This window comes from Fringilla coelebs, assembly GCF_963513975.1.
Source record: "Fringilla coelebs genome assembly, chromosome: 2".
Classification (NCBI taxonomy): Eukaryota; Metazoa; Chordata; class Aves; order Passeriformes; family Fringillidae; genus Fringilla; species Fringilla coelebs.
In genome coordinates, this window is record NC_140029.1 from 87,476,807 (window position 1) to 87,619,563 (window position 142,757).

The 142,757-nt window shown below is 46.2% G+C and overlaps 3 protein-coding genes across 5 annotated transcripts in view; 1 reads left to right on the forward strand and 2 right to left on the reverse strand.

Moving 5' to 3' along the window:
• Positions 1 to 12,498: 12,498 nt before the first annotated feature.
• On the forward strand, positions 12,499 to 69,082 carry MYO7A (myosin VIIA). Of its 3 annotated transcripts, none has more exons than XM_084226762.1 (47): positions 12,499 to 12,612; positions 13,615 to 13,767; positions 19,597 to 19,781; positions 21,206 to 21,327; positions 23,091 to 23,233; positions 23,321 to 23,434; positions 24,256 to 24,409; positions 25,091 to 25,167; positions 26,394 to 26,513; positions 27,718 to 27,860; positions 28,219 to 28,429; positions 28,904 to 29,039; positions 29,461 to 29,567; positions 37,439 to 37,576; positions 39,659 to 39,817; positions 40,174 to 40,266; positions 41,588 to 41,682; positions 42,809 to 42,893; positions 43,660 to 43,878; positions 44,016 to 44,123; positions 44,674 to 44,883; positions 45,434 to 45,637; positions 46,439 to 46,615; positions 48,254 to 48,343; positions 49,546 to 49,673; positions 50,207 to 50,333; positions 53,653 to 53,772; positions 54,481 to 54,654; positions 55,813 to 56,040; positions 56,464 to 56,634; positions 57,649 to 57,766; positions 58,049 to 58,175; positions 58,284 to 58,453; positions 58,558 to 58,748; positions 59,282 to 59,406; positions 60,127 to 60,280; positions 60,742 to 60,920; positions 61,032 to 61,187; positions 61,539 to 61,644; positions 63,305 to 63,418; positions 64,491 to 64,578; positions 65,370 to 65,476; positions 65,676 to 65,861; positions 66,709 to 66,825; positions 67,298 to 67,381; positions 67,915 to 68,034; positions 68,755 to 69,082. In XM_084226762.1, exons 1-47 carry the CDS (start codon positions 12,514 to 12,516, stop codon positions 68,842 to 68,844), a joined length of 6,522 nt encoding a protein of 2,173 aa, XP_084082888.1. In that variant the 5' UTR covers positions 12,499 to 12,513; the 3' UTR covers positions 68,845 to 69,082. The 3 variants fall into 3 exon arrangements, with proteins under 3 accessions (XP_084082888.1, XP_084082889.1, XP_084082890.1); XM_084226763.1 differs by having other exon boundaries at positions 12,502 to 12,612; positions 58,224 to 58,453; XM_084226764.1 differs by having other exon boundaries at positions 12,502 to 12,612; positions 66,709 to 66,819.
• A 4,027-nt stretch (positions 69,083 to 73,109) lies between these two features.
• Positions 73,110 to 95,116, reverse strand: GDPD4 (glycerophosphodiester phosphodiesterase domain containing 4; the record flags this gene model as incomplete). The annotated part of the gene is made up of 15 exons (XM_084224674.1): positions 73,110 to 73,141; positions 73,609 to 73,697; positions 75,310 to 75,392; positions 76,481 to 76,628; positions 78,768 to 78,925; positions 79,738 to 79,962; positions 80,646 to 80,796; positions 81,617 to 81,699; positions 82,196 to 82,341; positions 83,878 to 83,971; positions 85,965 to 86,063; positions 87,784 to 87,843; positions 93,397 to 93,490; positions 94,242 to 94,345; positions 94,934 to 95,116. The coding sequence occupies 15 exons, from the start codon at positions 95,114 to 95,116 to the stop codon at positions 73,110 to 73,112; spliced, it is 1,749 nt and encodes a 582-aa protein (XP_084080800.1).
• A 26,329-nt stretch (positions 95,117 to 121,445) lies between these two features.
• PAK1 (p21 (RAC1) activated kinase 1) overlaps positions 121,446 to 142,757 on the reverse strand; it is a 45,723-nt gene continuing 24,411 nt past the window's right edge. The window contains exons 6-15 of the mRNA XM_084226423.1: positions 141,125 to 141,241; positions 140,640 to 140,814; positions 137,656 to 137,719; positions 136,728 to 136,776; positions 134,323 to 134,435; positions 128,967 to 129,084; positions 128,429 to 128,528; positions 126,451 to 126,647; positions 124,769 to 124,906; positions 121,446 to 122,878 (exon numbers count right to left, since the gene is read on the reverse strand). Of these exons, the coding sequence (XP_084082549.1) occupies positions 122,792 to 122,878; positions 124,769 to 124,906; positions 126,451 to 126,647; positions 128,429 to 128,528; positions 128,967 to 129,084; positions 134,323 to 134,435; positions 136,728 to 136,776; positions 137,656 to 137,719; positions 140,640 to 140,814; positions 141,125 to 141,241 (1,158 nt within the window). The 3' untranslated portion in view covers positions 121,446 to 122,791. The remainder of the gene's footprint in view (positions 122,879 to 124,768; positions 124,907 to 126,450; positions 126,648 to 128,428; positions 128,529 to 128,966; positions 129,085 to 134,322; positions 134,436 to 136,727; positions 136,777 to 137,655; positions 137,720 to 140,639; positions 140,815 to 141,124; positions 141,242 to 142,757) is intronic.

The window sequence follows — 142,757 nt, forward strand, 5'->3', positions numbered from 1 at the left end:
ACTCACATGAATTAATTTCCCTTCACATGATTTGGGTATGCACATGAGTACCCATTAGCTGCCAGTTTCTGAACAAGCCTCTATGCCATGCTAGGCTCCCTGAAAACCCCCCAACCAAACCAAAATTTTGGTTCCAGGAGTAACATTTAACAAATCTTTTTTGTAATACAACCCTGCTCAAAATGGGTTTTGGAGGCCATATTCCCCCTGTGCAGCATATGCAGAATGGACTGTCCATGTAATAAAATATCCATGAGGAATATAAGAAGTACCAAAACTACAGGAATTATTTGCTGAGCCAAAATGCCGAGCTTATTTCTTTTATGGTTTCAATCTTACAGCTACTAGAGTTCTACTAGTACTAGAGTTCTACAGCTACTAGTGCCCATATGAAAATCTTATCACACTGGCAATCTAAACAGCCACCATTCCTAAAAAATTTCCTGTAAGACATAGGTCCAGCTTCCTTTTCCAAGCTATAACTATTGCTTTGTTTGCAGTGGCTGGGGATTATTTGGCCAGACTCGGCTTTTGAAGCAGGTTTCTGGGTTCCTGTGTGTAAAAAGGACTGATGTCTGGTTGATGGTCACTTTCTGAAGGCCAGGTCTCTTCAATGTGTGCACAACAAGCCCTAAGCCATTAGCTGTCAAGCTGTTCCAAGCTCACAGTTTGAAGGCATCCACAGTGCACATCTGTGTGTGTCCTGATCCAGCAAGTCTTGGCTGGGTCTGGCAACTGCAGGTGTGATTTGAACAGTGGTGGTTGTCTCAATCTCTACCATCTTGTGCTAGCCAAAAAACTCCACTCCACCCCTCTCTGCAACCTCTAGGGGTTGTCTTGCTGAACTTGCCAACTGGTCCCTTCAGACCCTTAATGAGCCAGGTTGTCCTCTGTGGTCTCTCCATTATTCCAGAGCCTTCTGGAATTTCATATACTACTGGCATCAAAGTTTAATTAAAACCCTTGGAGAAATCATCAGAAACAGGTCTCCTGGTGCATTTGGTAATTCCAGGGAGTTACAGCAGATGGGGCTGGTATTGTGCTGAGCAGCTCTGCACTGGTCCACCTCCTCCTTCAGAGGGGCCCACCACCAGCACTTTGGTAAGTTTTTCCAGTACTGTTGGCAGAGGGATTGAAGAAAAGTGGTTGCAATTAGCAACCTGCTCTGAGTTTCCTTTTCAAGGTGATCTTGTACAAGGCAACTCTGGAGTCTTCAGAACCACAAAGCAAGCAATGAAATATGGATTATTTTTCTGGGTTTTGATAAGGACTTGCAGGATTCTTTTGTTTTCTATTTCATTATGGAAAAAGAACCATGTGCTTCACATTCTCAAGACTTTTTTTTCATAGAATCATAGTACCACAGAATGGTTTGGCTTGGAAGGAACCCCAGAGATCATCTCATTACAATCCCCTGCAGTGGACAGGGACACCTTCCACAGGATCAGGTTGCTCAAAGACCCACCCAGCCTGGCCTGCAACACTCTTGAGTTTGGGTCTGACACACCTTCACTGGGCAGCCTCTTCCAGTGCCTCACCACCCTCACTGTCAAGAATTTCTTCCTGATGCCTAATTTAAGCCCAGGTTTTTACATCTTGGAGTGTCCTTTCTCCTTTTGAAAGGATGCTACTTGTGTTGCAGCATCTCTGCACCTTTGCTGCTGGGCACCTAAGGAACAAAGAGCAGTATTGAAATGTTTTGAATTGCAAGCATGGCAAGCAGGGTTTGTTTGTTTTCAGTTATGCTTTCTCCTGGCCTCCATTTTTCTCAGGGGTGGCTTTTCAAACACATCCCTGGAGTTGTCAGCTTCTCCTTTCAGCAGTCATATCAAAAACTCCCTCAGGATGCTGCTCTCTGAGCTGCCAAATAACCTCCCTCCAGAACCCCTCAGTCTCTGCTGTAATCATCACAACCCTCAGTGGGTAAGCATAGATGGTGTGCAAAAAGGACAGGTCTGCTCAGATCTGGTGTGGAAATGAAGGAAAAGTAGCATTACTCCCCTTCCATTCAATATTTCCTAAGATTAGATATCATATTTAAGCAGTAGAGTTTGTCTAGACAGAACAGTGTGACTTTGGCAGACCCTTAGCACAGACACATTTCTGCTGGAAAATTGCGTTTACACAAGTATAGACTACTACTATATAGGAAAATAATATATTTGCAGTATGATTAAGCACTTTGTACTAGGTCTGCATCTTTGTTTATGCAGGAATTGCTGTGCAGTTTACAATAGACCCACATCTATTTAGTACACAAGAACTAATTGCAGACTAGGTCTGAGTGAGGTGGTGAAAATGCAGGGAGGAGCAAAGGAGAGCCTGAAGTAAAGAAATTAAGCAATAAGCATCTTCCCCCAGCATGGAAGATAAAGCTCTGAAACACAATTTGACAGGCAGCATGTGAAAAGTAAAAGATATTTTTATTGCAGATGGTGGAAAAATATTCTTTATTTCCAAAGGAATAAAATCAGCCAAAACAATTAAATTCATGTGGTTGTTTTTAGGCTTCTTTGAACAGTCTGCAAGAGCCAGGATCAGAAACATCCCTTCCAATTTACATTTCTGTGTATCATCTTCTTTTTTATTATTTTCCCCCTTAATCAGCACTGTACAATGTAATTCCAACTGTCCTTCCTGTGAATCATTGTGATCTTGAAAAGGCTGTGTGCCTCAGAGGCAGAAAAATGTTTTGTAGACATACCTGTTTATCTCCATCTGTTACATGGTTCTGCAGCTCTCGTGCTCATCAGCTGGGATTCTGCTTTCATGAATCAAATCAAACAGTTCTCTGCCTTCATCCAGGGAATAAAGCTCATCCTTGAGTGTGGCAGAGCATTCATCAGCTCTGCTCAGTGATGCCACAGCAGGCACCTCACAGGCAGCAGCTCCACTCCCCTGGCCATGCTGCCAGCTCGGTGTTCCTGCTGCTCTCCCTGCTCCTGTGCTGGGGATTTGCTTTTTGCCTGGGGAGTTAGTTCAGGGACTAAACCAGCAAAAACACTGCAGAAACACATGAAAATGTTGCTGCTGGGTTAATGCCTGGAGCTGGTCCACTGGGGATCAAATCAAAGAAAAGAAATCACAGATTCTTTAGGGCTGATCTAGTCCAGAGCCCCTGCAATGAGCACAGACATCTTCACCTGGATTGACTGGCACAAAGCGCTGTCCAACCTGATCTTGAAAGCTTCCAGGGGTGGAGCATCCACCACCTTTCTGGGCAACCTGAACTAGTGTTCCACCACCCTCACTGCAAACTAACTTCTTCCTAACATCTAATCTAAATCTCTCTTCTTTTAGTTTAAAACCATGACCCCCTTTTCCTGCTAAAAAGTTTGTCCCTAGCTTTCTTGCAGCCTAAATCAACCCTACTACAACTTGAAGCCATTCCCCCTTGTCATATCACTGCATGCCCTTGTCAAAAGTCCCTTTCCAGCTTCCTCTTGGATCTTCTTTATGTACTGTGGAGGCTCTAAGGTCTTCCTAGAACCTTCTCTCCTGCAGACTGAACATCCCAGCTCTCTCAGTTTGTCTCCATAGCAGAGGTTTTCCAGCCTTCTGAGCATTGTCAGGCCTCCTCTGTTCTCACTCCAACAGATCAATGTTCTCCTTATGTTGGGGGCTCCAGAGCAGGTGGGGTTTTACCAGAATGGAGGTGGGGAGAAAGAACTCCCTCCCTTGGCCAGCTGGCCACACTGCTGGGGATGCAGCCCAGGATGCAGCTGGAATTCTGGGCTGCCAGCACACATTGTTGGGTCATGTCCAGTTTCTCATCCATCCTGTCCTTCTCAGTGTTGCTCTCCTTTATCCCCTGGCCTGTGTGGGCACTGGGGCACTGAGCACTCTGACCTGGATGCAGGACCTTGCACTTGGCATTGTTGGACCTCACGAGGTTCCCATAGGTGCTCTCCTCGAGCTTGTCCCTCTGGTGACATCTCATCCTTAAGGTGTATTTACTGCACTACAGAGCTTGGTACCATCAAAGGGATGGGAACAGTTAGCTGAGTGGTGTTGTCCAACCTTAGGGATCTGTTGGAACCCCTCCCACACTATGCTTAGAGAAGGAGATGGCATTCCCTTAGTACCATCTTCCTAAAACTTGACATATAGAACGACATTCATTTATAGAAAAATATCCAAAGTATTTAATTCTGGGTGGGTAAGGGCAAGGAGTTTCCATCATGCCTGCTATTGCAAACTAAAGAAAGATTTAGCTGTGCCCTTGGTTCTCTGGGGGAACAGGGTTGACTGTTCCTGGCAGGCTTAGGGTGGATCTGAAAGTTCCCAGAGTGGTTCCCAGCAACCTCTTACTCCTAGGACCTGAAGAAATATGTCGTGGTCAAACAGTACTGAATTATGTGCTCCCATCCTGAAATGGTCCCCTTCTGATTCCTCCTGTTCTTATTTTCCCTCAATCCAGTTTTCCAGATTTGTACTTCTTACGATTGTCTTCATTTGGATTCCTTCCATTTGCATTTAGGACAAGACCCAGCCATGGGGCTAAAAGGCTCAGTCTTCATTTCCTGTTCCACTTTTGCATCTTAGCAGATTTTTCAATCACATCCCAAGCAGCATCCATCAGCTTTTTGTGTGAGACCTGATAGGCAGGGCTCTGGCACGGCTTTTGGGTGGGTGACACCCGAGGACAGCCTAATCTGCTTGTAGCATCAAGGGATTGCCGGATTCTCCACTTTGCCCGTGGCTGTAATGCCTTAAGAGTCGAGGATTAAATCTTCTATCTCCATGTTTGTCTGCATGCTTAAACTCCTCTCCTGAGCCAAGAGGTCCCAAACAGTCAACAACAAGCTCCTTGCCAAAAGCCAGGGAAGAGGTCAAGCACCACTGGGAGCTGAGCTCATTACACCACACTAGGTTGCACCCTGGTAGATCCAACTAAATCCATAATTTTTGCTCCCAGAGCCTTTGACTATCCCTCAGCACCAAATGGCAAAATGTTGGTATGAGTGCCACATTTGCAGAAGGTTTTTTTCACTCCTGTCAGTATCGGAGTTACAGGGTGAGTAAGCAGTGCATCAATTATTGAATTATTTAACAACTGCTCTTGTATCTCTCCCCTTGCTTCAGAAAGCCTTTGTGTGTAGCTCATTACCTTGGCTGACAGTTGGAGCCTGATGTGCTGCAAGAAATTGTGAATGGAATCTTCTTTGAAACAGGAATGTTATTAGCGTTACCAGCTACCAGCGTGTGCTCTTCTCCTCTACTTTATCATTTGTTATCAAGCAGAAATGCAAGCTTTTTCTTCCTCTTCCTCCTCTTCCTAATGATAGTGGCAAATGCACAATTAAAGATGAGCGCAAAGAATAGCGATGAGCAGTCCTGGTTCTCCTTAGGGTCACACAGCTGTGAATCCAGGAGGAGCTCCATTAAACTGAGCAGGGTACACCTGTGTAATTGAGAGCTGAGCTCAATCAGACAGGTGATATCTAGAGGTGATGATAGGTGTTTTTAGTAGAGCACAGGCATTCTACTGCCTGAAGGCTTCAGGTGGCTGCTGCAAGTCCTAACTGGCATAATCAGCTGCAGTGCACCAGTACACTTGGATTTCGGTCTGCTCTCTAAATCACACTGAAATTTGGAGCTGGGGGAACACCCTGCATTTGCCCTGGTGTCATGTGCACTAAGGATATTTTTCTTCAAAGATGAGCGGGAAGGGAGTAAAGGACTCAGCTCTGTAAACCTGGATATGTGATTGTGTCTGTATCCATAAGAAAAAAAAAACAACAACAAACAACTGCACTAATGTACAAACAGGTTGGTTTATGTCAGTAGTCAGAGGTATGGCCCACAGATAACATTTGGCCCACACTGTGCATCAGCAGTCATTCTGCAGGGTATCATCTTTCTTATTTAGAAAAGCAAGTTTTAGGGCTGCAGGGAGTAACTGCTGGCCCGAGTCCATAGACAGCCTCTGCTAACCACTGATTTTTCCATATCCGCCTTAGATAGCCTTGGACACATGGACTGTAGTTTTGTAGCTCCAAACTGTCCTCTTCACACACTCCTTTAGGTCAGCATCATCTGACCCAGTTTAATTACCTGATTTGGTGACCATAGAAGTGCCTCTTTTTTTCCCCTTGAATGTACAATAAGCTAGGCTAGGCTAGGATATTTTGTTTGTAAGGGATGATCACCTAGCAAAGGTCTGGATATCTTGCTGAGAGGTGAACACTGTGTTAGCTGAGTTGCACCTGACCTTTTGTCACTGAATAACTTAGCTTTTCAGTGCTAGCTGCAAAATAATGGATTCAAGAACACTTCTTCCACCCTGTTAGTTTATGATGCATTTTCTTTGGGACTGAAAAACAGTCTGGGACCAAGAAACCCAAGCTTTCATTAAATTGGGTGTTTTACCTGCTGTGAGAGTGCTTTCTGCAGGTGGAATTTTCCTTCTTTCTCCAACAGTAAGGTCCATGCTACTGCAATAGCACTTAATGGGAGCTCAGGCCTCAGCAGCAGCATGAATTTATTGCCTGTGTCCCGTCAGTTCTTTAGGATAAACATTTACCCCTTACTTTGAAGATGCACAAAGCGTGTCACAGCAGGACCTTGTCTCAGCTGTGCCTGCTGCTGCAGAGGTGTAGTAAATCATCAGAGCAGGGTCCAGCATGACTCTTCTGGCTCATACTTCTGTCTCTGCAGGGAAGGGTCTAATGTTACCCCAGGGAGCTGTAATCTAAACCGGATGGCATTGCTGACAGGCTGCCAGCCAGCTAAAGGTTTATTTTCCTCCACCGTGGCCCTCCCCTTAGTATTAAGTGTGTTTTTTTTGTTTCCCACATAAGGCATCCCCTCAGAGAAAGCTGGCTGATAGGAGGCTTAGTGCTGAGGCTCTGCCTCTTGATGCATGGAGAAGGGAGGCTGGTTTCCAAGCTGGGTCATCCCTTCCAAGGAGTGGGGTTTCCCGTTTTCAGGAGGCAGCGCGCTCGGGTCATTCAGGCAGACCTCACTGCAAATGCCAGGTGTCTCTGGCTGACACGTGTGACTCTGCCTCAGTGTCCCAGAAAATCTGCTGCTAGCAGAGGAGCGGTGTAAAAAATAGAGTGGTGATGTGTAAAATTACAGATCTTCAGCAGCCCCAGTGCCAGGAGAAAAATAAGGGCACTCATATAATAGGACTACAGAGGCAAGATTTAGCCCTCTAGGGTCCCATCTGTCCTTTGGATCCTATTCCAAGGATAACCTAGGGCAAATCATTGCAGTCCTCTCCTTCTTAGCTTACTCTTTGTCAGGACACAGGGATACACAGCCTCAGAAATATGGTACAGGGTATGAGCAATGATGGTATTGTCTGCTCCCGTGCAAGAAGAGAGAAATACTCCAGCTGCTCCCTTGGATCTGCTGCTCCCACGCTGCTCCAGTTTCTGTGGCACAGCAGTGAGGAGAGGTATTCTGGTGAATAAAGAGCCTCTGTAGGACCCCACTCAAATCCAAAGAGCCCGTCCTATGGGTCCCTTTATACATATTTAATCAGTCTTTTCTTCCACATGCATCCTCTTATTGTTTTTCAGCTTTGATTTGACATCTACCTTCCAATTTCTAGGGGAGCAGAGCTGCAGTCATTTACAGCACTGTGTGTTCAGGTCATGCTGGAGGTAGACACCTCCCCTGGGATTGCTACATTCACTCTGTCCCCTTCTCCCTACATTATCATGCCTCATGTACATTTTTACTTGCTTCTTTGGTGGACATCCATCTAATCAATCTTCACCTGGCTTCTTATCTATGAGACTTGATATCTTCCTTACTTTCCCAGCACAGCTACAAGAATTATACCCCTTATTGTTCTAGGGCTTTGTAAAGCAGCTTAAACCTTCAAGGTTGCCTGTCCTTTGGGTAAGGATGGCTGAGCTGAACTAGCTCATTCTGAGTTTAACATACCCATCATCTGCTGTTGTCCCATGAAGGGTACCTGTGAAGCCTTCCTTTGTCTAGAAAGCTTACCTTCAAGCATATAAAATCACAGAATCATTAAGGTTGGAAAAGACCTCTAAGGTCATCAGATCCAACCATTAACCTTATGCTGCCAGGCCTACCAATAAACCATGTCCCTGTGCCCTGTTCTTCGTGGACGAATGGATTCAAAACCCCATGGAATCAAGGCATTAGTAGAGCTTTGCATTAAAACAGTGCAAAATGATAATGCCTTAGCAGCTGCACTGTTTTATCTAGTTGCTCTGGTCTCTATAAATACTCTGGTCTCTATAAATGGCACTGCTTTAGATTCAAAATTTTAATGGATGAAATTGGGGCCAAGCTGTAGTGGTCTGAAATTCTCCAAATTACCAGAAAAGCCTTTCTTAGTTGAAAATGAGAAATTTCAGGTGTATCTAATGCAGGACAAGAAAAAAGCAAATCTGAAGTGACTGTAAAATGCCTTGTGCTCTTCTGGTTTGGCCAGTGGTCCTGATTAGTCCTTACTCCAACAGTCCTCCCTACAGAGAAGGAGTGATTGCAGAAATGGGTCTGTGGAGCTGGCAGGTGTAGAGTCTGTGCAACCTCATCATCTCCATGCTCCTTGCCTTGGGCCCATTTTCATCCACAGCACAGGCTCTCCTCTCACCTATAGGCACGGGTGTTGTGCTGAGCACCTTCCACTCAATTATTTAAAATTCAGTTGCTATGGATCTACTCAAGGCGATCAGTTTAAAGAAAATGCAGATGGCCTCTGGTTTTGAGTTCCCGCTGCGCTTTGGTTAATTTGGTATGTAAAGGTATTAGGTTAATTAAATGCCATGTGTTGCATGGGGACTGACTGCATTTGTGGATTAATAAGTACCCCAGAGTGTTCTGTGCTGAAAGTCCTCAAGCTGGCAGATGGTTATTTCACTAAGAAAGAAAGGTAACGGAGAGAAGTCCTGGGGAAATGAAGAAGTTTCCTGTTAATCCTGCAGTTGTTTTTCCTGAACGGGTAGTTGCAGTGTCCTTCAGGTTCTTGACCGAGTATCAGCCCTTGCTGGAGAGACTGGAAGAATTTAAGTGAAGAGAAGCAGAGTTGTACAGTTTGCTTTGAGATTCCTGCAGGGCTGGTCACATACAGTCAGCGTGTCAGCTGGCCAGGGGAGGACCATGGCTGGTGCGTGGAAATTTTCCTGCTAGGAGAAGATCTTTACCAAGAGCCATATTGTGAACCAGGTCAGAGGGTGTCCTGTGAGCAGCAGGCATGGTCACGCCGCAGGGCTAGAACAAAGCGGCCACTGCGTTCGGGCATCCATGGTGGAGTACATGTAGAGAGCAGGCAGAGGGACAAACACCACTGCAAATTTTGGAGATGTTGAAGAAGAAGAAAGTCGTTTTCGTGCAGCCATGCCCTGAGGTGGTGGAAGATCAGGAGAGAGACCAGGGCAGATGGACACTACTTCGCAATGTCAACCAGGTCCTGAAGCCCACGACCATGTTAGCGGTAAGATAGGGGGTCCCAAGCCCTGAGCATGCTGGAAGCTTTCAGGCTGCTTTGAAATCTGTCTTGCTGTTGATGGGATTCTTGTACTGCTTACACCAGCTTCTCTCACCTTCCTCCTTTGTGCCCCCCCACTAAGCGCTGTAGCTCCCCTGCAGTGCAACCTTCTTGCTCTTCACATTTGGAAGCTCCTCCTAAAGATCCTCTCTGTGAATTGTGTGGGTCCGTCTGTGGTGTTTCCTCCTCTTGCACCACTGTTTGGTTGTCACTGCCCCCAGTTTGTGAGGTCCTGAGGGTCTGCCCCAGAGCAGTTTGGAAGATTTTTCTAGTTTGGAAGGGTATTAAAACCCACTGGCTGCATTGAGGAGGAAGAGGCAGACCATATTGATACTGCAAAGGGTCTGGTGGCGTTCTCACTTCTCCAGTACTCTGTCATGTATTTTGGGAAATAAACTGCACCAGTGTGGGCACGAGGCAGGTTATGCAACTTAAAAGCTACAGCTGGTAAATGCATGAATCACCCTGATTTGCCCTGAAATCCCCAATATATCTGCTGGGTTTGGGGCTGATCCGAGGGTGATTGCTTCAGCAGAAGGAATGTGACTTGACTTCCATGGGGTTTATATGAAATTGATTAAAGTCAGAAAAGGAAATGGGTTGGCACTCTTAATAAGTGATGTTATTTTATAACTCCCTCGACCTTCCTGAGCTTACCAGCTTAGCCCATCCCATAAGACTTTTTTCACCAGTATTAAGAACTGCACTTTAATGGGTTTAAAAAGAGCAGTTTCAGGGGATGAGCACTCTGTGCATTATGCAGACAAAGCACAGAAGTTGTCTTAGTGGTAGCAGAGTATCAATTTACCTTGGGGAGGGCAAGCTGCCTTTTATCTCAGCTGTGTGGTAATACACCATATGAAGCAGGCTGCTTTTACAGCTATTCAATATTAGAGATTTTTTTTTTTAAAACAGCATTACAATTCCTGGATTTTTGATCAAGAGCAATTTTTACAGAGCTGCTAAGGCGTTGGAAAGGTTTTCTGCTGAGCAGGAACTGAGCAACCCGGCTCGTCTCTTGCTGACACCTTGATCAGGTTACCCACTGTGTGCATGAATTTGCCCAGTGATGCAGAGAGGATAACAGTGCTGAACGTTCTGAAATGCTTTGAGAGTCTTGGATCAAAGAAGCTAAAAAATAAATATTAATATAAATGGATTTATAACGTAGCTGCTCCTGACACTGCCTTCATTAGTTGTGATTTTTTTTTGCCTTTTTAACTAAGTTATGACATGTAAGGATAAGACAGTTAATGAGAAAAATGTATTAATACTATATTTTTATGAGCTGGATAAAGATACTTAGAGCTGTAGCACAACCCTCTGAGGAAATGAAAACCCAAGCTAAGGACTGGATCCTGAGCTCCATGAAAGCAGGATGACTTTGTTGATACCCTTGTAGAAACCTAGCAAGCAGCTGCCAAGGGTAGTCTGCCACAGAATGGCTGGGAATTCCTGGTGTGTAGTTTCTCCATGTGTGGATCCCTGAGTGTAACCTTACATCCTGGTGGTACTCACAGGTTTGTGTCTCTTGGAAGTCTTAATGGCTGACTCGGATGGTGACGTCTCCAGTTGCCACCACCCAGCACAGAGATTAACATTGTTTAGCAGCTATTTATTGGGCCAAACCAAATTTATAAATATACTCTGTCCACAGAAATGGTTGATAGTGGATACTCAGGAAGGGGGTTATATCAGAGCACATGCAAAATAATGCATCCTGATTTTCCCATCTCCCTCTCCCAGCAGTTTTTCAGGACTTCAAAAGGTGGATACCACATTTGCATCAGGCTTAATAGGTACAAGTGGAGCTGGTCCCAAGAATGTGGTGTTAGGTGGGGCTATAAGTCCTCAGCATTAATCTGAGGTGCATGAATGAAAACACACCTGACAACTAGAGTGCTCCCCATTTTAATATCCTTTCACCTTGTGAATAAGGGCAGGAAATAATTCTGCTTTGTTCCAGCATGGGTCCTGCTTGGGGCTTTAGTTTGGAGTTATTGTGGAGTTTGCTTTTGTATTGAGGAAAACATCTTTTTTAAAAGCTTTTTTGCATTTGAGTAATTTAATATCCACAGAGCTGATGAGCAGATAGTCCCTGCCCAGCAGGACTGACAGAGGTGTATACGATCAGTAGTGAGATGAAGTGAGTGGATGGGGGTCAACTGCATGCTGTGTCTTTCAAAATGAAAACACAGAAGTCTGAAATGAAAAAAGTAAAACACTTGAAACCTGTAAAAGGACACAGCCTTTTGGGATTACGGGTGCTAAAACTTTGCGCAGCTTCAGGACTCAAGTGAAAGTGCTCACAGCAGATAAAATCCACTGAGAAGTATTAAATACAAACAGCCCTCCTACACATTGCTGTAGCTGGAAGAGCTCCTGAAGAAGAACATATATCTACCTTTCTGTTTATGTTCTTAACCCATCTTTAGTCATTCCCTTTTCAGCAGTCTCCAAGGAATATTTGATAGTGGCTCTCTGCAGGGAAGAAAGGTGCCACAAGCCTCCAGATAGGGTTTAGCAGAGCTCAAAAGCATCTCGTAAATGTGGCTTCCTAGGTTTTTACATTATACAGAGGAAAACCTCTACCTGGGTGGGTTTTTCTGCCTCTATCACTGTTCTGTAACTGCTCTGTGACCAGCAACCACTCATGAGCTTGAGAAGCAGAGGTTAGGGCAGTGGGACAGCACAGTTGTGTGCTGTGTGGCCATGCTCTGCTGCTGGCACCTTGCAGGGCATTTCACAGATTCGTGGAATCATTAGGGTTGAAAAAGACTTCTAAGATCTTCAAGTCAAACCATTAACCCAGCAGCAGTGTGTTCACCACTAAACCACATCCCCAAGTGCCACATGCAAAGCATCTGCTGTCCTGAGCCTCTGTGAAAAGGGGTGGTTTGTGGTTTGTGAGGGAAGTCATTTGACTTGTGCTAATGATTTGGCTATGAAACATCAACTGCTTGTATCCCAAGGGACACTGAACTCCCTGCAGCACTGAGTGTAACTGCTGTCTTTGGTTACAGGGGGATTATGTGTGGATGGACCTCAAAACCGGACGGGAATTCGACGTTCCCATTGGAGCGGTGGTTAAGCTGTGTGACTCTGGACAGATCCAGGTGGTGGATGATGAAGGCAATGTACGTACAAAGGCTCGTGATCTCCCTTCTTCAGCTCTATGGCCTTGCTAGGCCATGATAATCGACTTTGTTATGGCCTTCCTGTATGTCCCTGGGAATCAACTGTGCCGTAGTTTTCTATTTGTAAAGACAAGACAGTGTTGTGTCCCTGTTTTTTGGCTGTACTGGGAGTGCAAAATTGAGAACCTTCTTGAGAACAGTGATAGCAGAAGTCCCCCAAATACATTTAGGTAGTTTTTCGAGCAAACCCACCTACACCTGAGGTTCCCCTGTTGTTATCCAGTCCTTCCTGACCTCCTACCAACACCTGATGTGCCAAAACACTGGTTCTCCTTCAATTTCCCACCTCTGTTTTTGTGCAGTGGTGTCTATTTTAGAGTAAGGTCTGTATCAAGGTGTTTCTCTTTGCTTCCTTTTTTTTCTTGCTGAGGTAATTGTAAATGCTCTCATACCCTTCAAGGGTAATAGAGATTTGGTTTGGCAAGGTCCTTGTGGACAATTTGTAGGGGCTTTTGAAGCCCTTAGAAGTGCTGAGTCTAAATAACACTGCCAATAAAAGTATGACTTTGCCAGCCCTGTCCATCCCTTTCTCCTTTTCTAAATAATCTTCTCTCTGCTCAACAGTATTTTGTGGGAGAGGGTTAACCAGTGATGTGAAAATGCAGTTGTGAAGGGGAAGACAAATGTGCTATTTGTTATAAACTCCCCTGATGTGCTGGATGACCATGTTGCCCTGGAGGAGGCTCCTGCCAGGATGGCTTGTGTCTCCTGTCTCTTGTTGCTCCAATAAAACTCCAATAAAAAGTTGTTTTCCTTCTTCTGTTACAAATCTTTCAAATTTGTCACTGTCTTGCCCCAGGAAGAGAAGCTGTGGCACATGTGCCGATGATCTCTTGTGTATGTCCTTCCATCTGGCCCTTCTCTTTGGGCTGGGCTCTTTGTGTCATCCATCAAGGAGTCTCTCATTTGACTGACCTTTCTGTGGCCTTGCTCTTTTCCCAGGAGCACTGGATTTCCCCGCAGAATGCCAGCCACATCAAACCCATGCACCCCACCTCCATCCATGGAGTGGAGGACATGATCCGCCTGGGGGACCTGAACGAGGCAGGAATTCTCAGGAACCTGCTGATTCGCTATCGGGAGCACCTCATCTATGTGAGTGTCCACCTCACCTCACCTCTGGTTCTGCACTCCACCCCCTGCTCCCCTTAGCTCTGGAGAACCCATGTGGGGGGAACCCTGACCAAACTGAGCATCTGGGTTTCTACCTTCACCTTGTCCCCGGTGGTGAAGGGTTCTGACTTTGGAGGACACTGCAGAGCTCCTGGATGCCCCAGTGAAAGACCCCGTGAGTTAGGTGATGGGCAAAGCCCACACCACCTTGCTGTCCTGCCCCTGTAGAAGTTTTGGGCGTGTGCATTAGCTTTCTGCACACAGAGTAACCAGTTCAACCCATGCCATGAGCATGTCGTAGTCATCCTAAAGCAAAAACTTCTGTAGAGGTGTAAACTACATGCTGCATGTGACCCTCTGCCCTTTTGCCCTGAACTATTAATTTATCTAACCCAAGGGACTGAAGACAGCCATTGCTGGAGGTGGAAGGGGTGGAGAAAGGATGAAGAGGGGCATGCATTAAATAACTGGGAACAAAGAAGTAAGCAACTCCCAGAACAGCTCTAAAAAACCTTCCTAGTCTGTGTTCATGGCTAATTAGCCCTGGGCTGCCTGGGATCCTGACAGCTGATCTCTGAGTTGATCCTGGAAGTTGATCTGTTCCTTAGGTCAGCTCAGTCATGTCATGCCCAGTGGACCCAGTGAAGCCTTGCCCATCCAAGCAGACATTCACAGATTGGGGGTTTACAGGGAGCCAGTCAGGGCTGCATCTCTCTTCTGTGTGACAGCATCGCAAAGGCCACCTCCCCAGCAGGACAGGAGTCAGCATTCAAGTCTCTGTGCTGGTTTTATCATGTTCTCTATACTGTGTAGCCTTCTGCACATTCTCCAGACAGAAATTCAGAGTGCACATGTGTTTGCTGCTAGATAATGTACTCAAACAGCCTCTGCAAATATGGAAAATTTGGTATTACTCTTAAATCCTACAGTTTTCAGATGTTCAGGTAAGTGCTTGCTGTGCCTTTGAAGGTCTTTTCAAAGCCTCCTGGTCATTTACTTTTTAAAAGGGTCTAGAGACTAGTAGATTTTCAGGCTGGAGGAAATTGCAAGACAGTCAGAGTTCACAGATAAAATAAGCTAACAGAGTATGGGTGGGATTTTATCAATCAAGTCTGTTTGTTCATCACTGCTTGATGTCCAGTGCTTTTTGATCGGATGATTTTCGATTAGGGCTGGGCAGTGATGGAGCAGACACCACTCTGCTGCACAGGCTGTTTATATGATTGACAGCTCCTTGCCCCTCTCTAGGAGAGATCCATCTCTTCTTTCAGAGATGGAGTCCAATCCTGGAGGAAGGGAACATGGGTGCTGAAAAGGCACCCGTAAGTCCCCAAAGCCTGGGGGAGAATAGAGACCTCCAAATGCATCTCTCCCTCAGACAGTTTATTTCTTGTGCATGATGCCTAAGGCCCTGTATTGTCAGTTTAGACAAAAATTGTATAATCAGAAAATTATTCCCACATTAGATGAACTAGTTTCTGCCTGTATAATCAAATTTTCTTGCCATTTATAATGATAAACTAGCAAGTTAATAGCCCGAATTCATACTTGAGGTGGTGTCTCCATGGACATCCATGGCAGTCACCAGAGGAGTCAATAAAGCCAGCAGAGACAAGACTGCCATTCAGCTAAGCAAACAGAAGTGCCTCTCAGATGCTTTAGAGCTGACTGGAGCTTGGATATCATAGAGGAGTTTATGTTGGAAGAAAAATTTTAGGCTGGAAGCCTACAGTCCAACCTCCCCCTGTTCAGAGCACATCCATCTTCAAGGTTAGGTGCAGCACTCATGTGGATAACTGAATTCAAGCAACCTGAATGCCACCCAAGAAGAACAGATGGACAATAATTTGTAGCTGATTGGCTCATTCAAGGAACTTGAATTTACCCATTGGGCATTGCCCCGATTTCCCCTGCTTGTGGGCACCCTGCAGTGGCACAAAGTGGATTCCTGCCACTCTCTCTGAGGAAGTTTGGATCTGGATCATGTTGGGTGTTTTTTCAGTGGAGTCCGTGTGTCTCTTTTGGGATGTTTGTGTTATCCAGCAAGTGCCTGTTGCCTCTCCAAGTGACCTGAGGTCCTCAGATACAATTCTATGTGTACAGTATCATCAGATTGCCTGTGAATACATCAAGATCCTTCAAAAAAGCTCTGTCTCTGAGCTCCCTTGCCAGGCTATTCACAAGCATCCGAGAAGATTAGTAACACAAACAAGCACTGTGCAAAGTGTTGTTTGGCCACGCCATCCTAATAGGGGCTGATGCAAAGGGCAGCTTTTAGCCTGGAGGTGAGTGTGGGTGGTGATTTGGGCTGCAGTGACACAATAACCACATCAGTTTCTCTGCAAGTTCTTCTGGTCCGATGGTGACAGTGCAGTGTGTCCTACAGAGTTCCTGCCTAAGGGATGGCCACATCCCACAAGGACATTTGCATCACAGAGGTTCCAGGTTACTGTCTCTTGATTGCTCCACACCACTAATGGCCTTGGAGTGCCAGCCCAGGAAACTGGGCACGGCACAGCAATTAGAGCAATCTCCAAATCAGAATGACACTCTCAAAATGACAGAGAGCGCATAGCTTGATAGAGAGGTGTGCACACCACTTCTGTCTACAGGTGTGTAGTTGGAGGCTCAGGAACCCAACCTAAGATCTCAGCTATTAGGAGTGATGGCACTAGGAGGAGTAGATTTGTGTCGGATGTGGTAAATATTGATGACAGTTTTGCAAAGCCAAGGTACCATATGGATGCCATGTGTGCAGGGGACACCCAGCCCACTGAGGTGGGTTTTTTCCTGTGGTATAATTAGCACTGTCTCAAGGACAGTGAAGTTTCACTGCTTGAAAGGATTTCTGAGCCTGCTGAGTAAATTATTACTTTTCCAATGGGACTTCAGTTCCTCTTGTTTCCTCATGTCCTTAGCTTTGTGGAGGATGTAGTTCTGCTCTAATAAAATATAATTTCCCTTTTTCTTCTCCCTCACATTTTACTCATAAGACAAACTGCGGCGGGAGGGTAAGTATGACTCTTGGCAACATCATTTGCAATTGCTGTCATGCCTTCCACTGGATCACCTTTTTCTGTTCACCATTGTGGCCTCCTCATTTACTTTGCACCACCATTGCTGCTGCTTCATAAATGCACTGAGAGCATCCATCTGCTTTGGTGCAGGGCTTGACCCACATGGTGAAGTTGTGACATGTTCCCAGAGCTGGAAAGTTCCCAACCTGCGAATGTGGTTAAAGCTTTAAGTGCTTCTCAGTAATGACTTTAACTTGAAGGGAAGAAATATCTGCAACAAAATATGATAAATTTTAACAAGGGCTTCTTGCTCTTAGTTTGGCTTGCACACAGCAAGAGAAACCATTCTGAATAGCAAGAGTCTGGTGGGGAGTTTGGACTCGTGAGTAAGGTTAAATCTCTCTCTCTGGAGATGAAACCAGAGCCTGCTGCTGCTCTCTAAGGGCTGCCAAAATGCAGTAATGTTTGGTAGAGCTTTAACCCCATAACAATCCAGATGAAGTCAGCCATGGTGTTCTGGGTAGCGAGGGAAGCAGGCTCAGAAAGGATTTGTTTGGGGCTAATTAAAATGTAGGTCATGCAGGCAGTAATGAATTTGCTGTGAGATGTGGTTCCTGTGGTCAGCTACAGCAGAGTCCCTGCTCTCAGTAAAGCTTTATTTTTCCAATAGAAAAGGGCTTTGACATCACCCAGCAATAGAAACCAGTAAGCTACTATTTCCTTGGAAGTGCCCTTTGGTCCCTGATCAACAGAGTGAACAAAGTTTTGCCTTCTGTCAGCTGCGAGAATTGGGCAAATTGTGATTATTTATCAACTAGGAATGAGCTACGAAAACGAGCAATAGTACAAGAGTTCATGCTGACAAAGTGTTTTGTGAATCACAAGGGAAGGGTCAGTAGGAGCATCCAGAAAGAGTACCTAATGGTTAACACCTTTAAAAGCCTCTCTGTTTACATTTGTGGCAGGGCAGACCAGTGTGACTGAAATGCAGGGATTTCAGAGACCTCTGCAAGGAGTTAGATTTTAAAAAAAAAAGCTCAAGAAAGATAAAAAACGTCCCTAAAGTTAACCTGGTGATAAATTGTAAAGAGGAAATGAATGAAATAATGAAGACTCAAAGGAGTCTTCATTAGGGATCTTGGTGTCATAATCCCATTCAGAAATTGAGCTCCCTCCTCCTCTGAGCACTGAGGTTACCTGTTCTGTCCCCTTTGAAGGCTTCCCTGGAGGGATGTCTCTGCTCCCTTTTTTCAATGCCTTCTTCTTCTAAAATCCAGTCTACATGATTTCACAGCCAATTTCTACCCTTTGGAGTTGTGACAACATTGCTCTGGAGCTCAAAGAGCTTTTTTCCCCTACTGACACATAATCCCCTGTTACAGAGAAGAGTATTGTGTCCTTTCTCAGTTAGCACTGTAAAATCAAACCTCATATGGGACTGAACTGAAAGTCGCTCTCTTGTGTTGGCCATGAGTGTAGAAGGTGAGGAACCCCTAATGCCTTTCATCCTCCTTACTATGGGATACAATTGCCACCTACTGGCTGCCTTCAGGAAGCCTGAACTGGTGGCAAGTTTTGGACAGATGGTGGCAAATTATTTCTTCTCTCTCACAAGCATCCTTGGCTGTGCCACTTTGCTGCTTTGTGCCGAAGCCTTGCTGGGTTTAGGCCGTGCCAATGAAAACCCATAAAGATTATGTGAATGTTGAAGTTGCTTATTTTGTTTCCTGAAAAAATATATGCAGTAGTGGGGGCACGTTCATAGCTGGTTCCAGCAGGAAAGAAAGGTAAGATTAATCTTGTAACTTCAGTTGCTAAAAATTAACCTAGAGAAAGTGGCTTGAATTCTTTGAAGTCACAGAGTGAAAGTAGCCTTCATCTCATGCCCCTGGGCTAACCCAAGGTGGAGGCCCGTTGACTCACCTGCTCTAGACACTGACTTTTAGACAGATGAAACAGGGGAAGGAGATCCTTGTTCTCTGCCTTGGGCTTGGGATGTGGCCAAACCTCCTAACGTCGGCACTACATCTGAACAAGATAACAAAGTTCCTGAGTCCTTTGATGAGAGGCTTGAGAGAAACAGCTTCTGGAAGGGCAGAAATGAAAGAGGAAGACACTACAGAGGAGTTTGCTACCCAAGGACCGGGATAGCTGGACCAAAGGCCATTTACAAAATTTCAGAAATAGAAGAAAAGGGATATGTCAGGACTTTGTGGGCAATATCCATCTGCACAGGACAAGGTTTAAACTGAAGTATGGAAAGATTTGGTTAGGCAGAGATGATAGAGAAGAATGCATTGCAGAGAGAATTAGCAGCTGCTGTGGACTGATAAAAACAGGTTAGATAGTCATCTGTCAGAATGGTTTAGATCCAGCTGGTCCTGCCTTGAGATATGGGAATGGTTGTCAGGTTTCTTTCACCTATGGTTTCTCATCATACATGCAATGCAGTAAATATGTATGAGTATATGCTGGCTCTGGTGATATTTTTGCAAATATGAGCTTCTCTTAAGACTCTGAATCTTAACCAAGAGCATACAAAATATGAATTAATGCTTGAAACCATGCTGTGCATGAGCAAGGCTGAATATGACCTGATTTAGGTGCTTTGGGACTTCTGTTCCCATTTTACCCCAGGCTCCCCCTGCAAGCATCTCTGACTTGAGCATCGTCTTTCATCCAGCTTTTAAAAAGTTTTGATTTTTCTGGTCTCCATCCACATCCCATCCCAGCTGCTAGATTCTCTCAGCTACACCTCACTGTCCCCATAAACCTTCATGTGCTTCTCCTCCAGACATACACTGGTTCAATACTGGTGGCAGTAAACCCCTACCAGCTCCTACCCATCTACTCACCCGAGCAGATACGCCTCTACACCAACAAAAAGATTGGTGAGATGCCGCCACACATCTTCGCGATTGCTGACAACTGCTACTTCAACATGCAGCGCAACAACAAGGACCAGTGCTGTATCATAAGGTGAGTTGCTGGGTTTCCAAATCCTGAAAGGAGATGCTGAGCAGATGCAACATGCTTGATTTGGAACAGCTTATCAGATGGAATCAGACATTGAATGACTGATTAGATCTTCCATCCACATATTCCCAGTGCAGAGGTGGTCTCTGTTCCTAGTGCAGGTGCTTTATCAATACTTTGGTATTTACCCTTACAACCCAATAGATTTCATATTCATTTTTAACCTCCACTTTTAAATTTAATACTCAATACTCCTACAGACATCAAAAATGCAAACATTGATGCTTTCTGTACAAGGAAGGGTCAGGGACAAGCTTGATCACTGGACCTGTGGTCATTCACACTCCTGAACAGTGTCTCCAAGCATGGCTCTGCTCTGGACCGATCAACCTTGGGCACCAAGCAGTGCCTGGTCACAGGTATGGGTATAGCTCCCTCCAGCATCTGTCCCAAATGGTGGTATGAGCCAGATTTGATGTCCTCAGCCCTCCAACATGATCCTATAAATTCTGAACCCCCAGTCTTTTTCATTTGAAGCACCCTTTTCCCCAGGGCATGCCTACCCTAAGTTTCATTGAATGAAAAGCCATAACTCTGGAACATCCTGTGTGCAGTATTCCAGATGCATGAGCCTGAAAAGGCCATTCAGTAAGGCTTATTTTGCTGGTCTAAAACAGCATCATGTGGGGCCCATAGGGGAGTCAATGCAGTGTGCCAGTGGCCTGAAAAGTGAAATGATTTGCCCATGAGGCCAAGGCCAGATGCTCAATATCAGGATGGTCACTTATTTTGGTTACGCCATGCATCAGACATGCCATATACTCACCAAATATTTCTGCCCAGCCCTTGCACAAGATAACTGAAGTTATCTTTCAGTGAAGAGAAAAGTTTGGGGAATAACTTGGGCTTCCTGCCCCATAAGCTTCTCCTCTCTCCCTGCTCCTTGTTAGAACAAACCCAGGAGACCTGTGGCAGTTCCTCCTGGTAAAAAGCTGTATTTCACCATCTGCCTTATCACAGCTCAAGACTGGTGATGGAAATGTCCCATGGGAACAGCTAGACCCTGGACCACAGGGTCATGGTCTGGTGATCATACCTGGAAAAGCACTGACTGAAAGTATTTCATGACCTTCTTAGTGCTGCTTGAATGATGGCATTTGCTGGGGATACCCGAACTCAAGCAACTACTCGGGCCAAATGGAACACGGAGCAAATCTGAATCTTGGCTGGAAGCTGTCTGCTACCATGTCCTGTCATTTGTCCCACAACCAGTCCTTGGGGTGCTGGAAACCCATCCTTAGTGGTCTCATCCTGCCTATGCTAGCAGAAGAAACACAAGAGACAGAAGTTCCTTTGGAGACAGAGGGAGGGACACTGGCAGGGATGCAGCATGGCTCTCACTGACCTCCACTCCTTTGTAATTGCAGTGGAGAATCTGGAGCAGGGAAGACAGAAAGCACAAAACTGATTCTGCAGTTCCTGGCAGCAATCAGCGGTCAGCACTCCTGGATTGAGCAGCAGGTCCTGGAGGCAAATCCCATCTTGGAAGGTGAGGCCTCAGATAACAAAGAATTCTTTTGCTGGAAAAAATAAGAAACAGATTCAGGAACCATAAAATATAACCAAATGTAAATCACTTACGTCACACTTCGGGTTTCCAAAAAAGCGACAAAACTGTTTTTTGAAGTACACTTCTGCTAAACAACACATTCAGATTCTTTCTGTCTGAATTTATTTTTCACAAGAATAATATTCTCTGATTTGAGCTCTCAATGTTTCCTTTAATATTTTTGACAACTGTTTTTGAAAGCAAAGCATTTCAGCTGACCTGTATTATTTTTTTCAACTGTCTTGTTACTTAAAAAGTTGAAAAACAGGTGGTTTTCCACTTAAAACAATACTTTTTTTCCCCCCAGAAAATCCATACAAAACGCTGAATTTTACCTAATTCTGTGTGCAGTATGGAAAAGTGCTGATCAATACTTTTTTGCATATCTGATGTTCTTTTGAAAAATCTCAACACCTCCTCCAGTGCTGGACTTCATGCAGAGCTTCAATATCCCATCAGTGCTGCATTCAGCTAATTTGCTATTTGCTTTTTTGGCCATAGTTGCAAAAATCCTATTCCTATTCTTAGATGATTCCATAAAACATCAGTTTAATAGGATCTGAGCTTCACAGCACCTTGTGCTGGCTGTATACAATAGCAAACCCCACCTTCTCCTATCAAGACCAGTGAATGGGAGCAGAATGCAGAAAAAGAAATAGAGGAGTCCAAGAAAGAACCAGATAATGAGAATCAGCTTGTGGCCTTAATAGGTTCATTGGCAGTCTGTTACTGTGATCAACCCCACTGTTTTAATTGGATATCTGTAAATTAAATAGCTTATCTAACCCTCTTGACCCAACATGATGCCAGATGTACCTTTTATGCTTACACAGAAAAACTGCATTTTCTTTAAAGAAAAACATTGGGGTTGTTCTCTAAAGATAGAGGTTTGATAGCCTGGTGTAGTGGGAAGTGCTCCTGCCCTTGTAGAGGGATTGGAGCTAGATGATCTTGAAGGTCCCTTCCAACCCAAACCATTCTATGATTTTTACCTCCTCTGCTTGGTGAAAACCCTCCAGGAACCAACAGGAGTGTGACGAGCACACAGGGCACTACTGAATATGCACTTGGTCACTGCTGAGATTCAGGAAAGAGAGGCTCTGTAATTCAAGTGCATGTCCATCACCTGCCAGAAATCCTGGAGCAGAAATTGCAGGGTGTGCTGGCTTAGGGCACTCATCCACACCCAACAGAGGATGGACATGGATACCTTTCTCTGCACAGTCTGCTTGCAGGGAGAAGTCTCCCACTGGAGGTTGGCTTAGTTGTCTGTATTTCCCTTTTGGACGTATTTTCCCTTTTGTCATCATCTTTCCCTTTTAGTCATCAAATCACTCACCAGCATCTCTGCCATTTTCTGAACAGCGTCACCTTTCACACTGCAGCCACTCTTGCTCAACTCTCCTCTAATTTCATCAGCTGATGCCAAAATCCTGCCATCCTAGCCTTTTTTCCTGGATAAGGTGACCCCATTCCCAAGCTTCCTCCTCTGTGCTCCTCTCTGTATTTCCAAGGAAAGTCATCTGATATACATCTTGTTTGCTCACATTGAGATGAAATTGATCAAGCCAAACTTCAGGGAAGGCTTTGGGGCTGCTTTTAACCCTCTCAGCTTCATTCTTTTGACTTTTCTTCCCCCAATGAGACCAGATCCATCATCCTCCCTGCATCAGACCCTCTCTAATGCGCCATAATTCTTGCAGCTTTCGGGAACGCGAAGACCATCCGCAATGACAATTCCAGCCGGTTTGGGAAGTACATCGACATCCACTTCAACAAGAGGGGAGCCATAGAGGGGGCAAAGATTGAGCAGTACCTGCTGGAGAAGTCCCGGGTGTGCAGGCAGGTAAGGTGATACACCTGCAAGGCGCTGGCAGCCGACCTTTGCCGTGCTGTTCTCCTCACAGAGCCGGCACTTGCTCTTCTCCTGCAGGCCCAGGATGAGAGGAATTACCACGTGTTCTACTGCATGCTGAGAGGAATGACCGTGGAGCAGAAGAAGAAGCTGGGTCTTGGGAAAGCCACGGACTACAACTACCTTGCCATGGTGAGAGAGCAGCGAAACAGAGGTTTGGTAGGGGGATGTGGTGAAAGGTCCTTAGCAAGGGAGAAGGAAAAGTGGGATGCTTCTGCAGCCAAGAGCTGCTTTGCTGGTTATGACCTTCCTGAGCCTTAGCCGCAGGGTTTGACAGATCTCTTTGTCTCACCACCACAAGGCTCATAGTCTTAGTGGAAATCCTTAATCCCTGTGTCTAGACCAGGCTATTTCCACACTTTCTGTGAAGTAGAACACAAGCTTGGATGGGATGTTGTATGGTGCCTATGCCACGTGTTTAGAAGTAGCCTGGGTGTTAGATAAGACCTGCTGCTCTTGAGGCAGTGATGGGTGTAGAGAAGGGCTCATCTGGATGGGACATTCTCAGCAGAATATGGGGCTGAGCTGTGTGTGCTCCAAGTGTCTGACTGAGCCAGCAATCTCCAACCCCACTCCCTATATACCAGTGTCGATATCCAGAGGAGCTGATAGAAGCAGGTGTAATTAAGGCCGGTGCATCATCAGCAAGGCTGGGACCCAGCTTTCTAGCTGGACCAGTGGAAGCCTCCAGCTCTCTATCCCCATCTCAGAGAGCTTTTTCTCTTCTGCTGATGGCAGTCAGACACAGGGTACCTGGGGACGACAGGGTAAGTGTAGGTCGCAAGGCTCGGCACTGAGTCATAGGATATGACAAAGGGCAGAGCCAGATCCACAAGTTCAGCATCATCCCTTAAAACCTTGCTGGTTCTGGGGGAAGCCCTGATAGCTTAGGGTTATACCCTGGTGCTCCCTGGCTTTGTCCCATGCGGTGTGTGCCCCGTTTGCCTCCCCAGGGTAACTGCACGACCTGTGATGGCAGAGATGATAGCAAGGAGTACGCCAATATCCGCTCCGCTATGAAGGTCCTCATGTTCACTGACACTGAGAACTGGGAGATCTCCAAGCTGCTGGCTGCCATCCTGCACATGGGCAACCTGCAGTATGAAGGTAAAAGGACAAAATACACGGTCCAGTGTGCTGCTGCTCTTTATTCTGCCTGCTGACAGGGAGCCAAGCTTAGGGATGGAGAGCTGTATCCAGAACACCTGCCATGGTGCCATGCCAGGGACTCAGTGTTTATTATGGCATTGTAAGGACAAGCAATAAGGAATAATTCCACCTGCCCACAGCAGGACTGCCAGGCTGCAGTGTGCTCAATGACATCCACATTCAGAGTGTTGTGAGGTTGAATATTGACACAGGCCATTCAGTAGGCTCAGGTTTTACAAAGAGAGACTAATGGAGGGTTTGACAGGTAAGTGCCTGTGTGATTGGACATGCCTTTGTAAATGCACCAAACAGCTCTGCTGTCAGAAGTGACACAGTGATTTAAAAAGCCTCCTCAGAAGACAGAAGCCTAAAGCATTTAAATGCTAAAACTTTTCTACATTCTTTACTATCTGCCCTGGTAGAGCAGAGTATGGGTCCTTTGCAGTCAGCAGCAGGACTCCGGCAGATGTGTGAACTTTTCTCTCCTTTCTGATGGCCAGATTTTGCCAGGACATCCCACAGAGGCAGTAGAGAAAGACCCTTTCCCTCACCCCATCCACTTTCTTCAGAGACACCCCGAAGAAAGGTGAAGAAAGCAGTCCCTTGCTGATGGCTTTCCCTCTGCCTTTCTTCCCCCAGCTCGGACCTATGACAACCTGGATGCCTGCGAGGTTGTTCAGTCAGCATCGCTCATCACTGCTGCAACATTGCTGGAGGTCAGTGGCCCTGCAGTGCTGCTCTTCCCTTTCTGATTCCATCCCAGGTTTTTAGTCTTGTGGCACAGCTTTGTCTGAGCCAGCCTCCCCTTGCACCACCAGCTCTAGGAGGCTGAAGAGGCCTGGAAAAGCCATATTGTGTCCTGCACTGGCAGCATGAAGGTGAATGTCTCCATCTGGGCTGAGGAGGCAGAGGAGGCTACAAAGATACTCAAAGGGCTGGAGCACCTCTTCTGTGGAGACAGGCTGAGAGATCTGGAGTGTTTCAGCCTGGAGAAGAGAAGGCTCTGGGGACAGCTTAGAGCCCCTTTCAGTACCTAGAGGGGCTCCAAGAGAGCAGGAGGAGGGACTTTTTGACAAGGGCATGGAATGATAGGACAAGGTAGAATGGCTTCAAACTGAAAGAAGGCAGATTTAAATTAGATATTAAGAAATTCTTCACTGAGGGTGGTGAGGCACTGGAACAGGTTGCCCAGGGATTTTGTGGCTGCTCCACTTCTGGGCATGTTCAAGGCCAGGTGTGATGGGACTTTGAGCAATCTGGTCTAGCAGAAACTGTTCCTGTTGGGGGGTTGGAACTAGACGATCTTTAAGGGTCCCTTCCTACCCAAAATATCCTATGATTCCATTATCCGATTATCTGAGCTCCCCTTCATACCAGCAGATAGGAAAAGACTTTCGGGTGGGTCTAGCACATGGTCCTAGAAAGGGCATCCAAAATACCTCAGTCCCCAAAGTAGGGTGTTTGCCTCACTGGTATAAAGGAATTTCATAATGGTACTTGAGACAGATGTCATATATATTCTGAAGAATGAGGTGAGATGACCCTCACTGAAATCATCCATGCAGTTTCTGGGGCATTCTTCAGTGGCCTTCTCAAGAGCCAACAGGGACATCATCTCATCTCCAAAGGCACTGCTGGTCCCAGAGTGTGTTCTACAGTTCTCTGTCCACTTAGAGAGTGGACATTTCCCTGAAGAAGTATAAAAAGGGATCAAGGTGATGCAAGGCTTTAACCCGTGCTGGTAGCATACAGCTTTGCAGGCTTTGCTCTGCCTTCTCATCGTGTCTTCCCACACCTCGTTAACATGTCATGCTAAGTCACAAGAACACCTTCCAGATTAAAATATGGTAAAAAATGTTAATTTTTCTCTCTGAAAATGCCTGTATCTTCATTTGAGGTACCTTCCCTGTACAGCAGCTGTGTTTGGTGTTGTCTCTGTCAGGTTGAGCCTCAGGATGTGATGAACTGCCTTACCAGCCGGACGATAATCACCAGGGGTGAAACTGTCTCCACCCCTCTCAGCATGGAACAAGCGCTGGATGTGAGGGATGCTTTTGTAAAGGTCAGTCTCAGGGTGTTTCCTTACGCCTTCTCTTGGTAAGCTGAAGAAATCTGCCCCTTCTGAGACTGCAGCATCCACTGCACAGGAGAAGGGTCTCGCTTGGTGCCTGTGTGAGCTCAGATCAGCAAATGCCCTTGAAACTGTGTTCTAATTGGGATGTACAAAGAGTTGAGGTGGAAGGAGTGTAGATAACCTGTTCTGCAAGGGATTTGCAATCTGGACTGGAGATTGTACTCAAAGGGGACCTGCTGAAGAACCCAGCCTTCTGAAATGATTTTACCTCAGTTTCTAGAAAGATCCTCAGGTCCTGTAAATCAGAGCAACTCTACTAACATATCTAGCACACACACCTGAATTTCAGGATTTGGGAACACAAGCAGCAGCATAAGCTGAACAGCACAGGGCCAGGGATAGAGCAGAAGCCATCAGAGCACTTAGAACATCTTGAGCCTTTGGAGTGAAAAAGGTTGATGGGATAGGTGTGGATCACTGCTGTGCTGTTTGCATCCCCATGTAAAATTGCAGGACAAGCATTATTGGCATGCTTTGGCCAACTTGGGTCCTCATTTTATCTGTGGGGAATTGGTAGATCAAGCTGGTTTGATAGCCTGCAAAACCAGCCTGGAAATCCTGGCAGTATCTTCTCTAGTGGTGATGAGCCTTTGAATTGGGCTCCCCTCTTGGTCACACTGCTGGAGCTTATAAAATAATAACAGTTTAAAGCATGAAGTTCTGTAGTTACTGAAGTAGCAATATCTGTGTTACTAGATCATCAGACTGTTCAGCCAGTGCTGCAATGTTTCAGTGAGCACCTTGTTCAAATGAGCAAGATGTTCTTGCAGCGTATCGTGGCTCTGCTCTGCTGGTCTGTAGAGAGAAATGTGTGGAAACCAAGGAGAGCACTGTCTGGCTTCACAGCAAGCCCATAGATCCAAAATGTAGCGTTATCCAGATTTGGGGGTTTGCTCTCAGTTGTCTTTAGCTAAACTTTCAGGTCTGTTTTCCTTCATCTACATAAAGGTTCTTGAAGCTTTAAACCATGCCAAGAGTTTGGCACAAACGTTGGTGAGCAGGTCCTCAGGGACTGTCTGGTTGTTGGCCATGCTTTAGGAGAACCTGTGTTGTCAAGGGTGAAGTAGTGACACAGACTAGCAGGACAAACTGCTGAACTGTCTCAGTGAGCTCCATCTTTGGGATGTTGCAGGGAATTTATGGGCGACTTTTTGTGTGGATCGTGGAGAAGATCAATGCTGCAATTTATAGACCTCCTTCCCAGGAACTCAAAAGTATCAGGAGATCCATTGGCCTTCTTGACATCTTTGGCTTTGAGAACTTCACTGTGAACAGGTATGGAGCCTGCAAAAGGAGAACCAGGTCTTAATCCTCCTTCACAAGCCCAAGCTCAAGGTCTTGCAGTCCTTTGACCTCTCCTGAAGTGACCTGGGCTGGGTTGGACCAAGCCTTTTTCTATATGAGAAATTATCAGAGCTAATCAATCAGTTTCTAAGCTGATTTAGACCACACACAGAGCATTGTTTTGGGAAAAAAACTGATTGTCTGAACCAATAAGGAAATTCTAAGCCAACACTAGCTTTACTGAGTGATTGACAAGGTCTGAGAGTATTGCTTAAAGCATGAAGAGAGATGTAGAAAAAATTAACCAGGGTGCATATAAAAAGGCCTTTTCTTGACCTTCCCTCCACAGTTTTGAGCAGCTTTGCATTAACTTTGCAAATGAAAACCTGCAACAGTTCTTCGTGCGCCACGTCTTCAAGCTAGAGCAGGAGGAGTACAACCTGGAGAACATCAACTGGCAGCACATCGAGTTCACGGATAACCAGGATGCCTTGGACATGATTGCCATCAAGCCTATGAACATCATCTCCCTCATTGACGAGGAGAGCAAGTTCCCCAAGGTGTGTTTTGGGCTCAGCCTTGCTGCCAGTGACTCTCCTGATTTTATCCCCTTTGCACTTGCATGCTGGCGCCCTGTGAGAAATCTGCTCAGCCCCAAACACATTCACCAGTGGCCTGCCTATTTATAGTTTTTATTGCTCTCTTAAATTTTCTTCCATCAGTGTTACAGAAACAAGTGTTTCTGATGGGAAAATATGCCTGCAAGAGGCTCAAAAACATCTATTGGCAAAGTTTAAGAGAAAATAATGTTAAATACACTCCTTTTGGAGCATTATTTTGAATACAGCACTACATAACAGTGATATTTAATCAATTTCTGTAATTTCTGCACTTGACATATCTTCTCCAACATATCACTTCTCAACATAAATGCACGTTGTCACCAAGTCAAGAAAGAAATGTGCTATTGACTGGAAAATTATTTCAATGGGAATAGCCTTGGTTAAATGTCAGATCTTTTCATGCATGTACAGGGTACAGATGCCACCATGTTGCACAAGCTGAATTCCCAGCACAAGCTCAACACCAACTATATTCCTCCGAAGAATAACTACGAAACCCAGTTTGGCATTAACCATTTTGCTGGAATTGTTTACTACGAAACAAAAGGTATGGGGCAGCTCCTAGGGCACTGCAGGGGGTGAGGGGATATTCATGGGCAGTCAAGCCACTGCTGTGTTGGAGCAGGGCAGGGTGTCAGGGCAGGTAGTCCAGGGTCGTGTCTATGTTTTCCTTTTCTGGCTGCAATGACTTGACCCTCCCAGCTGTGCCCATGAGCTGCAGAGTTTGGTGCTGTTTCATTCGTGTGTGCCTGTGACAGAATGGCAGTGCTTTGCACAACTGCATCCTCAGTCCAGTCTGAAGATGCACCTCTGTCTTCCTTCTCATGGTCTCTCTCTCTCTGCCCACTCATTGCTCCCATTACCTCACCAAGAACATCCAGTAATCCAACAACCCAGAAGCTGCTTGCAGCTCACGTGCTGACCATGTTGCACTGTGTCATCTATGTGTTGTCCCATTATTTCTCTAGGTTTCTTGGAGAAAAACAGGGACACGCTGCATGGAGACATCATTCAGCTGGTGCATTCCTCAAAAAACAAATTCATCAAGCAGATCTTCCAAGCAGATGTGGCAATGGTAATGCAGGCGGGAGAAGATCTTTATTCAGGAGGAGGGGTGTTCCTGGAAGGGGTGGAAGATTTGCAGAGTCAAAATGTTCTGATGGTCCTTGGGGAGCTCCAAACCTGTTAGTGAGAGTCAATTATCAGGAAGTGTTAATGCAGTGTCCCAGGTGCATCCACACTCATGTCCCCAGTTCACTGCATTTGGTTCATCAAATTTTATTTTTATTTTGCTGTGATGGCCCCTCAGACTTCTGTAGGGATTGGAACAATTAGGTTTGTGATTGTAGAAATCTGAGAGAAAAGTTACTGTGCCTTCCAGTTAAGTCATCCAGATGTGTGTATAATAGAATGAGAAGTAAACTAACCGAGAGCAGGTGTAGATTAGGTGTTAGGAAGAAGATCTTACCTGTGAGGGTGGTGAGATACTGGTATATATATATATATATACAGATCAGTCACTATGGCCAATCCCCCAGTCTTTCCCAAGGCAAAAGTCATGGGACTGCAGAGGGTGTGAGGATAACATTTTTCAGAGCAGACAAAATTTTTGGCAGTCGGAGTCCCATTTCCAAATGCCAGCCAAATGCCACTGATGGACCAAGGGACTTAGGGACTTGCAGGAGTGCCAAGTTGTAAGTGCTGAATTCCTTCACTTGCCAAGGGAAAGAAATATTTACATTCCCAAGACATTTCTTCAAATATGCTACGTGCTGTTTTGTAAACTTCGTTCATAACCTTCATTCAGTTTTGCTCCTGCTGAAATTAATGGTGATTATCCTTTTGACTTCATTTGGAATAAGAGAACATTTATCAATTACTAATTGAGCTACCAATTGGCATGACACTCCTGTTGGGTTCAGAGCTATCCTCAGAAGTGGATACTCCTGTTGAAGTAGACACTAACTCCCTTAGCATCAGTGCTGCTGCTTACTTTGCTTTTTATTGCTTATTCCTTGCTGCTTTTTATTTTTGGTGTAAGCTTTGCAGTTGACCTTGGAAGTGATTTCTTTCTTCTTTGGGCAGAGCAGAGATGCACTCTGGGGCATCAATGAAAGGGTTTACACAGTCACACAAGCTTTCTCACAGGGATCCCTACCAAAGCATCTTTAAAATATGCTGAAAGTACATAATAGCAAAGTTGAGATGTCTGGATGTTGTCTAGGATCTGAGAACTGAAACCTCTGAAAGCATTGGATCCCTTTTTTTTTTTTTAACAGAAACTGTTTGAGGTTTTTTATAGTTCCACTAGACATCTTCAGAATCTGTCCCAAGTGGTGGTCTCTCTGCTTGGATACTTTAATGATGCCTGGGTTTCTTTTTGGAATGAGGGATTTTTAGCCTGATGTCATGGAACTGGAAGAAGAGCCAACACTGTGTGCCAGCCCCCCTAGTCCTGCACAGTGTCACTGTGGACCTGGGGAGCACTGATTCCCTGAACACCACCACCCAAAAATTCTCAGACAAGCAGGATCCAACATGAGGCTGAGATGCTTTTGCCATTGTTTTCCACCAACGTTCAGTAATGTTGCAGCCCCTTTATTAGGACATGTGCCCCAAAAGAAGGAGCAAGTGAGTCTGGGTCACGGAAATTGACTGCATGTAGCAAAGCTCTGTGGTGAAATGTCCTTGGAATGCCTTGGAGCTGTGCATGCCTTCGCAGAGCTTCAGTGAAGCAGTGTGTGGAGAACCTTCCAGACACTCAGGCTTGGTCAGTCAAATATAACTTCTTCTCTTAAAGAGAGACAAGTGGCTGTTCTGCTAAGGACTAAATGAAATCATGAGGCATTTTGCTCAACACCTTCCAAACCTTGGTCCTCAGGAGCTTATTGATGAGTTTGTAGGATTTTGTGAGTCAGTTACAAGTAAATCCACATCTGCTTTACATTCGGTCTTTCCAATGGGACCTTTATATTCCAGAAACTTGGGAAAGCCACAGATCAGAGAAATTTGATAACTGGTTGAGATTGTATACTTGAATGTAGTAGTAACTGGTCCCTGAAAGACCTAACAGCTGCACAGAGCGAAACCTGTGGGGTGAACTGGGCATTTCTGGAGCACATGGGGCTGTAAAGTCTCGTTTATTCAAGGTTATCACAGTGAGGGTTTATCTGTGTGTGTTTGCTGAACAGGAGCATTGCTTTGAGTGGTGCCAGGTGAAATTATGGGTTAAGTGGGAGTTGTACACTGTTCCTCTGAGGAATCAGCTGGGATGGTCTGTCAGCACTGCTTCTTCAAGGAACAGGTAGAAGGAGCAGTGGAGGATGGAACCCTATAAAGTGAAAAACAAATGGGAAACTGGGGGGAAGTGGGGTGGCTTACCCCTTGGTAAAAGTTTAAATTCTATCAAAAATACCTGATTTTGGGATTAAAATTAAGGAGGAAGGAAGAGATTTCTTTACAATTTTTTTGTATTTCGTTCCTGGCACCTTCCCAACCACTGTATATTGAGAGCAGAGATGTGTGAGGGAGATGAGTGGGACTGGCTGAAATTGGATGGATAAAGAGTGAGGTTAAAAAATGTATTAAGTTTGTTTCCATGAAGCAAGAGCTGAACACTGGCAGTTCCCTCAGAGAAGTGAACATCAAGACGGAGGAGAAAATCCAGGAGAGGGTTATACAAAAATCTAAGAGTTAATGCATTTTGCTCATGAGATATATAGCAGCTGGACTTCCAAGAATAAATATGTCAGGCTCCCATTTCAGTTATTCCTTCTTTTCACTATTTGCTCTTCTCTGTCTCTGTTTTGTGTTTTGTTTTGTTTTTTTACCTGTGCTTCGTGTAGTTTCTCTGTGGCTATGCATCCAGCACATTTGGCCAGTCGCCCACACCCACACCAAAGGTAAACTGAATACATGAGTTCCTCTTTTGTATACTCACCTTTCCTTGGCAAGGATTGTGCTTTACTCCTGTTGGTTTATTCCTCTTCCTGCACTATCTATAGAGGATCCATTTCAAGTGACCAATGTGTTGGAGAGCATTTTTACAGCTTGTTGAATAGGTACAGGGATATGACTGTGGTACTTAATTCTAGGACTCAACTCAGAAGAACTTTGTAATGATGGGAATTTGATCAGAACCAGGCTCAGCCAAGGTTTTGAGGACTTTTTTCCTGATATTTGAATCATTCTAAATAATGTCAGATGGGTCATCTGGGATTTGGCTGTTATTTACCATGGTGCCACAATTGGCTTCAGTGGGACATTATTCCTCCAAACAACTGCAAATCTCACCCTGTTTTACACTTTTTGAGGCAAGACAGCCCAAAGAGAGACCCCTGGATTGCATTTCTGGGTTTTTTTGAAATGGTATTATTTTTGGGGGTGGAGGGTTGATTCCTGTTTAGAGGAGACCTCAGATCCAAGCCTTCAAAGACAAGATAATATGCAATTTTGTCATGATCATCAAAACAGGCTTTTGGAAACTCTTTTAGATCTTTTTTGTTGCATCTCATCTGCTGACTGGTTCTGATAACTTCCCAAACCTTGCTTGCTAGTTATTTGGCCATAAGGTAGCATATTGTGTGCTAAAAATTTTATGATATAAGCTTTGTAACTCTGCTCACATTTCCACAACCCCTTGATAACCAGAGGGTTAGCCTGCTTTTCAAAATTCAGCTCTTTGCATGGGGCTGAATTTCATCCCTTTTTACTTCTGCAGTATCTTGGATGTTTGGATTTGGAATTCCAATGAGGAGGATCTGACCCAAAATGACTGAAAGCCATTAATTCCAGAGGTGGACTCCTTCCCCTCTGTATCATGGTTAAAATTGTTTCGATTGGAGCATACCACTGGGCCTTGCTCTAGAGTTGTAGCAAAAAGAATAGTCTTTCCTGAGTTAGGATATGAGAGAGCTGGAGAGGGCCTTGAGTGATAGGACAAGGGGAATGGCTTTAAACTGAAAAAGAAAATGTTTAGTTGAGGTATTAGGTAGAATTTCTTTCCTGTGAGTGTGGTGAGGCACTGGACCAGGTTGCCCAGAGAAGCTGTGGCTGCCCCATCCCTGGGAGTGTTCAAAGCCAGGTTGGATGTGGCTCTGAGCAACCTGGTCTGGTGGAGGGTCTCCCTGCCCATGGCACTGGGGTTGGAACTAAATGAACTTTAAGATCCCTTCCAACCCAAACCATTAATAATTCTGTGATTCTATGGTGGGATTAAATCCAGGAGACAAATATGCAAAATCTGTCAGAAATGTTTAAACCAGTTTTTTCCTCTGAAGGTGTCAACAGGTGATACAGGGAAACGGGAGTTTTGCTGTTGTCATAGTTGACAGGGAAAGGGGAGTTTTGCTGTTGTCATAGTTGATGGTACAATTAAACTTTGTGTTTTGTAGGTCTTCTAATGAATAATAATTGTTCATATTTGTTAGACCCAGAGGTAAAGGTGGAACAGCCAAGATAAAAACTATTTATATATATTTTTTTATATATATATATATATATATATATATATATGCATCTCAATAAGCTTGTGGTTCAAAATAGTGCTACTTGGCACTGTTATGCAGCCCATGTCACCATTGCATTGGAAAGCACTTTCCAGACTGCACAGCCTTTAGGAGAAAGACTCACTTCACTATATGATGCTGCAGAATGAGGTGACCTCAGCTTTCAGTGGTCATCATACAAAAATATAACAAAAAGCATCATTTTGCCCAGAAACTGCATGTCACATTGGCGTGGCTCAATTTAGTGGCCATATAATCCTAAAGAGATGGGAGGATTGTCCTTTGTCCAGACCTTTTCCCCAGCGTATTGCTGATGGCACATGCTTCGCGCTCCTTCCTTAGCTCTCCTCAAGTATTTCATCCTTCTGCATTTCCACTGAAGCAGGCTGCCATCTCCTGATGGTGTTCCAGGTGCACCAGCAGCCTTGTTCTCCAAGGAGGAGAAGGTGCATTGACATTTCTCCTTGTAGTTGCCATTCTCCTCGCCTTTTGTCTTGCTGTTACTGCAGACAGCCACGTATGTGTTTGCACTCCCAAAGTTCAGACTGGCTTGAGATGGCAGAAAGAAGCAGAATTAAAGCATGTCTGGATGTCATGCTGGTCTGCACATTTTTCTAAACTCTCTTCTGCATGCTCTTTCTCTGTAAATCATCTAATTATCATCTTTTTCTTGTTTTGCTCTTCTGTTTTTGGGTATTTTCCTCCTTTGATGTTGAGTACAGGCTGAATGCTGCAGCCTGGGGTACAACACCTGTGAATCCTGCTCATCCTTCCCCATTTTACACAGGTCTCATCCTCCCTTCTACTGGGCTTTGTATGAACACAAGTGAAGAGAGTCTGAGTCCCAAAGATGTTACAGTCTCGGAGTTTGAAAGCTAGGAAGTATCTAGCCAGGGAAAAGCAGAATGTATCAGCCCTTTCTCCATCAGGCTATGGGGACTGGGTCTGGTTTTAGCTTAAAAAATTCTTCTCCCCTGCAGTAAATCCTGTATTTTCAGTGCCTTGCTAGGCTGTGTTGAGAGGCTGCTCCACTCCTTTTTTTCAAGTCATTTTGTTGAAGGGTCACTGTGTTGAAGTAAGGGAAGAGGTGTGATTCTCTCCAAGCTGGTGTTGAGGTGAGGCAGAAGGAACCACAATTACCTGGGTGGTGTCACCCATCCCTGAAGGATGAAGCTGATGCAAAACACTTGTTGTTTATTGTGTGTCTGAGAGCCCCTAGGGTTGGTGCCCAGCACTGAGAGGGGTCTGTGCACAAATGTCAGACCCCAAAATGTCATCCCCGAATGGGATGATGTGGTCTTGACAGGGGGAGCCCAGACTGCTCTGACTATTTGGACAGGAAGACAAGCTGCTCTCTAGTCACTGTCCTTTCCTTGCGACCCATCCAGCAAAAAGCCCTCAGATGTAAGGATGGAGATGTCACCACTGCTTTTTGCCAGATCTGGATGCATGCAGGAAAGAAATGGAAGGCACCAGCAAGCTGGAGAGGCATTTCTTGCTGTCTGGGAGCAAACCACTTGTGCATTCCCTTGTAGACCCTTGTACAAAGTTTTGCTCCCTTCCCAACACCATGGCTGAAAAATGATCTCTCCCAGCCAAGCCCAAACTGACTAAAATCTGGCTAACATGCAATTGTTTCGGGCTGCCAGCCCTGCTCCTGCATCTGTTGCTGCTTCCAACCCCTGTGGCTATCCTTCCCCACCTCACAGAGGTTGCTTTGTGTGCATAATTAGCAATGTGATAAGAAAACATTCATCAAAGCCTTTCAAACCCGGATGCTTGCTGAAACAGCCTTTTCCTCAGAAAATCTGCAACAAAATATGATCATCAGACTCTACAGTGCTCTGCAGGTAGCAGCTGTATCCATCAATTACTCTAGATTTGTTGGCAGTTTGTCCTTCTGGGGAGGACTTTGCTGGGAGACATCGCTGGTAGCCCCCATGCTGTTCTTGGCAAGCAGGCCAGGTTTTTGTGGTGTTTGCATGAGCTGGGTTTTCTCCTGTTGGAATTCCATGATGACTTTGTGTTTGTCTTGACTGGGTTTGTCTCAACATCACATCCAGCCTGAGCTGTGTAAATTCCCTGTTCGTGGCAAAGGGGTTGGACTGGAGGGAGTTTATAATCCAAACTGTTCTGTGATTCTATGGAATTCCTCAGTTTTGAGGGTGGGAATGTTAAAGGTTTTAGTGATATGTGATGAAGCACATGTAAAAATTTTAGCAAAAGTAGGAATAAACACGGCAACAGAAATGTGCAAATAAACACTGCAAAACCTGGCAGCAAGGCCAGTGCAGATGAGGATTTTGTGACTCCACACCAGGCTTGACCACCTGCAAATAAGAGGATATTTGAAGGAAAAAAATGCGTTAAAATCCTGCTGGAATTCTCCCTTTGGGAATTCTCTGGCCATCAGGTCTTGTCACAGGTCATGTTACATGCTCAGCCTGTTTTAAATTGAGGGAGTTACCTCCTGGTGCCCAGCTCTTCCTCCAGCATTACCCGCTGCCCCACAAAGGCTCCCTGAACACCAGATCCCTCTAGACGCCCAGCACAACTGTGACTGACGTGTAATGAGCTCAGGTAACAGTGTCTGGCACATGAAATGAGCTAGGGACTTGATTTGGAGGTGGTTTAACAAGGTTTTCCCAGAGCAGGGAGAAAGAACTGTTAAGGGAAACATACACAGTCTCATTTAGAAACACTTGCCTCCAAATAGAGATCGGATTATTAATTTGACCAAGGGAGCTAAACCAAGAAAAATACTCCAAATCATCCTGATTCACCATAAATACTCACCTCATCTAGTCTAGTTGATATTCTTTTCCAAAAGCAACTGGAATCTGTGGTAGTACAGGCTGAGGGATCTCAGCAGAAGTTTCTGGAACTGTTGCAGAGTCACCCTGCAACAAGCATTCTCCTGGGTTATTTTTTAGCCTAAATGAGTCTCTGGTTCTTGTTCCAGGGAGCAGGAGGAGCCCTGCCTGACGCGAGGAACCCTGACAGAGGATTTGGCATGCCCATGCTGCAATGCACAGGGACAGGGAAGCCCGCACTGCTCCCGAGAGCATCCCCGGGCGGGTGCACTGCCCCAGGCTGTCATACAAAGAATTCTGATGGCCCAGAAGGGGCTATTTGCTCTTGTGGGCACATCTCCCTCATGACTCTGCACAGGGAAGATGGGTTTTCCCATCACACAGGGAGGTTCAAGCAGGAGAAATTAAATCACGGCACTTTTCCTGCCTGCATAGAGCCATATGGAGCAGGAGCCCGGCCACTGCGAGTTGACAGGCTCTGCCCTTCCCCTCTCCTGCCACAACTTCTCAGCCACCTCTGATCCCTCACCCCTCCAGCCCCGGCTGTTCCTGCGGACGCGGCCCGAGGGGAAAGTCAGTGTTATCCTTTCATTTCCTGAGAGCGCTGCTGTGCTGCGGTTTTGCAGGGAGCAGAGACGAGGAAGCGCTCGCCGACGCTCAGCAGCCAGTTCAAGCGCTCCCTGGAGCTGCTGATGAGGACTCTCAGCGTGTGCCAGCCCTTTTTTGTCCGCTGCATCAAGCCCAATGAGTACAAGAAGCCCATGGTAAGTCCTGATTTTCTCTCCTGGTTGCTTTTCGTATGGGACTGCCCGTGGGGTCATTCTGCCCTGCAGCTACCGGCAAAACTCCTCTGGACATCAGGGGAGTCAGGATTGAGCCTGCATGCTTGGAAGACCAACCCAGAGCCTGCTGTGCAAGCAACAGTCACAAAAGGATTGGCAAAATCGGGAGCTTGCATTGCAGTCCAACAGCACCCCAAACTTTTTGCAGGGGGTGGCTCCTGATCCTGCCTTCCTTCCCTAGGACGATCTCAAGGAATTCACCCTGCAGCCCTTTATCCTATAGGAAATGCCTCTCCCTTTCCATAGGGGGTAGGCTCCTTCCTGCCAGAGACTTAAGCTGAGCCATGGGTTTAGTTCTGTGGCAGAGTTCAGTGCTTTCTGGAACTCATCTCCCCGTGGGTGTTTTCCTAAAAATCTTTGCTCACAATGGATCTCCCTTATTTTAAATCCCATTTGATCATTTCCACTGCCTATTTTTTTTAACCAATTAAATAAGCATGGTTCTAAAAGCAGAGGAGAAAAAGAGGCAAAATAGCACAGAGGGAACAGGAGAGGAGTTATATTGCTCCAGTTCACAGTGATTTGCTTCAAAAGCAATGAACATTATGGGGGCAAACTTTTGGGAGCAAATAAGAAGGAAGGAGAGGGCTCTCAACCCCCCTGACCACAAACTGCTCATGGAAGGGACTCCGAGTTTTGCAGCAGAAAGCAGGTGATAAGGTGGGTGCTGCACACCCTGATCCCACTCCCCACACCTTGCAGGATCAGACACTGATGCTGTCAGCAATCGCTGTTTCCTGCTCACCAAACTTAATTGTGGTACTGCTTGGAAAGGAAGAGCTTTATTTAATAAATAATCTAGCCAGGGCTGGAGCTTTATCTAAAGTCAGTGTCTGTTAGCAAAGCTCAGTTGAGTGTAAAAAAAGCATAAAATCCTGAATTTCAGGGCTGTTATCACAAGCAGTGTTTTTTTGAAACTTATTTTTGCTGTTCAGAGAACCTAATATGATGCAGAGTGAAAAGTTTGGTGGGTCTCTCAGATCATTTTACTCTGCTGTTATCCTGGTTTTGGTGAGAGTAAAAACGTGTTCGCCTGTTAATAGAATATTTTGGGTAAATATTTAACAATATGTCTGATGTGTGATTATCATCTCAGTAGAGATTAGAACAAGACCTTCTTTTTGGACATAGGTGATGTTGAGAAATAGGTGTACATCCTGAACTGATGTTAGCAAATCATTCTATATGCCCTGATTCTGAGCTGTTTTTACACCTGGATGTCTGGAATTCAGTCTGGTATTTTGACTTCTACATAGGAAGTCTGTATTTCATCAGGTCTTGCAAGTGTTGAGCCAGTAGTCTCTGTTCAATCTATTTGTCTACAAAACTTTCAGTGGGACAGGAAAACAGTTTCAAGTTTGAAAGAATTAGACAAAGAGAAATTAATCTCCCCATGAAAGAAATAAGTGGGTGAGCTAACACTGAATCAGAGACTGCAGTGTGATATGAAATGTGATTTCTTGCTAAATTTAATTTTGGCCTTGGTTTAATAATCCAAAGGAAAAGGAATCCCAGATAAAGGCACACAGAGCTGTGCAGGGTGACTGCAAAAGAGAACATTGTCTGAGAGATCATTTTCTGTCCCTGCCTTTGAAGGAAAACGTACTGATAGTGATAGGAAATGGCATAGCGGAAGTGAAAGGTCAGTGGAAAGTCCTGACTGTTTGTTACTTTATGTTATTCTAAAACTTTTACTTCCTTCTGAAATGTGCTTTAGGGGGGAAAAAAATTGCTTGTATCGGGATGCTGGCTGGAGTTCTCTGGGTCCGTATATCATCCCATGCTGCTGCTTCTGAGTATTGTTCTGGTTAGTCCAAGAGAAAGGCGTGGGATGAATGAGATAACAAAACCATGCAAAGAAAATCAAAACTGTCTCCACCAGTCTGTGCCTTATCAGGCCCATGTGAAGGAGAGCATAGTTGCCCATAAGTGCAATGAACTAGCCCTAAAGGATTTGCACTCAAACCCCTGGTGATTTGATTTGGTGTCCTGTAACCTCCCCAGCTGTTTGACCGGGAGCTGTGCGTCCGTCAGCTGAGGTACTCCGGGATGATGGAGACCATCCGCATCCGCCGGGCCGGGTACCCCATCCGCTACACCTTTGTGGAGTTTGTGGACCGCTACCGCGTGCTCATGCCGGGGGTGAAGCCAGCCTACAAGCAGGTGAGAGCCCTCCTTCACAGGGGAGGCACTCCACAGAGTGCTCTCTGCTGGGCAATCTCCAGAGAAATCTATGGGCTGTGCCTCCTCTCCAAAATCAGTTATGCAGCATTTGGTCCCCAGGTGTCACAGGGGTGCTCTGGGCTTTCCAAGTGAAGAAAAATGGTTACAGGCTGGCAGGGACAGGTAGCTGTACTCAGGCTGTTCCTCTCACTCATCTTAAACAAAGTGACAGTAAAGCCATAAGAACCTCATTAGCAGAAAACCGCAGGATTTGGGACCAGGAAAGGTTTACACTGGGCCTGGGAGGAGCAGTGGATGAGTCCAGTCCTGGTGAATCCCAACTCCTTTTCTGTCAGGGTGACCTGCGTGGGACCTGCCAGCGCATTGCTGAAGCAGTGCTGGGGAAGGATGATGACTGGCAGATTGGCAAGACAAAGATATTTCTAAAGGTGGGTGGTTCTCCTCATTCCCTCTGCCATCTTGGATCCTTGCCTCCGGAGTGTCTCCTACCATTTCCTTTGCACCACAAGACATGACCCTTTTCCGTGGTCTCTGGGCTGGCATGTCAGAGGGTAAAGCCTGGCTTAAGGCAGAACATTTGGGGCCGGTTTAGGAGCAGCAGGCAGGAGGAAGTCCTGACACGGTGCCAGCACTGAAGCGCTCTCAAATCCATACTGACACAAAGTGGTCACATCCAGTGCACAGCCTTTTCCCTCCTGGGCTGAGTGGTTCAGCTTCCTCTCCTGCCTTCCCCCAAAAGGCACTGCAGCAGGAGGGATGCCCACGCAGAGCCCTGCTGAGAGAGGGACATGAGCACAACAGGCTCATTTTCCTTCTGCACATCCTTGTGCAACTCAAGATGTGCCTACAGTCTCCTTTTCTGCATCAGTCCAGCTGATGCAGAGCAGTCCAACACTGCAGGTCCCCTGCAGCCCCTTACACACTCATCTTTCCTTACAAATCCATTCCTGTGCTGTTCTGGGAGGGTGAGGCTTCTCTTGAGCAAAAATCACAGTGATAAACCCTGACTGCTTACACCTAAATTCACCCCCAAATCCCACTGCCAGCACAAACACCCCATCTCTTCCCCAGGACTTGTTGGGACTTGTTGCTCTTTCCAGAGCCTGTTATCAAGATTTCACAGCTGTCAGGACAGGAAACAGAAATTGTGAGGCCCTGAGGGGCCACAGGAGGTCGAGCAAAGCAGGAAACATGTGGAACTGCCTCTGCTGCACGCAGTGCAGCATGGCTCAGCTTGCCATGACTGGGAAAGAAAGCTGCATCACACACAGCATTGGAGGAATCAGTATAAATTTTGGATTGGTGCATCTGAAAGACCCAGGGCAAAGGAAATTCAGTGTTTTGAGGAGCTTTTTTTTTCCCTTAGGTTAGGGAAGCATTGCAGTCTTGGCTGGAAGAAGTGATGGGACCCAGGAAGCCTGGAGTTTGTTTGCAAACTTCTCCAGGGCTCCTAGGAGCTGCTCCCATGTCTGAGAGCACTAGGAGGGAGCTCTGCAGGGGAGGGCAGTGTAATATGGCTGTTTTCAGACTGTGAAGTATTGCGTTTGCAGCTTCTGGATGACTTGTTTCATTTGGGAATAAAGACTATAAATCACTGTGGGTTATGTTAGGACTTCCCCAGTAAGCAGGTGGGGTAATACTTGGGATGTAAAATGACCCCAGAGTTTATTTTGGACAAGGATCTTGTACCACCTACTCTGGCCACATATCAGGCTTGAGACATTGGTGCTGTGTTGCTTCCTCCCACAGGACCACCACGACATGCTGCTGGAGATTGAGAGAGACAAGGCCATCACAGACAAAGTCATCCTCATCCAGAAGGTGGTCCGTGGGTATAAAGACAGGTAGGTGTGAACCCCATGGCCAAATGGGAGGTGGGCTATGGGGGATGCTTCATCCAGCAAGTGGGTCCTAGAGGCTGCATCACTTCCTTGGTGCCCAGATGATCAGAGGGGACCCCTGATGTGTTGGCACTCAGGTGCAGCAAGTACTGGAGGAAAACAGTAGAGGAAACAAGGGGATAACTGTGTTATCTGCCCCAAACCTGCACAGAATAGGACCTTCTGTCCCTGTTCAGTGCCATCCTCAGGGGATGTGGTGTTTGCTGTGACAGTGCAGCAGTGGGCTCTGAGCCAGCTGAAGGCCACGCTGAGACTCCCGTCTATGGATATCCCCACAAGATTGCAGAGGGAATGCTGGGTCACCTACTGCTACTAAAGAGGTCACTACTGCTACTAAAGTTGCTCTTCCCAAGGCGTTCAGAACTCTTGCCTTTGCAACCCAGTTTCGAGACATGGGAAGAGGACAGGTAGCTCATGGCACCATTGTGGATAAAGAGGGGGAGCCACAGCTAAGGACAAGCTTCAGCTGTAGAGGAGGAACAGGTCTTGGGGTTTTATTCTCTTTGATTGTCCAAGCCATGGCTGTCACTCAGGTTGTGCTTTGCAGAAAGGCCACATGCTAAATAACTCATCAATCTTTCACACACTGATCGTAGCGAGATGAGACCCCCAAGGCCTCCAGCCCAGTTGTTGTCTGCAGGTAGGATCAGATCAGGCTGAGAAGAACTGGAGGAGCAGAAAGGGGTACCAGCACGGTGTTGGTGAGGTTTGCTCTCAGCCATTTGGGTGGGATTCAATCCATTTTCAGGTGCTAGAATGACATGGGAAAGACACGTAGGGAAGAGGTTTTAGGTGTGAGAAGATGATGCTAGGCTGGGATTCCTATCATCGCCTCTTCTTCCCATTTCCCAAATGTGGCATAATCTCCCTGCAAAGACCTCTCAGAGAGAGTGCCTACAAATGTTTTTATGAAAGCGAGGAAAGCTGGGGAAGGAGACGTTTTCAAGCCAAAAATGTGGTGTTTATTCCACCTGGTCTCTCAGGTTCAAATCCCCAAGAAATAAGGCCCAGGAGATGATGATAACTTGTGGCAAAACCACAGAGGCAAATGATTGAAATGCTTTTGCAGGTCCAATTTCCTGAAAGTGAGAAATTCAGTCCTGATGATTCAGAGATACTGGCGTGGACATAACTGCAGGAAGAACTATGGTGCTGTAAGTACAGGGGTGCTTCCTCACACCTCTGCCTTCCTGCCTCTCTAACCCGGGACATGCAGAAAGGTTTCCTGGTTCAAAACATCCCATTGAATGTCAGAAGTAGTGAGGTTGGCTTTTATCAGCTGGAGTGACGAATGGAAGTTAGCTCTTTTGCTTTGTCCTCTCATTGAAGAGACCACCTTCTAGCTGTCCTCTCCCCTGTGACTTACACGTCCATTGCACCAAACCAAAGTCATTTGGGATTTTGTAAGTCTTCCCCTAGTTTCCAGATGACTGAAAACTCAAGAGCAGCTTCCTCCAAAAAATGGGCTCCATCTCCATGTGGGACCATATTTGGTTTCTCACCCTCCCAGTCCATAGTCCTCTTCTCTCCCCGTTCCAACTAGTTTTGACCCAACAGCAGGGTCTTTTGGAAAGTGTGTAAAGGTCTAAAGTATCTCAGTATAATCTTTCAAGCCTGCAACTTGGTAGAAATAGCCACATCCAGGCTGGCTAGGATGCTGCCTCCTGCCATCAAACAGCAGCTTGACTGTCAGGCAGGAGTTTTGCAGATGCTGGACCTCCGTAGGAGCAACCCTCATGCCTTGTGGCTACCTTGGGATGGCCACCCAGACATCCTGAGGCCAGAAGCTTTGCTCTCATGGGGGCTGATTCCAGTGGCTCCTATTTCCAGCCGTTGAAGCAGGGGATTAGCAGTGGAAATCTGCTTAGGGTGGGCGAGCCCCCGGCTGGCGGGGCGGTTTCATCCCGCTCCCTCTCGCAGATGCGGATTGGCTTCCTGAGGCTGCAGGCCCTGTACCGATCCCGCAAGCTCCACAAGCAGTACCACATGGCTCGCCGGCGGATCATCGAGTTCCAGGCGCGCTGCCGGGGCTACCTGGTGCGCAGGGCTTTCCGCCACCGCCTCTGGGCCGTGCTCACCGTGCAGGCATACGCCCGCGGCATGATCGCCCGAAGGCTCTACAAGCGCCTCCGCGGGGAGGTGAGTGCTGCGAGAGGGGACAAAGACGTGCTTCTGCATCGTGTGCTCGTGGGAGCCAGTTCTAAAGGGGAAAAAAAGAAAAATTCCAAAAATAATTCGATGCCTATTCAGAAAGGCTCTTGTGTTTGTTCCCACAGTATTATCGACGCCTGGAGGCAGAGAAACTTCGGCTGGCAGAAGAGGAGCGACTTCGAAAGGAGATGAGTGCCAAGAAAGCCAAAGAAGAAGCAGAAAAGAAACACCAAGTACGTGGGGGCTGATCTCTTTGTGGGGTTCTCTCTGTTCTCCAGGAACTAGTTTTGCTCCTTTGAGGGGCAGTGACAAAAATATCTAAGGGATTTCTGCCCTGCTTGAGTGGTTTGTATTTAATTCTCCAAAGTACTCTGTGCTCTATTAGTTTGAGACTGCTCCAGAATTTCTGATTTGCTGCACAGGAATGCCAGAGATTATAGTTTTTATTCACTTTTGCTATTGTATAAAGGGGGAACTGGGACACTCTGTGTGTGTGTGGACGTGCAGGGCTGTTGTATAAAAGAAAAAAATTAGGTCAGTGAGAGTTTCTGTGCATGGACTAACACCCCTAAACAAGCACTGAGGAATGGGGAAAATGCATTGCTTTGTCCTTCTGCAGTTGGGAAACTGAGACATGGGCATGTCACTGATTTGTTCCAAGTTATGATACGGGTATAGTGCCCTAGGCACCAGGCACCCTGCCTCCCTAAATCCATGCCCTGTGGAATTTGCTGCCAGCTCTTTGGAAGGAGCAGTTCAGTCATTGCACTTCTCCTTTTGCAGGTACGCCTGGCCCAGCTGGCACGGGAAGACGCAGAGAGAGAAGTAAAGGAGAAAGAGGAAGCACGTCGGAAGAAAGAGCTCTTAGAAAAAATGGAGAGAGCTCGCAATGAGCCAGTGAATGACTCAGAAATGGTGGACAAAATGTTTGGATTCCTGGGGACAACCTCCTCCCTTCCAGGCCAGGAGGGACAGGCACCCAATGGCTTCGAGGTACTGGAGATGTACAGGAGCCTGGCTATCACATGACAGGCGTTAGCAAAACATTAATAGATCAAGAAAGAGTACAGTAATAAAAAGTGGGTCTCTGAAGGTTTCCTTCAAGGTCCAGCTCTGCTGTGTGACCTCAGAGGGTTATTGTGCTGTGGCTAGAGATGGGCAGCCAGCTTGGCAGCTTTCTCTGGGACTAGCAAATGGAAGAGAGCAGTATCACTGTAAGGTCACAAGGACTTGTGGCCTTTGAGGTCTTCCCTTTTAGGTTCATGACAGCTCATGGCATTTAGCTCTTAGACATCCTTTCACCAGGCTATGAGTGGGGCCATGCTTGTTGCTTCTTCTACTGCTCTGGGGACATTCCTGGGCACAGGCATGTCCTTCATAACTTGGGCTTTGCATGGTCTCTAGAGCTATATTCCATGTTTTACCTCCAGCTGACTTTTCCTTTTGGGATGGAAATCAGATGGCAGAAAAATCAGGCCCAAAGGGAAATGGGAGTTTGATATCCAAAGCTCTGCTGAGTGTCTGACATTTCCTTCCACAACAGGATCTTGAGCAAGTCCAGAAGGAGCTGGAGGAAGAGGACCTGGATGCAGCATTGCCTCTCCCTGAAGAGGAGGAAGAAGACCTCTCAGAGTACAAATTTGCCAAGTTTGCTGCCACGTATTTCCAGGGCACAACAACACACACGTACATCCGCCGGCCCCTCAAGCAGCCTCTCTTGTACCATGAAGATGAAGGAGACCAGTTGGTGAGGCAGAGGATGAAAAACCTCGAGCAGGGCTGGGTGGGTTGGAGCAAGCCTGGGTAACCCTCCAGCCAAAGGGCACCAGAAATTTCCATTTTGGGATACACTTATCTGCTGCACGTGTCCATGGCCATTGTCCCGCCAGTATGCTTTGAGTGCTGGTAAGACAGGGAATATTAGAGGGATGGAACCTTAGAGAGGAGGGTCCCTCTGGGTACCTTGGTGTAAAGACAGCGAGGTGCCCTGGGCTCAGGGCACGGACAATGGAAATTGTTGCTTCAGTACCACTTGTAAAGATTATAGGGAGCTGTAAAAGTTGCTTCTTGCCTTGTTGTAATCAGCAGTGCAGAGCTAGAAGAGAACTGCTTGTCCCATAGCCAGCAGTACCCGAGCAGAAATGGATTCAACCTGCATGCCTACAATGCATATTACATTATCCATGAGCTTGCCCTCACTGTGGTTCTTCTTCCTCTCTGCAGTGGGTTAGGAGCTGCCAGTCCCTGCCCCTTGGTAAGGCTGGCACCTCCTATCAAGCAGAAAACCCCTTGTAGGGTTCACAAACACATTTGTGGTGGCATGAACACAGAGCCACACAGAATGTGTGGTCCCAGCAGCAACCTGCCCAGCGCTCAGAGAGGATGTGTGCTGCAGGCAAAACTGTTACATGTGGCACAGGGAATACAGGGAAGTCCTGCAGATGTACAGAGAGACCACAGCGGGGATGCTGATGGATTCAGCGTGGCTGGACCACCCCCTCCACTGCCCTGGTGTGAGCTAACAGGCTGTAATTTTCCTTTCTGATAGGCGGCACTTGCTGTATGGATCACTATCCTGCGTTTCATGGGAGACCTCCCTGAGCCGAAATACCACACAGCCATGAGTGATGGTGGTGAGAAGATACCAGTAATGACAAAAATCTATGAGACTCTTGGGAAGAAGACCTATAAAAAAGAGCTGCAGGCTCTGCAGGGAGAAGGAGAGGTAACTGCTGTGGCTGTAAAAAAGATATTATTAGGTGTTGGATATTGTAATGTGTTGGGAAGAAACAACTTGTGGGGTTTGCTGCAGGCAATCAGTTTGTTGATTTTATTTTCACTTATGCTATGAAGGGAGAATTGCCTGTGATCCTGTCCCTTCCTCACAGGGAGAACTGAATGTCCTCCAGCTGAATGTTCCCCAGTGAAGGAAGTGCCCTGATATCTCTCATGGGACTTTGATCTCCCTCTCCACCCTGCAGGGCTAAAGTACAGGGGGGAATGCAATGTCCTATGTTTCTTATTTGGGGATTTCCTTTTGATCTGCCCTGAGTCAGAGAGACTAAATTAAAAATGTGCCCTTAATCTTGGAGCAGGAAGTAATTAGTTACCAGGAGATTAAGCTGTGGAAATAAAAATTTTTTAAAACACCAAATCCCTATTGCATCCTGAGTGCCTTCTGGATGTCACTGGAGGACTTCATCTTAGTGTCCTTCCCAGACAAAGCATTATTCTGGATAAATCAATGTCCACAGTGCTGATACATTTTCTGCTTTATTCAACAGGATGAGATATAATCTTCTATTGGCATCTTCTGGATGCCACTATTTAATTTTCAGGAAGCTTTCTTGACAAATCTCTGTAGTGTTTGCAGAGGTAAATTAAGAAATCTTGTTCTTAAAATGACAGTACCATTCAGCACTTCTAGTGAATTACCTGATGAGAGTAGCCTCAGGATCATAATTCTGTAAAAATATACACCAAGAATCACCTTTCATTCCTTCTGCCCATAACTTCTTGCTTGTTCATCACAAAAAGTTGTATTTTGGCCAGCTGAGATATCAGGTAGTACAGAAGAAAAGGAAATTTAAACTGTCCTTTCTCTCTGTGGTTACATCATCTCTTCACAGTACAAAAAAGGTGCCTGAGCAAAATGATATGCAAATCCAGGTTTGCAGCACCAGCTCATGTTTATAATGGATATAAACCATCACAGCCAGAGGACTTAAAGTGTCATTTGGGTGTGAAATCATGGTCTTTTCAAAGCTGTTTAAATGGGTAGGGGTTAACTGGGTCCAAAAGTTTGCTATAAAAGCAGAAAGCCAGCAAGTAATATGATGATATATAGTCAGTGCCTGGAGCTGTCCCACATCAAAGGTGTCCTTCTGGGAAACCTGGCAGAGCAGAGGGCTGGTTAAAAGTTATGAAACCACAGTGAGTGGACTACCTGTCCATGAATCCCTGGCTAGATGACTTCCAGCTAAAAACCTGCTGTGCAAATAGCTTGTCTCAGAGAGTGGTCTTGCTCATCTCATTTCCGCTGTCATACAGCAGAACTGGGTGGACTTGGGCTCAGCACAAATCAGCCATGTATTCAACATACATTTTTTCATATGTTCCCAATAGATAATTTTAATCTGAGGGACACTTACTGATTAGAGGGTATCTACAAAATTCAGACCCTGCCCTGGGTTATCCAGGGACTCAGGAATATGGGTCCAGCCTTCTGGTTCCCACCAGCCTCTGACACATCTCATCTCTGCTCAGGATTAATGGTCTTTTGCAGGAGCCCAGGGGAGGCAGAGAGAGCACTTGTTCAGCACTTGCACCTCACGGCTTTGCATCCCCTCCTCTTGCTTTGCAGAGTACTCATGTTGATGGGCACAAGAAGAACAGTGTGCGGCACAAACTGGTCTCCTTAACACTCAAGAAGAAATCCAAACTGACGGAGGAGGTGAGGGGAGACGCTTGGCCGCCTGGCAGCACAAGTGCCGTTGGATTGTCTGCAGCCCTCTCTGACTCTCTTCTGCTTTTCCCTAGACAACATAGAACCAGCCCTCCTCTGGGTTTGGCGCTACCTGTCTCTCTGCCTGAAAGATTTAAGGAGTGTTTAAGGGGAAAGGTTGGCTTCCCGTGTCTCCTTGAGTCATTCTGCACCTCGCGCCGGCCTCCCCTCGGCTCCTGTTCTCCATCCATCCAGCACCTTCCCTCCCCTCTTTCACAGCCCTCCATCCAGCTGCCAACACCTCTCACCACTCTGCGATGGTCTGATTGTTATCCCTGCTTTTAGTTTCCTGCCCATAGGTAGCAGAGGTGGGGTCTCCAACAGCACTCTGCTGCACTCCAGTGCCAGGGACAAAACTCCCCATGGGAGCAGTTATCCCAGGCTCAGGGCTTTTGAGAAGTGCTATCTCAAAGAGTGAGGAATGATAAATCTTTCAGGTGGGGGTGATGGAAACAATTGATAGACTGCCCATTTCCAGAGCAGGCACCATCTTACCTGGCTACAGCTGCTTGAGAGCATGAAGATTGCTCTGTGAGATATTCCCTTAGGGGTCAGTGGAGAGAAACAGAACCCAATCCAGCTCACCCTTGGCTCTGAAGATGCTCTAGGAATGTCCATCTCTCTAAATGGACATGGGGTTGACTAGCTGAGACAGTGAGCTGCTGGGCAGACAAATGCTGTTTTCACAAACAGCACCATGCTTATGCAGTTTCAGCTGCACCATTAGCATGGGAAATGGGTCCATTTTGCCAGTGAAAACATTGATGATTATTTTAAAATTATTAGATTAAAGGGACAAGTCCTCCTTGACAATTAGATGGTTTATTCCAAAGGCCCTTGGTGGCCCTCTCCCAGCAGCAGGACCAGCTCAGAGCTGGGATGCAAGGGGGTGCTATTGTAGAAACCCTGGGAAAGGACCAAGCAGATGGAAGTGTGACTAGACAGGACCATTTTTAATTTCACCCATACATGATTAAAGCCAACACAGTCAAGCCCTCCCATTCCCTTTAAAATCCTATGTCAAAGAACTTCTGAGAGCTCTCCTGGCTGGTGGAGGGTCCTCCTTGGGGAGCACCACACACTTGGGATGGGGGTGGGGGGGCACCCAGAAACTGGCTGTCCTGAAAGAGGCCGATATGTTTGGTTGGCAGGTGACAAAGAGACTTCATGATGGTGAGTCCACGCTGCAGGGTAATAGCATGCTCGAAGACCGGCCCACTTCCAACCTGGAGAAGCTCCATTTCATTATTGGTAATGGCATCCTCAGGCCAGCCTTAAGGTTAGACATCAAAACAAAGGCATGAACATGCCATTCTTCCCATTCCTTCTTCCTTGAGCTTTTCTCGGGCTATTCAAACAAGTTTGATGTTATCTGCAGCTTTACAAAGCTCTCGTTTCATTATTTTTATGGTTATGTTGTGTAATGCAGACCAGGCTGGATCATGTTCCTTGCTGCCTGTATCAGGCCCAGTGGAAAGACCATGCAAACAGATTCAAACATTTTTGAAAGTCCTCATGACACTGGGTTGTTCTTTTAAATGCCCACTCTTGTTCCTCACTACTCTGTTTTCTATTTGACTATTGTATCTCTTTTGTTTGGGTAAATATTTTTAATGGTCTGCTAATGAAAAACTCAAACTCATTTCAGCTGCTAAATGAAGCATTCAAAAATTGGAAAGTGTCAAATGAAGGGCATTTGCTCATCTCTGGTTTGGCCAATTTATGTGTTTATGTTTATTAATAGAAATTAGTGTTAAATAATTCTTCTTTTTTATTGTTTAACTTTTAATTATTTTTTGATTCCTATTGTAGGGATGAAATTTACTGTCAAATCTGCAAGCAGCTGACTCAGAACCCATCCAAAAGCAGCCATGCTAGGGGTTGGATACTGATGTCCCTTTGTGTGGGATGCTTTGCTCCTTCTGAGAAGTTTGTGAAGGTAAATTGTAGATGACATTTGTCTAATGAATTATCCACCAATACATTTTCTTTCCTACTCATGGGACCAGCTTTTCTCTTGGGTTTTACAGTAGAGGGAATCCTAGTCTTTGCCAGAAATGAAGATGACAGAATTCCTAAGGAAATTGTTCATGATCCCAAGTTCAATGTCTAATGTCAGTCAGATGAGTCACTCCTGAGAAGTGACTGTCTCTTTCCTGTGACTCTAAAGGTTATGTAGACAACCAAATTAGCTGATGTCTCCTGCATGTAGATGTGTGAAGATGTGATTAAGTGACTTCTGGTAGGAAATTTGTTTGTGGGAGCCTGCAAGTGGAATTCACACAACCAGAATAGCCCACAATTCTCCTCTGATTCTTATATGCAAAGGTCTGTGCATTCAGCATTTACTGGCTTTGACAGGATGATCTCTGGCATCTACTCTGCCATAACTGGCAAGGTAGAGCACAGCCAATTACAAATATAAATTCATACTAAAAAAATGCACATAGAAAGGGAAGGATTTAATTTCCATGGAAGTACATTTGTAAAGGTGCAACCTGAATAATGCTATGTTCCCCATCATGTGTCATATTGAGAACATCCAATTCCAAACAGCCACATGAGAGGACATGTAACCCATAGTCAGCAGCACTGTGGATCAGCAGGACTGAAGTCAGTGGGAGATGCCAAGTGGCTGACACTCCAGAAAATCAGGTTGTTCTTAAGGATTTTCTTTCTCCCTTTTCTGGGCGAAGTTCTGTTGCCTAGATTTGAACAGTCTGCTTTCCAAATTAGTTATAGAGTCACAGAATTGTTTGGGCTGGAAAAGACCTCTAAGATTAAGTCCAACCACTGCCAATCCAACCACTGCCAAGCCTACCACTGAAGCATGTCCACAGGTGCCATATCTGCATTTTCTTTAATACTTCCAGGGATGGTGATTCCATCTCTTCCCTGGACAATTTGTTCCACTGCCTGACTGGAAATAAAGATGTTCCATTAATTTCCACAGATATCAGATTAGGTACTGGGTGTTCAGCACTGAAAGAGCTGAAGCCAGCAATAGAAATGCCTCCTTCATCCCCAGACCTTGTCAGTGTGAAATCTAATAAAGAAGATAAATCACTGGCAAAGTCACAGAAAATTAAATTATGTGTGGAAATGAGATCTGAGAAGTATGGCACAGGAAGTTGTGTTGGCTTAAATCTTTAATAATAGAAGATTACTTTAGGGTAGTGAAGCACTTGTCAGAAATAATTTATAAGTAGTTCTGGCGACTCAGACATAGAATCATACAACCAGCGGATCATAGAATCACAGAAGCATAGAATGGTTTGGGTTGGAAGGGATCTTTGTAAGTCATCTAGTTAAAGCCTGCTGCCAGGAGGGCGTTCCTTCCACTAGACCAGATTGCTCAGAGTTTCATTCAGCCTGGCCAGGGATGAGGCAGACACAATTTTTCTGGGCAACCTGTTCCAGTGCCTTACCCCACCCTCATAGGAAATAATTTCTTCCTTATGCCCAATCTAAACCTGCCCTCTTTTGGTTTAAAGCAGCTTCCCCTTGTCCTGTCACTCCATGCCCTTATCAAAAGTCCTTCTCCAGCTCTCTTGTAGCCCCTCTAAGTTTGGAAGGTGCTCTAAAGTCTCCCTGGAGCCGTCTCTTCTCCAGGCTGAGCAACCCCAGCTCTCTCAACCTGTCTCTATAGCAGAGGTGCTCCAGCCTCTGAGCATCTTAGCAGCCTCTTCTGCACTTGCTCCAGCTGCTCAACATTTTTCTGGTGTTGGGGCCCCCAGAGCTGGATGCAGCACTCCAGGTGGGATCTGGTTAGGGCAGAGCAGGGGGCAGAAGCTCCTCCCTCACCCTGCTGCCCACACTGCTGGTGATGCAGCCCAGGACACATTTGACTTTCTGAGCTGTGCTACTGATGGGCCATGTTGAACTTCTTGTCCATCAATACCCTCAAGTCCTTCTCCCCAGGATTAGTCTCAATCCATTCTCTGCCCAGCCTGCATTTGTGTTTGGGACTGCCCCAGCCCAGGTGCAGGAAATTGCTCTAGTCCTTGTTGAACTTCATGTGGTTCATGCAGGCCCAACTCTTAGGCATGTCCAAGTCCCTTTGGATGGCATCCATTTCTTCTATGATTCTGTCGTTCAAAAGTATCAATTAGAACAGAACATTTTGAGAAGGATTTCACTGATAAGAAGACAGGTCTTCCATATGTATTCCAGCTCCCAAATATTCAAGTTATGCTTTTGATCCCATCAGACACCTTTATCCCATCGTGTGTTAAACATGGGCCAAGACACATTAGCACTCCTGTTCGTTGCACCTTTCTTTCAACTAACACTGGGTCTAGGTGGGAAGTAGGAATGTGAAAAAATATGTAATTGCATAGTTGATAATTAGCAATAGCATAACTAAAACTACACTTTGGCATTGCATCGACCATTTGCAGCAGATCTCATCTCTATAACCTGTCTGTGTTACGTAGGTACTTCATAGTGTCTCTGTGAGTCAGGACTGACAGAGATATCTGTCTCTCTGGCCATGTTATTGATGGCTGACAGTGTTATAAAGCAGTCTGTGTTTCTGAAGGAATAGCCGTGTGTTATCGTTCAGAGAACTCGATCTTTCTACAAAGTCTCTCAGAAAAATTTGATTTACAGATTTATTAGTCTTAGCTAAACATTTTGGCCAAGATGTTTCTGTAATATTTTTAAGTGTTTTATCTTTCATATTGTGGAAATCACTGGATTTAATTTTCTCTGCAATAATGTGGTTATATTTTTAATGTACACTGAAGTGCTACCAATTCTGGTTTAGGCCAGAATGCTGTTTGGTATCTAACTAAGGAGATATCTGTTTAATGTCACTGTGAAAGATCTTTTGTGCTGTCAGTTCTGAGTAGCATTCACTTACAATCCCCTGGAATCATTACTTACACATATTTTTCATTCGCTCCCATCTCTTTGTCTAACATTCAATAACATTTTTATAACACATCTTTAAAATACAGAGATAGAAATCACTGGCAGCAATAGCAGGAAGAGAAAAACTTCTGCTCTGGCTTCAGTCAAAGGTCTATCTGGTCTGGTATCTTACCTCCTTTGAGGCCAGAAATGCACAGTAGAAGAACAAGGCAGGCGTGCAGACTGTCTCTCAGCTTCCAGTGATGTGATGCAGGAACATCTGAGCCTGAGTGGTGTGACTGTCATTCGTCACAGAGGGCTTTTCCCCAATAAAACATTGCTTTCTGCAAATGCTTGGCCTCTTAAGCCAAAGGTCTAAACAATGTGTTCCCTGCTGCCAACAGTATTTAAGGAACTTTATCAACGGAGGCCCCCCAGGTTATGCTCCCTATTGTGAAGAGAGGCTGAGGCGGACGTTTGCCAATGGGACAAGGACACAGCCACCCAGCTGGCTGGAGCTGCAGGTATGAGCCCCCCCAAGTCCTCCCCAGGGAACTGGGGCTTGGGGTTTAAGGCTTCTGCTGTCACAAGAACCACATCTCTGTCAGGACAGAATGTGGGACCGCAGAATGCCCATTTCTGTCAAGTTTCCATGAAATTCCAACCTATTGCATTCCCTGTACATCCTGGATTTGCTCCAGAGTACGTTGAAGATCAATCCTTTTGGCTGCATCAGTATTTGTAAATTAAAAGTGTGCTGTTGGCGTTGAGGCCAGCTGGCACAGAGCAAGCCCCTGTGTGTTCAAAAAACTATCTTCCAGATGAAGGTGGCTGCAGGCAAACTACCTCCTGTGAGTGGTCCCTGGGGCTTGTTTGGGGGTAATTATAGCTGGAACAGGCAGTTTGTGCAAAAATTGCTCATTTTCTAAACTGGTTTGCAAGCATATACAGCTGTGTTCCGGTGTCCATGAGCATTCCTAAGCATGCTTTTATTTTCTGGATTAGGCACTTTGATGACTGAATGTAGTAAATAAAATATCTGTGAGTTCCAAGTGCTTCCAGTGGCTGACTGTACATTATCCTATTGATAAATAGGGTGTGGTAGCACTGAAAAGCAGCCAGTCAGTGGGATCAGGAATTAGTAAGTGGTCACCAGAGTGGGGTGGAAGAGTATGCAGGTAAATAGTATTGAAATACACGTAACATTATAAAGTTTGACTTGAATCCTTTAGGCGACCAAATCCAAGAAACCCATCATGCTGCCTGTCACATTCATGGATGGGACAACAAAGACACTGTTGACAGACTCTGCAACAACTGCTAAAGAGCTCTGTAATTCTTTGGCTGACAAAATCAGCCTGAAGGACCGATTTGGCTTTTCGCTCTACATTGCACTTTTTGACAAGGTATGTCTTAGCTTCTGTTCCTGAATAGTTCTGGGAAAGAAGGGGGAGGTTCTCCTTGCTGTCACATAACTTCCAGAAGGCAGAGGGATTATTTCTACAGTGCAAGTGTCAGCATGATTTTCACAAAAAGAGTAGTCAAGCTCTGCAGCTGGGTTGTAGGAAAATCTCTCTCTTTGGAGATATTCAGAATTTAACAGGAAAATGCACAGGGAAACCTATTCAAAGATGCACCTGTTCTGACTAGTGTGGTGGACCAGAAACCTTCAGAAATTTCTTTCCTCCTACAAGCTTATGTGATGCTATTCTCTTACTCTCAGTTAAGCTTATTAGGGATGAATTTCCAGTAAAACATCCTACCTTTGTAGGGTTTTTATGTAAGGGAGCCAATTAAATTTAATTGGAAAGCTAATAGTTGAAATTAAGCTTCTGAAATGAGTTAAAATCCAAGCTGCTATGCCTGCATTGGCATTTAACCTACTTTATTTGACCTAAAAACATATATTTCTCAGAAATTCTATTAAAATAAAGGGGAGCATAAATGAGAGGGGTAAAGCTTCATGAGGTGACACAAGAGCTGCAAGTCAATGAAAGTCAAGTATACCAAGTGCTGCTGTATAAGAGGATGAAGTATATTCTCACCACAGATGTGGCCACCTCTGCCTCTAGGTGGAAAATGAAATGGTTTGTACTCTGTATTCTTCATTTTTTTTGAGGAGACATGCAGCAAGGGATGCTAAGTCTGAGGAGATATAGTGCTTTGGGGGCTTCATGGCAGACCCCAGTGAGGGGGACCGGTAAATTTCTGTAAGAGGACAGGCTCTTTTATTCTGGATTTTTCTGATGCTTAGCTAGGCTGGACACAAGCACATGACTTTGAAACAGCTTTTAAAGCACAGTATGAATCAACAATAGTTTAAAATGAAACCATTGGCTTTGTTGAATCATGTTGATGCTCTCCTTTCAGTCTGGATGGGAAGCTGGAGCTCAAAATGGAATGGCTCACCCAGCCATGCTGCAGGACTTGGCTGGCTAGATGTCATAGAACCATTGATTATTTTGATAATAAAGTTAGTCTGAGCGACTCAAAAATAGATCTCTCTACCTAAAAAGGTCTGCACTTGTTCAGGTGAATGGCACATTTCTCTCTGCCCTGCCTAGGTGTCCTCGCTGGGGAGTGGCAATGACCACGTGATGGATGCCGTGTCCCAGTGCGAGCAGTATGCCAAGGAGCAGGGAGCGCAGGAGCGCAACGCGCCGTGGCGGCTCTTCTTCAGGAAGGAGATCTTCACCCCCTGGCACAACCCCAGCGAGGACAACGTGGCCACCAATCTCATCTACCAGCAGATCGTGCGAGGGGTGAAGTTTGGGGAGTACCGGTGTGACAAGGTGTGTGACCTCAGCTGCTCCCAGTCTGATCCAACGAGGATCTTTGAGATGGTGAAATAGGTTACAACGAAGGGGATGGTAAATATTCCTCCCTGGACAGCCATTAGCTTGGGCATTATGGTACTCGTTTGGAAAACAGGAGCTACAGCAATCGGATCCTCTCAACTGGGCTTGGATGCCTCCATGTGCTGTATGAGCACTCTTAACAATGAGCATGTTAAGGCTTAATCATAGCTTTCAGTGGTCAGTGCCCTGAACTTTAGATGGGCAAAAAGGTGCAAAAGGTGAAGTTCTGCCAAAAAGAAGCATCCCCAGACAATTCTGTAGTACACCCAGCCTCCACAACAGGCTTCTTGAGTGGTGCAGGATGGATGTTGCGATGACTTGGTGACAGCATTAACTTGATGTGTTTGCCTCCCTCAGGAAGAAGATCTGGCAGAACTGGCTTCCCAGCAGTACTACGTGGACTATGGGTCAGAGATGGTACTGGAAAGGCTGCTAAATCTAATTCCATCCTACATTCCGGACAGGGAGATCACAGCTTCAAAAACGGTGGAAAAATGGGCTCAGCTCATTATAGCTGCCCATAAAAAGGTGGGGACAATAGATCACCTGTCGGACCACATCATGTTTCAATAGCTTCATTTGCCTTTTAAGCATGTGTCAGACATTGTAGCTCAGCTCTTGGCCTGGCCTGAAGCTAAAACTGTGAGAAAGGGCAGGGCTTGTACTAACCATATTCAGCTTTACCACTGTTTTTTATGCAAGATCTGGCAAAAGACATCCTGCAAAGATTTACTGTGAGATGTAATCACATCTCACCATCTCACATGCCACCATCTCTGTGGTGGCATTCCTGTTACAGGAGATTGTGGTGTTACTGGCTGTATTACAGAGGTGGTTCATGTCTATGGATGATGTCAGGGCTTCATTGTGCCAAGCACTGTATAAAACCTCCCTGGCTTCAATTAGAACATTTGTGACACTCTCACGTGACAACACTTCCTATAACTCATTACCCAGTACTCATGGCCACTCATGAGGGGTGATGTTCCTGGCATGAGGATGGGCATTCATTTAACATCAGGAGCCAGCTTCAGATCAGGATCCCTACTATGTAAACATCTCCATGGGCAGTGTGAAGTCTCACCTCAACTTAACTGTCAGTGGAGACACAGGGATTCACTTGGATCTTGCACATCCCCTGTCAGCCTGTCAGCTTTGCACAGAAGTGTCAGGTGTCTAAGGATGCCCTCAATAAGGGGCTTAAGGGATGAGTGTCTGGTCCAGCTAAAGGAATGTCAAGCTGAAAAGTAAACACTTTCTTTAGGGAAACCCACAGTCTGCTGAGTCGAACCTCACTGAGACTGGTCACTCCAGATGCTTGCCCAGCCTTCTCCAAGTCAAATTATTTCATAAAATGGGAACTGTAGGCCAGGACTTGGACCAAACTGTCACTAATTCCTGTAATAGTTTGGCCCTTAGCCACACTGAGACCTCCATTATTATTTTTTCCAAGATCTTCAATCATGGATTGATTTTCCTTGCTCTCTTCCTGGATATAGCTATGTTTTGCTTCAAGTTCATTGTGGTTTGCTTTTTCTGTAGGGAATTTATACTCAGAAGAGGACAGACCCAAAAAAGGTCAAGGAAGAAGTAGTGGATTTTGCACGTTTCAAGTGGCCTTTGCTGTTTTCTCGGTTTTATGAAGCCTTCAAATTCTCAGGTGAGTCAGTAGAGCACATCCCCAGAGCACAAGATGCTTTACAGCAAAAGGAATGAGAAATGGGGATTCCACAGACAAGAAGGGGACCATCTAGCTGGTCTTTTCTGAACACATTTTTTTTTTGTTGCATCCTGATTAGCAATGGCTCAGGCTATGGATCTGCCACTATTTCTCTCCCTTAAATAAAACACTGAGCTTTTTGATAATTGAATCATCTTTTGAAACATTTTCTGTATCCTAAGACTCTTCATGAGCTAACTGAATGTCTTGTCTTAACCCCAGGGCCAAGCCTGCCTAAAAATGATGTGATTGTAGCTGTCAACTGGACAGGGGTGTACTTTGTGGATGAACAGGAGCAGGTTCTCTTAGAGCTCTCTTTCCCAGAGATCACAGCTGTGTCAAGCAGCAGGTAAGGAGGAATAGCTGGCAATCTCACCATAGATCAGTCTTTTTCCAGGCTTTGCCTCTGGATGTCATTATGTTTCATGCTTATGTCTCCTATAAAAATATATCCCAGAGGAGGAAAGCTGCAAGGGCAGAGTTTCACCCTGGCCACCATTAAAGGTGATGAATACACTTTCACCTCCAACAATGCAGAGGATATCCGGGACCTGGTGGTCACCTTCCTTGAAGGACTAAGGAAACGATCCAAGTATGTGGTCACCCTCCAAGACAACCCAAATCCAGGCAAGTAAACAGCCCAGCTCAGTGGTAAATGTAGAGATAGATTTAATATTCCTGAGGAATCTGGGAAAAAAATCAGTTCTAACCAATGGTTGTTTTTTTTGCAGTGGGAGAAGAATCTGGGTTCCTCAGTTTCCTTAAAGGAGACCTGATAGTTCTGGACCAGGACACAGGAGAGCAAGTGATGAACTCGGGGTGGGCTAATGGGTTCAATGAGCGGACCAAGCAGAGAGGGGATTTCCCAACTGATTCCGTCTATGTCTTGCCTACCGTCACCATGCCTCCGCTGGAGATCGTGGTAAGCAGTCTTACGGAATTGCACAACTTGGTACAAGGTCCAGGGAGGTCAAAGCCTTCCTGGAATGCTTAGATCTGGCCCAAGTCTCCCTGAACGTAAGGCAGGAAACAAAGTGGATGAGAGAGGTCACAGGTTGTCCAGGGCAGAAGTGATCTCAGCCTTTCTTCTGATCTTGGCACTCAGGACACCGCAGACTTGTGACTTGGAATATCCATGTATTGTGCTAAATCCTTCCAGCTGGTCTGATTGCTTAAAGGTGTATTTGTGGTTGGAGGGAACTGCTACATTCACATGTGGAGCTGCAGGTTCCATGGCACATTATCTTCTTAGGAAGTGATCCACGCTATGGAAATACTTGTTATTTCTTGCACTAGTGACTGGGAATGGCACAGAGAAATGACAACTGCACAGTTCTAGCTGACTGTTAATGGGAATTGATGGATTATTCTTATTTTTACCATTCTTGTTTTGTATCTGCTTTCTGTCTTTGAATACATCAGATGCCAGGTAACAGAGAGTTTTTCATCCCACAGGCCCTGGTCACAATGACCCCTGACCAACGACAAGATGTTATCAGAACCTCTCAGATGGCAGTTTCAGACAGCGAAGAAAGAGTTAAGCCATACACCTTGGAGGAATTTTCCTATGATTATTTTAGGTGATTTTTTTTAAACCATTCTCAAAAATTATAGGAGTCCATCTGCAGGTAGCTTGGGAATCAGGAAAATTTTGCTGCTGGGAAAGATTCTGGATACCCCATTCTATGACTTTGTTCAACTGCAACCTCTGTTTTAGGTCATGGCATTTGAGCTACAGGTTTTCCACAGACAAGGTTTTATAAAGGATTTCTTCTCAGCAGAGGTGTAGCAATTTGAAATTTAATATTATGTGGGAGGATGTGCTTAGGCTATATAGGCATTTTCATCTTGGTTCCAAAAATTTAAATGTGCACCACTGCTGAATGCAGCTGACCAAAGCTCCCACTTCTGTTTAGATAGGCTGGCGATCCAAACAAGCAGATCAGATCCCCTGAGATGTCTTCCCCTTGTCAGGCTTGTACTGCTAGGTGATATTCTTTCAGTGTGGCTGTCCCAACCATTCATTGCCATCATCCTTCCTGCAGCTAGAAGCTTTTTGGGATAGGGTGGGTGATTAGTGGGGTAGGGTCTATAAGAGACTCTTCTGAGCCATAGGAGTGTACAAGTGGTTCTCTTTGAGCAGAACTGGAGCTAGATACTTGCTAAATCATGATGTCCCTTTTGATGTAAGATGTCATTAGCCAGGTGCTGTGAGCAGCCGAGCTAGGTGAAACATTGGCCATAAGCTGTTCCTATTGCCCCTGTAATCTCTCCACCTCTTGCTTTGCATTTGCCACCAGACCACCTCCAAAGCACACCCTCAGCCGGGTCATGATCACCAAGAGCCGTGGAAAGGACAAGCTGTGGTGTTACACCCGCGAGCCCATCAAACAGCCACTGCTGAAGAAGATCCTGGGCAGCGAGGAGCTGTCCCAAGAAGCCTGTATGGCCTTTATTGATATCCTTCCTCTGCTTGGGAGTCCCCTTGGGCAACAGCTCTGACAGGCAAAGAGCTGAACAGGCTCTTTAGGGCCCCAAGCAAAGCCCAAAGAAATGTTTGTGTTCCCTCTTAAGGGCTGTGGGACCATGTCACAGGCTTGGAAATGGGTCTGCGCCACAAATCTGTTCCTTAAGCTTCCTTGAAATCTGAGGTGTGTCTACTTCCTAATCACTGGGAATTCAGGGACCAGTTATTGAGTCCTGCAGGTCCACACACACTGGCACTCTTCTGTCTCAGTTCAGCTGACTCCCTGCCAAGTCTACCTGCTGTGGATGGCCACAGCCCTAGTCAGTCCACATGGCCTTGGAGACAGAGTTTGATGCCTGAATATCCCTTTGCAGTCACTTCTGTAGTCATGTTAGGATGTCTTTAACAACATCATCAACAGAGGGCCTTCACCAAATATCCCAGTTAGCTCATCCTTGACTCCTGCCTCCCACCTGTGCTGAAATATATGGGTGACTACCCATCCAAAAGGACCCGCTCAGTCAATGAGCTGACAGACCAAATATTTGAAGGTGCCTTGAAAGCCGAACCCCTAAAGGATGAAATCTACTGCCAGACCCTCAAGCAGCTCACAGACAACCACATCAAGTAAGGGTTGTTCCTTCCTCTTGGCCCAAATGCACTAGACTGTTGGGCAATGCGGATCTGAAATGTCTGTGCTACGAGTAATTTTTTCCTCCTGGGTCTCTTCTTGTGCAGATACAGTGAAGAGAAAGGCTGGGAGCTGTTGTGGTTGTGTACAGGCCTTTTCCCTCCAAGTAACATCCTCCTGCCCCACGTCCAGAGGTTCCTGCAATCCCGGAAACATCACCCCTTGGCAGCAGACTGCATCCAGAGACTCCAGAAAGCCTTGAGGTATGGCACTGAAAGACCTCCTAGTCCTGACTCTACCACAACATCCAAATATGTGTGAAAAAATACAACTGGGAGATATTTTGGTGACTGGGGGCGCAGTGGAAGCTCACAGCCTCTCTCTATTCCACCAAACTGATTGAGAGGGACATTGGGTTGCTGATAAGCAGTGCAGATAGAAATTAATCAACTTCATCCAGGTCCATTTCAGAAACTTTCTTCTTTTTTGGAGGAAAAATAATATTAAGAAAGTAGCTGAAGTGTCTCAAAAAGGATATGCATTTAAAAGGGAAGATTTAAAAAAGGATTCTTGCTATGATGATGCTATGACACTTGTCACCTCCTGTTTTGCAGGAATGGATCCAGAAAATACCCACCCCATCTGGTCGAAGTGGAAGCCATTCAACACAAAACGACACAAATTTTCCACAAGGTTTACTTCCCTGATGACACTGATGAGGTAAATGGGGGAGAAGGAAATTCTTTTCTGTCAGGATGGTTGTCAATTTTTTTATTCTCAAAAATCTCAGAAAAGGCTAATATTGGTTCTGATTCAGAAAAGCTCAGCCTTTCCAGAAGCCTCTGGGCCAAAGCATAACAAGGAAAATCCATCAAATCATCTACTCAGATTTGGTGCAAGTTTTGTTTTTCAATATATGGGTGCTTTGCTGGTGTTCACTGGAGGCTTTAGAGAATGACTGCAGAAAGAGGGAAACTGGATGGGCTCATCCTTTCACTCACAGTAGCTCACTGGCCTTGTCTCTCAGTTATTTGGAGCCTAAACCAACAGATATTGTCCACCCAATGGTACCCAAAGGGGTACCCTGATGGGCCCCCCTGGGAAATGGGCAGATTATTGCAGGAGTGGCAAGCAGGTGGCTGAAATTATCCCCTCTGACCTGAGATGACACAGAAATGATACCTCACTAAGCATCTTACATGCTGGTAAGGCAGCTAGTCATATTGATGCCAGAGCAGATAGGCATGTCCTTGCAGATACTGCTGCCTCACCTACTGATTAGTCTTCCTATGAGGCTCACATCTCTCTCTTCCCTCATACTCCCTGTTACAACTAAATTTCTGTATTTCGCAGTGGGTTTATTTGTAAAACAGTCCACATCCATGGAAGGAAAAGGATGATTCCTCTGCAGCAGCTGGGAGTGCCCTTGTTTATCTGTAATGGAGAGCTGAGGGAGCTTTTGGGGTTTCTCTTCACTTTGAATATTTTTTCCTACATGACCAGCATTGAGCATGACACTACTGCATACACATGCCTCTGTGTGAGAGCCAGTAGTAGGAGGATGTGGGGATTTCTACACTTGGATGGGTTTGGCCATGGAAGTCACCAGGTGGGCTGGCAGAGTAGCATCATTCCAGTACAACATGCATCTGCCCTGACGTGGTGCTGAGCATTAGCAGCACCGGACCCCAGATCAGACTCTTGTGGGATGTGGAACGTGGGTCCTGGTAGTTTGGTGGTTCAGTTGTGCAAGTGGTGGGTCAGAAGCTTAAGTTCCTTAAACTGCTGTGAGCTGAATCTCATTAAGTGGGCAGAGAAAAACTGAGGCAATGTAAATACCGAGCACAGCTCAAAAGGCAAAGCCAGAATTGGGATGTGCAAACAAATGGGACAGACCTTTAAACACCCCGTGCTTTAGATATCTGTAAAAAAGGAATCATTTTCCCTCTATTCAGCTATCTAGAAACCAGGTATCTGGCTTAGACCTCGTCTAAGCCAGGCTTGTGACTTCCTCATCATCACTGGACAGGACAAATCAGCCTGGAGATCTCTCACTCTGTCTTTCCCACCCCTCTTCCCTCAAGCAAATAGCTCTGACACTTCACTGTTAGATCAGAGAAGTCTCTTGCATTGCCTGGAGAGCTCTGGATAAGCCAGCACAGAATGTAGATCCAGCATCACAAAGCACAATGGTACAGCAGTAGCATGACAGAGCTTCTGCAGACATCCCTTTGATGCCCAGAGCCCCAGCCCACAGTGTCACTGATTTCACTGCTGGTGGGCATCTAAACCCCTTTGTGCATGTGCACCTGGAGCTCCTCAGAGAGCAAAAAGTGGAAATTACCCCTTAGACAGCAGTAGTGATCTTCCTCTCTTGTAGGCATTTGAGGTGGAATCCAGCACAAAAGCCAAGGACTTCTGCCAGAACATCTCCAACAGGCTGCTCCTGAAGTCTTCTGAGGGCTTCAGCCTCTTTGTCAAAATCTCTGACAAGGTGAGTGACCCAGGCAGAGGTAGCCCTGAGGTCCCCAGGACAACCTGCTTGCCAGTAGGTACACACTGCTGGAGCCAGAGCCATGTGGTCAGAAGCATTTCTCTACAAGCTGTGTGGCATTCCTAAGTTAGATCTGACCTGATGCAGGTGAGGTTTGCAGTCCCAAAGCCCTGACTTACAGCAGTCACCCCAAAGGACTTAAAGCACAGACAGGCAAAGCTCTCCTAGCCTGTTGCTGAGTTGGGATTATAAGAAAGGACTAAGTAAGAAAAATGTGCAGCTTGGAGCTGCCTCTGGCAACTGGGAGAAATCTATGGAGATAGTCATCAGGAAGGGAAAGGAAGGGTTGTGGTGAAACAAGTTGCAGTAAGGAGTAATGGGTGAAATTAGAGACAGAGCCTGAAGCAAGGTGCTGGCATTGGCTTCCTCACATCAGCAGTTTATAACACATCAGTGTAAGAAGTACAAAGCAGTGAGCAGCAACTACAGGAGATGGGCTGGGCAATGGCCAACCCTGCCTGTGGAGCCTTGCCACTTGTTTGGGGCACGTCAATAGAAGAAGGAAATAAAGCTGTTAGAGAGGGCTATGACAATGGTGAAGGCCCTTGAGGGGAAGGTGTGTGAGGAGCAGCTGAGGTCATTTGCCTTGTTCAGCCTGGAGGAGACTGAGAGGAGACCTCGTTGCACTCTGCAACTTCCTCGTGAGGGGAAGAGAAGGGGAAGACAGTGATCTCTTCTCTGGGGTGATCAGTGATGGGACTTAAGGGAATGGCACAAAGCTGTGTCAGGGAACATTTAGGTTGGATACTAAGAAAAGGTTCTTCACACAAGGGGTGGTTTGGCACTGGACCAGGCTCTCCAGGGAGATGGTCATGGCACCAAGCCTGACAGAGTTGTAGAAATATTGGTACAATGCTCTCAGGCACGTGGTGTGATTCTTAAAGATATCCTATGCAGGGCCAGAAGATGGACTTTGATGATCTTTCTGGGTCTCTTCCAACTCAGGATATTCTGTGATTCTACTGTAATACTTATTTGCTCAGCCTTTGTGACTATGTGCTGTGGCCCCCAGGTCATCAGTGTGCCGGAGGGAGATTTCTTCTTTGACTTTGTGAGACACCTGACAGACTGGATAAAGAAAGCAAGACCGGCAAAAGATGGTAATGATGATTTTTTTCCCAGTATGGGTCACACACAGCCTTCCTACTGCCCTCCATCCCTTTCAAACAAGATTGACCACGTAGTCTGCCACAAGCATTGGAACAGGCTGTTCACAGAAGTGGTGGAATCGCTGTTCTCTAGTGTTCAAAAAATGTAGGTGTGGTGCTGAGGGACATGGCTTAGTGATGCTCCTGGCAGTGTTAGGTTAATGGTAGGACTTAATCTTATAGGTCTTTTCCAATCTCAGTGATTCTGTTATCCTGTGATCTGTTGGGCTACACTGATGGGAGTGGTGCTCTCTACACCATCCCTGGGGACATCACCTGGAAGGTGAACCATCCAGGAGCAGCAAAACCTCTGTTCCAAGGCTCTTCCTGGCCCCTGTGAGAAGCACCTGCTGGAGGCCATCTCTCCAGGAAGTGCCTGCAGGAAGGTTTCAGTGGTGGGATTCATCTCACCTCACTGACCACATCCAAAATGGAACTGGCTGCAGCAGCTCTGCTGAATTTACCAGTGGCTGCTAGACACAGGCGCCTCCAGGGTACAACTCCTCTGTCCTGTGTTAGCCATGAGTACTATCAATGAAGTACAGCTGTGCAACTGAACCCAGACACTTTTCCCACCTTATTAAAGCCTTGCATGGCAGTCATGTGGTTTGTTCTGCAAAGTCAGAGCCCAGCTGGCCTTGTGAATGCCCCCGTCCCTGCAGGCTGTGATGGCACTGCTGGATGCAGACACTGATTGCCAGCAGATACTCACACCAGCTGTTATGTTTGCTTCACTTGCCCAGGTATAGTGCCTTCCCTCACCTACCAAGTGTTCTTCATGAAAAAACTGTGGACCAGCACAACGCCTGGAAAAGACTCGATGGCAGACTCAATCTTCCACTACTACCAGGTGTGCCAGGACTCTGCAGTAGCGGTGGAGGTTTGGGAGGGATTAGGAGTAGGTTGCAAAGACTCGTCCATGTGTAGATGTTTCCAGAGAACAGCCTCTTAGCCAGGGGCTGGATACCTCCACAAACTCCATTTAACATGTGAGGGTGAAGGTCCACAGACATTCTCTCTATCTTTCTGCTGTTCTTTCCTCCGTGCAGGAGTTACCAAAGTACCTGCGTGGCTACCACAAGTGCTCACGGGAAGAGGTCCTGCAGCTGGCAGCTCTCATCTACCGGGTCAAGTTTGAGGATGACAAGTCCTATTTCCCCAGCATCCCCAAACTCCTGAAGGAGCTGGTGCCTCAGGACCTCATCCGGCAGCTCTCTCCAGATGACTGGAAAAGGGTAAACCAGCAGCTTGATTCATAGAGCAGGCCTGGCTGGGAGAAGCCCAGTCTCTCAGGTGACTTGTCTGACATTCAGTGTTGAAGTTGGACTGCCAAAATCAGTGACCTGGTCCTTCTGGAGACTTACCAGAGCTTCAGCTTCCTTGGCACCACTAAGAGGAGAGATTGTACATGCATGTTCACATACATATGCCTTGCCCCAGGTTTTCTGTGTCATGAGACTGTGGCTGTACTGGGGGATGCAAAGCCAGATGGAAACATGCTAAGAGATGGTCTCATGAAGAGGTGGTCTCTCATTTAATGCAGACTACTGAGTAAAGGGGTACTTCTTGCTGCTTTGCACAGGGAGAGCTGTGGCACCGGTGCAAACAGGTCTAGCCTTAAAATATTAAAGGTATCTCAGTGTCAAGAAATAGTCCAATAAGTGCTTTCTGTTTCCTATCTGATATCAGGATCTCTGTCCTGAAGGTCTCTGTCTCCTCTGCTGCATAAATTGGATAATCACAATTTCTAATCTCTTCAATGGAGCCAGCAGCTCAGCTTGTCTAAAAAGGACCTGCCTTGGTTCTGCTCTGGTGACCAGCCAGCACACTTTTGGAGTGTTATTGGAACAGAGGCTAGAACCAAACATCAAGGTCAGGTTGGGCAGGACCCAGAGCAAGCTGCTCTAGTGGAAGGCAGCCCTATCCACTGCAGGAGGGTTGGACTAGATGACCTTTCAAAGATCCCTTCCAACCCAAACTCTTCTATGAGTCTATCATTGTGGAACTGATGCTCCTTCCCTGCAAACATCCCTGGTGCCAGGTACTGCAAACCCTCCTTCTCTGTTGTGTTCTCTGTTGCAGTCCATCGTGGCATACTACAACAAACACGCGGGCAAAACAAGAGAAGAAGCCAAGCTTGCCTTTCTAAAGATTATCTTCAAGTGGCCTACATTTGGATCAGCGTTCTTTGAAGTGAAGGTACCTGCCCTGGGGTTTCTCTGGCAGCTTTTACACAAGATCAGGAGCCCTGTACCACAGAGGGGTTCCAGATCTGAACCAGACTGGGACAATCCTGATGAAACAGGGGAAAATGTAATACTCCTAATCAGTAAAGGGCAAATACACTCATCCATTGCTGCTCTGCCTCTTTACACAGACAGAAGCATTGTAGACCTTCAGCATATCTCAGTCAGTGGGGCTGTTCCCACAGCTGTGCTGCTCAACACACAAGAACTCTTCTCTGTTTTTCCAAGGCAAAGGGGAACCTGTGGTTTTCCAGCTTGTGTCTCTACCCACCACAAACCAAATCCAGACCATCCACCATGGCACTACAGTTCCATCAAGGACAGTAGAAGCCAGTGCTGTCAGGAGAAGACAAGGAGAGAGGAAATAGGAAGGGGTCTGATTTTGCTTGACACATCCCCTAACCAGTTCATCTCTTTTCCAACAGCAAACTACAGAGCCAAATTATCCAGAAATCCTTCTAATTGCCATCAATAAGCATGGAGTCAGCCTCATTGATCCCAAAACCAAGGTAAGCAAAACTTGGGTATTCACCAGATGCTCCTGAGCCCAGTCCCCAGGCCCTCACAGAAGACATCCTAAACAGTGTATTTTTCAGCACTTAGTGAGGTCTCTTTAAGCCAGGTTAGAAAGGCTAGATAGACAGAAAACTTTCTGGAGGCAGAAATTCACTGTTGCACAGAGCCAGCCCAGACTTTTTCAACAAAATCTGAATTGGGGGCATCAGCTATTAGGGTCCTGTAGCTGGAGGGTGCACACACTCCTTCCTTAATCCTTTCACAGGCAATAGGACAGGAGCTGGAGTAAATGAGATCCCACTAGTTACTTCCACCACCTGCATGGTCATTCCAGTGTAGCAGTCCTTCACAAGCTCTGGAGGATCTGGAGTCTTGATTTCACTGCCATTCCCATGAGCCTCATCCCAGTAGACATCCTTGGCCTGCTGTGATGGAAAGTAAACAGGGACAATGAGAAGTGTCCACAGCTCCTCATGGAAGTTGAGGCTCTCTTGCATGTTGAGTGTCCGTTTTGTGTTCCCACCAGGATATTCTCATCACTCACCCCTTCACCAAGATCTCCAACTGGAGCAGTGGCAACACGTATTTCCACATAACCATTGGCAACTTGGTGAGAGGAAGCAAGCTGCTCTGTGAGACCTCCCTGGTAAGAAGCGTTAAAGATTAGACCAAATCCTGACTTTGGATTTGGCAGCAAATTGTGTCTCAGGAATTCTCTGGGCTGAAAGTGGTCTCTCTCAGAAGAGCCACTGATACAGTTTTTTCCTTCTGAATTTCCCAAGGCTCTGCTCAATGAATCAGGGCTCTCACTTAGTCCATCATCCAACTAACAAGCAAGCCTAAGGTGCTTGGGATGTTGCTGTGTCAGGAGCATAAGGAACTGCTCCCTATAACTGGACTGAAAAACACATTAAAGCTGATATGGGCTCAAGGGGTACTCCTGAGCCCTTTAACCAACATCATTTACCCAGCTTGTCCCTAGTAACAATCACAGCAATAAACTTTCTCCTAGACTATCTTAAACCCAAAGCACAAAGGATAAAAATTCCTTTTGGATTGTTACTAATCTGAGGCATTCGGTATTTTGCTGGCCATTTGAAAATTTATGTCCTATCCAAAGCTCCCTATGTCCTTAGCCTCAGCAGCATCCTGGGACAGGGAGCTCTTCCATCTCAATGTTGCAAATTATGTTTGGACAGTGTTCCTTGTGGTGGTGACATTTCACCCACAGAGAATGGTGGAATAGGTCAAAATGGACCTGAAAATTTGCAGGGCAAGAACTGGTAGCCAGTGTGTTCAGGAGGCTCAGGCCAGAGACTGTAAGCTGTGTTCTGGAGGCTGGTAACATCTTCCCTCTCCTCCTCAGGGGTACAAGATGGATGATCTTTTGACCTCGTACATCAGCCAGATGCTAACAGCCATGAGCAAACAGAGGAGTGCAAAGGGTAGCAAGTGAACTGCAAGAAGCCACTGGCACATGGTCATGGGGCTAATTCACCAGCTGAGGGCTGTGGGATACCCGTGCAGCTGGGCGAGAAACTTTGCCTCCCAGATGTGGAAGATGAGCCGAACACCATCAGGGAGTTCAATGGACTCTGACCTCGAGGGCTCCAATCCCACCTCCCCTTCCAGCGAAGATGACTATCTCTGACCTCCTACTCACCCTCCTCACCCTGCATCCCGACTCAATCCTACACCTCAGAGATTTCCAGGGAACACCACTGCTCTCAGAGAGTGACCAAGGCAAAGACACTCCAGCAGGAGGTCACAAAGGCTCTTGGAAGAGGATTTTTGTGTGTGTGTGTCTGTGTGTGCATGTGGCTTGCTTTGTTTTCATTTGTTGTTTTTTTCTTAAATATGAGAGCTGTTAAGATGCTAACATGTTTTTGGTGAAGTTCTGGGAATTTCAGGTTTGAAGAGGAATAAGAGAGCCCTGACCCATGCTGGAAAGATGTCCAGTGAACACTGCAGGGCTTGTTTTTTATCATTACAAAATAATACACTGTGTTCTTAAGATGTACAGAAAGAAAAAGCAGGCAGGGAGGAGCACATTTTAACTAGGAATCAGCATAAATAAACTACTGATCGAACAGGCTAGTATACTAAAGTCCTATCCATGCAATGCTGGAAATATTTAAAGAACAAATTTTAAAGTTTTGTTTCTTCTTCTATTTATTTTTTAAAATATTAAAAAGGAAAAAAAAAAAATCCTGTATATCGTGCCGGTATCTGGATGCTGACCTGCAGAACAAACCCTTGCCCAGAGACTCCCCAAGAGCCATGACTGCCAGAGGCTGAGTAAGGCACATCTTTCTCAACCTAAGGGTTCATCTGGAAGCGAAGCTTGGAAAATTAGTTATCTCCTTTTGAAAAATTAACCTTGACTTTTACTGCAAACTTCAATATGGATATAGGGGTTTTGAACACCCCATGCTTGGAAGACTGAAGCCGAGCATATGTTGGGCTGTAATTCAAACATTAACTTGGCCATCGGGTTTATACCAGCTGATGATTTTATTGTGATTTTTGTGTGTGTTTCTGTGTAAAGCAGCTCTTCATGAGTCCTAGCTGGACCTGAACCACTCACAGAAGGGCAGACCCTTGATTTTGGTGGTATTTTCTCCATCTTTGATTGGCTGTACTCATCTGCTGGCTGTTTGTCTCATCTGCCACCCAGTGCCACACGGTGTGCACCAGCCTGCTTTGGAGCAGAGATGGGACCTGCTGGCAGAGAGGAGGCTGAAACCATATTGTGTCTGGGAGGATGCAGGGAGAGAAGCCTGGGGGGTGCCTTTCCAAAACCCAGGCTTCAAAGGAAGACATGGCTGGGTGTGGGGTATCAAGAGAGGGGACAATTGTCCACCAAGATCTGGTGTTGGTGTAACCCACACTGAGTGGATCTCGGTAGATGCTGAGGCCACTCTTGGTCCTGTGCACTGGGTTGGGTTTGACTGCTTTTGTACAAGTCCATCTTGTGGGGTGTCACGTGCTGCTCTGTTAAGCTTAGCTGGGCTCAGGGTCGCCAACACCATGGTGTGCCAGGCAGAATTGGCAGCGCTGCCTACCAGACCTCAAGGACTGTGACCTTCAAGCAGGATGCAGCAGTGACTTACGACTTTGGTTGCTCCATCAAAGAGAATGAGAGGCTGCATGGAGACATTCACCAGCCAGACAGGGCTGCTAGGAGATCCCCTTCCTCCATCATCCCCTACCCAAAGCACTCTGGTGATGGGAGCATGGTTACACCAAGGCTACATTGGGAGCCCAGCTGCCTTCTCGCCATCCATCTCTGACATTTCTCTCCCTTCCCCAGCTGCCATGATCCAGCTGTCCCAGGGATCCCACTTGTCCTTAGACACATGCCTATCATCACCACACCATCACTGCTTTTTCTGAGTCTCCAGCCATCCCTGCCACCCATTGCACACTCAGCAGACGATGCAGCACAGCAGTGTTTTCCAGAGCTGTCCTGGGTCATCTTTCCCCTGCCACCACCCTCCACTTACAGCTCTGTTGGCATCCCATGCACCCCATAATTTTGGGTAGGGCTGGGACTCTGTGTGTGTGTACCTGTGTGTCTTATGTATTAGCATCTGCTGGCCTCTTTGTATTCACATCAAGCGATGTAACATGAAAAAACCTGTCCAAGTGAAATACTCCAATTAAAAAGCATCAAGTGGCTTGTGGGAGGCTGTTCTGCACTGTGCAGTCGTGGTGACATCTCCAGGGGAAGGGTGGGATCAGGGCTGCTGGGTTCTTGTTGTGGACAAGACTTCTCCTTGCACTGTGCAATTCCTGATGAGAGCATCCAGCAAGGGGGGACAAACCATCAGTGTACCCATACTGGAAATTAATTTAAATCTTTTCTTTTGGGGTAAAAAACCACTGAAGTCTGGAGGTCTCCATTTCTTGTCCTCTTTGACAAGGGCTGAATCTTCCAGTCAGGTTTGAGCTTAATCACTGCTTGTAGGAAATGTTGGGAGAAAAGTCTGTGTGTGGGAGTCAGACGACCAGTCATGTGCTTAACAAGGTGCCAGACCTTGCTAGCTGTGAAGCAACAAAAATAGTGGCTGAGATGTGACAGTGTGTAAGACGTTAAAGGAAACCACAGGTCTAACTGGCCAGGCTCTGCCTAGGCAAGGCTTCTGAGGATGAGGAGGGTGAGTACAGGGAGTTTCCAGTGCGTACTGGCCAAGCAGCAGCTAGATAACACAGATCCAAGAGCATTGAGGTGGCTTTTTCCAGTGTACATTACAGGCAGTGGCTGGGGAACCACAGCCAAGTCCCTCACCTGAACACCAAGGCACAGGCTGAGGAGCCCATGGTGCACACTACACTTAACCCCCACACACTCCCCATCTCCTACTTTTGCTGCTCACATTCCCTACATGAGTGGTACCCACGAAAAATTATGAACCACTTATGTATGCAGGGCATGGGGAGGGGGATATAACACCATCCACTCCCATATTTCATAGATCTGGAGCTGCTCTACAACAGTTCATCAGCCCTTTAGCCTTTTACCAAAGGAGGATCTTCATTTTTCACATTTCTAGCCTCCAAAATTGCAACTTGGAAAGCTTTGGGTGCTTCTCAGCACAGATAACTCTGAAACTTAATGCTGCCTTCTCACTTGTGATCACTTCATTTAACAAAAGGCTTATGTATAAGAAATGTCTATAGTCTAGATCAGGTAAAGACCACTGTATTCTTTCCCCTTCCCAGTTTGCTGAAATAAGAACAAAACAGGATAGGAGAGATAAAATGTATTTAAAACATCACTTGCAATTTACAAAAAACATTTTCTTATTATCTCTTCAAGTAGAAAGATATGGCTTAAACCTGAGAGATGTTTACATCTCCCTTACAGAGCATAGGCCCCCTCCCCACTGTGTGCCAGCAGCCACTGGGAGAAATGAAAATTGGAATAAATCCCAGGCTATAGTACAGGTGTACAGACCTTCCCAAGGGAAAAGCAAACACTTGGTGGAAACAATTCACACACAGCTCCATCCTTCTGAAGAAAAGTGGTTCATACAGGTCATAGTCCCAGTAGCTTCATGGCCAAGACACCAAAAAGTCCTTCAGCCCCCACATGCCCTCGCCCACAGACAAGGGGAGGAGATTGTCCGGTTAGGCTCTGTGGCAGGGCAAGAGTGGGGAAAAGGAAAACCAAAGTTGCCCCTGCCTCTGTTGTAGAAAGGTATGGATTGTAATGAGCCAGCCAGCAGCACCTGACCATGGTGGTGGGGACAGCGTGCTCCTGGGGATGGAGGACACCTGCAAGGGCAGAGGATGGGAGGTAGTGTGTGGAGAAGAGGCTGGTCTGAGATGAGAAATCCGGGCACCTGAGAACGAGCAGGTCTGGAGGATGCTCAGATGTTTGCAGCATGTGTGGAAACAGGGCTTATGCACAGCAGGAGTGATTGCCCTGTGGGATGCCAGCGGTCTCGGGTCAATGGGGGCTCCCATGTGGTTGCTGCATCTCACCATAACGCACAGTTTCTTCATGGCTGCAACTCCATCTGCGCTCTCCTGCACCCCAAGGATCCCTGACAGGCATGGGAATGTGAGAAAAGCTGTAGGGGAGGAAGGGTAGTGCTCATCTCCAGCAGGGCCATGGAGGCAAATGGCTCCTCCTCACCAGGCAGATCTGAGCCCCACCAGCTGGTCTCCCCAGCCTCATGGAGATGGCAGGTCCGTGTCCCCTCTCTGCCCATGTCAGGCCAGGACGGCAGGCATGTTGCTGAGCTCTGGAAAAGGAGACACACAGTGAGCTACCAAACATCTGCATCTGTTCTGACAGGCACCGTGAGCAAACAGAACCTGTTTGAAAATGCGTGCAGCCCATGTTGGGTCATTTTGTCCGGATGAGAGCTCCATGGGTGCAGAAATGGGGTGTGTGGGAGGGTCCTCAGCCAACCCCATCCTGCCTGGCAGAACCAAGAGTTCTCGGTGCCTCCAGAGTCTCTTTTCACAGCATTGCAGAGTAATGAGTATTGGAGGGGACATCTGGAGGTGTCTGCCCCAGCCTCTGCTTGAAGCTGGGCCAATTGGATTGAGCTGCTACGGGGTCTGGGGCTGAGATAACCCAGACTGCATCCTTCCTCATAACCTTCCTGAAGTGTGGACACCCGTCACCAACCCACCCATCAGGATCTCGGTACTCCCACAGAGACCACCCTGAGCAGGATGCAGCTGCTCTCCTTGCCCTGCTCACCTGTCTTGAACTTGTTGTAGGAGCCACCATTCTCTATCATCGAGTTACTGTCCTCGGCAGGACAGCAGGAGAAATTCTTCTCTCTCCACCTGCATGGAGCAAAGCACCTGGGTCAGGCCACTGCCTGCTGTGGTGTTCCTCACAGCCCCCTGCTGCCTTGGACAGCATTTCCCTACTTTGTGAGGGCAGGTATTTTGGGATTTTCTCAGGTTCTTACTGAGAAAGGACTCAAGTGCATGACTGATGTCTAAGCATCCACACTTCATGTGTGCAGCAGCATTTGAAGGCAACTTTCTGATTAAGCCTTGTTTTCTAAGCAAGATTTAAGAGCTCCAAAACCTCCAAAATGTTTACAGACACTGGTTCTAAAGCAGCCAGAGAAATTAGAAAACTGAATTTGGTGTGTTCATAAACCTGACAAGACCACACCGGGCACTGAAGCACTGCTAATGGCCCTTTGGTCCCAGGAGGGCTGGGGATGCCCTTGCTTGGGAAATGCACACAACATGAACATGATCCTGGAGGAATTGGACATAGGAAGGTCTGATGGAGGTGGTGATGCTTTACAGGGGTGATTGTGTACCACCCTGAAACCCGTAGCCTTGAAAACAAGGGGAAAGCAGGACTTGAGGAGAGCAGAGCAGGGTACGAGGGGAAGGAAAGGAAGGAACCCCCTTGCCTTGGATAAAGCCTGGATGCCCAGCAATAATGTCCATACAGCTGCTAGTTCAGAACTGCCAAACTGCTACTAATTCATTTTCTCACCATCCCAGAGCAATATTAGCACTCCAATCTTTTCCTATGCCAAAGCAAGTCACAGTTAACAGCAGCCCAGAGTGCTCGCTCAGGGGCTTCCCAAACTTTCTGCTTGTTGCCACCAGCAGCATCATTGCACTGCCAGCACCCTGCAAGAACACTCCCCTGGGCTGGCTGCTCTGATCCTCCCTCCCACCCACCTGCAGCCAGCCAGCTGGAGAGCTGAGCCCAGCACATCCTGCTTTCCTTGGGCACCACTGAGATGAGAGCACAGGCACGTTCCTCATACAACTGGGGCAGAGCAGAACATCCAGCAGCCAAACATGACCAGCTGGGCTGAGCCTGCTCCATGAACTCCAGATTTCCCAATAATCTTTGACAGAGTGGAAGGAAGCAAAATGTGGTGTCTGTGACATGGTCAGACATTTTTGTGTGGGAGGATGGATTTCCTGTGGGGCTCTGGCATGTGCAGGGAGACATGGGATGCTCAAATTTTAACACTGAGAGCTGTCCTAACAAATCAGTCCAATGGAACACTGTCAAATAGTAATAAGAGAAAAAGCAGTTCCTTTCTCAGCCCACCAGCTTTGATAATTGGTTTATGTTGGTACTATAAATCTACCAGCTCTCCACTGAATCCTGAGGGCAAACCATGTCTAAGTTGCCAAAATGAAAAGAGAAAATGAGAGCAAACAGGAGAAACAGAGGAGTTTTGGGAGACTTTTGGGTTTTTCTTCCCTTTCCAGAAGGAAAAGGGAAAGGGAAAGGGAAAGGGAAAGGGAAAGGGAAAGGGAAAGGGAAAGGGAAAGGGAAAGGGAAAGGGAAAGTGTACTCAAGTGTAGTTTTAACCTTTCAGGTCACCTGAAAGCATTCCTCCTTCCCTCCACCTGGAGCAAAAGATCAGGTTAGGATCTTTTAACAGGCCATTAACAACTTGGTAGTTACCAGTGCACAACAAAGATGAGTGAGATGAGGAATGCAGAGGTCAGATCTGTCAGGATCCACATGATGCTGTACTGCTGTGGAGTCTGGAAGAAAAAAACAGAGGTTGTGTCCACCACTAAGGACCACGAGATTTGCAAAATACATTACTCAAGCTCTTTCCTCCTGATTGAACATGGCTGTTCAGCTGCCTGATTTGCATCTGCAGTAACATCCCTTGGGTGTTTAAAGCACTTGGTGGCATTTCAGAGTGGCCACTCAGCACTGGGTGTTGGTGCCAAATCATTCTCCCTCATACAAGCAGGTCTGTTGTGTAACCAAGATTCACAACACCTTGTCTGTAATATCACCTCTTGTTTGTAAGGCAGGTCTTGCACTTCTCAGCTTCACCCCAAATATAACATCAACTGGTGGCATCTCATTTTCTCTGGCAAAACTCCCCTTTACTGAACACCACAGAGAGCCTGGGGCAGCTCCCACTTTAAGTGGGAAGATCATTCTTACACTGGACCTCCACCCAAACTTAGAATGGACTGAAACACTGCCCTTCTCTGGAGGAGAGCATTGTAAAATCTAATTCAAGACTGAAGCCAACTGTTTAAAGCCCTTAAAGGGACTCTGGTGGGACCAATGCCCCAGGTGCTTCTTGATCCTACAGGCTGTCCAAGGCAGAATAACAAACAGAGAAATTATGTGAAAATTCCTCCCAGAAGGAAGGGTTATTTCTGTGGCTGTTTCTCTTGGACTTGCAGAAGACCACCAAGTTTGACAAGGGCAGTGCGATGCTCTGGAAAAAGAGTAACTGCTGGCATCAGTAAGGTGCTTCAAAAGCTCAGAAATTGAAATCCTCATTCATCAACTTGTGCCCTGAAGGCCCTTCCTTTCTTCCTGCACAAGTCTCAATATGACTTTTTTCCCTTATCTCAAGGCCTAAGGCGATAATCCAAACAAGTAGGATGCTTCATTCTGAGCCAGGAGAAGAGAGAAGGGTATGGCAAAACCTGTAGTGGCTCTGAGGTTCCAGGTAAACCAGGTTTCAACTCAGGTCCTTCTTATTCAAAGGACCCTTAAACGGTGCTTTATCCATGTGGGAACTGGCCCATCATCTCCAGAGGTAATCATGAACATGCCAACCCTATTTCCCACCCCCAAGACAGAGAAGACTTCCACTTACCATGAGGAAGAGTGGCTGGCTGAGATCCTTCAGCAAGTGGACGGCATTGGTGGTCACAGAGTGTGCCCCAGAGCACCATGCCAGGGAATAGAGCCATGGCTCGTTGACCACATAGAAGTTGGTGGTGATGTTTGCCGCGGCATATTTCCTTTAAAAGACCAAAAGGCAACAACCTTCATTGAGCAAGGAGATTAGCACTTCCTTCGGGCTTACTCAAGGAGATTCGGGAAGATCATGGGAAATGGTTGTAATCTTCTGTAGGGAGTGCTTACTTTGGGACCTAGATAAGGAACATAAAGGAAAGCCAACCAGCCAATAATTAATCATTAACAATTGGTCAATACAGAATAGCTGAACAGCTGGAAACAAATGCAGATAAAATGCCCAAAAGGTCAAAACCTTTCTAATCCTTCTGGCATATGAATCAATGTAGAAATGTGTTTGTAAAGGAGGCTGTGGCCAGGTGGGGGCCAGTCTCTTTCTTCAAAAGGGAACCAAAATATTCTGTTCTACCATTCTTTCAGCACGGAAGATCTTCAAGCAATAGAACAAGAAGAAATGGATGCAAGTTTCACCAGGGAAGCTTTAGTTGGATATTAGGAAAAAAATTCTTAATGGCAAGTGTTATCAAGCTTTGGAATCAGCTGCCCAGGGAAGCGCTGAAATCATCATCTCTGGAGCTACTTAAAACATGTGGATGTGGCACTTGGGGACATGGTTTAGTGGTGGGTTAGGCAGTGCTGGGATAATGGTTGGCCTTGAAGGTCATAGAGATCTTTTAAACATACAGCATTCATGTTATTCCATAATCTTCCCACAGTGTGCTCCATACCACCACAGAAGCACACAATAGCCTGAGCTGGAAGGGACACAGAAGGCCACAGAGTCCAACTCTTCAGTTAATGGCTCAGGTAGGGAGTGAACCCACAATGTTGGTGTGGGTTAGAGCACCTGAGATGGACAAACCAGCTGAGCTAACCTTCGAAGCTGGCCACCTAAACTTGTTATGGTCGCTCCATCAACACATAACTTTTCAAGTTATTAAGAGCTATTAAACTCAATATGAAGTAAGTTCATTCTTTGTATAATGTAAGGTGTCATCAATATAAGCATTTATAAATCTACCTAGGAACTATCCAAGGTTTACCCAAATGGATCTGCCTATGATTTTGTACAGCCTTTCAGCTTGGAGAAAAGAGGGCTCTGAGGAGAACTTAGAGCACCTTCCAGTACTGAGATGGGCTACAAGAGAGCTGGAGAGGGACTTTTTACAAGGGCATTGAGTGACAGGACAAGGGGACATGGCCTTAAACTGAAGGGGGCAAGGATTAGATCAGGCATTAGGAAAATATTCTTAACTGTGGGGGTGGTTGAGACACTGGTGCAGACTGCCCAGAAAGGTTGTGGACTCCCCATCTCTGGAGGTGTTCAAGGCCAGGTCTGCTGGGAGCTTTCCTGCCCATGGCAGGGAGGTTGTAAGTAGACAGTGCTGAAAAGTCTCTTACAACACAAACTGTTCTGTGATTCTATGATTTTACATCCTGTGACAATTATAATTGAGAAAACATGAACATTACTCTTGTCCAAAGGATTAAAGCTTTTCATTTATTTTTCATTTCAACTAGACTTCAGTGGTTTTGTGCATGGAAAAAGCAAAAAATGCTATTTACAAAAGGAGAGCTGGACAGGTAAAGCTGGGGTTTTTTTGGTGATTTGTTTTGCCACATTTTGCCATGTGAAAGTAGCATTTTGAGAACTCCTACAATGAATGTGGAGCCTTTCATAATAGAAGTGGCATTTTCAGTGTGTCACATGCAACAGAGTAAAAGACAAAAAATGATGCCTCCAGAAAACTGGCTACCAGAAGGTGATGGTCTCTCACCACAGCATTATGCCCTCCCACTGGTGTTTGTGGAAGAGCCATGGGAGGGTAAAGAGTTGTTCATTCCCCTTGATTCGGGGTTGGTGGGGCTGGGGATGGCACAAATAAAAAGAGAAAAAATCGGGATACAGCTGTGTTGTTCCTACCAGAAGATCCTCAGATCCTGGTCAGTATGGAATTGAGGACAGCTGGATTTAATTACATGTGCCACCTCTTAATAAACAGTAGGAGTGAACTGCAGCCTGTCATCCCTAAAATACATCAGGGACGCTACTTGATCTGAACCACCTATTCCCAAAACATTATAGTCCCTGGAACTGGTCACTGGAGGGAGACATTGCCCTATGCACAAGGCAAACATAGTCCAGATGCACCCCAAAGATTGTACCTGGGGCTGAAACCTACCGGATATCTTCACTGGACATGTCGGTGTAGACCAGATTGAGTTTGACAATATTGTGCTTTAACAGGTCTTCTATTGGTGCCATTCTGCCCATTGTGTGCTGAAACCCTGGAGCAACAGACTGAACAAAGGACCTCACGCTGTTATGCAGCCACAGGACCTGCAGGCAGCAAGAGGAACCAGTGAATTCTCAGCAGAAGAATTTGTGCCCCTGATATGCCCCGCTGTTCACACAAGCCCAGTAAAGATAACATCTTGAGGGACTTAACCCAGCCTGTCAAATTTTCTCCAATGTTTCTCCCAATGATCAGATAATATTCAGATGCAACTTGCAAGTCCCTTTTATCAAGAAATAAGTGTCCTCTGTTCCTTTCCTTGCTTATCCACTGGAAATCAACGAGTACGTTTCGCACAGCCCAACAAAAGACTCAGTGTTGAAAATGAATGAAAATACAGCTTTGGTTTATGGAAAAGGCAACCAAAAATATTCTGTTCTACCATTCTTCCAGCACGGAAGAAAAGATCTTCAGCAGATACAGATCAGCATAACTCCCCAGACATCAATGGGTACATAACCTGATTCCCATGAGTTTAGCATTCATCCACTGCCATGGGGAGGAAGGCAATGAAGACTCACAATTTATTTTAAGGCAGGAATTTTTATGCAATATATAAAACAAGCATGGGTAGCAGGGAATAGACGGACAATTATTATATCCATGAAGGGGTGCTGTTTAGGGGCAAAGGCACCAGCTGGTATATACACTGCCTTTTTTCCTGCGCTGCTGAAGGATTACACCATTGTGAACCTTCTGAGGAACTAATATTAGGAACATAACACATCCAAATGACGGCATTTTAATCAAGTGAAATGCAACGGGCCACTTTTATGCAGGTCAAATCATGCAGAGAATGCCCCAAAATCCCAATGAGGAGAGCAAGAAAAAGGGATGTGGAGTGAGGCCACCCTACCAGATGGCGTTTAATCTTCGCCTCTTTGAGGATGACGTCCAGGACTTTGCGGAGCCACAAGTTCCTGTAAGGATGTTTCTCTGGAGGGCGGTAGAGATCAAATATCACAAGTTTATTGTGACTGTCTGCGAGGCGCAAAAAACTACTTAGCGTGTAAATGGACTGATTCATTGCCTGCTTTTGATCTGCCTTTGACAGGGAGCCCATCCCTACAAAGGGCTTGTTCTAGAAATAAACAGATATAAAAAAAAAAAGGAAATCAATCAGGTAGTTTGCTCTGGGAGTCAGCTGTATCTCTGAGAGGGAAAAAGTTTTATGTCAGTCTTTGACAGATGGGGATATTTTATTTTGCTTATTTCTTCTACATAAGAAATGGGGGAAGCAAACCCAGGGTGTGAGGCTATTGCTTCTGGGACCTAAATTGCATGGTTCAAAGCTAGTTCCTCTGTGCTTCTCTGTCCCACCTTGTTAGCTCTGAATATTATAAACAGCACATTGCACAAGTAGCTCTTTTCTTCTTCTCCCAGCCCATGAGCTCTGCTGCTGCCTTGATAAGGTGACACAAGAACACCCACCAGCCAATTGTTACAGGTCTCCTTAGCCTGAAGGCAAACTGGACAAAGCAAAGAGACCCAAATTGATGGATTTACACTGACTTATTTGAGTTTTGATTCAACTAGCAGTTCCTCTTCTAACACTGATGCTGTTAAATAACAGACAGCTGGTGTCTCTTTGACATCCAGTTGGTGATAGTCATGAAATCATAGAAAAGTTTGCACTGGAAGACACTCTTAAAGCTCATCTAGTCCAAGCCCCTTGGAATAAGCAAGGATGTGTCCAACTGGATCAGGTTGCCAAGAGTCCAATCCAACTAACCTTGAGTGCTTCTAGCCCTTCGTGATGCTTACCTTAAGGAACCACGTTCCAGCGTTCAATTTCCGCAGGGCATCCCAGGAGAAGAACGAAGCAGCTTTATCAGCATCTTTAGGGTACACCTCTGCAATGTTAGTTGTCCTTCTCAAGGTGTCGTCATGCATGAGGAAAGGAACCCCATCATAGCTGCCAGAGAGCAAGAGTTCAGGTCACCTGGGGAGCAGGTTCATTCACAGCATGAGCAGACTCAAGCCAGGTCAGAAGAACATGCACTGTGAATGCAGCAGAGTACAGCAGTTCTTTGCAGAATGTGCAATATGGAGGAATGCTGAGGCTCACGACACCAAGTTGTTTCCAGCTTAAATACTTCTAGGAGGTCTCACAGAAGTCATGCTTGTCTGTGTCTCAGTTTCCCTAGGGGCAACGTGAAGGAGGTGACCTTTTTGCCTGCCCACTCCCTCAAAAATGGTTTGTAACTTATAGTTGAAATCTCTTTTTGCTGACATCAAAGTGTTTCTGTGGCTTTCAGAGGACTGAATTCTGGATGGATAGTGACAGAAACACAAAATTTTCTTTTATAGAAAGGTCTAGTTTAGTAGAATGTCCAAATGTTAGTGTTTTTCTCATTCAGTGCCTGTGAGCAGCTCATCCTGCACAGAATGTTAGCATTTCACGGCAATGGGTTCACCAAAGGCAATTAAAGATCTGTTGCTTTGTAGACCTGATGTAACCCTCACTGTGACCTGGAAGTCAGGCTAGATTAGGGGCTTGTTTTTATACTCTGCCAGGCATTTAAAACACACTGTAGAAATAACGACTGTTAAATCAATAAGCTGCAGCTTATTGACTTGCCTGAGAACAACCATGCCCTACAGCCCCTGTCATCACATGGCAGCTGAGGGAGCCTGTCCCAGCCATCAGTAAAACCCAACTGCCTGGAGCTGCACGTCTCCAGCTCTTAGAAGAACCAGTGTATATCCTGTGGGATGCGAGGTTTTGCCCTCACCTTATGGCGACATCTGTCTCCAGCCCATCCCCACCATGCTCAATTGTCTTCAGAAATGACATCTCAGTGTTTTCTGGTGCCAGCTGAAAAAAAAGGCACATGAGCAGATAATTTTCAAACACACTTTGGAGGACTCTGCAAATACTTTCTGCCTCTTTGTAACATCTCTGTTTTTTATTAAGGGAGCGTCATTATGTTGCTAAAGTCTACTGTTTGTTTTCTTCCAATTTAGCCAAGCCCATTGTGTAGAAGAATAACAGAATCATAGAATGATTTAGGTTGGAATGGGCCTTGAAGATCACCCTATTCCTATTCCCCTGTCAGAGCAGAGACACCTTCTACTAGTCCAGGTTGCTCAGGGCCCCCTCCAACCTGGTCTTGTCCCTCAGGAACATTGTTTTGCTTGTAAGCCAACCCGTGCAGTGATGCCTTTGGCACACAGTCCCAATGACCAGAAATGTTTCCCACCCTCCGCAGATTTCATGGGGAAAAAAAAAAATAAAGAAAGAAAGAGCAAAAGATGATGAAGAAAGTAGCAAGAGACAGGATGAAGAAATGACATAACTTCTTTAGACCCACCATTGGTGCTCCACGGTGTCCAATGAGGGCTGGCTTTGGTCCAAGTGTTCCCATCTCTCTGATGCAAGGAGAGTACATCCCCAGAGGTATCAAGAAAAGAAAGAGAAGCATAGCCAGGTATGGACCAACAATTATCATCTGAGTAACTGAAAGAATTTGAAGGAGGAAGGCTAGAGTTAATCCACATCAGAACATACGAGTCTGCCTTGCCACTTAACTTTTAATCCAATCCTCCATCTAAGTAGCTTTTGGGCTTTGTCCCATCCCTTTTTCCTTTCCTTCTTCCCCTAATTTTCACTTTCTCTCCAAACAATGCAACCCAGGAAAACAAACTGGTGAAAGCAAGGATGCAGACTAAGTCAGGACTGCAGGTTTTAAGCTTTAATTATATCTCACTATGCCTGACAGCAAGACATGGCTTTATTTCTTTTTTTCTTTAAACATGATGCAATGAAATCTCCTCCATATGCAGAAAAACAATCCTCAGCAGAAGGATGCTAATTTTTTCTTACTCAGTTGCGAACAAGCACCATTTTCAAGTTTCATTCCCAATGAAGAAGCGTAGCTACTTCTCTTTCAACTATGTTGCATCTCCTTACTTGAATACTTCCCTGGTTCATCAGATGGTTGGTAGTGACTTTCTGTGTGTGATCTAGATAATCCTACAGACCCTGAGAGCATGGATATTGCACCTCAGAAACTTGCCAACTCATTATCTACAGTTTTCTCCGGAGTCTGTTGACACATTGCCCAGGAGCCCCAGGAGTCCTCAGGGACCAAAACACTTCTGAGAAATGAGCACCTATGCACCAACACCTCTTTCTTGATTGGGTACCACCATCCTCTGTGCCAGTGGCTCTGAAGGAATTTGGGCATGCACTAAGATGATGATGTACTAAGCTAGGAGCAGCTCAGGCAGGGTGGTATATAATGTCCAGGGTCCCTGTGTATTCTCCCCCAACCTTCCCAGCTGCAGTTCAACAGGAAAAGTCTTGGACGGGAAAAAAAAAATGTTTTCACCAGTCCATTCTGTCTGTGGTTGTTATAGCAAACCAATATCTGAAGATGGGGATCAGGCAGATATTTTTGGCTATATGGAGAAACAGTAGGAGAAAAAAAACCACTCCCAGTCAGGTTTTTCTGCAGTTTTTCCTGGCATCTGGCTTTATCCTTACAATATTTGGTCATTCTTCCTAGAGGTGGGCAGGAATGTGCCATGAGATAACACTAGGAACCGATCAAAAAGATCTTTTCCCTATCCCAGCTGGCCTGGGATATGCTAGTCTGAAGTGGTTTGTCTGACTGTACTGGAGATCCCTTCTGTATAAGCAAAAATCAGCCAAGGGAGCTGCCACTGGCTGCTTTCTCCTGCAGAGGGCCAAACAAATTTTCACTCATGACTCAGAACATGGGTGCTTCTGCTAGTCTCCTCTGCCTCCACACAGATCACTGCCTCAGTAGAGAGCAAAACACTGCAAGGTGACATGCAAACACACTGGGACAGTAACAGGGCAGTGCACAGCCCAAGCCCCAGCCCTGCTATTTTCCCTGAGAGATGCAGAATTTGAAAGTCTCCTCCAGCTGGCGTGCAAGTGTGGGAGGGAAGGGCTCCTGCATGCCTCTTTTCCCATGCTTGTATATAACTTTTATCATACTGGAAGCAGGAACCAGAGCTGCCGTACCTTTCTTATCTGCTCTGGTGGCATGAAAAGCCACAGGCCAGGCAAGAAGCACCATGATGGCAATTGCCCCTATGTGGAGGTAAGGAGCTGTGACCTGGCAAGGAGAAAAAAAGGATTTTAGTCAAAGGATGAACTGTGGAGACAGAGAAAAACAATCCCCATCAGAGCTACAGTCCTTACACCTGGATGGGCTCCTGATGCAGATACCGGCAGTTAATCACTCTCCCTCACCTGTGCTGGATCCACCAAACACCTCGGGAATCAGAGAGACATGTGCCCCTGCCCAGGCCAGGGAGGAGTGTGTCCCAGCCTAAGGAGTGCTCCTCACTTTACTTTCTCCTAAATCAGCTGAAGGGGACACAACTGCCCTCCTCCATGAGAACATGATTGCCACTACTGACATGCCATAATCTGTGAGCATCTTCCAGTTTAACCCAATACAAACAACTCCAATCCCATCCCATCCAGGCAATAGCTATCTCCACACCACACCATGCTGCAGTAAAACATTAAACTGATGTCAAGAAACCCGAGTGATAACATGTGGTATTTACTAGCTGTGGTATGAAACTAACTACTGTGATATAATAGAAGCAGGTATATTAGATAATATTGCTGGGCAGATACCGTTAATGGATGTGATTTCTTTAATCCTAAAGATTAAACAAGAATATCATAAAACAAGAATCGCTTCTATGCTTAGCATGAATGCATGAATAGAGTTGGAAACCAAGCAGAAATACAGAATCTGAACGGTTGTTGGTTTAACACATTTTTCCTAAAACTAGGCAAATTTTAACTAGAAACCAGTCCATTGTTTTCTCATGCTCATCAGCACCCTGTGGCAAATATTCCAGCTAGAACTGACAGTTATTAAGGTATGTGGTAGGAAAAAACCCAACTCTCCAGACGTAAACCTTTCCTATTTCTTAGTCCTGATGCTCGATTCTCTAAGCTGGAAGGGTTGAAGAAAGCAGCAGCCATTGGGATGTGTTACTGAACGTGACACTGTCTGCCCCAGACAGCCAATACCAACATCTCCTGACCAGCAGCAGGATCAGTTGTGCAAGCAGAGGTGCCATCTGAGATGACCAGAATACCTGAGATAGATTTGCTGGGCTAATGCACATGACACTGTATCTACAAGAGGTTCACATCCTTTGGGAACAGCAATGGGAGGCCATCTCAAAGGACATGGACACCCGAAATAAACAGCATCTTTGGGGAACCCAAAGGCATTTGTGTCTCCTTCTCCTCATCCACATCCCCTGGTTTCTGCCAGGGGGAGGAGAAGCTGATGGTTTCTCATTACCTTTGCCAGTGCACAACCCAGTGGTTAGGGAACTGTAGAGCAGGAATGTGCAATTAACCACTCCCTACGAACACCACATCTTCAATTCCTCTGCCAGTCCACTTGCATTGCTCTCCCAGCCTTCACAGGCACTAAGACACATAGGGGAGAGGTAACAGACCCAAATAGCATAAAATCATAGAACAGTAGAGTGGTTTGGATCCTGCAAAGCAGCTGTGTAGTCAAAGGCTACATGCTTCCCCCTTCCCAATACAAGTGGGCACCTGGATGCCCAAACACTGGACAGAACTGGACAGCTCTTGCTTCCACCTTCAGATCTGGTGAGAGTTGAGGAGGCCAGCAACTATGAACTCTGACTTCCTGCATCCAGCATTTTGTCCCACCTGAAACCAGTGTTCTCCACCTGCTCCCCAAAAACCCAGTGCACTAGTGCCCTCAGGAGATTAACCTTTCCCGAGTCACAAAAGACTGAAACTGTGCTGTACCAGCAGATTGGGATGAGGGATGAGGGATGAGGGATGAGGGATGAGGGATGAGGGATGAGGGAGAAAGTTCGTGCTGCAGCAAACCTACCAGCCTAAGGGCTCTGATTTACCTGCCCTGGGCAGCTGGAATTTAACAGTACACCTACATTTCTGGGGAGGGGAAAGAAAAAAAGGGCTGTAACTTTCTAGATCTTTCCAAACTGAGACGTGTTAAATCACATAGCTTGAAATGTCACAAAATACTCCTATAAACAAGCTGCTCTTTCAAACAGACCTCCTAACCCCCTTACCTGGAATGACAGACGGACAGTTTTCTGGTGGTCTCGCCAGAGTATAGATAATGCAAAGAGGCATGCGGTAGAGAAGCCCAGGACGACAAAAGTACCAATCTGGGGGGACACAAAGAAGACATAAATCAGCTTCAGCATTTCTTCATAGGGCATGCCATCCATCCTAGTCATGGCTAATTTAAGCAGCTGGAAAAATTGTTTGGGATGCCTGAGATTGACTGTGCCAGTTCAGAGACAGAGAGATCCAACGGGTCTAAAACCAAATCCACGATGCTATCAGTATGGCAGGGCTGATTCCAGGAGTTGGGTACTCAACCTCAACTAACTCAGCTCTCAGGATTCTCTCTGTAACCAGTGGAGAAAGAGGAATTTCAGAGGTGATCCACTCCTGCTTGCATTATGATGGAATATGCCTCTCTCTCTATTGATAAGATGGAGCCTAGGTGATCAGCTTACATCCCTAACCTACAGATGGAATTCAACACTTCTAAACTCATTAGTGACAAAATCCACCCAGAAGGGACAACAACTTTCTTGTTCTATTAGCTGCCTTGTAACAGGTTTCAGCAATAACAAACCCTCCCATAATTAGGAGATGAGGGTTCACTTTTTAACCAAAAAGGTGAGGCAGAGTCTCAGTCAATTCTTCAGCTTCTTATTAGGTTTGGTACCAGCACTGTGGTAATGGCAGACCTTTCTTGGTATATCATCTTTCTGCTGACAACTAAAGGTAATTGCACCAAGGCCCTAACCATTCTTCAGGGGATTTTCTAAGGATCAATACTTTAATAATCTATCCCTAATACCTTGCACCCAAGAATGCCTCTTTTTTGTTATTATTCTTTTTTAAAAATTTTTGTTTTGTTGGTTTTTACAAATTGTTCTACAACTTTCTGGTTCTTCTGGAACCCATTTTTCAATAAAAAAGATCATGCCGTGTCCATTATTTAAATGAAGAAGCACAGGATCAAGCATGTTCAGCTATTCCCTCCTCCTGCAGCCTTTGCAATCGCATGGACAAAGAAACCTTTTTAAATACCTCACATAGCCTCAAAAATTACTTAAAGAAGATTATTATAACCCATAATTTTACAGCAACAAGTCCCTGATAATTTGTTCCTGTTTCTTCAAAACTCCAAAAGGAATTTCCCAAACCCTAGGATAGAATTAAGAACTATAGAACAGTTTGATTTGGAAGGGACTTTAAAGATCATCTAGTTCCAGCCCCCCTGCCATGGATACACTAGATCAGATTTCTCAGGGCCCCATCCAGCCTGGTCTTGAGCAGTCCCAAGGAACCACCCAAAGACCAAAAGGCATAAAGCACCAGGATGCCTTGGAAAAGCCATCTTTATCTTTCCCTCCTGTGGAGAGAGCAGACACTTTTTTCACTGCTGCTGGGGTCTGATCCAGAAAGTCATGCAGTGCTTCTCATGAAAACCTTGCTTTTGACTTCATGTTACCATATGTAGATGAGTCAAATATAGACATCTTCACCTGAATGAGTCACTGCAGACACCTTTTAGAGTCAGTGGGGAAAAAAAAGGTTTTTGAGAGTGATTCATCTCATCTTAATTTAGAGGCCTATGACCAGCTGGATGAATTGCATCCTTGAGGATTCATTTCCCTCCACTGAGTGCAAAAGGAGTTTCAGCTCAGGTGGAGATATCATTTTCATGGCTATCTCACTCTCATAAGATAAACCTCTTCCCTCTCTTCCTTCTCTCCCACAGTCCAAGAGGTTTTCTGTGCAAAGAAACACTGCAGACTCAATTAAAAGCATAGATTAGAGTTACCAGAAAGCCCTGACTCTCCCCACCTTGTGACTCCAGTGCAGGTACAGCTGCTGACCTTCTGCAAGCAAACACATCGCCAGGACCTGGGAAATCAAGAAGAGATTGTATGCATCCTGGTGGAAGCTGGTGACCTGTGCCCATGAGGCACTTCTGGAATTATTTTGGCATTGGCAAGTTACCTTACACTAGGTCTTCCTGCACAATGTCAATGTTTGCAGGACTGGCGTATGGAGAGAAAAGTTTAGTGCTACAGTAAAAATGCTTCTGCAATGAGCAAGCACATATCAAGACTGCCCTTCAGCATCAAAGACATTTTCCCAGGTAACAGATAATTGGGCTTTCTGGGGTACTTGCTTACAATGACTTTTTGTGAGGAGAGACTCTAAAAGAGGAAGATGGCCAGGGTCAATTATTATTGCATAAACCAATACAGCACTAACCTTCACTATTTTCTACGCATTTATTGAGATTAGAGGCATATCGACCACGGGAGAGAAGTCAGGGAATAAAAAATGCCCCAGAGCAGACAGCAAAAAAGGCAATTTTTCCACATTTATCACAGGGAATGTAAGAGACAGGCACATCTCAGACCTGTCTCAGAGGAAAGTGTCTTGGGGATCAAATGACTCCAGTTTTTGGTGGTTGGCATGTCCCTTCCACCTGATGGCAAGCTGGAGCCCTTGGGGAGGGTTCTTGTGAAGCATGCTGCAAACCCCAGCCAGGACAGAGGACAACCCAAGATGCCTTGAACACCAACAAGCCAAGAATGAAGCGAGTCAGCCCATGGTTCTCATGCAGAGCTTCTTCACATAGCTCCATACCTAAGTAACCAGTGACTCTGGAGATTAACTTCACCCCAAGAAACACTTTCAGCAGCAAATCTTCACTTTGCTGCTGTGAAAATGCACAGGTCTATGCTCAGGAGTCAAAACGTCTGGGGAAACTTCCCAACCACTGTAAAGGATGATTTTGGGACAAGTGTCACCTGGTATCAGGGCTTAGAGAAAAGTATCTGTTAGTAGACATCAGTGCTCCACTGAGGAGGATCATTTATGATGCAAGTCCCTGCAGACTGTAGGATAGTGGGATTGTATGAAAACAAGATATACAGATTTGGGAGAAGAGGGTCTTCTCTCCTGAAACTCAACTGCAAGTTGTTTCCTATCCATCTATAAACAGACTCTTTCCAGGATCATGCTGATTTGAAGCAGATACGAGTCAGGTTGGGTGGAGCTTTGAGCAACATGGTCTAGTGGTAGACATTCCCGTCCATGATGGGGGTGGGAATTAGATAACCTTTAAGGTCGTTTCAACACAAATAATTTTATAATTCTATGATAAACTCAGCAGTGAATATAAATGCTTCTTGACATGTTGGCTTCTTGACACGTTGTAATGGAATAAATGCACCCAGTACATGAGGAGTAGCCTGGGAGCAGTTGAGATAGAACTGAAATACTGCTGAAGATCTTTAATCAGCCCCACTGAAACAAGCTATTTCAGAGTGAAAAAATGAGAGCAAAAAGCCACTCTGCTCCTTTGCTGCTAGTGATGTTACACAAAGACCTGCTCCTTGTGTACAGTGAAGCCAAAGATTTTTAGAACTTTCTGAGCCAGAAGGGACCCACAAGGATCATCAAAGTCCATCTTCTGGCCCTGCACAAAATCACATCAAGAATCACACCACGATTCTTGAATCAGCTTGTGAACTAACATGAGTCAGGTACTAACATGAGTCAGGTACTCATGTTCCTGAGAGCATAGTCCAAATACTTCTTGAAATCAGGGCACTCAGACATGACTACTTCCCTGGGGAGCCTGTTCCAGTGCCCAACAATCCTCTGGGTGAAAAACCTTTCCCTAATTTTTAACCTAAATCTCCACTGATACTGTTTCATGATATTCCCTCGTGTCTTCTCACTGGTCTGTCTATTCCAAATTGCTTCCACACACTTTCTGGGGTTGTCTAATACAAGTAGAGAGGGCTTAGGTGATCAGTGGGTTTCTGACTAATACTGCCAAGGTTAGAGTCAAGGTCCCTCTTGCCAGTCCCATAATCTCCCAGAATCTTACAGCCTCCAACTCTTGCATTCTTCTCCTCTGTAAAATGAGGTGTGGAAGTGTCTCCCCTCCCCTCCACCATCTACCTGCAAAGTGGTGATTAAGGGATGCTTCCCAGTGGCAAGAGAAATGGATGCACTGCAAGGAGAATTTCATTTCTGTCTCCCTCTTTCTGAGTGGCTGCATTGACCACAAGGTTTTTCTGCAAAAGGTGGAGAGCAGATGCTGAACACCACTCCACTTCAGCACGGGAACTACCTTGTAATCATCTCAATATTTCTGGTGAGGTGTGGGCAGGGTCTGCACCTACACTACATGGACATGCAAGCAGGCACTTAAGACCCTTGGCTCACCTAAAATATCTGCTCACTTACAAGTTCACACCAGCTGCATTCAGGTCCTTCTATTCATTCACTTCATGGCAAAAACTCAGAACTTGTCTGGTACCCCAGTCTCTTAGGGATGGAGTTTTGAGGTCACATTTTGGATTTCAGTGTCAATGTACTATTTTAGGTCCTCTCCATCTATGAATGAAGAGGCCACAACACGTCTGAACCTCTTTACTTTGTACAGTCACAAGCCACCTCCTCACAGCCCTTAGAAAAAACATGGTTGAACTGCAGAGAGGCAAATGTTATCTGTTGGGGTTCGAAAGACTAAACAAGAAAAGATTTTTCTTCTCCACTGAGCATAAACAGTTCTGCCATTAGACCCCTCAGTTAAACCTTTTAGCCCTAATGGGGATGAGAAAATTGTCTTGAGTGGTTGAACAATTGAATTAATTGAAATTGATTGTGTGAACAAATGACAATGATGCATGCGGATGGAGAGCACCTTTGTCCAGACAGTTAGTGCTTTCTTGTGCAGCATTTTCTTCAGCCACTTGAGGCAGGTGGGCAGAAGTCTGTATGCTTCAGTGGGTCACAATGAGGTCATAGAAGCAGGCTTGCAGGTTCCAGCTGGGTGCCATCAATAGAAAGAGGGTGTGGTCTTCACAAGCAAAACCAGACCAGCCACTGGTAGACATCAAATCTTTCTGCTCCAGCAAGGGCATCAGGGTGTTCAGTGTTCTGGTGAGGGGCTGTTCATGCAAAACACCACCAGAAAACATCACCTAGGTGAAGGTACTCTCCAGCCAGCACTGTTCAAACAGAACTTGGGGTGTAATTCATCATGGCAGAAACCTATTTGGCCATCAGTTGTCTGAAATGCATTAGAACTACCCACCTACTGTATAGTTCCTGTGCTGAATGAATGACTTAGATGTGGGTGGGCTGAGTTGCTCTTACCAGCCCATGAGGCTCCCAGTGTTTTGCTGGGTGGTCCATCAAAGCCTTCAGTGAAAGGGAAGCTCTGCAAACACTGGGGGAGGGATGGATTCCTGGCAGCATCCTCCTCTGAAAGAGCCCTGCTAGGATGAGCTTTGCCCAGCCATGGCTGCTACAATACCCTTCAGGTTTTCAGATAGCAGGAGCATAAGTGGTGGCAGTGATAACTTTTCTTGCTGCCTTTTCCCTCAAGACCTAATAACATTTAAGTAGCAGCCTCATACCCCCAGCACCCACTTTCTAACATGGATGCATGCAGCAGTCTTGCTACAAAGGACATGGTGGCATGGTGATGCTGTCAAGCAGGACAAGTGTCCTCAGAAACACCCAACAGCTTTGGCTGGGTCACCTCACAGCTTCATAAAAGCAGGAAGCAAATGGACCTTCCCAGAGCAGAGGAACCTCTCAAGTGTTTCTCCTGTTGTTTGATACCATCCAGACTACTTGTGTTCTATCAGGTTTATTCAAGCACACCCTTCTGAGGAAGGCAAATGTTGTTAGCATCATTAGACAGAACTGAGAGGCTTGAGAGGAAGAGGATGACACAGTTACATAATAAAAAGTAAGACCAGGACTGAAGTAAACCATGTAGGACACCAATTTCACCTCATATCCTCCATCTTCCTTTCTGGCTTTACTTTGCCCATCACCTACCCTGATAGCTTGTAGACATCATATTCATGGTGACAAAAACCTGAAAATTCTCAAAGAAAATCCACTTCTTGGACACTGGCTGACATTTGGATCCAGAAGGAGCATGACCAAGCTGACACAGGGGTCTTCAGACTCTAAGCCCAGGAAATCCTGTAAAGCTGGTTTCTAGCATGGGCTGTGGTGAGTTAGTCTGATCCTGAGGCTGACTCCAGGTCCACAACATCTGAGGCTCCATCTCAGGTGTATCCATGCCACATGGGCATCTCTGGCAAAGCTCTGAGTTGTCCCAAGTAGTATTGTCACCACCAAGCTACCCACACCACTCCATGGCCCTTGGGAAAGCAAGGAGGCTTTGCTGAATAACAGTCCATGAGCCACCATGGTGTTACCAAATCCTTGTAGTTAATTACTGTTGTTAGTCCCTTTCAGAGCTCAGTCAATCCACATCTCTTTCAATGCTCTTAATCGCTGTGGGCACGAAAAAGCAACTGTCCTATTTATCACTTGGGGGTTTTTATTGCTAGCAGTAGAATAAAAGTTCTATTTATTTGTACTTCATCAGGAAAAAAGGACCCCGGAAACCAATTATGCTAGGTACTGCATGGACAAAGCCAAAAGGAGCTCCCTGTCATGAGCAATTTACAGACTGACTGTATGATGACACATCAGAGAATGGGTAAGAACAGCAGGAATGGATGATAAAAGCTGGTTGTCTTGGTCACCAAGGTGAGACAGAGCCATAACCTCACCCTCAGCACCTGGCATTTCCAAATGAAAGTCAGAGCAGGCATGGAACTGATGTGAACTCCAGTGCCTGGAGTCAAAGGGAATTCTTGGCCTATAGCTCTGGATGAAGAAGGTGGAAAAACAGGTTCAAATCTGTCTTTTTTGAGAGCTTTCTTATGAGGGGAAAGAACAGAGAAAAAGGATGACTAAGTAGAAATTTAAGGAAAATTTTGGGGTTGGTATGTTTCCCTAACTAAAGCAGACATCATATCAGAAAATTTCACAGGAAGGATTTGGAAAAGTGAAGATTTCAGGAACCTCTTTCAGCATAAACTTCAGCAGTGTTTTCTGACCACATCTATAGCCTCTACCTGGAGAATATCATCCAGCAAAGCAGAGCCAGTCAAGTTAAAAAGTTCTGTTCTCCTTCCTCTAGTAGACCTTTTTATCCAGGATTAGAATAACTCAGCTGTGATGACGTATCACCACCGCTGCATGACTCAGAGCTCATATTTCCCTGCTGCCAAAATTACAATTTTTAGTTCCCCCTAAATCTAAATCCAGACACTGCTGGGTCAGCTTTCCTTGGGTTCAAGGAGGAACTGTATACATTTATCAAATGGATATCATTGAAAGAAACCACAGAAACGACATCTGGCTCAGAGACTCCTGAGCTGACCCTGGTCCTTTGCGGGTAGCTACAGGGAGCTGTATACACTCATTGTGCTCCACATCATCTCCTGACTTTCACTGTCCAAGGATCATATGGAGGACAAGCTTGAGCTCTGTTCTGGCACATTAAAGCCACCCCTGTGTTCACCTTTCAGGACTACAAATCAAGGTCAGCTTACAAGGAGCATTACTTACCAGTAACAGTGAGACGTATGCAAACAGGACTGCAGCCACAATCAGGATAACAAGAGACCAGAGAAACCAGTAGCCCATGTTCCCATAGTTATACCTAAAAATAAACCAATAAAATGCTTTTTATCAGCACCTGGAGTAGAGATTACCAACAGCCCTGTTCCTTGAAATTCTGAAATTTTCTAAGCAATAAAACAAAGAAAGGCAGAGGAAGAGCCTACGCTGTAACATGCAAAAGTGATTAAGAGCCTCCTTTCCAAAATTCCTGATTGCATTGACCATCAGACTAAAACACCTTATTATACCTTTCCTTCCCATAATATTTGAGCAGCTTTAATTTAATTTTAGGGGCCAGATTTGCATAAATGTTGCCTACGTAGTATAGAAATAAAAGATGTGCATAAATCCCTGATGATTATTTCTTACTTTTGAATTTGGGAACATGGAATTCTCTTTCAGTGAGATGGCTGGTGCAATGCCTCCGATTCCAGCCACTATATTCCTTCACATGGAACGGGGGAGAAAGGGAAGGAGGAAAAGAAACACTCAGAGAAGTTAAGAGTTATTTAGTCCTTCCATTCACAATTTTTGTGACGATGGTTCTCCCCTTTCTCCTAAATTCACACTTACACCTAAAAATTGTACCCAAGCAAAGGCCAAGTCTCAGCACCTCCAGAGTCACTGGTCATTCAGTTTGGATGCTGTAACCAAGAGTTTAAGGTGCCAAATCTTTGCTTCATTACCAAAGCGCCCTGTTGTACCACAGCTGCTCCAGAGGGAGCTCATCCCTTCCCAGTCATCCTAGTACCAGCTGAAGGGGTGGGAGAGGAGGAAAAGGTGTTACTTACCAGTCAAAGCTGTTGTAGTCATTTTTACCTTCACCCCACATGTACAGAAAGACCAGAGAAAAGCAGAAAGCTGCAACGAGCAATGGGAAAAACATGCATTCCCGCTGGAGAGGAAGAGGAAGGACAAGCAGTCAGAGCTATGGCCAGCCAGAGCAATCAGAGCAAATGGCAGGTACTTGCAGGCTGTCCCTAAACATATGTAGCCCGGTGTTGGAATTCTAACTGAAGTAAATATGGAGAGGAATTCCCATCCTTTCCCTTGTAACCAGGAAAATGTCCTCAAAAGCACACTCTGCACAACTTGTTCTCAGGGAAAACTCCTTATTTCCCAAATGAATGGGATTTTAACCACCTCACATGAGAGGAAATTGTGCTGCAGAGCAACCTTCTTTGCAATTCCTACTGCCCACCCAACCTTAATGTTACTTCTTTCATTTGATTCTATGGCTTTGAGATGTTTCACTGGCCAGCAGAGGTTGGTGCAAACTCCATGTTTATTATTAGACAAATTGAGCCTGCCACAGAAGCAGCAATTCATCAAGCATTTAGAGCAAAACCTAACAACCCAACAGATCCCAGCGGACTCCAAATGATATTATGGGCTGGGATTCCATGCCATCAACCCCTTGTCTGCTTAGACCTCCCTGCCCCAGTACAGAAATCCAAGTCTGTGCTGGCTTTGAGCTGCTTACCACGCTGCAGCAGCACTTCCCAGGCTCGGACCTTTTGCGCTGGTAGCGCTTCCAGCGGCAGCTGTAGAAGCCAGCCAGGCAGGAGATGAAGGGCTGCTGCTCGTACTGCTGCAGCAGGTGCCGACGGACCACCTTCAGCTTCCCAAACTTCAGCCTCTTGAAGCTGGTGGAAGTGGCCTCCATCTGAGTGCCTTTATCTCATCTTCCTCCTGAAACGACAACACAAGTTTTACGGGGAGACCGTTGGGTAAGCTTTCCATATCTGAGAAAGGAGAGAAAGCTTTCCCAAGCAGATGCTGAGACCAGCAGGAAGTGATGCTGAGGACATCCCACTTGATTTTATATACCAAAGTGAGATGGCCAGCTGAGAAACATGGTCACTGCAAATCCTCTTAGCATTCAGTGGTGCCACTGAGTCACTTTTGATGGTCTATCTCTGCCTCCTTTTGGCTATACCGGAGGTTCTGGGAAATGAAATCATTAACTTAAGAACATTTCAAATTATGTCATGTGAACCTGAATCTAGGCTTAGCTATGGGAATTATTCAGCAGCACTGTGACCTGTTTGAAACATGTTATCAGTTTAACTAGCTCATGTAGAAAAGGCATTAAACACCCCCAGGTACACAGCTCTCTTATCCTGGCAAAACTGCAGCTCTGCAGAGACTGATCCCTTAAGAAATAGTTATTACCTGGCTGAAACAACTTTACTTGGAACAGACTAGAAAGACCAGCTGCAAAGATGTACATGTGGGAGAGCTATTCATAATCATAATTTAAAACAAAGAACTTGGTGGTAAATTGCAACACCAGTGTAGTGGCAGCGAAGCAAATAGCACAGAGACCAGAGCTAGGTGAACAGTGGTTCACTCAGCAGGGCACTACTGAGACTTCAAGGAAAGATTTAGGAAAAGAGTTTTGTGTGGGCATGTAAAGAAGCCCCATTACACAGCTCTTCTTTGGAGTCAAGTTAGTCAGAGATGTTCTCCTGCTGCATTAAAAGTGCCATCACATCCTTGAGTCCACATCAACCATGTTCAAATCCTGGAATACCTAATAACAGTAATTTAAGAGGAAGCATAAACAGTTTGCTGCACTATACACATGGATGAAACAGACGTATAAAGGGTTTGGAAATAACTCAGATCCCAGTGTGACTTTGGGGAAATCAGTGCATAAATCCTTGCAGACTGACACATCCAAATAACTGACCAGTTTGCAGAAAGCACAAACAAATCAGAGACATCAGACACAAGTTAAAACAGAAAAGACACTCCCCTCGTACCCTTTCCAAATGCCTATAGGCAGCTGGAGTACAAGGAAAGAAGATGGAAAGGAAACAAAAAGGGGGTTCAGTTTGGACCAGTACTAATTGTGCAGCACTAGAAAAGTCATGCCCTGAATGCCTTCCTGAGACAGATGTGTCTGTCCATCCAGGACAGTCATGGGGCATCACACACTTGGATGCTTGGATGTAGTGGGGTTAAGCCATCCCTAGAAGCTCAGCAGTACCAGATCCTGGCACCAGCAAGTCACCCTTAGTAAAAAATTGATGCCAGTCTCATGTGGCAAGATGGTGATCCTGCTCTAGAATTCCCAGAGCACAGCAGGGGGGATGTGGCACAGGTGACATCTGACCCAGCTGGTTTCATCAGCTGGCCTAAAGTACACCTGGAATAAACCCAGCAATTACCAAGTAATAGCCACAGCTTTTCAATATATTTTTAATATATGAGCCTTCAGAGCTCTTACCAGAAGGTTGTCACGTGCCATGGGACTGTAATATGTGTTACCTCTTAAAAGGATCCCCAAAATTCCCATATCACCAAGCACAGCATCCATTCTTGCTCAGCCCTTCTCCTTCAACAATAGGAACTCAGGACACTGGACCAAACCCATTAGTTTCACTGTCAAAGGGCCATGAGGTTTGTTACTCACATTCCCAGGTGTGGGTTCCCAGGCTCACACATCAGTATTTGTCTATGAGCACACAGGATTTGACAGGAAAACAGATTATGGAGATCCTGAAATACTGCCCACATCATCTGTCTGGCTACAGCAGCATGCCAGGTGTTCAACCTAGGTGTTAATTTACCCCTCATGAAATTGTCAGTGATGGAGATCCCCCCATTTGTCAAGACAGGCTGAGCCAGTCTTAACTCACTTTATAATTAAAAGTTGGCAGGTTTTTTCCCAGTGTCTTGTCCCCTGTATTACAGTTTAAGACATTACTTCATGCCTTGTTTGTCATAGATACAGTGAACAGCTTAAATTCTTCCTCTGTTTTCTCACATATGGATGTTTCCTCTTAAACCTTCTCTGGCCTCAGCTATCCCAGCTTTTCTAGTCTTTCCTTGCAGTTCATGTTTCCTCCTCTTGAGACTATCCTTGTATGGAGTGGACATTCACCTGCTATTTGGGATTTCTGTGGCTATTCCCATGGGTTTTGGCACACAGTAGCCACAGTCTGTCCAGGTTACACCTGCTCACCCATAGCACAGGCTACTCGATACCTGCAGCATCCAGTTTCTCTCATGCATCAAACATCAGCTGGCCTTGAGCTTCTGAATGCTTAAATAATTCACCCTAGACTCATCCCCAGCAAAAAGGGAAAGGTGTTTTCAGCTTCATCACACAATGACAGAATTGTTTGGATTGGAAAGAATCTTAAAGATCACTCCACGAGACCAGGTTGCTCAGAGTCCCATCCACTCTGGCCTTGAACACTTCCAGGGATGTGGCATCCAAAACTTCTCTGGGCAATATCAGAGCTTTGTCTCAGAGTACTTATGACACCAGTATAATTAAGAATTTCATTACCTGCCTTAGTCTTTCCAATCAAGTCCCCTCTCCAAGCCCATGTGTTATTGAGAAAGGGACACCTCATTGCAGCAGAGCCTGGGGAATGAGGGATAGACAAACACAACCTGCTGTCCACAAGCCCCTCCACCAGCCTCTGGTTCTCCCAAGAACATCAGGCTGGCTAAAGAAGAGCAAAAAAAGATGCCTTTCTCTCTGGCACCCCCTGAATCCACACTGACCCAGCTGTCCAAGCAGTAACACTATGGCAATAACACCTTTCAGTACCAAGAGACTGAAAAACATTACTTGTCTCTTGCTTTCAGCTCTAGCTTCTGCTGGCATCCATCCATCCCTCTTTCCCTATCCTTTCCAGAGACCTTTTCCCTCTTCTCCCAGCCCCCAACAGACAGACTGATCTGACTCAGCTGCTTCTTTGAAGCCTGCAAAGGGCCAAAGAATTCTACAAAGGCAATAAACTCAGACTGAAATTTTATCTTGTCAAGTAGAGGACAGATGTTCTCTAGCATATCTCCACTCAAGTAAATGGAGATATAAATGGAGACCCTGTAGCACCTTCCAGTACATAAAGGGTTACTACTGATCTGAAGAGGGATTTTTGACCAGGACAGGGAGTAACAGGAAAAGAGGGAATGGCTTCAGACTGAAAGGAGGTAGGTTGAGATTAGATCTTAGGAAGAAATATTGGTGAGCTCTTGTCCAAAACAAAACCATCCTGTCAATTCCCAGACCATGATGTGATCCAAGGCTTCTGCTCCCAATGGGCATACAGGGCTCACCTAGCAAATGGGAGCCTTTGAGCAGCTCTGGCCACAGCTTCAGGCACTGCTGGGTCTCTGCTGAGGAATGAAGCACAAGGCATGCTTGAGGCACTAGACAAAAGGGGATGCTTACATGGAGATGCAAAGGAAAGAACTGACAGGGAGAGGGAAGACCAAAGACAACTCACCAAATTTGAGGCTGTTTCACTCTTAAAGCAGTGACTCCTAGGAAGAGCCCATCTCCCTCTACAGCTCTGCAAGATTCATGTATTGCATTGCATTTACACTGTGCTGTTGCTGGTATCAGCAAACAGTCCAGTGGCAACTCCTAGGACAAGTCCAGGAGAAATCCCTCTTAGATGTGCCAGGTCTCACATGAGAATAAGGAAAGCAAAGACAGACACAAGGACAGTCAGAAGGGTGCTTCCCAGTTAAAATGTACTCATGTCTCCAGGCTCTCCATTGTCCTCTTTATATGTGTCCTTCCAAACAGGCATCACTCCTCCCCTTTTACCTCTGCATATTTTCCCTGGTCTGTGCCCTCAGGTTCATCTCCACCTTCTCAAGTAATTGTGTTCCGTTTAACACAAGCTCCCTCCTTACCCCTCAGCCACCTTCCAGCTTCTCCATGACCCTCTGTCCCATGGTTTCATCCTTCATGGTTCCATCCATGGTAACCAATTGCCAGTCTGCTGCCACAGCTGGGACAAGGCAATCTGAAGCCATAAAAACATTATAACTCCCAAGGTCTGGCTGAATCTGCAGTGCCTCAGACCACATCAAACACTGATACATTTGAATTCACAAGCATATGATCCCAAGAAAGATGATATCTCAGTAACTGGGCCCAACAACCACCTAAGGGGCAAACAACACCGCAACAAATGACAGATGCAGAAGCCAAAAAAACCAGTTCAGTCCTTGGCAGGACTTTAGCAAGAGGCTTCACAGTCCTTGCATCTAGATTTGAAGCAGGGTTCTCTTAAAATTCAGAGATCGTCTGCAATTCCTGCCCATCTTTACCAGGCAAAGTTAAATGGATAAGAGAAGGGAAACAGCAAACTTGCATCCATTCACTGGAAAAGCCATGGGAGCAGAGAGCAAGCAGGTAAACACGCATCCGTAGGATGGCAAAGTTTAGGACTCCTTAGTAAGTGAGGCATGAAAGCAGTAACATATGTTTTTCTGCTCCATAAACCCCGGGGACTCCAGGTTTTTCCATGGCAAACAGAGACTTTGCTCACAGTCCCCATAATCGCAGGCAGTCAGACAGAGCTGCTGCTTTTCCCGCTGCTTGGCAGAGAGTGAGGAAAAGCATGGGAAATAGCCTGTGGGGATAAGAGAGGAAAGAGAAGGAAAGAAAAATCAGGAAACATGTTCAGCCACACAGCCTGAATGCTGAAAGCGCTGAAAAGGGGAACTTGTTTGAGAGGCCAGTGCTTAAGCAAGGATTAAAATCCTGTGTCCTCTTGGGGCTGGAGCTTTCATCCTCCAAGGGGCAAAGGCACGGCAGCCAAATCTGGCATTGCCCCGTAGCTTTTTCCCTTGGGGCCTCTCGAGCATTTCTCTCCTTTCCCCCGCACCGAGGTGTCCCGCACACCATACCTAAGAACTCAGGGGGCTGTAAGGCACTGTCGGCGCGGCGGCAGCAGCGGCGGCCGAGGTCCGGCCGGGGGGGACGGTCAGCTCAGGCTGTCCAAGGGGGAGCGCCCCAGCAACAGCAGCAGGAGCGCAGAGCACCCGCAGCGCCGGGAAGCTCACGGCGGCGGAGCTCCCGGGCCAGGAGCGGGCGGAGCCGGGACCAGCGCGGCGGTTTCCAACCGGCCCGGGCGGCGCGAGCGGCGGGGCCGGCGAGCGGGGAGCGCGCGGGACTGGCCCGGGACTGGCCCGGGACTGGCGCGGGGCTGACCCGGGGCTGGCGCGGGAGTGGCACGGGAGTGACGCGGGGCTGGTGCGGAGCTGGCGCGGAGCGTCTCTCGCGGGCAGCGGCCGTCCCAGCGGTTATCCCAGCGGTTATCCCAGCTGTTGTCCCGCCTGTTCTCTCAGCGGTTATCCCAGCTGTTGGCGCAGGGAGGGCGCTGAGGCGCTCCAGCACCGCTCCAGCACCGCTCCAGCAGCGGCAGCAGAGTCCGTTTCCACAGACGCCTCGTGGCGAGACGACCAAGAGGGGACCTTACCCCTAAGAGTCTGCGGGGAGGGTGACAAGAGGATGGAGCCAGGCTCCTCTCGAGAAACTGGCGCACAGGAAGCTCCACCTGAGCAGGAGGAAGAACTTCTTTACTGTGCAGGAACAGGTTGCCCAGAGAGGTTGTGGAGTCTCCCAAAGGAGATACTCAAGACCCCCCCGGTGCAACGTGCTCTAGGGTGACGCTGCTTGAGCCGTGAAGCTGGACCAGATGACGCACTGAGGTCCTTTCCATCCTGACCCGTTTTGATTCCATGATTCTGTGGTTGCAGGCTCTTTCCAGATCTTACAAATACATTTCCCAGTTCGCTGCAAGTAGAGTTGGGCAAAAAAAAATTCCATGGGCAACAGGAGTCATATGAGGGACACGGAGATGGTCATTTCTCAGCCCCTGAGCATGGCCAGCTTCTCCTAAGAAAGGAGTGATGCCCACTCTGCCCTTTCCACTGTTTCCAAGGGGTTTGGAGAGAAAGTGAACCCCATGCCAGGACTAGGAGATTTCTTGAACCTGAGCTGAGCCTCTCCAGTATCTGCAGCTCCTTAGCCTGGAGATTCCTGCCGCCACTCTTTAGGGCATCACTTCCTGGCCTTTCCTCTGGGATTCTTTCACAGCATCACACCAACAGAGGCAAAGCAGTAAAACCTCCTGGCAAGCTGCTGGTTGACCAGCATTTCTATGAGCTGCACACAGATCTTGCCACTAGCCAGAAAGGCCAACGAAGAGCATCCCTTAAACCTGCATTTCTACCCTACAGTCTGCCCAAGGCTCTGGATCACAGTCTAGGATCCCTTTTATTTGGCTATCACCTGCCTTTAGTTCTTTCTCAGGAAATTAATTAATTTTCATTTCCTGAAACCCAGGAAATGAAAAAAAGATCAAATAAATAAAGATAGTTGTAACCTCCCTATGATAAAGAATATAATCTATATCTTCTCCCTTGCAGATGATAATTAAAATTTATCAGTAGAACCTTCTGCAGTTTCTTGATAAGCCCTGGCCTGGGATCCCAGGGAGGGTACAGCCTGGGACAAACACGTGCAAGGCATGTCTCGTGCACTGCTTATCTCTTGGCTTCTGAGATGGAAGAACACAGCCATTAGCAGAAAGAAACAACAGGGCTTAACATGGGAAACAACCTACAGATATGGATGTGGAAGGGGTTAATGAGGAATTACGGCTCCTGTGACTGCAGGGACAACGCTTCTCCATTCCATTTGTAGTAGTACACCTCTAACAGGCTGTGGCTGTGGCTTCCAAAGACATGGAGAGGCTTCCACCAAGGTTCTTGCCCTACCTTTTGCAACATCCCACCACATTTTGAACAGACAGAAATAAACCAGCCCATTTCAAATAAATACTGCCAAAATCCTGTATCTATTGCACAGGGTCTTACCCCATCACAGAGGACATCCAGCAGGAGCTGTGGATGAGTGGGATGTGGAATAGGTGGTGTGCCCTACTCAGCCACAAGTGCCTCAGCTGTGGGTACATGCTTTAAGGCAAGATCTTCTCAAACAACCAGTCGATCTGGGGTCCATTTAAGAAGCCCTTGAGGAGCTCCCATGGCTAAGAATGAGTGATACGGGTTTGGAAACGCTGCTGCAGCCCCAAATTTCTAAACATACTCCTACATGGTGAAGCAAGCCTCACTCCAAGGTGAGATCTATTCACCTTGAAACAAAACCCAACATCAGCCATGAGAATTCAGCATACAAAAGGCATCTCAATCCCTGGTTTTATTCCAGAGTAATCACCATAGAAAATAAAGCTGTAAAGTTGAAGCACATTTTTACACAAGGCACATGTTTTCCTCTCCCAAACCCCTTCCCCAGGACTGTTTAGAGTCTATTTCTTCAAGGTACCTCTCTCAAGATCTCACACGATCAGAGGACAGCAGCACATCTCCTGTGAAGACAAACTGACACAGTTGGGGCAGTTATTGGCTTTAAACTGAAAGAGGGTAGGTTTACATTAGATATTAGGAAGAAATTCTTTACTGTGAGGATGGTGAGGCACTGGTACATGTTTCTCAGGGAAGCTGTGGCTGCTCCACCCCTGGAAGTGTCCAAGGCCAGGCTGGATGGGGCCCTGAGCAGCCTGGTGCAGAGGAAGGTATCCCTGCCCGTGGCAGAGGGTTTGGAACGAGATCATCTTAAGTTTCCTTTCAACCCCAACCATTTTATGATTCTGTGTTTGAAGCATGTTTGTCCTCAATGTGCAGTCCCCAGAGCTGGCTCATTATTCACAACCACTTGCAGAATCCTTGTTTAATCATACTTATCATCATTAGAAATCACAGCTGCTTTTCTTCGTTTTCAAAGCACTTTGCAGGCTACATTAACAAATGTGTGCCCAGGAAATTATTGGCCAAGTCTCAGAGCATTTACAATGGTTTTATACAAATGCTTTCAGCTTCACATGGAAACAGGCAAGGGGAAATCATCATGTTTGTAAAAGGGTCTCCAAGTGCTACAATAGATTTTCCCTCTCGCCTGCTAGAAGCAAAATGAATGTTTTGAATAAAGCTGAATAGTTGCTTAAAAAAAAAAAAAAAGAGAGAGGAAGAAAGAAAAAGAAGAGGTGGAGAAAAGTTTTTTACAAATGCCATGTCTTTGGCTGGACTCAGGCATAATCTGATCCAAGTGTTCTTGGGTACATGGGCACTTTTCCAGCATTGCAGAAATGAGCATGACAGACAGGTATCTTTGGCTCTGCTGGTGCCAGACCCCTCAGCAGAGCCTTCCCTCTGTTTTTGACCCTAATTAGCCTTCATATACCTCACATATAACCCATTATCTTGGGTTATACAGCACTACTTACCTCAGTCTTGGCCTCCCACCCCAAAAGGACAGCCCTTTGGGGAAGCCAGCACCCTGCCCCTCAGCAATCCAGGTCAGCAGAGGCAGAAATTGGCCCCAGAAGGGATCAGGAACAGCCACCTTCCATCTGTGATCACAGAGAGCTTCCATCCCCCAGTCAGATGCTGGTCCCAGATGGCAGCAGCGAGATGTCCACATCTGGGTGTCACTTTGCTTACCCAAAGAGGGAATCAGGAGCATCACTGAGGTTATTCCTCCCCAGGTCAAGCCTGAAAACAGAGACTCAACGTGACCAGTTTGGGATGAGATGCTGCCCCCCACACTTCAGCCTGGGCAAGAGGAGAAGGGAAGGGTTTTGTTCTCACTGTGCCTGTGGTCAGGCAGTGCCACCAGCAGCAATGTGTGCAGTGGCTCTCAGCTAGCCCCGTGCAGCACGTGGGCATAGCCCCTGGGTGGCCCACAGCTTTCTAAGAAGTCGCTCTCCCACCATTGAAAAGCCCCTGTGGGGAGGCAAAAAGTGCTTCCACGCCTCAAAGCCTGCCTGGGTGGGAGGAGGAGGACAAATAAATCCCTCAGAAAAAAATTAAAAAGAGCTCAGAAAGGGGGGGAATATTTCTTTGAAGATATAAATCCTACTTTGTGCATTTCAGCATGCCCTGGCTTGGGTCCCTCCCTGCTCCTGGGAATGCCTAAGTGTCTCTTTGTGCCCTGCAGTAAAGGGGAGATGAGGAGATTGGGACATAGTGTGGGGGACCCTCTCCAGCCCCACAGCCCCACCGAGGGCTGTGCATCACCCCAAGCATGGTCTCTAGGGGAAGACTTCATCCCTGAGCCAAGAGGGGAGAAGAAAAGAGGTTTCCAGATTGCCTACCTCTGCTTAGCAGCTCTGCACAGCGCTGTACAGCCTGGACAAAGGACAGGGGCCCTGGACAGACACTGTGCTGAAGACCCCAGCACTGGCCCTCCCCAGAGTGTGGGTGTTGAAGTTCAAGCCTTGGAGCAAAACACCCTGCAAGGAGGAAAGGATGTTTTCCATGCCACCAGATAGAAGTTTATCCATTTAGTCATTGACAGTATCCAAATGCATGAGGGCCAGCCAGCTTTTGCACCATAAGAATGTGATGCTGCTGTTTTCAGAGAAAAATCCTTTTCAGCTAATTAAACACTACCACAATTCTGCATAAGCCAACTTGGAAAATTCTGAACTCCTTTCAGAGCAACCGGATGTTCCGACACACAAATCCCCTGACCTAACGTCTGACTATGGATGCAGCCAAGCCATCACCCAGAGCCTCAGTTTCCCACTTGAGGGTTGTGCCAACAGTTTCACAAGATCAGCACGTGAGGATTGTATGGCTCATTTAATTTTCATCCATCTGCTGGTGTGAGACATGAAGCTTGGTTAGCAAAACAAGAAGACTAGCACAGACAACCCTTGGGCAGAGCCTTGATGGAACTCCTCGGGGCCAAGGACACGCAGAACAGTCAGATCTGCTGGATCAGCACTCAGCAGCACTCACATTCCAGCATCCTGGAGGAGACAAGGGATTTTTTTAGCTGAGAGCTTGGGGCGGGTGTTTTTATTCTTCCCTTGGTCTTCCAGGAGGACTGGTTACAGTCATAGAATCATTAGGATTGAAAAGCCCTCTAACATCAAGTACAACCATTAACCCAACACTGTCAAGCCTACCAACTAAATCATGTCCCCAGATGCCACTATTCCAGATTGCAAGGCAAGATGTATTCTATTGCCATCTGTATGGCAGTTGTCTGGTGTCAAGTGGGCAATTCTCCTTATCTCTCTTCCTCAGTGATCACAATCAAGGTCCTTTAGCAGGGGACATCTGCTGATAAGAGGCTATTGAATGTCACCACATGGCTGATAAGAACTGTAACATCCCATTGTGAGATGCTCCGCCCAGAGGGAGGAGCCAAGCATTCCTGCCCAGATATAATCTGGAGATTCTGACACTCCAGCATAGCTCTTCTCCACTGGACTCCCCAGAGGAACAGCGGCTGCTTCTACTTCCATGGATCTGCGGAGGAAGAATACTCCCCTTTCCTACAGGACTCCCCTGCTCCAACAGAACCACGCCTGACACTCCAGGAGGACTGCAGCCCCTTTTCCAACTGGACTGCTACCAACACCCTGACCCACAGGGTGTCAGGTTGAGTTCTGATTCTGTCAGTGTTGTTATAGTGTATTGCATTGTTGTATTTCATCATTTTTTTCCCTTCCCTATTAAAGAACTATTTTTTCCTGCTCCCATATTTTTTGCCTGAGAGCCCCTTAATTTAAAATTCATAGCAATTTGGAGGGGTGGGGAGGGTTTGCATTCTCCATTTCAGGGGAGGCTCCTGTCTCCTTTAGCAGGCACCTGTCTTTCCAAACCAAGACAGCCACACATACACATTTTTTCCAGGTGACTCCACCACTTTCCTGGCCAATCTGTTCTAATGCTTGAGCACCCTTTCAGTGAAGAAATTTTTCCTTAAATCCAATCTAAACCTCCCATGGTGCAACTTGAGGCCGTTTTCTCTCACCTTGTTACCTAGGAGAAGAGACAGACACCCACCTGGCCACAGCGTCCTTTCAGGTGGTTGTAAAGAATATAAAGGTGCCCTCTCAGTCTCCTTTTCCTGAGGCTGAACATGCCCAGCTCCCTCAGCTGCTCCTCATCAGACTTGTGCTCCATCTCCTCTGTGTTTGAGCGGTCACCCTGATCCCCCAGAACAGCCAGCAAAAAGAAATGGGCACAACTCAGCTCATGCAAAGGCAGATGTCTAAACAGGCCAGATGAATGTCCTCACACACATCCAGAGTGCCAGGGCATGAGCCCAGCCCAAAACGAGAGGGCATTCATTGCTTAAACCCAGCAAGCCCGGCCAGTTCACCTTCAAGGAACTCCTGCATCCTGGCACGGAAAGGACAAGGCCACAGCTGCCAGGGCGGTGTCATCCTGTTGCCATACAAAGGAACAGCCACAGAAATTCTGTGTGTGGGGTGACAGGGAGCAGGCACAGGGACCACAGGTGGGCACCAAGAGGCTGATGGAGGGCACTGGTACTTAACCCTACATGGTTGGGAATGGCCTCATTCTCACAGGAGGGCCAAACACTCACTGCCCCGTCCCCCCAGACTGCATTCACCATGAATTGCAAAGGAATGTAGAACAAGCCCAGCCTGGTAACAGGTTGCCAACTGGCAGCAGGGAGGGAAGGAAGAGGTCACAGCAGCAAAGCACTAAGATGAAGGCTGGAAAATCTGAGGGATGGAGAAGATAAAAAGGTTGGCGTCATTCACCTGCATTTCTTGCAAGGATTGGGTTGTACTCAACGAAAAACTTCTTAAGAGCTTTGCAGAGCACTTAGGACAGAGGCACCATGACCCCACAGAACCTTTCTGACAGCTTTGAGGCATGAATCAATTAAAGCAATCACAGAGCAAAGGTTAATCAGTAGCAAGTACATCTTAAGAAGTAAGTAGTCTTTTAAAAAGCAACTGCTTTTGCCAACTCCCCCCTCCCCGTTTTCTAAAGTGTCTTTTATTTCTCCAGCCCTGGAGACCTTCCAAAGCAAGGTCAGTGATTAAGAGCAGCTGCCGAAAGGAGCAGACTGAGTCGGTGGTGGCAGCCCAAGCAGAGAGGACTGGACCTGTGATTGTCACAGAGGCTCAGTGCTGCAGAAGTCTCTCAGGGGCTGAAAACCTCCCAGGGCCTTCCAGCCTGACTGGAGCAGATGGGAGCTGGAGAAACAAGGAATTGCTCACAGTTGCATTGGAGAACAGAGGAAAAGAAGCAGGAGAGTAAGGCAGGGACTGACTCTAAAGCCCTTCTGCACAAGCAGTGAGACTCCAGCCTGAGACTCCAGCAGGCCTACAGCAATGCTTCGAGCTGCTCCTGGCCCCTGCCCTGCTTGCAGAGATGTGCTTCTTTCTTCTTGCACCCAAAACTGGAGCTGACGTCAAAGCAGCCCCCCCAGGCAGCAGCACAGCCTCATTCACACATGGGCTCATTCCCCCAGCCCTGCCCTCTTTCCCTGCCTGCTGCTATTCTCGTGCTCCCTGCTGCTATTATAGCTCATCACCAGCACAGCTAACCTCTCACCCTGCCACCTTTCCTTGCAAGTGTCGGTGAAAGAAAAGAGCTGGCACACTGTGGTGGCCCCAAGAGCTTCCCTTGGCCCCAGGCCAGCAGAGGATGAGTCCCAGGACAGGGTTATCTCATCCCTCTCTTGCTACAGCATCATGTGCACTCACACAGGCTACAACTGCTCAGCCACCAGAAAGGACCTGGGCCATGAGCATGGAGAGTCCATCCTGACCCTGATAGCAGGTCTGCATCGTGCTTAACACAACATCTTCCCTGGAGACACCAGAGGACTGGCCAGGCAAACAATGACAGGAGAAAAGGATCAATATGAGACCAGGACACAGGCATGTTCATAAAATCAATGTATCACAGAATGGCTTGGGTTGAAAGGGATCTTTGAGACCAGCTGGTTCCAACCCTCTGCCATGGGCAGGAACATCTTACTGTACAAGCCTCTGAAATGTCACTGTCTCTACTTCCCTCCTCTTTTTCTAGAGAGAGCAAGAAATACAGCAAATGCCAATGTCCTGCTGGGGGGGAGAATAACCGGGAACATGACCTCTGTTTACTGGGATTTTATAAGAGGCCAAGCCCTCAGCCACCAAAAAGCAGCCAGCTGTGTGTCCTGCCTGAAGGCTGCTGGGAGAGCAGCGTGCAGCTGATGAGGAGCAGGATGAGGACAAGGTGCTGAAGAGAGGAGCACTGCAGGCTGGCTGCTCAGCTCCCTCTCACCACGTGTCTGAGGCTGGAGCAGAGGGCGCAGCGTGGAGCCAAGCCCGTGCATCCTCAGGGCTCATCCTGCCACGAAGGCACAGCCCAGGGTGCAGCACAGGTCACGTCTCCAAGCTGCTCTGCCCACACCAGCTCTTTTCTTTCCTTTCAGTCAGGTCTGTGGCACAAAGGATCTTCTCCCACCCACCTTCTGTGCTCTCTGCTCACCTAAAACGTGGCCCAAGACCTTGTTTGCTGCACACCACAGAGGTCTCTGGGGCAGCTCTGCAGGCCAGCACACAGCAGGGCACTCCAGGATGAGGCACAGACCTCTTCCTACGAGATATCCTGAGACATGGAGTCAGGCCTGGACCAAAGCCAGGCTGCTGCTGCACATGTGCATGGTGCTGCAGGGAATGCCCACTGCAGAGCTCCCTGCAGCCTGTCCCCCAGGAAAAGCCACCAAGCTGGGGCTTTGCCAATGGGCAGGATCTGCTCCACACTGGAGCACGTGTCTCTCAGCTGGTTAGAGTAGCTTCTCAAAGTGTCTGCACACAACCAGCAAGGTTTGCCTGAAGGAGGCCCTCTGGGTTTGCAAAGAAGGTCATACTGTCAAAGGTCCTCAAAATTCTCGGAAAAAACCAAACAAAACCCCAACTTTCTCTTTTATTTTAGCTGATACTTTATCACACCAAGCAGAGCTGTATGGTAACAACTTGCACAGAGGTACATTGTGAGCTGCAGGCATTCTCACAAAAAGCTGACACAACTAAATTCAAAGAACTGTGTTTCCATCGCCAGAAATGATACATAAAGACACCGTTTGCTCACCTCCTTGGTCCAATGTCATGGCATAAGGAAATCCCAGGACGGGCCGTGAGAACAAGCTTTGTGTTTGTATCCTCTGCAAGGATTTCAAATTGCCCTGAAAATCTTGCACAACTTTTAGACATTTCAATAGTAAAGTTATAAAGGAAGTGATAGCTTTGTCTCCTTTCACATTCAGAACAATTTTAAATTAAAATCCATCTGGTCTCATGGTATATTATGCCTTTTCCTGTTGTTAAATGCAGCTTAAAATCTTTAAGGAAGAATCTGTAGGAAATTATTTCTGTTCTCTCTTGTCCTTCCACCTGGTATCATCTCTCAGAACTTATCAGGAGAGATGCTGCATTGTGAGGTCAGAATTCCCAGAGAAAGTGTAGAAGTGAAGAGAAGGTGATGTACACCATGGGCTGGACTTCCAGCTAATCAAAGTTTGCACTTTGCAACTTAAAGTTGCCCAGTGCCAGTCCCTAGGTTCACATCTGCTCAGAGCCTGATACTGAATTAAAATTCACTCTTTCTTAGGAGTGAAAATTCCTCTGTTTCATTGCTGATTGTGGTTGTGCCTACAAATAACGTGGAAGCGTTCGGACAACAACAGCAGCCTAAAGCCAGGGTCAAATCCTGTTTCAGCTGCAAACCGAGCTGCTCTCCACAGAGCTGCCCATCAGAGCTCCCGGGGTGACTGCAGCATCAGGGCAGATGGCAGGGTAGTGTTGCTTCCAGCCTTTCTAACCAAGTCGTGATTATTTACAGCTGTTCCCAGATGTTCCCCTTTCACGGGTTACTTGTTCCTGAGTCAACCTCCCCGTTCACACGCTAGGCAAGCTCAGGGGAAGAAAGAGAGAGGCTCCTTTCTCCTGTTTACTATGGAAACAGCCCTTTATCCCAAGGATTGCAAGTGCTCAGCCGCCTTTTCCCTCCCACCGCTGCCCCAGCTACAGCGACCCCAGGAGCCGCCCGCGCTCACGCCTCATCCCGGCTCCCGTTCATCCGCTCAACAGGTCACAGCCAGCCCATCCCGCTCGGACCCCGGGCTGCCGAGCACCCTCTCCTCCCCAGCAAACTACCAGAAAGCCCCCGCTACAAATCGCCCCCTCGTCTCCCCTTCTGTTATCCTTTCTCCCTGTCCTCCGGCTCTCCGGGCTGCGTTTCTCCCTCCGGCCCGGGCGGGAGCCGGGTCAGTGCCCGCTGTCGCATCCCAACCAACACACTGGAACACCCACAGACAACAAAGGAAAAGTGAAAAAGCCTCGCCCCCTCGGCGCTAACTTTCAGGGCCAGCAGGGAGAGGAGGCAGGGGCGAAGTTCGGCAGGCAGGAGCATCCCGGAGCGCTCGGGGAGGGAGGAGGTAACTCACGGCGCCGTGGGGCACGGACGGGTTATTGCTGCTCTCCGCTGCGCTCGGGCTGCCGTGTCCCCTGCCTGTGACACTCCGGGACGCCAATGGTGGCACCGCTGTGTGACACCCGCTATTAGAGAGGCTGCCGGAGCCGTCCCTCCCACGGGAGGAGGGGCCATGAGAGGCTCGATAAATTCAGTCCCCGAGGCTCGAGAAATTAAAATCTCGCCGTAGGGCGCAGACAGCTGCTCGTGCCATGGCTCCGGGAGACACCCGGGACTTGGGGACAAACCTGGGATTGATTCATTCATCCCTTGCCCACCCAGAATAGGAGAGGTTGGTGTTCACATGCCACCTCGGCAGAATTGTGTGTCAAAAGGATGGGGTTTGAGGAAATATCCCAAAAGAGATCTGAGAAAGATGTGTCATCATTCACCCCCAGAATTAAAACTCCTGAACTTCCTCCATGAAAATATTTTCCACAACTGTTAGCCCCAGGCAGGAATCCACTGCATCAGATTTCTGAGCAACCCTGGATACAAAACTGCTTATGTTACTTGGGGTTTTGCATGGTTTTGGGCTTTAATATCTAAATCCTATTAGAGTTATAACTTCCTTTGAAGGGGGAGGAGAGGGGACAGGTCTGTACAACAAAAGCAGGTTGGATTTTGAAACCTCCAATGCACCCTGGGCTTTCAGAGAGGCAAAATCCCATAATAAAGTTCTCAGGATAGGAAGCTGCACAACCTCATGCAGCTCCTCCTGCTCCTTAAAAGCTCTTCACTGCAATAGAAGCTAAACAAACATCCCCTTCAGCCCTGGAGGGCTCTCTGAAACACCACTGGTGCAGGCTTTCCAGCTAGCTTCTCACATTGGGATTTTTCTTGTTAGAGGTAAAGACAGATCAGGGGGTCCCTCAAAAGCAAAATCAGCAAACTGCCAGAGAGGAAACAGAGGGGGCAGGAATGGGCAGAAAGGATGGTCCAGCACTTTTTGTGCAGTGCACTTTACAAAGAGAAACTTTTCATTCGAAGATGAGCTGTAGAGGTGACAGCCTGGTTCACTCCAAAACCCAACGAAGAGCAGAAGGCATAGAAGAGCTCCGCTTTAAAACAGCCTTGCTAATCCTTCCTTAGCACTTGGTCCTAAAATAACATCACTCTTCCTGTGGAATTGGGAGAATTGGAATCAAATAAATGCAGGAGCCACAAGACATGAAGGTAGAAGCAGCTGGCTCTATTGCTGGTGGCTCTCCAGCCAACACTTGGCTGTCTGGAGCAAAAATGCACGGGGCTGTGTGGGAGCCTCCGGAAAAATTAGTTGCGTTATGGTCTAATTCCTGGAAATCTGATAAACAGGGCAGGAAAGGGTGAGATTTAGAAGACTGGGGGCACTAATGAGATTTAGGAAGCAGCAGCTTTTCCAGGTACCCTGCAGTTTTAATCTCCTGAGTTGATCCACTGGATTTTTCTCCTTACGTATTTGGGCCCTGCTGAGCCCAGCTTCGTCACGGGGCCACACTGGAGTCCTGACGGTCCAAAACAAGGGAAGCATGGCATGGGGGTGGCCTGGAAGGCTTCAGGAGTAGTACAAAGCACAGAGAGCCAGAGCACTTTGCTCTGCCTTTGAAGACAGTAGTAGGGTCAGCAACTCCCCAAAAATGAATTCAGAAGGACCTTCACCATCACCCCTGTTCAGGCTGCCATTCTTCCTGCTGCTGCATCCCCACAGTGTGGATGAACCCCAAGGGTTACATGAAGATAAAGAGATGAGCAACATCATCAGCCCAAAAAAATCTCCTTCAGTGGAGGTAGGAGCCTGAAAAATGAAAAAGCTTATTAAAAGCACTGCCATAGTCTTACTTCCTAACAAGCAAAGAAAATCCCCAATATCTCTGTTCTCTGCCCTAAATTATTCCTGTGGTTTTGCTTTCTTCTGGATATAGAGATGCAAAGCATTCAGCATCATTCTGTGCTCTCCAAACACCTGGCAAAGGACTGATCAGCTGGGCAGAAGCTGCTCTGGATTCACTATCTTCAGCTCAGAGTTCACCAGCTTATCTCAAGCACAAAATCCTCACCCAATGTTCCAGTCAATGTCCTAGACCTGCCAGAAACTGGGAATAAAGGCAAGCAAGGATCTGCTGGGGCCCTGCCACCGGCAAGTCCAGCCTAGGAGATTATGATTCCATAAAGGAAATGTCTGCAAAGGAATGGTGCTGTACAAAACCCTCTCCAAGGGGAGAGCAGGACAGGTCAGCCTTTAACCCAGTGAGTTTTTCCTCTGTGTCAGGAGAAGATAAACCCAGGGCAAAAATGGCACAAACAGGGAGTGGGGTGGTGTCCCTGCCCAGCTGCCAGCCCCACCATGGAGGATTTTGCTGGGAAATGAACAAATGTTCACACCCTCCTACCCCAAGTCCTCCCCACCTTGGGACAATTTGTCCTCTCACAGCACACTGTCTTGGCAGCATGAGGAGCCAATGTGCGCCCCTGGGACATGTCCTTCACTAACACTTCTCAGGCTGCTTGGGTTGGTCAGAGTTGTTTCCAAACGCACTTGCTCCCAAGAAATGCTGCTGTCCCTTCCCAAGGGCGGCAGAGGCTGTGGATAATGGTGCCAAGTCCAACCAGTTGAGCCCAAGACGTGGCAGTTTCTTCTGGAGTGTGCAACCCACCCGATAGAAAACGTACGCCAAGAGCCAAAATGTAAACTCAAAAAGTCACCTCACGCATGCCAAAATGCCAGGCAGGTCCTCCCAAGTCCTGGGGCTCAACAAGGGGCTCTGAGCACTGTGTCTGGGGAAGCCACATCCCTCAGGTGGGCAGGAAGGGACACCAGGCAGATTTACCACGAGCCTGGGAACCAGCCCCCAGCAGAAATACGGGCTGTGTTGAGTGAATGGAGGGAGCTTTTACGTTCAGCTCTGCCCCTGACAGCTGCAGCAGCTCTGCTGCCCGCTCTCCCACGGCAGGGCTGGCTGCTGCTGGAGCTGGTGCAGCCTTGTGGAAAGGGAGGAAGGGACAGCCCGCCCTGTTCTTGCACAGCTTGGGGCTGTTCTTTGAGAAATGGCATCATTTTGTCCAGAAATCAGGGGATTGCAGCACACCCAGGAGGATACAGCTTGAGGAGAGGCCAAGGGACTTCCAGAGGGGAAAATCACACAAGGAGCGGTGAGGAAGAGGAGGGTGTGATAAAATATCCCTCGGCCAAATTTTTCTGTGTCCAAGAAATGTAAGATGGCAAATGGAGAGGGAGGGTCGTGGCAGACCTCAGGAGTGAAGCACTTCAGAGTTTTGTTTCTTGAGCACACAGGCAGCACACACAGTTCTGTGCTGCCTCCTCCTCCTCCTCTTCGGCCGGTGAACCTGGAGGTCTGTGTTAGCCCCCGCTGCCCTGATGGTTCCTCCCTCGAGAGGGATGGGGACATCCTGCTGTCCTCAGTGGGGGGGTTGAGGAAGGTCCCCCACTATCCCAGGGTAATAAAACACCCTTCAGGGAACTGAGCAGTCAAAGGCTTTTGTGGGCACTCAGAGCTGCTGTCACATTTTGCACTAGCAAAGGTGATTCCCACAAGGCACGCTCTGAAAACTGTGACACTTGTCACCACCAGGATAAATCCAGAGAACTCCCTGGGTGCTTCTCACCCCTCACATGGTGGATGAGACAAGGAGGCACAGGCTGGCCAGGAGCCACCCTCAGTGGGACCTCCCAGCCCCAGCACACAGTGCCAGTGGTGCCTGAAGCTCCTGCAGCCCCTCGGGAGCACCCAACCCCCTGTCCCTCTGCGAGGGGACACCTGAGCTGGCTGGGGGACACCACCATCGTCCTGTGCCCCAGCACACCACTGATCTCCTGCTGGTCCTTCCTGAGTTGGCACCTACCTGGTGGATTCTTCATGGTGCAAAAGAGATGGGACCATTTACAGTGTCCCTGGGTTGGATGTTCCCAGAGCCTGGGTGGCTTCAGAGTTGCTACAAAACACAAAAGCCTTGAGTGAGAAGTGGGGATAGAAGTTGATGTGGTTAGAAAATGGGACAAATGGAAAAAAGCAGTGGATCCTTCTCACCTAGGGACTTGCTGTTCATGCAGTCATGAGGCTGGGGAATGAAGAGGAGCAGGACTGAGGGAACAGTTTGCCCCCCAGTTCACTGCCCCCCTGTGCCAGTTGAAACTCACTCCCCTGCCCACCTCTGAGCATTCCAACTCCCCACTGGTGAGAAAAGAGAGGACTCTTACCTGCCCACTGCCCTCCAGGGCACGACCCAGGCACACCTGAGCCCTGGACACCACTACAGCTGCACACATGGACAGCACAACCACGAATTGACCACCACAAGAGCTGCTAGCCCCAAATTTATGCAGGTCAGTGGTTTGAAGGCACAAGGTGTGGGATGAGCCGGGGCTGCCCTCACCCCGACTGCATGCACAGGGGAGCAGCCTCTGCCCAGCAGCTCTCCCAGCCCTGCCAGCCTTTGTGGCACAGTGCTCCTTCTCCTTTTTTACCAGGTTTAACCAGCCTGGCAGGCCTGGCCCCGCAGAAAGTCCCACCATTCCCGGGGGAAGCACAAGGTGTGGGTGAGCGCTAGGGACCCGTGCTGGGGTGGGAGCAGAGGGCTCTCACATAACCCATGGCCTGGGGGAACACATTTGCCTCACAGGGCTGCTGCAACTTAAAAATGTGAGAGGAGCAAAGCCAGAGGTGGGGTGATCACAGGGGAACAGACATAGCAGACACCAGATTCCACGGCAGGATGCTCTCCTTATCCATGCCCCGGCTGCCTCCAGCGTGCATCCTCCAACAGAAACACAAAAAGTTCCTTTTCACGTTGCTCATGGAAAACGAGCACGAAAGGAAAGGAAAGGACTTTTCGGTGCAGCTGCCGGGAGAGGGCATCACAGCCCCAGGAATGAGGAAGGATCAGGCAAGCCCAGCCAGCTCCCGGCTTACCGCCTTCAAGCTACAGATCCTCCTCAAAGGTGAACTGGAGAGCCAAAACTTGGAAGTCCTCTGGATGCTGCTAGAAAATGAGGGGACCCAGTCAAAGCATGCTCATGCTCTGCTGCAGTGCTCCTGCAGCATGTGGTAAAGAACTCCTCTGTTGCACCTGCCAGTGTATTCCTTCTCCCACCACTTACTGCCCTATTTCACTCCTAAATAAATTCATATCCTGCAGAATAACTGCTCCCACTAGGATTTAGCTGCCAGTTTGCCGTGTTTGGCTCAGACCCCTCAGAAGCTGTTTTCCCCAAAGCTTTTTGGTGTCTTTCCTCCCCTGCTCCCCCTCCATAGGTCAGCTAATCTAACACAAGGCACCTTGTGTCCATCTCCAGAATTATTTATCTGACTCCCCAACTATTAAGCTATTAAACAAGCCTTCAATAATATTTTGCTTTTAAATTTGATTATGAATTTACCTTTAAGAAAAGCTGTCTTGGGCTCTGAAGGGTCTTCAGACAAGTTATACTTCACTGAAATCAACATTAACCATTTTTTAAAGCCTTGCCATAGTTCATTGTCCCACATCTCCCATCCCCCCTCCACTGCTGGGCAACTCAACCAAGTTTGTTTCAAGAGAAGATGCCTCTGTGACAGAAAGTTCTGCCCAGAAATCATGGATAATGGTAGCTAGTTAGAATACACTATGCCCCCTTCATGGGGTAGGGGTAGAGCCACCAGAACACCAATCCAGTAACATTTTTAGGGGCACTTTGTGGGGACATAATTTACCATGAGCAAAGTTTGCCTGGTACCCTGCTTTGTGAAGTGTTGGAGGAAGAGTGTTTGTTCAGCCTGGAGAAGAGAAGACTCTGTGGAGAGCTTAGAGCACCTTCTGGTACCTAAAAAGGGGGCTGTGAGAGAGCTGGAGAGGGACTTTGGTCAAGGGCACAGAATGACAGGGCAAGGGGAAATGGCTTCAAAATAAAAGAGAGAGGGTTTAGATTGTATATTAGGAAGAAATTCTTCACTGTGAGCATGGTGAGGCACTGGCACAGATTGTCCAGTGAAGCTGTGGATGCCCCATCCCTGGAAGTGTTCTAGGCCAGGTTGGATGGGGCTCTGAGTAACATGGCTCTAGTGGAAGGTGACCCTGCCCATGGCAGGGGGGTTGGAGCTAAAGGATCTTTTAGGTCATTCCAACCCAAGCCATTCTATGATTCTATGGAGGGGAGGTGGTGTTGGCCCAGTCAGATTTCTTTTCTCTAATGGGACAAGGACCTCCAACATGGGATGCTACCACATCATGGCAAAGAGAATCACCCCAAATCCCTGCCAGCAGAGCTGCAGCATTCCTCCTGCTCAAACAATGAGCCCCCCATCTTTGTAAAACACAACTTGATGGGTATCTCCTCTGGCTTTCCTGAAAAAGACCTGAAAAGCAATAGATGGAAAGCAGTATTCGGCTCCAGCACCTGTTCTAGGCAGGGGCATTTTATGGAGTCACCTTGATTTCCTTACTCTAGTTGGTGAAGTCCCTATTCAAGGTGTTGCCTTGTCTCTCAGTGACTTCTCTAAAACCTGGCTCAGCATCCAGCCGACTCATGGGAGCTTGTCAGAGCTTCTCACCGCTCCTCACCCCACATTCCACAGGTGCTGACCTCAGAAACCTCTCAGCACCAGGCTGGGCTTCTCAGACTCAGAGTAAAACACCCAGGTCAGATGACACCCAGGCAGTATGATGAACTCCTGCTCTTCTCATCAGCCTTATCGTACCAACCCTAAAAGAAAAAGTGATGCTGGGAAGGTGGGTGCACTTACCCATCCCAAACCCACCCCTGATTTCCTCCTCTGTACAAGGAGTCTCAGACACCAAACTTCACCTGCAGAGAAAACAAACATCCAAGATTCCTTATCTTCTTCTTTGAGCTGAGGTCTAGATCCTGCTTCCAGTCTGCTTTCCAGAGTATTAACTGTGTCCAAACAAGTTAAAATAAGTGGTGAAAGTCACACTTGACACAACAGCTTTGGGTGTAGTCACTTTGCTCAATCAAATAAGGCCTGATTAATCTAAAATAGGTCAGAGAAACACAACCCCTCCTTCAAGCACCCCCATTCATTTCTACTATCACTGCAAGGATCATTGAAACAACAAGTCAAGCAGAAACAAAAAATTAATCAAGGTTTTATATAAGGTTTCAATTTTTATTTTTAAAATGGCTGAGCTGACCTGGCACATTAGACAAACCCAGCAGTACAGTACAGGAGTTATGCCAAGGCAGCATGGGGAGAAGTACATTACCCAGCAGATTTAAAAACTGCAACAGCCTCTGTATTTCCAGGTGGGACACGACACAGAGACACCTACCAGCAGCAGAGAGCTGCAGTCAGAAATCTGTAGGTGCAGAGCAAAAAGCCTTCTTTACAAACACGAGGCCGAAGTTGGGCAGCTGCTGACATGATCCCAAAGCAGAGCTGATCTCAAAAAGACAAGACATTGATGCTGCAAGGCAGGAGGGAACGAGCTACTTGTCATCCACAGAAGCCAGTGTTAAATTTGTTTCTGCTGTTTCACACATTCAGGCCTCTCTCTTCAGTTCCTTGGCACATCAAGGCCATCTCCTCTGTTCTAGCTCCACTTTTGCTTTTCAGCTGAATTTTGTAATTTTTTGTGAACCTCCTGGATTGGGTCCAGCTCTTAAGCACAAGCTGTGACTCAGAGGCATATTGCTGCTCCACTCTCCACTTTCAGCACCTTTTCCCTTCTCAGGCTCCTTTCTGCTCTCCTCCTTCAGAGACACTGCTGCCTTGAGAAGCAGCAGGCTGCTGTGGCATTCCTTGAATTTCCTCAGCAACTGTGTAATTGGAGTTTCAACCTTTGCTTCATCCCACCCTTTGGACCAACTCTCTCTCACACCACTCGCTGTAGTTTCCATTCTGGCAGCAAGTTTCTGTCCAGCTCCCATCTGCATTGCAGTTTTGCTGCTGTTGGCCATTCCCTGTCAAAGCTGGCAGCTGCTTCTCTAAGGTCCCACCTTTGCCACAGTGGGTTGTCTTTAGCAACAAACAATGAGATCCTACAGCATTCATTAGACATACACTCCATCCACTGGGCTTATGACCCCAAAATACATTTACAGGCTCTCTATTACAGCTGAGATAAGAAGCCATCAAAAAATCTTAGTGTGTTATGGGGGAAAGATGAGCAGATAATCAGTGCACCTTTAGCAATTGTAACACTGAAGATGTTGTCATTCACCAGACAAATGCACTATGCTCTTAATTAAGAGTGGGCTTCAAACAAGTGTTATTCTTAGAAACTGGCCAGAATCAATTTTGCTGTCAGCCAAGAAGGGTGGGCTTGTTCTAAGAAAGCAAGCACCTACTACAGACCAATGCAATCCTTTCTTGCACAGTACTCTGCTGCAAATGTGCCCTACTTACACAGACCTGCAGCATTTTGAGACAGATGGATCAGGGTACTAACAGACATCTCAGCTAAGCTAAACTGAGACAGACTTTTATACTGCTCTCAATCCTGACCAGGCAACATTCTCAGCACTTTTTCAAAACTAACCCCCTGAAAAGGGGCATCAAGTTGGCAACAAAACACTGCAGCAACTCCAGCTGCTTTGCAAAACAGTGGTGTCGATGTGGTGTCTACCCACCAAACCTCTTCTCAAGCCTCTGCCAGATTGCTTAAGTCAAGTAAGTGTCGCCATGGAAACCTCCTTTCTCAAGGAGCCTCCTTTGCTGGAGAAATCCCTGCACCCCTTTTGTTTAAAAGAGGAAGGCAGTTTGGTAGGAGCATAATGCCTGCCTAGCAAAGTGCCTGTAGCAGCAAATCAGTCAGATTTATGCTCCTTAAAAACACATCCATTCAATGAAGACATTTCAGGGATGGCTAAAGGTGTGCTGCTACTGCTGCAAGCAGCTAGTTCTGCCGAGCCCTCCATCCCTGTCCTGGCTCTTCACTCTCAGCCTCACAGAATATCCTGAGTTAGAAGGGACCCACAAGGATCACTGAGTCCAACTCCTGGCCCTGAGCAGGACAACTCCAACAATCACACCATGTGCCTGAGAGTGTTGTGCAAATAACCTACCCTCTTCCCACGTGGTCTCCATACCCCTCTCACACACAAACTCTTGGACACAAGTCAAATTGCTTAAAAAAACCTTTAAACCCTAAAAAAAACTAATAGCTAAAGTAATACAAAGAATCAATGCCCTTTCTTGAAGCATAGGAAAAGTCTTATTGAAGATACCAATTGATACTCAAATAAGACAATTCTCTGTGTTTAAGAAAAGAAGATGAGTTTTATCCTTTCCCTCCACCAAGCCTGTAGGATACAAAATCATTTCTTGAGATCCCAAAAAAGGAAATCAGCTTTCTGGAAGGACAGTCAAAACAATTGAATATTTCATGTTCTAATATGGAAGAGAGAACTTTAATATTAGCAGGCAAATTAATAATTAAGAGCTGTGATTAAAAATGGTTTCACCTCTAGAACAAGAGAAAGTTAGGGGGGAAAAAAGGCACCAAAGAAGCTGTCAAGTTGTAGTCACTTTCAAGTAACAGCAGAGGCAAGATATTCTCAGAAAATAAGCCCTGGAGATTAAATTTTAAGTCAGAAAATCACTTTTAAGAGCCCTCTGTAGACAGGAGTGTGTTGCAGACAGGAAGGGCTCTTCAAAAGCTAGCAGAGGTGCTGGTGACTCACACATGAAAGGAAAGGGGAGGAAAGGATGCATTTCAGAACAATTAGAACAAAATAAACCCATTCTCTTAAGATTAGGCTAATTACAATTTTTTTTTTAAATTTTGAAAGATTTTCTGAGAGCACAAAAACAGAAAGTGTCTGCTAACTAGAAACTAGGTCCAGGCACACTGTAGCAATCGCCTCCTTTTCCCACTCACCCATCACGAGTGGGGACAAAACAGCCTGGGACAGGATGACACACAAGCAGGGGCACAGTCTTGCAGCTTTTCCCAGCAGAAACACAGACCTTTGGCAACACCCCACTCCAGCAGCCAACAGAAACCAGGCATGACTGACTCCATGTGGAAGGCGACGAGACAGAAGCACATTGTAAGATGGGGGATAAACAGTCACTGCTGATCCCTTCTCATTATGCAATAGAGGATCCAGAAGAGCAACTTCAAACACATAAAAATAACCTTTTCTATCTTGTTTGGGGAAGTTTAGCAGAAATCTTGCTGCAGGAATATAAACTCCCATGCATGCTCACAGATAGGGCACATCTGCACTAAGGTTCTCATCTCAATGAGATGCAGAGAAGGGAGTGGGGAAGGGAATCAAAGTCAGAGACACTGAACACATTGTGGATAAAATTGAACAATTGAACCCTGTGCTGTCTGAAAAAATAGTCAATTGACAAATCTGCCAGTCAAATGAGATTTTAGATCAAGAGAGATCTAGCCACTAATTCTATTCCTCCTACATATGCCATCCTAAGTCTTCCAGAGGGAACACAAAGTCCTTTTCAAAGAGAACTATTCAAGCATAGTGGCCTTCCATTCCACAATCTCCATCTAAGCTCCAAGCAGATAAGCTCATCAATAGATGATATCCCTTTCCAGGTTGGCAGCTCTACTGTTTTGCCCAAGGAATTCATCCTTGGATACAAGCTTTGTGAGAGGAAACCTAACAATACTGGGAGATTAAATATAAAGAGAGGCTGCAAATTGGGGGAATGGGCTTCAGCCCTCAGCCTTTCGTCAAATAGTGACTGCCCAGGAGCACAAAGGATAGGAGAAGGTCCCTCAGAAGCAAAAGAACTCTCAAAGTACCTACACCCAGTAAAGCTAGTGTAATAGCTGTCATGGACTGTGGGGCCAAATCAGAAAAATATATTTAATTAAAGCCCAGGTCCAGGGAGGAGAGGGCTGAGCCAGCAGCAGGTCTCAGCATGAAGTAATGAATTTCTGTCCAACAGAATGATGAGAGGTTACTCCAGAATAGGTTTAAACTCACCCCATTTGTGACCAAAGCAGTACAGAAAAGCAGCTCCCACAGTTACAATACACATTTTTTGTATTGTTTTCACTATGTGTAAAGTGGCCCTTGGGAGCCACTTGCCATCCCTACGGACTGCAGAAGAAGAGGTAAAAAACAAGGTTAAATTACTTCATCCAACACATCCAAGTACCTGGTGACCATATGAGCAATGACAGGCTTGTCTGGTGACAGTGAATTCTCCAGTTCTCCTCTATCCCCAAGTTAAGAAACACAGCAGTCACTTTATTAAAAAATCAGTATACAGTTTAACATTAGCCCAGTGTTTACAACCAGTCCCTCTTCTAGTAGTTCCAGGTTTCCTGTTGTTTTACAGACTATTGGCAACCCAAGGAATCAGTAGCATAAAGAAACCATAATTTCAAAAAATCTGTGTCCCCACATCTCCACAGAGAAAGCAGCATCCATTATCAGTTTGTTTTCCATTGGACTTGCTCTAAGAAACAAGAGTTTTCAACATATTTTGCGGGCAAATCTTGTCTTTACAATAGTAACTGCTCTGTTTGTTAATCACACAGGGCAGCAGCTCTAAAAAGCCTCACAGCACTGATATATAAAATAACCCTAAAAGAGCTCTCTGTCTTTTTTTTCCCGTGACTTATTTCCTAGAACAACAAAAATTATTTGAGATTTGTTTTACTAGTGGAGTTGCCACTAAAGGGGGAAGGGGGGAGTAGGGGGCAGTTCACACCATTTGGCAAAGAGACCGTCCATGAACCGAGTTCTTCAATGGCTGCAGGAAGCACACAGAGGCTTTGTCCACGCTTCCTCGAAGCATCCAGCAGTCCTGCAGGAGGGATGCACCTTCACCCCCTCAGCTGACAGCTGTTCACATTGCTGCTGCCTGCTTCCTTCCCTCCTCGAGTCATCCAAAGCACAGAGCAGCCTCCACGGTGTAACAGCAGCTTGGCAGAAGCAGGCAAAGTGCAGCCAGCAAAAGATTTAATTTATTAAGATAAACACAGCATAAGGCTCCACATTGTTTTTAAAAATAAACACCGTAAGAAATATGAAAACAAACTGGCTTCACTACGTGTAGGTCAGGTTCAGATGCTCTCAGAAAGATCTTCTCACCCACAGAAAATGTTCTTCCCCTCTTGTCCCCATCATGAGGATGGAGGGACAGTTCACCATGTAAGATCAGCCATGTCCTGTTGTGTGCCCTTCCACACATGGTGAACGATGCCTCTGCCACCCTCCAGGGCAAGTCAAAGTTTTAACAACACCCCTGTGAAGAAGGAGCAGCAGGGGAGAAGGGCAAGTAATTCAGTCTCTGACATGAACATCTGAAAGTCTTGATATGATGACTGTGTTGACTTCACCACTCTAATGGTTGTTCTTGGCTGCCTCTTTAGCTGCAATAATCAGAGGAGTGAGACTGGAGAGAGGCTTCGCAATTTTCAAGAACTGGTGCTAGGACAAAACAAAAGAAAAAATGGTCAGATTTTTCAGAACATGCCCCAGAAGTGGCTATTTCTAAGCATTTTCACCTAAACCCATAAGAAATCTAAGAACCTACTCTAGTTTCTGAATACATGAATACAGAAGCTCTGGATTGTAGGACAAAATTTTGGGGATTGCCTGAAGTGATGAAGAGATTCGCACCCAACACATGCTGAATTGTCCAATGTTCGCCTATGTTCAAGATTAAGCAAAACTCAGCAAATTCTCCTGGGGAATTATAAAGTTGCAAAATCTATGGTGAAATCCAGTGTGAAAGAAGGTGTACTAAAATCAACCTATGTGTTTCAGACACAAGGGACAGGGCTCCATGCAGGAATCACCTCTCATATCCCTGTTCCCGTTGCCACAGGTCTGGAGAAAGCATTGCCTTGGCCTTCTACCAGATATCAGAAATTTGTAAAGCAGCTGAAATTTGGGAGAGCAGCACAGAGCTTGCAACACAGCACCATTCAGTCTCCTATACAGGTGCTCCTCTTTAAATAAAACAATATTGATTTATCAAAACAGCTCCCAGGTGAGAGTGAAGGGCAAGTCCATAAGCTGTTCTGAAAACAAAAAGCAACAATAATCCACAAGACTTCTGAGCATCAGAAGGGATCAATCATCCAAGGCAGCATGCTTCAGAGATGGAAAAAAATAAAAAGCAAAAAATTCAGAGGCCACAAGGTAGTTAATAACAGGCTGAAGTGTTACAGTCAGAATATTCTCCTGCTCCAAGGAATAGAACATAACTTCTTTCTGATATTTTAGAACTGAAAAGTCCAGAAGAAAAAATGATCTTTCAGCTACTACCATATTGTCAGACATTCATGCTTCATTATAGTTACAGAAGGCAGCAACGCATCCAAGTCTGAGCTCACGACACAAATCAGTGGAGAGAAAGGAAAACAAAATGGAAACAGTCTGATACTTAATGTCTGAGTGTTCCTGATCACAGATCTATTTTATAAAGACTTACATATTCTACCCTCAGGGCAAATTTGACAGAAAGAATCCACAAACACTCTTCTCATCCATGTTGATAAAAATCCTGGCAGCTTGGTTCTCAGCTTTGACTCTGAGTTCAGACTGACACCAGGTTTTCAGTGAAATATCTGATTATAGGGTGGTGAGGCACTGGCACAGGCTGCCCAGAGAAGCTGTGGATACCCCATCCCTGGAACTGTACAAGACCAGGTTGGATGGGGCTTTGAGCAGCCTGGTCTAGTGTAAAGTGTTCCTGCCCATGGCTAGGGAAGTGGAACCAGAGGATCTTTAAGGTTCCTTCCAATCCAAGCTATTCTATAATTAAGATATCTCAAAAGCTTTGTTCCATCATCTCTCTAAGTAGTAATAGCAGGCAAAATGTGGTAAAAGTGAACTGCTCCAGTTAACTGAAGCCATGAACACTTCAAAGAGCTTATTGATCCCTCCTCCCAAAAGGAGACAGCCAGAATACCTGATAGCTAGAAGCCTTCCTGCTGTCCAAATTGGAACAAGCATGACAAGACAACACACACAGATGTCATGGCCAGCCACATGAAGAAACCCCAGGAATCGGGGGGCTCAGCATCTGGCAAGCCTGGGACACAGCTATTATGTGAGTTTGGACACAGAACACACTGCACAGCTGCTGCCAGTAGCCAGTACTGGAAAGGGAGCAGTCTGTTATCACTTTATTATGGATTTTTCTTTGAGGGCTGTGGTTTTCAGTTGTCTTTTTCCCCTGAGAGGCTCCCTTACACCTTGTGCTTTCGGCTGATGCAGTACTTAAGACCTCAAACAAGATCTCACCCCTAAGCCTGGCCTCATTCAGGACTGGGTGATCACATTGTTTCAGTCTTGTTCCCCATCACCTACCTGTAGCAGCTCTTTTGCAGAACCTCTCTTTTCCACGTCCATTTCAAGACAGCGGTTTAAGAAGTCTCGGAATATGGGTGAAAGCTTTTCTGGATTCTGCAGTTCTGGAGTCCCATTAGTAGCAATGAGATACAGGGCCTGAGACAAAAACAAGCACCCAGGAAACAGGAGGTTGTGAAGATTAGATTCCATCTTTGGATTCGAGACACCCATTTCTCCTCTCCCTCCCCACAGTTCAATAGGGAGGAAAAACCCCACCTTATCAGGGTGACTAATCAATGCCTACATTTCAGCAAACAGAATAGCTGCCAGCCCTATTTTTTTGTGGATGAGATCCAATCCTTTATTGTTTTACCCTTGTAATCTGGGTTGGGATCCTGCAACCCTCTCAAGAGATTACAAGGACAAAAACAACATTCCAGACCCTGTTTACATAGGGAAGTTAACTGGCACGACTCTATCATTACTCCTGTAATGACTATATCCTCATGGGAAGGTAACCCTGACTAAATAGATTTTTTTCTGTTGGTACTCTGCCTGAGCTCACAAGGCCTAAACCATCAACGCTATAAAGATGCAGCTGGCTCCTTACAAAGGATGCCCAGCAGACCCTAGGGCATCTTTCCTGCAAGGAAAAAAGCAGTTTTGCTACTGCTTGGGGATGAAGCATTCACATACATCCTCCTCTGAGAATCAAGAGACTCAAAATTCATCCATTTCAGGATTTCATGTGAGAAACTTCCTGGATTAATTTTCAAAAGAAACAGAAATCTGTCAGAGACTTGTTAATATACAGGCTTTTTCAGCACATCACTCACACGTCCCAAGGGAGCAGTCTGATAGCCTGGGAATTGACATAAATTGAGTTAAATTAAGCCTAAGTATTGTTACTTTAGCTCAGCACTGTTTTACTCCTTATAGTTTTCTTGGCTGCTACACTTCTGTCCCACAAATCCCCTCCAATGCAAGAGATGGGAAAAAAAAGTTAAACAGAATTTTTCTAGATCCCTCCAACCTGTGTAACCGGGGAAAAAGCCATAAACCTAGCTCATATTAAGAGCAGTGATGTCTCTACATGCTGACAGCATATCTCCTTTTGTTAATAATTAAACAAAGGAAAGACATCAGGAGGCTTAAGCTCTGTCTAAAGGGTTATTACACTTTGAATTTTACTTGAAGCATGCAAGAAGGAACAATTCCCCTGTAGGAAAAAGCTCCTACTAGAATAGAACTGAATAGAATCACAGAAACATAGAATGCTTTGGGTTGAAAGGGACCTTAAAGATCACCTACTCCCAATAGTAGGTGCCTGCCATGGGCAGGGAACCTTCCACTACACCAGGTTTCTCAGAGGAGAATTCCCTCATTCCCAGGGTAGAAAGTTTCAAGACATGACTGCATTGTTGCCTTAAGGTAGAACTTCTGCCTCTATGAGCATCCCAGGGAAGTGGGAAATTATGAGTGTGCATGACCTAACTGATAGAAGTACCCACACCTCTGCTACCAGAGCAAACCATGGCTTTTTAGTAAGACTCCCTCAGTCTCCTCACTATGCCATGTAAGGAGGCCACAGGATCATGAGTTGGACAGGGCTGGAGGTGATGAAACCACACTGGAGCATTCACATGAGTCAGCTCCACCAGCAGCTCTGCAAAGACCTGAGGAGAAAAGCACTCTCTTACTCTCAGAGGGTTCTCATTGAGGTAGGGGGGCTCTCCTTCGATCATCTCGATGGCCATGATCCCCAAGGACCAGATATCCACTTTGGGCCCGTAGGCTTTCCGCGTCACCACCTCCGGGGCCATCCAGTACGGCGTGCCCACCATGGTGCTGCGCTTGCTCTGCTCAGGAGTGATCTGGGCACAGAAGCCAAAGTCAGCTGCAAAATTAAAAGAGGGTGGGGGGAAAGGACATAGGAATCAGCAAGCTTCTCCAAAAACAGCTCTTACTGACACCAGAGCTACAGTACACTTCGCCCTGCTGCACTGCCTGGTGTGCTGCTGCTGCTGCTGCAGCTGGGACAGGAGGAGTGGTTTTGTGGCCAACACAGAGGATGGTGTTTAGAGCTAAGCTTCTAAATCTGACTCTCTGAGGCCATGAGGATTCTAGAGCTGCTGACTTGTCTGTGTGAAAGACAGGGATCAGGAAATAACCACACACAGAAGTTAAGACACTCACCTATTGCAACAGATGTTACACGCTAGCTAAGATATGGCATAAAGACCAGTCCTGGGTATGTGAAAACAGGAATTAATGCAAGTCTGATCTAGACACACCCCCCAGACCACAGGGAGCACTGTCTGGTGATTTTTCAGTCCAAGGGTATTACTTCCCCTGTAGACATATCATCCCTTAAGCAGCATTTATTTTATAGAGCAAAGAGTGTTCAGAATAAATTTAAAGTACCTAAATTTATATTGATTACTTTCTTTGAACAGAGAGAAAGATGGAGGGCCTTCACACAAAGATTCCTGTGCCCTATGTTTTATTTGTATTTGGCTCACCAAAAGAAAATTAGATCCGTTCTTGTGAGCCCAGCAGAATCAACACAGCAAGATGCACTGCCCATCCTGACCCCCTATGGCATCACAGGTCTAATTTTAGGAAGAATTATGAAAATTAAACTGATTCCTAGCTGAGTTTTCATCAAGGGTAAATACCAGGAAAGGACATATGGTTCATAAACAGGGCAAATTTCCAGCAGAGCCAACAAGCAGCTCAGATCCAGAAGGTTACTGCATCATATCCACAGGGATTTCTCTAACTTTAAACTACAGCCTGGCACCAGCACCCTGTGCTCAAGGAAGTTATTCTATAAGAATAGAGCACTTTGGCCCCCCTCAGTTATTCATTGCTAATGCTCCTGAGACCCGGCTCTATCAAAGTTCAGCTCTAGTTTAAAAAGCAATTATATGCAGAAAACCCCACCTTACTCAGCATATCTGCACTCTGTGAATTTTGAGTCATATCTGCTGTTGCTGCTGACAAAAATAGATTTATTTATGCCTGCTGGGTGCTAGCCAACAGAACTGAGAGGAAGAAAAAGGGAGCACCATTCTGTTATAGGTGGAAGATAATAATTCATTGGTTTCCAGGGTTATCTCTGCACAGACAATGACAAGCACAACAGCTACCTTAGCACCCGACAGGCAGAACAGTCTCAAGATTTTCATTACTAGCAATACCACAAGGAGGAAACAATATTTAGGCTCCAGTCTGGGTTGGCATTGTAAGATTAAATGATTTCTAGTTACACAGTTTTCAATTCTCCCTCCACTCCCCCTGCCCCCTGAGTACCCGCAGTATTTCCCAGATCGGAGAGGTTGTTCATAAATAAAGACTTCTAGCCTTGCACCTTCCAACCCAGCTTTCTGGACTGGAGTAGCATTAAAATACTGTTATTTTAGTTCACATAAACAGATGGCCCAAAGCTAAGTGAAGCCCAAGCCTCACTTCAAGTCTGGTATCAGTTCACAAGGATTTGTGTTTGCCAATCTCCATTAAAACAAATGCCACAGAAATATCTACAGCAGCATTTCTAAAGTCTGTTCATCATGACAGCATCAAGCACCTCAAACACCCATCTCCCTGAAATGCCTGGCCCAGAGCAGATAACTGGCACAGGTTGATAAGTCATCAGCAGTAATGTTCCCTGCATACTTAGTTTGACAGAGCCATCCATTCCCAGCAGGATGTTGTCACTCTTGATGTCCCTGTGAATAACTTGGTTTGAATGGAGGAATTCCAGGGCTTGGAGACACTGAAAAATAATTGAGATATTCTTACTGTGCATGAAATGATTCACCAGCCACAATCAGCCAACTAAAGGACTCAAACAGACTGTGCATTTTTGGTAGTAAGTGTTAAGGACCTTTCATATATTCAGCATGTGCAGGGCCACAGAGAGGTGTCACACTGGGATCAACAGGTCCTAGGAGGACAAGTTAGTCCCAAAAGACTTGAAGAACAGACAAAACCAAGAGGATTCCACCCCCATTTCCCACTCTAGTTCTTGCCTCTGGGGTGAAACATGAGGCTTGCATTAGCATTGTATGCTGCATCCTCACAGGTGAAAGCCATCCTCTCAAAGGCTGACTGTCACGTTACAGAAGCTGGAAGCATTTCCATGGAGTCAGTGACAGGTTGTGGGAAGCCCTTGTCCCATTCCCAAGCAGAGCTCCCTCCGAGTGCTGCTCACCTCCCGGCACACGGCGGCGATTTGTCCCTCGTCCATGCAGGTCTCCGTCACCACGTCGGTCAGGGAGCCTCCCGCCAAGTACTCCATCACCACCCAGAGCTCCTCTCCTACAAGGTAACTGAAGAGCCCAAGCCAGATTTGGGAATCAGAATGCACAGGGTTGCAAAGCTCTCTTACGAGTGCAATAAAAACAAGAGCTGCAATTAACAGTACTGGGGAACCACACGCTCCTGGTACCTTCTGTGCATGGGAGCATCTGATCACAACCTGAATGACCACAGAGAAGGGTGAGTGCAGAATGTTGAGGAGAGATGTAGAGGGAGAGCTGGCTACAAGTTACCTGTCCATAAAAACAAGGCTGAATTTTTCTGCCATGGAAAGGATGCAGACCTGACCTTACAACTGCTCCTGCTGCTGGGAGAGAAGGCAAAGAGCTCCTACTCAAGGATGGGGTCCAAGCATGCAACTCAGATATCTGGCACACAGCAATGGCTTCTGAGGGCTCTTGCACTGGAAGAGGTGGCTGGGGGCTGTTTCATTACTCCTGGCATCCTGCTGTCCTAAGCAACTGACTGTTTTGCCTCAGCCCAGGGACAGTTCTGGGAGACACAAACGATGGCTACCCACAATCAGTCATTAAAGAGCCCTTCTTTTTTAAGTGTCATGCATTTGAAAATTACCTCCATCTTTTCCAAATTATCAAACTAGTCTGTGACTTGGTCTGAAAATTTCAGAACCATTTATAAAAGCAGAGGAGTACACCTTATTGAATGAAACAGCAATTCTAAAGACTTAAAACAAAAAAGGAAACCCCAAAAGGACGGTCTTTTCTAAGAAAGGTCCGTTGGGATATTCCTCTACTGAGTGTGTTTGTACCCATGTTTAAAAGTGGAAGACAGGAGATGAAGACTTCAGCAATAACTCATTAAAAACAAACAAAAAAGAATAGAAAAAACAAAACAAACAAACAAAACAAACAAAAAAACCCCCACCAACTATTTCTGCCCCTTTTTGGACCCATCAACACAAACTTCCATGGCCAATAAATACATCAGGATGACACATTCCTGAAGGAAGGAATCATCAGTATGAAAAACCACCTTTTCAGCCTATCCTCTCATTTTTCAAGTGAGTGGACAAATGAGTCAAAAGTGAGAGGACAGAGAATCTAATTAAAAGCTTCATCTGGTATTAGAGTTCATCAAAGACACGTTTGCTTTGCTACAAAACACTCATCCTACTGAGGAATGGATTTGGCAGGAGCCAAATGCAAAAGCTGGGATAGGTACTAGGGAACAACTAGATAGAAAGCAACAGTAAAGGAGAAAGAAGCCATTAATCTTGGCATGGAAAGTAGACAGAGATGAGTGAGACATCACAGGTGAGCAAGGTGTGGTATTTACACCCAGAGGACACACTGACAATACTAAGCTGATGAAAAAAATCCTCCTAAATAGTAACAATGGTCTGAGCTACACCTGGATGACAGTAGTGTTACAGTTATGGACAGCTTTCAATTCCAGAGACAGAGTGGGTGTCTTGGCTTGCTGATGCTGAGGATGATGTAGCAAGGTGCCATCTGCAGATTCTTCCAGGGTACAAAGCCCAAGGGCACAGGGCTGTGCTCCTGCAGCACAAAGTCCACTATGGAACAGAAGCTGATGCCCTGGCATTTTGTTTTCCCGGCATTACAGATCCCAGCAGTGGCAGTACCACCTGCAGAGCAGCCCCTCAGTGAGCCAGGAGCAGCAAGACAGCTTCCAGAAGCATTCTGCTAACTCTGGGGGTCATTTACTTTCTGTTGGGCTCTGAAAGCCCAACTCCATCCACACTCTTCCTTCCTGCCCCTATGCCATAGCTACTTCTTCACTTCTGCCAAAGCAGGCTCTCTGCAGATTTTATCAGCGCCCTCTCAACACACCGCCCACCATGGACATCACAAGGTTTCCCTTTACTGCTAGAAGCACTCTCTGCAGCCCAAATCCCCTCTCTGCAGCCCAAATGCACTTCACTGTAAGGATGAGGGCAGAATGGGCTCTTTGCATGACTGTCTCAGGTTCCCCATGCTGGGAGCAAGCTGGTATCTCTCTGCAGCCAAAACAGACAGAGCGAGCCAAGAACCACACTGTGAAACCAAAGCTGAGCCATGAGCAGCCACAAACATGTGCCAAGATCCTGGCAACTCAATAACTGATAGATTTGACACAACACACAAGGAGGGGAGCTTAACAGTGGCTCCCTGCCAGCTGCCACCAAAGGAATGTCATTCCAGGGTGGTGTGTCTCGGGGATCTTTCCACTCTCCTGCCAGTCTTAGTCACTGAGCTGCCCACTGTAGGCATGACTCAAACCCACTCTCTCAGCAGCTCCAGAGACACCACCAGGAAGCCCATCCACCTACACACTGCTGTGTGTGACATCAGGCACAGCATGGTGTCACATATTGTCACCCACAGTCACCTTCCAGAACAGGCTGGCAGTAAGAAAAACCTGATGAAAATCTGTGAGGAAGAAGGAGATGGTCTACAGCTTTCTCTTCATCCATCTGCAAGAGCAGGTAATGTCTGATCCCCTAAGGTGTTCCTCAGCCTCCACCTTGGGAAGCTGTTCACCAAGCCCTCTCCATCAGAAATACACACTCTTTATTGGTGAAATTGATTGGTGAATTTGGAGTTGCCCAGAAGCGCAAGTTCATTCATTACAGAATTTTGCACGAGTAACCTGCCTCCAACATGCAAACACAAATGTAGCCTGGAAAGAAACCAGTGTGTTCTTGTAGCATGGCTGTCTTAATTCTTCAGCTTTATTCATTGACCATCCATCCTTACTGCAGTTTGGGCTTAGGGTAAACGAGGCTACCACTTATTTGGGGGTTTATTAAGTTAAGGAATTGTTCAGAACAAAACTAAAGGGCAGGAGTTGGCTTTGCCTAGCATTGGGCATCTGATGCCTGTGTTTAGATGGCTGAGTTTAGACACAGGGCTCTGAGGGCCTCTTTCATGCAGCAGAAAGGAACTGGCACCTCCAGCAGGTAACTCAGCACAAGTGGCTGTTTGTCTGTACAGAAGACTGATGTCACTGTCTTCACAGCCAGATGCTTCTAAATCTAGCTCCCAAGTACAGCTGAATTAGGCCATGTCACTATCCTAAATATCACAGCACACCTTTGTGCAATGCTGGCCACTAGAGCTGCAGCAGAAAAGCTGCTTAACCACAAGCAAGTAGGCCATGCAGTTAAGAGAGGACAAAGCACAGGAAACCCTTGCATAAGGGCAGGAGCTGAGAGAGCTGGTTTATGCCAGTAACTACCTTGCAGCTCCCATCAGGGACTCAGAAGGGCAGACACTGTAAAAAAACCACAAAGCAGAAACCAGGCCCCACAGTGACCAGCACATCCTTCCTCCACCTCTGTCAGCAGGAGGAAGAAGCCAGCAAGTGGCAACCAAATATCAGCTTAATTCAGCACTTGGGAAGAACGAGCACATTTAGGCTGGGCAAGAGGGACACAGCTCCCCAGCAACAGAATCCTGCAGTTGCAAAGCTGAAGTGGCATAAATAGGCACAAGAACCCCCATGTCCATCCCAGCTGCTGCTCTCTCCACGTGCAGCACTCAAATAAAAGCTAATCCCTCTGGAAAAGATTAGTGAAAGTGGAGGAGAAAAGCAGCAGCTTTTGTTGCTGAAAGTTTGAACAAGACAGCAGGACATGGAGCTATCCTGCAGCTGGGATGCCCTGGCTAGACAAGGGAAGTGAACGTACGCAGTGATGCTATCTAATGGGAAGAGCCTCTCTCTCAAACAGTTTTGTCAAAACAAAGCCTCTAATGAGCCAGAGGAAAATAACAGTTCTAGCCCAGCTGCAATTCTTAACCACTTGTTTCATTTTACACTGGTAACATTCTTCTCCTCTCTCTAGGAAGAGGGTGCGTGCCCAGCATCAGATCCCTGCACACACACCTCTGTCATAAAAATTTCAGGAGCAGACCTTCTGTCTCCTCAACAAAGTAGCTCTTTACAGCTATGTATGGGACACAGCACCACAAAAAATCAGCAAATCAATTGCTGCAGTTTGTAAGTACCACCTCTTTTGGCTAAGACAATAAAAGCCTGCAAAATAAACCTATTAAAGAAACAGCTGATTAGATCTTGATATCCATGCAGAGTGAAAAAGTGTGCAAATCCTCTCTCAAATTTCCAGAGATTCTAGGTCACATCCCTCTGTTGTATCTCCCAAAAAACCCAAGCTGCTGAGATTAAAGTCTGCAGCCCACCTTATCAAGCAGTCTTTACCCTTACAATAAGGCAAATCCGTGGCTCATCACAACTGCTACATTCACATGTTGAGTGCAGCAGACTGAAAATCTTGCTGCAGCTCAGATGGAGCTAGCTATAGTTTTAACAAGTGAGTGACACAGGCTGGACACAAAGCAGCACTGTGATGTTGATGGTGAACTCAAGCCACCATTAAATGCTTTTCCTTGCTGGGCTTTCAGCATCATGGAATGATAGAATGCTTTGGGTTCAAAGGAACCTTAAAGGCCACCTAGTTCCAAACCTGGAACCATGGGCAGGGACATCTTCCATTACACCAGGCTGCTCAGAGGCCAGCCCAACCTGGCCTTCAACACTGCCAGGGCAGCTACATCTTCTCTGGGCAGCCTGTGCCAGTGCCTCACCACCCTCACAGGGAAGAATTTCTTCATTATACTAACCTAAATCTGCCCTCTTATCTGAAAACTGTTCCCTATTGTTCTATCACTATCTATCCTAAAAGTCACCTTCTCTCTTTTTGAAAGTCCCTTAAAGTACTGCAAAGCTGTGTTGAGGTCTCCCCAGACCTCATGTTATGTGTCACATGCCATTCACTCTCACTGCTGTCATACTACTGTGCACAAACCCCAGGGGACCGTCACAGGGACAGCACTGCATCTAACCCTGCAAGCAGTCTGCTCCTCTGGCAGCAGAACACCAGCATCGCTCAGTGAAGAAGAAAAGAAGAGGAAAGCAAATAGAAATAATACATTTCAAACTGTTTCTACTTCTCCTTTAGTGACAGGAAGGAAATAAGCAGGAAGTTTGTTGTGTCAAATTTGGCAAAGGAGAGATATGAAAAACCTGACAGGACCTTAGTTGCCAGCATCTCTGAAGAGAGCCTAGACATCCCATTAACACTGGTTCAGATACCTGCTTCTTCTCATTCTGGAGAGAGACTGCCAGGCCACCCACACTCCCACAGTGCTTTAACCAGTGCAAGGCTGTCCTACATGTGCAGTAACCTGAGCCAGGAACCCTTAGGACACTGACAAGGAAGTGTTTTCCAGTGTCCCTTTGTGAGCCCTGCAAATACTTGCACATACCTGTCCAAGTAGTTGACAATGTTGGAGTTTTTGTTTTCCCTCATCACAAGGATCTCATTAATAATCAGTTCTTTTTTGGGCTGCTGCTGCAAATTCATCTGTTTGATTGCAACCTGCAGTGAAAAGAGATCAAGTAAAGCATTATTGCAGGAGTCCCCAGAAACCTGCCAGTACCAGTCCATTTAGTCCCACATCCACATCAGGGAGGAAAAACACCTTTGGATCATGAGGTCACTTTTTCATCATCAGCTACTGAATTACCATTCCATAACTCTGCAGGTTCCTGCAGCCAGTCCATTTCCACTTATGCTGGATGATACTTAACGAAAAAAAGAACAAAGGAAATTGCCATTTTCATACTGGACCTTAACGTCACAGCTGGATAGCCATCTCCATCTACAGCTTCTTGGTAACAAAGAAGAGATCCCCTTGCTCTGGTATGGACTGGTATGTTAAAAACTTTTTGTTTCTGAAAGGATTATTATGTATTTTATTTTTAGCTGGATGTTTCTGAAATTTTTTTTGTGTTTTTTCCCTGCTCCCATGCAAATTTCATCTTCGAAAAATCTAAAGCAGGGTGGGTAAATAACGCAACCGTGCTTGGTACTTCAAGGTAGTAACTCTCTTTCTTTTGTCACAGCAAGACTTGGGGAGAGAAGCACCAATGTTAAGATAAAAGGCTGAAAATAAGTGAATTGGAGTCAGCTTTATGTCCAGTCATGCCTGAAGAGCAACAGGGATGGATTTGTCAGCTGCAACCCTTTGGTTTAGTAACTTTCCTTCTGTTTCAGGATGCCTGCTGTGCATGTATGTATGCACAGAGCAGGAAGGAAGAGTTACAACATGTTTGTAACTCTTGTATTCAAGTTTCCACACCACCAGTACTTCATGAGAGCCCCTGGCCCCTCAGAGGCTCTTTCAAACCAGTGAACCTGCTCAGCACAGCTGGAGGCAGAGACAACTCAGAGAGGTTACAACTCAGCTGCCTTTGGTACAATATTTAGGCAAAGGGAATGAAGTGAAACTACGCCTTTACAAAACTGCTACATGCAGAGAAAGAGGCCTGGGTGAATGGGCTGGAGCCAGCAACCACAGTAACTCACAAAAAACAAGGATTAAAAAAAAAATAAGTCACAGAGTGCCAATATAGATGGATTCAATTAGCATTTTGATAGTAGAGCAGGGAAGACTATAGAAAAATCCCAACACATGAGGAGGTAAGAGCAGACAGACATGCTGCTTTTCCACAGTACTCATGAGGCTGTACTTTAAGAAGACAAAAACAAAAACCCCAGGCTGCTCTTTGTATAAGACTAGAGACAAGAATGAAAGACAAAGAAGAAAGGGAAGGCATTTTATGCAGATAAAGAAATTCCCAGTGTTTCCCTGCACTGAGCTCCTGAGTTCAGTGCACTTCAGAGAAAGGAACAAGCAACAGCATGACAAAGTTACAGGGATCCCAAATGCAGATTTAAAAATTCAGGGCCTGAACACACTAGTGTAATGGGAATGATTTAAAAGTCTGTTGTAATACAAGAGTTCAAATTTTCACATGGGAGTCACCCAGGGGGTCCAGAAAGAAAGCAGAAAACCATCAAAGAACTTCCCCCTCCTATAAAATATGTCATTGCTTCAAAATAAATATAAGAACTCTTCCTTAAAGGCTGTAATTAAAGGGTATTAATTCTTCAGGAACTGAAAAAGGAAGGGAAGGAATTTCAGCAAAAAAGCACAATTATGAAATTTACTGGTGAATAACTCTTACATTGTACAAATGTAAAGTGGACACACATTGTTGCAGACTTCCATAAATATATCTGGAATAACAGAAACTTTCATCTTTTAAAAAATCCTCCATGTAGAAATAAAGGTTTCCACAGATGCTGCATATCCATCACTACTAGTTGATGATGCAGGCAGTAAGTATAGCAGTTTTTAATATTTGTGAGGGGAAAAAAGAAAAGACAGGCATTCCTTGTCTCACAATACAAGGACAGAACGTGGGCAAAGGGCTGGACAGGAACTATTTCTGTGCAAGTTAAGTCCTGTAAGTGTAGGAAGCAAAAGAGCAGAGGGAAAATAAAAGAGCTCGTATGGAGACAGGCAGCAATCTTGGGGAAGAAGAGAGGAACTTTTACTGAGGAACTGCCCAGTCCAAACATTTGCTTCTAGCCTTTGCAATCACAGAAGGAATCTTTATAAATATGAAATGATTCAGTAATCAAAACTTGTGAAGTCATTTTTTCCAGTTCTCTGCTCAGACCACTCATTAGTAAGTAAATAAAGACCTCATTAAAAATAAGATGTCATGAATCCCTGAAAGACAGTCTTTATTTTGTAGCATCAACTTGAACTTTTGGGACACAATCCAAAACCCACTGCTGTGGTACTCTGGCAGCACTTACCTCCTGTCCTGTAGCTACATCTATTGCTGTGTAAACTGTACCTGAGGCTCTAAACAAAACAGAGAAAAGAAAAAGAAATTATTTGTTAGTGTCTCAAAGTAAAAGGGAGAGCTTAACACATGCCCCTTCCCACTTGTCTCTCTAAAGTGTTCCCAATCCCATTCCTTTACACGCAATAATTCCAGTGGTAAACATCATCTGAAATATTTCTGAGACAAGCTGTTGTTGAGGGAGAAGCCAGAGGATTTATGAGGAGAAAAGTTCCTAATAAGGAACACTGTGGTCATCCAAACCCTTGCTGCTAAACCAGCAAACTGTAGGACTGTGAGTTTATTCCATTTCAAGTGGCATGACCACACTACCCTGGCTTGCAGAATGCCCAACATGATAACAGAGCAACAGGATCAGCTGAAATAAACAAATGGGGCATTGTAGTGAGGAAAACAGGAGTCTGGCCTCAGCACATGGATCTGACTGCAGATCTGTGTCTTGCCTCAGTACAGTCTCTCCTACAACCCCTACTTTCCCCCTACCTTCCTTAGAGGGGCACAGCACGTGCCTTGAGGAACGCTGATTCAGAAGCAAATCTGCAAATTGAAGATGGTCTTGCAGTTCTTTCCCTACTTGTAGCTGTATTTATCAACCTGATCATCTAATGGCATAATTTCTTATATTACAACACAATTCCACAAAAACCCTGTCCCTGTGACTTTGCCGGGAACAGGAGAAGATTTGGGAGGATGTGGAACCCAGCAAAACAACCAGAAACAAAAACAAAAAGAAGAAAACAAATAAACAACAAACCAAAATAAACTTTCCAAAGTATCCCCAACAGCCTTTCCAGCAAGCTATCTTAGCCTGGTTTCAGTAAATTCTTCTTAGCATAAGGAAGTGAAAGGTTTAGGACAGAGAAAAATCATATACTAACCCCTGTCCAATCTTCTCAAAATTTGTGTACTTCTTTTTTGGATCGCCCACACTCACGATACTTCCTATAAAAAACAAAACCAAGAGGATTTTCTACAAGAGCCAGCTGTAAGAACAGCTCCATTGACCACAGTAGGCTCAGTCTCATGAACCACTCATCAGAAATCCAGAGGCACATGGACACCAAGGAAGTCCTCAGTTATTTACACACATCCCAGCTGCAGCATTCCCCTGTATCAGGAACTTCCCTCCAGAAATGATGAGACACACACATTAAGAACATTTAACCTTCACTGGCAGTCATTACTAGGTGCAGGATGGGGATAGACAGGCCTGACACATGGAAAAACAATTATTTGTTGGAAACCTGCTAGTTAAAGTCACTCCCAGCTTCAGTACCCTGGATGATCTGAGATGCCCCTGCACTGCAATGTCTCTGAATTTGAAGGCTGGGCCCTCAATCATCTTGAAGGCAGCAGTCTGTTAAAAAACTAGTCCAAAATTTCCCTACACCATGACAATTTGTAGCAAAAAAAAGCATTTGTTATGTTTTCATACCAGCACAACCACAGCCATTTACTGACACAGTGACTGGGCTGCAAGACTCAGGAGAGAAGGTAGAGAGCCAAACCTCCCCTGCCTGTCCTGGGCAATGCTGAGCTGCTCTTCCAGGAACCTGACAGCCAGCACAGGTTTTAGCAGCAGTTAGCAGCATCCCTCTGGCTTTGGAGAGCAACCTCAGCTCATTCTCCCAAAACCAAGAGTCTCTCACTGCCTTCCTCAAAGGGAAAAGCACTTTGCCTGGCGCTCCACAGCTCAGGGCTGCAAGTGGCTGCAAACTTAAACTGATTTTGATAACTCCCCTACGGCAGGCAGGAATTACACCCTTGTCAGGGCGAAGGAACCAGAGCCAGCAATTTCTGGAGCTCATCTGGGAGCCAGCCTCCTCTCTAACAGCACCAGGGTGGCTAAAAGGATCGAGGGATGCAGAGCTGCATCCGAGCTGGCGTTTGCAAGTCCCCGGAGCTGCCGACGCACGGTGCTGCTCTCACAGGGCCTGGGGCTGAGCCCAAACAGATCAATACTGGCAAAGAAACTGCCCGTGGTCATTAAGCCAAGAAATCCAGTAGCAAGCAGAGCAAGAGCAGGCTATTTTCAGACACCACTGGAGAGCAGCCAAGCCCAGAGGGTTTAGGACAGCCAGAGGTAGAAGTAGGGAATATCACCCATGTTTGGAGAGGAGGGCAGGAAGAGAAATCTGGCTTCACAAAACCCACTCTACAATTACAGAAGCAATGCAGTCTGCCCTGAGGACTGGTATTTCTGGACAAATATTCAGAAATTTTCCCTCAAAGCCTAACACAGGCTACAAGCTCAGACTGCAAATGCTTCCCCAAGGCAAGGACCGGACAGAATGCTGTGGTGACAAGTGGCAGTTGCCAGTTTTGCCCTGTTTAATGCTGATAACTCTAAAATAGTGGGGTATTTCCTACCTTCCAAAGAGTCAGGTGAGGATTCATTAATGCTTACACCAATGCTGTGTTTCTGCTGAGAGGTAGGGATTGAGCAGCTTCCTTTTAACCTTTGCATGCATTAGCACATCTTTTGTACATGTAAATATATTTTTCCTTTACAGTTTAAATCATTTTAGTTAAACTAAAATGTCAAAAGGCTGCTTGTCTGCACAGCTCCACAGCTCCATCGCCCTCAGTGGAAAGACAAATTTACTTAGATTAAGACTAAAGATTAAAACTTCATAACATTTTTCTGACTAGCCCACATATAGAAGCTGACACCTGGAGCAAGCAAGGTGTCAGAAGGTACATCTGCTTCTCAACACTCCCAAAAGTAGCACTTGCACTTCTCTGCATGACTGAAGTGGGTGTATTTTTATTAGAAAACCTTTTTTTTTTTTTTTTTTTTTTTTTGCCACAGTTGCTGCTCGCCCTGCCTGGTCGCAAAAATGTCTTGAGTCCTTAATGATACAAAATCCTACTAATTGAGTGAGTGAAGTTGGTGTTTTGAAACAATGGGTGTGAGCTTTCCAATAGCAGGCAGTTCCAATTAATAAACCATCAAGTCAATTTAGGCTTTATTTAGAGAAATGAGTTACTCAGACACCATTTTAATATTTTAAATTTTTTTAAAGTTGTATCCTCAGATTAAGTCTTCATCTAACTACTAGACTCTTACCCCTAAAATACTGACAAATACACCCTCAAACCAAAGAGGCCAGCCTTATCATAGAGGTGCTAACCCAATTTAGGTCAACTGACAAGCAAGGCATGGATGTAATTAATACAGGATTAGTAGTTCAAAGAATTAGAAATGCTCTACTCTAACAAAACCTGGCCCAGGCTGAGGATAGCAATCAATTGCATCAAAGAGCTGGTTCAGCTGTTGGATATGCCACAGCATAACCCAAAACCACCAGGCAGCAGAGGAGCACTTGCACTGAAGGTAGGAGCTGTTAAAGACATGAGGACACATCTGAGAGACTTGATGAATTTTTCTCAGAAAGAACCCACCGATTTGGCTACCCACAAAATGTTAAAGCACTTAAAAATAACCAAGTCACTTTAAACCATGTTACTGAGGAAGGCAAACTTAGGGATGCATTAATTTTCTCTCCATCTTTTAGACACCTCATGTCTAACATTGCAATGTAATCATTCATGCTTCAGAGCTGCAGAATAAGACGTGGAATGATCTCAGAATTCATAGTTGAAGAGATGTTATTTATTCAGGGCTTGTTCTGCAGAGCTTGAGGATCTGCAGCTCCCTGGGGACTTCAGCCAATATCACAGGGGCTCAGCCTAAATTCAAGCTCACCCCTTACACCTGCCCCCAATTTTGAGTTGTGACTGTGTGCCCATGTCTTCACTAAGGGATCACAAAACGGGGAAATGTTTCTGCTTACTGACATTCTGAGAAACCAACACAGCAGGACCTGGAATTTAACTTTTTTAAAGAACAAGGACGTACTTAATTTTTCCAGTATCTCTTCATCTGACATTTTTGGCTTTTTCTTCTGCTTCTCCGTGTTCCTGACCAGCATGTCGGGTGCTGTTGTGCTGTTTTCCGAGGGAGAAGAAATAGGAGAGGTGGCCACATCTCTGGTAGGCGGAGGAAGAGGGTCTATCACAGAGCGGGTGTATATCTAATTTTGTTGGGAAAAACACACAAGCCAGGTGAAGATTTAAACACCTCTATTCATCCTGTTACTGTTGCTGTCAGGGATGCATTTCTATAGCTGTTTGCTAGCAACTAACATCACTAATCAAGGAGTGGTGCCCCACAACTAGGCAGGTGACAACACTGAGGTACTCTGCCAGAAGGAATGGCTCCCACTGCCTCCCTCCTTCTCCCAAGAAGGGCTCAGCATCAAGCCATGCAGAGGGACAAAGAGCCACAGTAAAGGCGTGACTGTGATTGCAGCTGTGCAGGCTGAACAAAGAATTTCTGCTCACAGATTTGGTGTGTTCAGGTCGTGGAGCTATCACAGGGGGTGGAGCTGCATCATCTTCATCGTCCTCATCTTCAGACACCGAGGGCACTGCAGGGGTCTCAGAGACAGCCTTCACATTCTGCATGGAGTTGCAAAAAAAATAGCAAAAATCAAACAAATAGCAAAAATCAAACACAATCACATGCTATAAACAAAATCACAAACATTGGATTAAGCACAGAATTAACAGAGACTGCACTGAAGCAAGCGCAGAAAAACAATAATCACAACAGGCTGGTGAGTTACAGTGTCTGAAAAATTCAAAACCCAGGGTTCCTGGGTCTTCATGGGAAGTGGATGTGCAGTCCAACACTGCCTGACACAACTGTTCAGACAGAGCTCCTCATCTGCCTGATCCCCTTCCCAAGGATCTGAGGAGAACTGGGCTCTCTCACTGCTTTCCCAACACCCACACAGCTGACCAGCAAGTTTTAGGACACTCAGGCTTGGATATATCTGTCCCTATTTATACTGTCTCTCTTGCTTGCTTCAAACCCTGACCATCCATATAAAGATGTCAGACTTTAAATGACAGAATTTGCATCAAACTCTTAATGGTTTCTCCAGAAGTTAGCAAGTCAAGTTAACACTGCATCTGGTACGGTGATTGAGACCTAAGTAATTAATATGAGATTTTGGAAGCAGAATCTGGCAAAATATTTTCAAATCTCTTTTTAAATTACTTCCCAGCATAAAAATTTATAGGAAAATAGGAACAATTATTTCGTTTAAAAACAGTTTTATAAGTGATTAAAAAATTATCTGGAATTTTCTGCAATACTTTGATTAGGAATGAAAGTCACTCTTAAACTTATCCAGGTGAAACTGGATTTGAAGTTCATTACATCCTTTACCCTACAAACATTTCAGAATAAACTTGGTAAGGTCCTCGAACTACTCTACCAGTTTTGTTTGTGCATCATCACCTCCCTAAGAGTGGTGGGGGAAAAAGAATTAAAATCCTCAGAAAGAAGGGGAACCCAACACAGTACTTCACTGAGCCTAAAATATTTGAAGTCATCATCATCCTGACAAATACTTGTCAAAATGCACTAGATATAACACAAAAACCCAACTTGTCAAAAACAACAAGGAAAAACCATGTATTGGGAATTTCCTGAATATCCCCAAAATTAAAGGTTGGCCTGAGGGAGGGCATTGGGTGTCTCAGCAGACTGGTAACTATTGCTTTTGTCAGGATTTACTTACAAATCCAACCTCAGATATTGAAACTTCTGAGGACTGACATACAATGATGTGTAATAATGAACAATGGCAGAAACATTTTCCTTTTCTTTTTCCAGAGTCCTAAATAATCAACTCTGAATAAGCTGCCTTTGGAAGGGAGAAGAACAAGCCAATTCTAGGTAATGACATGGCCATGAGAAAACAAGAACTGAGGGAATTGTGGGGTTTTATGAACCATCTTAAACTGAAAATTTTGGTTTTTCCACCTCACAGGCAGACACAAAAATTTATCATGTCTTCTAACAAAGCAAATAGGAGTGGTGCCTGCCCTGGCAAGGACTGAATAAAGGTCAAGCAGAGGGGAGGAGAACTTTTTATTTCCTGTTGTGCTAGAGATTAGTCTGGTT

What these genes read in the sequence shown, in the direction of transcription:
- MYO7A (XM_084226763.1), top strand. Translation starts at nt 12,514, where the DNA reads ATGGACCTCAAAACCGGACGGGAATTCGACGTTCCCATTGGAGCGGTG. An exon ending in ACAAGCGCCTCCGCGGGGAG is followed by an intron (nt 43,879 to 44,015) that starts GTGAGTGCTGCG and finishes TTGTTCCCACAG; the next exon opens with TATTATCGACGCCTGGAGGC. An exon ending in AAGAAGCCTGTATGGCCTTT is followed by an intron (nt 60,281 to 60,741) that starts ATTGATATCCTT and finishes TATCCCAGTTAG; the next exon opens with CTCATCCTTGACTCCTGCCT.